Genomic DNA, 144179 nt, shown 5'->3' with positions numbered 1-144179 from the left:
AGTAGCTTGGCAGCTAAGTACTGAAGCAGGCCTGTCGCTGGTAAGATAGCAAGCGACAGGAGGGACCAAACAAACACGAATCAAATAAATATCCTACCGGTCCATATGTTAAGCAAAAACGCAGACAACTCAGATGTCTGTAGAACAAAGCCAGGTAAGTTTCAAAGCGGGGATAGGCCTAAGAATAGTTCATACACAGCCAAATCAGCAGTCAAGCTAGAAATCAGTATAGCTTTAAATGATTGAAAAATAAAACTCAACAAATAAATCTGCCCGAAATGAAAATGAAAACAGCTGCTTAGTGCATTAGATTGTAAGTTAATCGTAAAAAAGATAAAAAGTTACCAGAGAGCAGCGGCGACCAGTCACACCAGTGTTTGCTCAACCGGAAGTGATCGACACATAGTGTAAAAGGGTCATCCTCCTCATACATTAGCTCTTAGTGTGCTGTTAGTGCAGAATTAAAGAGTATTTATACTACCTTGTACCTGCCCTCTAACAGGCTAACAGACCTGAAATACATTAATGATCCACTTCAAGGTTGTGTCACAGTCCATCAATTTTTTAAGTAACACAGGCATTCACCTTAGGGTGGTGTCATCTGAAGGGACATCATTTCTGAAAGTTAAGAGGTGCTTGCTCTGGACACCAAGAGGGAACAACCCACTCCCTCTGGGTCATAGAAGTATAATAATAATGTCCATGGTATGCACACAAATGGCCACCGTTTTTGTTTCTGTCACACTTCGGACACCAACAGGGACAAGGGATGCCCTTCCTGATGTAACCCTCCCCATTTATCCGGGCTTGGGACCTGCACGAAGAAACACACTGATTTGTGCATTCCCTGTGGCCGGGTTACTGTAGAAAGTTATATATTCCAGTGATAATGGCAAATAAATGGCAATTAACAAATGAAATGAGAGACAGCAGTATTACCCCTAGAAATGTAGTCCTTTCTTTCTTTTTTTCATTTAATTTGAAGCAAATAACATTCCATACAATCAAGCTAAACTTAACAAACCAAAATTCAAGCCCCACCCAAGAGAAAGAGAGGAAAGCCAACAACCAGAGCAAATCTTTAAAAGCAGCAAGGAAAGAAGAGAATCTTTTTCCTAGATATAGAAGCTTATTTTAAAATGCTATTGAGTAGATGCTGCCATATTTAAAAAAAAAAATTTGAACAGATCCTCTAAATGTGAATTTGATTGTTTCCAATTTCAAATAGTATAGAACAGGGGTCGGCAAACTATGGTACGCGTGGCATGCAGAATAATTTTAAATGGCACTCTGATTAAATTGAAATATAGTAAAAAAATATATATTTAATTACAGCGCACACATTCGTGCCCTCACCTACGATTTGCGTACGCGACTCACATGTAAATGGAAACCATGTGTTCAGTGCAGCTGTGGAACATTAAAACCAACCTCTTATTATATTTTAATTACAGCGCCTGCGTTTGTGCACCGCGTCCCCCACCTACATTTTGCGCATGCGACTCACATGTAATTGGAAACCATGTGTTCAGTGCTGGCCATGGTATGTTAAAACAAAAATTGTTATTACAAGTAATATACTGCCCTAAAATGACTCATAAAAGACAAAAACTTGATGTTTGCCCTTTTCAAGACTCTTGGATGAATAAATATGTATTTGTACAACAAAAGGATGGTGCTGCGTGTACGTTATGCTGTGAAGTGTTTCTTTTGTTGTACATCAAGTGTACAAAGACATTATCAGACTAAACATCAGTCCACGTTTAAAAACTCTGATGAGAAAAGTGAAGCTATAAAGAGGGCTGTTTCAGGCTTTAAGAAACAAACTACTTATTTTAGTCAAAGAATTGGAATGTAGTTATATAAAAAATTGACAAAACATTCTTTTCACATATGATCCTATGTATTTTAAAATATTGAATGAGCAATAATACAAGGTTAGGTTATAATGGGTTTCAAAAGTATATTCTTTTGAAGCCCATTATAACTGGACCAATTTTGATACTATATATAACAAAATTGGTAGAATTATGTTGGCACGCGGAATAACATTGTAACATAGGTTCGGCATGACACCGCTGATAGGTTGCAGACCACTGGTATAGAACATCAGTTACCCATTGACTTAAAAGAGGTGGAATGGGATTCTTCCAATTGAGCAAGATAAATCAAGTAGTGAGGTAAAGGCAGTTACAGTTTGTTTGCCCTTCTCCACTTTAAGCCCATCTGGAAGTACACCAAACACAGCTGTTAATGGGTTAGGAGGGATTTTGACACCAAGGCTGAGGGGATTGAAAGATTTTTGTCCAAAATGTTGTTAATGTGGTGCACGTCCAAAACATGTGGCCCAGTAAAGCTGTAGCTAGATTGCAACCTTCAAAGGTTGAATCTTGCCCTGGATACATTTTGGACTATTTTAAATGATATACAGTAAATGCGCTCAATAAAAGATTTTAAGTTAAATGATTGAGTGCTTTGTGCAAATAGAGCTGGAGTGTATTCTGTGCACAGCTGTCTTCCACTCCACACCCAGGGATCTTTGAAAGAACACTCAAAATGTTTTTATATATTGTAGAGGTGCTATATGAGTCGGATCAATATTTCTTCTGGAAAAGAAATATAGGGGTGGTGAGGAAAATTTGGCAGGTTCTGTTTAATAGCAAAGTTCCAGATTTGAAAGTAGTGGAAAAATTGTGTTGATGAGAAGTTAAATTTGAAGCTTAAGTGTTCGCAGGATGCAAAGACTTAATCTATGTAAAAATCTCTAAGTGTTTTAATCCCAGACATTTTCCAAACATGAAATACTCTGTATGTTTAAGAGGGTGGAAAAAGGCGGTTGTTATGTAGATGTACAACAGGTAAAAGCTTCTCTGTCTTAAAGTGCTTCCTATATTGGTTTCATATTTTGAATGAATGAAGGGCAATTGGATTATTAGTGTATTGACGATAATTTGTCTTTACTGGGGCAGAGTAGAGGGAATGTAAAGAAGTACTGCAAGATTTTAATTCTGTTGAAGACCAGACGTGTGTATATTCATCGATTTGTGTCGATGTCCAGGACTTTATTGCCTGTATATTTGCCACCCGGTAATAAAATTGAAAGTTAGGTAGTGTCATGCCCATTTCTGCTCTAGGTAGGTGCATGGATGTTTCGAATTCCAAATAAATGAGGTTATGATTGAATCTGATTTCTTAAAAAATGATTTGTTAATATATATGGGGATGCTTTGAAATAGAAATAGAAGCTTGGGAAGGATGTTCATCTTGACAGTGTTGATTCTCACTGCTAATGTGAGATGGAGGGTTGACCATCTGTTTATTTCTTGTTTAATTTTTTTCCACGCAGACAGCAAAATTTTGTTGAAAAAGAGCTTTATACCTACTGTACTTATGATATTTACCCCTAGGTATTTAAACTGATCTGTTAAATAAATGGAAAGGTGTCCTGTCTAATATTGTATGCTAAAGAGTTCACTAGAAAAAAACACACTTTTGTTCACATTAATTTTGAGTCCGGATATCTTTTGAAAATCTGCTAGTGCTTTTAGGACTACTGCAATGGAATTTTGTGGGTCAGATATATACAGTAACATATCGTCTTCATATAAAGATATATTCTGTTCAAGTCCTTCTCTGAAAATCCCCTTTATCTCTGATGCATTTCGCAAGTAAACAGCCAACGGCTCAATGGAGATTGCAAAGAACAATGGTAATAGGTGGCATCCTTGTCTAGTACCACATTCTAGTTTGAAGTACAGTGATGCCTCATACTTTGAATGATTCTAACTTCAAATGTTCCATAGTTTGAATGCTAAATTTGAGAGAAATTTGATTTGAAGTTCGAATGATACTTCTATGTCTGAACTGCGCATGCAGTGAAAAAAAGCATCAACAGATGGTGCTTACGCAGCAAGCATAAATGTCATCTGTTGTGCATTCAAGTCATATCTCATTCTTGCTGTGAAAGCATCTCTTGCATTATGCTCATGTGTTTTCAGTGCTTCTTTCACTTTATTTTTGGTTTGTTTGGTTATATATATAATCCATATCTATTAACCATGGCATCCACATGGGACAACCCCACTCCTCAGTAAATTACAGTAAATGCAATTTTCATTTTATTATACAGTATTTACACATTTTATTTATTGTTTTTATTTTTTTATTTAGGGCATTTAATTGTGTTATTTTTACCTTACATTATGTGTATTTGTTGTTTATGTTAATCAAAATGGGTCCTGTTTAAGGTCTGGGAATGGATTAATTTACTTTCCATTATTTCTAATGAGGAAAATGGATTTGGACTTTGAACAATTCAAAGTTCAAATAGCCTCCTGAAACTAATTAAGTTCAAAGTATGAGGCATCACTGTAGTTTGAAATAATGCTGTAAGTACGAGCTGAGGCTTCTGGACTGGCATAAAGTAATTTGATCCATGCACATATGTTTAGGCCAAACACAGATTTGTGCAATGTGGTGAATAGGTAGTCCTATTCAACCATATCAAATTATTTTTCTGCATCCAAAGATAATAAGATCTCTGGTGTGTTAGATTTTGTGAGTGAGTATATTACATTAAACAAACGTCAAAGATTAGAAGCTGAGTGTCTGCCTTAAATAAATCCAGTTTTGTCTTGTGATGTTACAGAAGGAAGAACTTTCTCAATTCTTCTAGCTAGAACTTTGGAGAGTATCTTGATGTTCATTATTCAGGAGTGAGATTGGTCTGTATGACGCACATTGTAGTAAGTCCTTATTTTTCTTAGGAAAGACAGTAATTAATGCTTGGCAAAAAGTTTGAGGTAAGATGTTGTTGCCTCTAGGTTCTATAAACATTGCTAATTATAGTGGAGTTAATTTATTTGATTTTTATTTTATAATTTTTTTATAAAATTCCACCAAGTAGCCAACAGGGCCTGCTGCTTTCCCACTTTGAAGTGAGTTTATAGCATCTAGTAATTCTGAGAGTGTCAGAGGTTTATCCAGATCCATAGCACTAAGAGTATCTAGCTGTGGTACAGTATCTTTAATAGATCAAAAAACTCATTAGATTATCCCTTACCTTCTTTAAACTGAGTAGACTATAAGGACTTAATAGTACTATGTAAATGTATGGGTTATATTATTATGGTCAGTGATTTTTGTGTTTGTAATTACTGTTATTGTATTGCAGACTTTCTGTTTGTGGATTTGTTGGGCCTTATTAGCCTTCTCTCCGTGTTCATAATAATGATGTCGCAATTTAGAGATGAGCTGTTCCAGTTCTTAATTTGTCAAGAGGTTAAATTCTGATTGCAAAACCTGTTTTTTCCTATAAGGTGGCTGAGTTGGAGACCTGGCATGTTCTAGATCTATTCTGGTAATTTCACTGATTAGCTCAGATACCTTCTTGGTTTCCAGTTTATTTTTGTGAGAAAGGTGTGAAATAATCTGTCCTCTTAAAAATGCCTTCAGAGTTTCCCAGAGTATTCCTGCAGAGACCTCTGAAGATATATTTGTCTCAAGAAAATAGTCAATTTGCTTGGATATGAATTCTGTACAGTGCTCATCAGCTAATGATAAGGCATTAAGATGCCTATTATGAGATGAGTGTGTAGGGCACAGTAATTTAAGCTCAATGATCAGATAGGCATGGTTAGAGATAACAATAGCGTCATACTTACAAAATTTGATAAGGAGCAAAAAATGATTGTCTATGAAGAAATAATCAATACTTCAGTAACAATGAAGTACTGGTGAGAAGAAGGAATATGGTCTTAGGTTTGGATTTAAAGAAATGTTGGCCTTTCATTTAGAGAAACTGCAAAAAAAAAAATAAAGTGTCAGTGAGTACAGTGGTGTCCTACTCAATCCAAAGGCAATTAGAAACTGGAAGAAACTCTGGTAGGAAGAAATCAGGCAAACCCAAAGTCACAACCCATTCAGAAGACAAGTTTCTGAGGGTCACCAGCTTGCGTGATAGACACCTCACAGCACAGTAGCTTCAAGCACAGCTTAACAGTGGTTGAAAAAAGCAAGTCTCAGTTTCTACTGTAAAGAGGAGACTCTGTGATACAGATTTGACAGAGTGGCAATAAGAAAGCCATTCCTTAAAGGACAAAATAGGTCCTTGAAATACTGTCTGTGGACTACCTTTACATCAACAGATGTAAAGATTCTGTTTTCAGGTTAGACGGCCTAGCCTAGGCTTTACTATAGAATGCCCTGGTGGGGATAGACAGCCAATTGGCCGATGTCTCTAGGATTATAAGTGTGTCTGACTTTGTCTTTGATTTTCTTTGTTATAATGGAACCACCAGAGGTTTATTTCTTCCAGGAATGCTGCTGAGTGCAGTTTTGGTTTCCTCTCTTTTGTTTAACAATTAATTAATGAACAGATCACTGGGCTCCATTTATGTTATGTTTGGAACCACCTTGTTTCAAGTCTGTTTAAACAAATCTGTGTCTTTATGTCTACTCAATATTTAGTTAGTACTTTGTAAAGCTTGTATTTGTATCTCATACTTATGGACTTGTGTTTTGTGCTTGCACTCAGTGAGAAGTGCAATGCATTTAAAACTCATAACAGCTGAACGGCACACCAATTGTAATAGAAAGCACTGTAGGTAGATGAACCACTGCACGGCAGCACAGTTCGATGCTGTATCTTCTACTGTGTGTTTGATAATTGTATTCAAGTCATTGCTTGGTAAACATAGTCAGCAAAACCCAGAAGAGTCTTTAATAATTGAAATTTGAACTAATGGGTCCACTTTTGAGACACTTCATTGCAACAACATTCAGTGCAATCAAATGATTGAATTCCTTCAAGCTAATTTTTCTTGAGTAAAAGAACTCAAACAACAGTTTCCTAAGTACCTAAAAAGCTGAATAAATAGCTAAGCCCACCAATATAAGTCCACTATTGTGATCTTAGCATACTTTATTTTATTTTTTTTGGTCTTGTATAATTTTTTTTCTGGACTAATACATTTTCTACTTTCAGGTTTTAAAGTATGAAGGACAGCAATGGTGTTGTTGCTTTCTTTTGGAATTTATTATTAATGAAAGTTAATTTTGATGAAGTCCTGTTTAATAATTACGACAACAGCATTTGCTTTTGATAAGGTTGCCACCATCTTGGGACACTGTTCTATTGAACACAATCTGTCAGGGTGTGTGCCTCTAGATGTTGCACAGCATAAAGTAATGCATGCAGTGCTTTAAACTCCACCATTGCCATCAGCACAGCCTCTAACACCTCAAGTCTCACTTTTTGACTTTGGCTTTGTGTCTCATTTTGTCTCTGCCCTTGTAGTTTTGGATGTATATTCACAAAAGTTTATATTTGGAACCTTTATATATGATTGCTTTAATGTGATATAATGGTACTTCTGCCTAGGATTACACTCAGGTTGGTGCTGCCTTTCTGTTTCTTGACTTCTCTGAGACACTGTCATATTTCGGCCAGGGTTTGTTCTCTGGCATTTGTATATTTTTCTTGTCTTGTCTTCTTTGTTTATTTTAAAGTATTATTTTTCTTATGTTTATTGTAATTATGCATTTTTGTGAATATTTCCTTGTTTATTATTTAGTTTCTATGCATTTTGTGTTGCTCTCCAATGTTCCTTGTAATTTGTGGGGGGGGTGTCACCCTGATGTCACTGCTGAAGGACCACCCTCAGCCTTTAAATTCTGAAGGCAGAAACAAATCCTTCAGTGGTTAATTGTCATTTCAGAAAGTGCATTTTCTCAATATTTATCAATTTTATGATTTCATGGACAAGAAGCTATTTCCTTTTTTTTGATTTTGCATGTATTATCATTGTTGCCTTTATTTTTTGTGTGAACTATTTTTTTTTTTAAATTTCACTACAATATTTAAAACAAAGACTCTTAGACTGTGGAATCTTTGTGTGCACAAGTCTTACTAATTGCTCAAACCTTTCAAATGCTGTATTTGGAAGTATTTTGGAAATCCTTCACAAGCACAGCAACAGTGACTATTGGGCTGCATTTTAGGATTTGCTTTCTTCATGTTGTCTTTTACGCAAACACTCTTTGTCTTCAGCTGCATTTCTGTCATTGGTTTCTCTCCCAAGAAGGTGATTTTTAAAAATATTTTGTAATATTAAAGGAGAAGTTTGAACTTTACAAGTCGGGACCCTTTTTAGGCCTTTGTAGGTTAAAGCCGGCCACTGGAGTTTGGGAGCAGGCAGACTGGGGTGGACCTTGTTTGTGTTTTCTTTGGAAGCCTACACCATTTTTGCTATTAGAATGCACCGTTTCATGACAGACAGCAGTAGTGAGACATTTTGGATTAATGTATAACCCTTACAACTTCACTCATCCCCAAAAGCCAGTTGGGCTTCTAACTCTGAGGGTGCCTCTTATGTACCAGCAGGCTCTCTTTCTCTGTCTCAGATTCACCGTTTTCAGCCTTCCAATTACAGAGGTCAACATGAAAATGCAAAGTTGAAGAGTTAAAACTTCTAGCACATCACTGGCTCTCAGTTAACCTGAGAATAGTATTTACCATTAATAATTAGTATTAATACATGTAGAATTAGTCATAGATCTAATTCAATAATAAAAAAATCTGTCTCCTTTTCTGGCAATGTTTTATTTCTGAACTCTTATGACCAACCCAGATTGTGTGATGTTTTAAATTCTGTTCACTTTATAACTAAACACAAACTACAATAAATTTTAAATCGTCAAAAGTGTTCCTGTACACCATTTGGTTACTTTGTTATTTTAAATCCATTTTTCTATAATGGTGCTGGAAAAAAATCTTTCTAGAGAGACACCCCTTGAACTGATGTGGGTATTTTTGATAACAACACACAATCACTGATGCTGTATAAGCCCAAGTGGGCACTGTCACACACATGGGAGGCAGCTAAAGGGCTCGAATGAAGGTAATTCCACACCAGACCAGGGGGTGGCAGAGTGTGCTAATCCTTTCTATCTTTCCACTGCAGACAAGTTATGGGACATCCCACCTGATGTCGTCACTTCCGCCCCCCGGACCCGGCAACGTCAATTCTTCAGCCTTCCTTTAAAACCGCCATCTTTGCCTCAACAGTCAATTCTGTTATGGACTCCAATCTGTACACAATTGTGCAAATTTACCATTTTGCAGCCGAGTTCAAGTATATGGGAGGCTACCCAAAACCTTTTGTGGCTCTTTGTCTATTCTTTGACACCACTAAAAGGCAGAAAAACAGCACTCCAAAAAGTGTATGCCATCTGTGATATCCCAATGTGTACACATGCCATAAATGTAGTTAAATAGTAGGAATTCCAGAGTGGATAAAATTGACCATTTTTTGTATGTCTACAGATAATGAATTAAACATTCAAAAGACACACAATGGGGATTCTGTTGCCATTGCTGGATTGTATTTGGCAAATGAACACTACATCTGGAGCAACGGAGATCAATACAATCAATAGGTTTCCACTCACTGCCCTCAGCTCTTCATCTGGGGAAAGCAAGCAGATGTCAACATTAATACAAAGTCTGATTGAACAGAACAAAAGGGTTTCAGCTTGGGTGAGAATTCTTTGATTAGGATAAGAGGTAATGCTAGAAGGGTAATAAAATTAAATGATGCAGACACACAACTGGAAGATTCCCACTATTAGTCTGTCACCACATGTTCTCTCAGTTCATTTTTGGATGATATCTACAAGCTTAGTGTGAAACGGATGCAAAAGTTAAGCCACTAAAACACAAATTAAGTAAACACTTAGAGAAAGCTGGGTTTGGATCTTGAATGAATCTAAAAATTATAAAAGACCATAACCCTAATTTACACAAAACAGCTCTGATCTCTGGGTTACAAAGGAAACCCCTAAAATAAAGGCTATGGCTATATCTTAGAGTATACAGAGAAATTGGGCATTTACCTGTCAACCACTAAATCAATAAGAACAAAAGAAGTGGTCTTTATCACAAAATATAAGTGATATTAAAAAAAAAAAAAAAAAAACCCTGACTCTGTGCCTGTAAAATTCACTATCTACAGTGCATTTGTAAATCTGCTAAAGGAGCACTGGAGATGTTCATACCTGCTTATTGACTTCATTATTATGATGATTATTATAGGCTCACACATGTACACAAAGAGTCAAAAAGGAGATTTTACCATTGGGCTCTCAATAAATATCTCTAGTGAAAATCTGCTTTAATCTAATATGGTCTGCCTGTTGTGGTTCATATTAAGCAACTCCATGTATTTGTTTCAGTTACAAGACCAACAGTAATCCAAGATTTTTATCTTTATATACTGATGCACATACTGAAAGGCATAATTAAATAACAATTAATCTTAGATAGTGTCTTCCATTGTATGCACCCTTCAGACCTATTATACTAAACAATAGACACAATTATTAAAGCTTTGCCATAAATATGAAAAGGCATTTTCCCCAGCAACACACAAAATGCTATATAAAATCATTTTTGAGCTCTGCTGCTTAGGTCACTTTGGATCTGCAGCAGAGAACAGAGGGCCAGGTGTTCCATCAAAGAGAGTAGCTAATCAACACCTGGCTAAGAAGTAATTCTTGTCTAAACAAATACATTTCAGAGGCTGACATTTTATAATAAAAGTGCAAGCTGATGTTATTGTGCATATGTGTCAGAGGAGACTGCCTTCAACTCATTGCCTAGTTAATGTTTGTGTGGAATATGAATGTTCTCAGTTTGACAGCATGAGCATTCCTCCAGGTTCTCTGGTGTCTCACATTGCAAAAATCGGCAGTTTAGTTTTTATGGAGACATTAAATCAACTTAAATACATAAGTTCAAGTTAACACATAAATGTGGACCATGATCACCTTGAATTCTGCCCAGAACTGGCTCCTCATTGAGCAAGATGCTGTTTCTTCCTTGTGAGCCTAAATTTAATATGTTACTTCCATAAATGGACGAAAGAATATGCTAGAATTGAACAAACTGGTGCAAGGCTGGCAATGCATATGGTAAAATGTCATTGACTAGTGGCAGAAAATGATCTTTAACAAGCAGAGCCACCCTGCCATCCAAGCATTCAGAGCCATTTCATCAAAACAGTGCTGTCCTCTTGATATTGGAAAGAACTGCTGTGATCAGTACCAAGGACAGCTCTCTGCGCATTATTCTCTGTAGGAGACCCTTCAAAGGCATTGGTGCTGGATATTGGCTATGGAGCTACAGTTTATCATCACACCACATGGGGGCTCTAGTTTCTTTTCTCAATATTCCACATGGATTTTTTAACAAAACAAAAAAAAAAAAATGAAACCCAGTCACGTAGAAGAACAGTAGCACAGCTGATTATGATACCCACTATTATTTAATTAAGCAGGTTTTTTACTTTATCTGCACAGTCGCTGTATTTATGACTGGTAATCAATGTTGATAACAATGTCCACTTCTTAGAAATAACATTACAAAAACTACATACCACTTTCAACAAATTATAACCCAAAATAATAACTTGCATAGTATTACTGATAAAACATTTGTAGCAAATAGAGTCACTGTTTAAAAATGAAACATCCTTAAGCAACCTTGAAGAATCTTCATCACTGACAAAAAGAAGACGAATTATTATATGGAATTAATAAAATAAATGCCATTTTAACAAAATAATTAATTATCTGACACTTAACTGCATGTTTTTTTAGTAAAGTCACATTCAATTAACTTTAGATGAGGATAAGCTTCTTTCTTTTAACTTTGCTAGTATGTTAAAATGCTGAAATGATCTTAGAATTAGCACTCTGATTTGCCTTAAGTTGCTCTTCTATTTTGGTGTGATAAATATTTTACTGGGTCATGTGGTTCCTCTTAAAACCACTGCTTAACTAAAACCCACTGCATTCTGGGAAAGATTCTTTACATCTGAGATGGGCTATTTGGAGTTTGCAAAGGTTTTTAATACTGTATGTGAACAAAACAGAAATATTTAATGGATAGCTGGCTTCAATATTAGGATGCAACAGATCAAGAAAACCTGAATTTAGCCTGCATGACTGTATGCAGCAAAAGTCATTTTAAAATCGGGAACGCACTGGTAATTCACAAATCTGTTATCAACTAATGATGGCTATTTGTGGAACATGTAGCAGATCTAAATTAATAAAGCTTCTCTCGGGATCTTCACGTGGATTGTTCTTTTAAATACCAAAAATTGTTCCCCTGTGGCATCACTATGAAGATCCACATTGAAACCTTTATTTTTAAGAGGGTGTGTGTATACTATTAAAAATGACAGTTCTTTAATAGCACCATATGGTTCTTTAGGTATTTGGTTCCTCATAGCTCCATTGCTTAAACAAGCACCATTTCATTATGGAATGGGTTCTTTGCATATGGAGTTGGTTCTTTGTGCTTTGAAAAATTACCTAATATGTAGGAAAAAAATATTTAATTTATGGTAGGCTGGAGATTAAAATAAACTGGACTTAGCCTGTGTTACAGGAAATATGCAGAGACGAGTCCATTTAAAATCATGACCCATTGGTATTTCACAAATCAGTTACCATCTATTTGTGGTTCTTCACTGTATGGAGTCAGTTACAGATCTAAATGCATAAAGGTTCTGTCTGGAACCTTCATGTGGATGGGTCTTTTGGAAAGCAAAAATGCTTCCCCTACAGCATCGCTCTGACACCTTTATCTTTAAAAGTGCATATCTTTTGCTTCAACGTCTTGTGGCTTCACCTGTTTGGTAACCTTCATGTTGCTGGCCAGCAAACGTGGTGCTGGATGCCACAAAATGAAGAAGGAGAAGAAGAATGTGTTTAGTATAGTATATCAAATATAAAAGCACCATTCAGTCTGTCAAATAAACTAGTTTGGTTAGCTAATAGAGTATTATTTATTTAAGTTGACACACTTTCTGCTTCAGCTTCTTGTCTTGCTAGTTTGTTTCCTACGCCCCTTTGTGTGAAGATCTTTCTGGCATCATTCCTAAACACACCTCACCAACAGCATGGGCCACACAATAAAGATAATAAAAAATCAAAGTTAGTTTTGCCAAGTCTGACTGCCTAGGCTGGTGCAGTAGGTAGAGGTGGTATCTGCCTTGAGCCTGACGTTGGCAGAGGTAGTCTCTTGCACCACACAACCCCACTTGGGATGAAATGAGTTCAGAAAACTGATGGATGGAGGGATAGACATCACACATTGGTGAAAAAAAACAGCTTATGTGGTATGTTGTATGTTGTAAGTTCAGTCCATTTCATCCACGTTTTTCCCTAACCCACTTATCAGGGAAGGATTGTAGGGCAGCTGGGGCTATTCCAGTAATCACTGAGCACAAGGCAGGAACAATTCCTGCACTCTTAAAAAGAAAGGTGTCAAAACAGTTGTTCAGACTGATGCCATAGGGGAACCAGTTTTGGCTCCCAAAAGAATCATGGACATGAAGGTTCCAGATAGAACCTTTTATTTAGATTCCTAACATGTTCCGTAAATAATCTTGAATAGAAAGTATTAGTGGGCTCATGATTTCAAAAGGACTCTCATTGTACAGTATACAATAACACATAACACAAGTTAAGTTCAGGTTTCTTGATCATCAATATCCTAATATGTAGCCTACTAATATGGAGTTCTGTTTTGTCCATATAGGAACCTTTACAAAGCCAAAGAACCAATATTATAGGCTAAGACCCCCTTCGCAGTACAAGATGGTTCTTTGCCAAGGAATGTCTCCACAACAAACCACACAACACAGGGAAACGCCATTCATAAAATGTTTTTTTTAATAGTGTGGACAGGGTGCTATTCAATCGCTTGGCCCTCACACATAATTTAGGACCAATTAATTAAAGCAAATTCACTACCTGCGCTTGTCTTTGTGGGGAACCCCCCACATACACGGGGAGGACATACAGAGTCCAAAGAATAGCAGGCAGCAGCGCTAACACTACACTGCGCCGCCATGCCGCCCTGCAAGTAAATTCTGGAACACATAAAGAGTACGCGCAAATAGTTCGTGTTTTCATCTGTTCATCCATTTTCCGGGCTCATTTATTTAAAAGCAGAGTTTCATGACGCCAGTAGAGAATCGGTTTCCTCGCGCCCAACCCAAAATTGCTGCTAAACGCGGCTTGAGCCTTTGAAGCTAACGACGGTAACTTTTAATGAATGGAATTGATCAGCCTGCAGTTAGTGGGCGATTGAATTAATTAGCTGTACGAGAAGGGGACCTTTCCCACGAGACTCGTAAAGCTCATTTAATTGACAGCCGCAGAACGGAATAAAAAGGGGATTATGGATGAGTCCACGAAGCACCATCTGCGGCAATTTGGGTCCGGGATTATGCGGTAAGCAGTCAGATAGCCGGCTGAACGTCATGCATATACCTGTCCGTTGTAGGTTGCGTCTCTCTTTATAGAGAACTGTCACACTTTAGCCTTTCTCTTAATAATACCATCGGATGCTCTCGCAAGTTTTAATTCGTCATTGTATATTGCATTCATAAATATTAATTTTGGCCAATGGTTGCTTGCCAATAACAGGTGCAGAATAGATTGCACGTAATTATTTTAATATTTTGCCGTTTTCTTTTGCATAGATGTAAGCTGATTTATGAAAGTTAACTAAACGACCTAATATAAATGGTTTAAATCTACACGATCCATTTAATAGATTTAAATAAAGAACGGCAATTTACGTTTTTCCAATAATTCAATCGGTTGACACGTGTATCGTTTCTTGTGAAATGCTGACAAAACCGAGCTGTCCGTTTAATTTAGAACTGCGTTTAGGTTTCAGTTTTACTTGAAGGTGAATTTTTATTGAATATTTTGACGTAGTTTAAAGTAAGATTAATTCATTTGGCAAACTTGCACTAAGTAGAGACGAGTGTCGCTTAACGTGGTCTACTGCCTGCATTAAGCAGCTGCTTAGTTAAAAATAGTTAAATTTGTAAAACTTTAACGGTTAGCCCTCGGTTGCGTTAAAACGTATAAACGCAGAGCTGGCTCCGTCATTTAGGCAGACGTCACCCTTGAAAATAAAGATGTCCGCGATGCCATATCGGTATCGATTTTGGTTACCAAAGGACCCGTCCACATGAAGGTTCATGAAAGAACCTGGATTTTTAGATCCAGAACATACGATCTGTTCATGGTTATTTACTATATAAAGTAACAGGTTTGTGAAATACCCTTGGGTTCTGACTTTTCAAAGGACTCTTAGCCCGTCTTGTGATGGAAGTTCAGGTTTTCATAATCTTGCATTTTAGCGTACCATACTTTACATTTTTTTTTTCTCTCTACATGGGTTCTTTATGCTTCGAAAAACTTTCTTAGAATGGAATGGTGCTTCGTCAAGCAAAAGTTCTACAAGGAACCCCCGGGCCGGATTTATATGAAAAGAGGCCCTAGGCTATTCCACTTATGAGGCCCTTTCACCTTCCATTTTTAAGTTTGTAAATTATGAGAGAATATTTTGCTAACAATTTGAATGTAGGCTCCTCTTGATCTTGAGGCCCTAGGCTGAAGCCTAGTTAGCCTATAGGAAAATCCGGCCCTGAGGAACCTCACAACCCAGTAAAGAACCATAAAATGCTTTTAAATAAATGGGGTATTTGAGAGGTTAGGCGGTCGCCTAGGACGGCAAAATTTGGGGGTGGGCATTTTTTTTTTTTAAAGATCTACGAATATTTGGACTCAATGTAACGGTTTCATTATATTGTTATACTAGTATTTTCATATACTAGCGATGTTTGGTTCTAACATCTGGTGACCTATACATTCCTTCAATAACACGAAGAACAATGCTTCAAAATCAAACTGTAGCATAGAAAACGTCAAAACAAAATTAAACGATTGAAACGCCAACAGGATTGCAGTCCTTGCACGCAAGGCAAAAGTTTCAAAACATAATCCTTTACCAAATGACCTTAAATTAAAAGTTGTGTTAAATTTGGCAAATACTGTTCTCTGTTCAGCACCATCCACTAGATGCGGCCTCGGCAAGCTAAAATACCTCTTCATAGAGGGCGGGAGTTGTACATTGATTGGATAGTTGGGCTTATTTGCATACACGAGGATGCGGCAACTAGAAATTATGGGTAAAGTTTATTTAAAGATATGCGTTATGTTCGATATAGTTGAAATTTGTGTTCGTATTAAGTATTTCAATGACCTTATTCACGTATACGTTACGGAGCTGCCATGGTAAAACTGTAACTAGGGAAGTCATCATCGTAAAGTACGCATTGGAATGGAGGTTTTGCCAACGACGAGGAACTGTAGAATTTTCATTCTTTAGGAAAACATTGTAACACAAATTAAAGTCTGCCAATACATTCTCCGTTCCTACTTGTTTTCTTAAATGGCACATTATTTTTCTGGAACAGTCTTGTAAAATAGACTTTAGTCAACTGCTGCCTTCAGCCTTCTCATACTGTAAATTCACGGTTTCATATCCAAACCCTCCTTACTACCTTGTCCCCAGGCCTGACGACAGGTTTCAGTGAACAGGTCTGGCAGTGACGCTCCCTCATTTACAACTTGGCCCAGGGGCAGCAAAAATGCGAGGGCGGCTATGTGTGCGTATTTATACACACTTGATATAAACATACACAGTATGACTTTTGTAAAATGTGAAATTTTGAACACAGGAAAGCAAAACTTTCTCGTAAACCAAAGTTGCTGCTTGTAAACCGGGCCTTCGCCACCATTAACGCGATGGGGCGCATACCATAAGGCGGGGGGCACCCAGCAACACGGGTAAGATACCGAACAGTCGGTTGGCGCACTAATAAGCTTGGCATAGGGCGCAACATAACCCAACACCGGCAGTGTTTGCAAACTCCTAAGCACGTGTATCCATAAATCGAATTAAAACAGAAGCGTGAACTGCACATTAGAGTATCTGAAATTAATAGTGAGAAATTGCTAAATGTTAATTCGGCTTGCCATACAGTCACCCCGCAATCTTCCAACTAGCGTAACCCAGTCAAAGGGCATCTTGCACAGGGCAATGTCGGGGCGGCTGATTGGGGCCGCAATACGTCATCGCGTTCTGCCATCGAGTACAGACTGTTCCATTTCCCTTTACTCCACCTTGTGGCTTCCGAAATTGTAGTCTTCCATTGCACGCATTAATAAACTGCGGCTTTACGGTATTTTTTTTTAAAAAAAAGCGAGAAATATTTACGTTTTATTCGATCGAGATGCCTTTATATTAAGCGTTACATGTGGTGTGCCTGCTTGTCAATTCGGTAGCCTCTTTGATGCTCTAATGGTGCCCTCTGCTGTTCAAACACTGGAATAGCTCGAACGCCGGGCACCAGCTCTTCACCGCCTTGCTATCACGTGACTTTGCCCACACTCCCGTATTTGATTAATGTATTCAGACTGGCTTGTCACTAAGGGGCGCGTAGGCCTTTTGCGTTGATTATGTATGAGGGGAGCCTGGCCAAGGTGTGCCTGAAAAGTGGAGGCAAAAAAACCCCACGTGAGCCAATACGGCAGTATATGCAGCTTGATACACTTTAAATAAAGCGACTTTTCTCAATACAAATCCTCATTGTAATTTTTAGTTCTGCAAGACAGATGCTGGATAGCAAAAGGTCGTGTGACGTTTCTGCGTTAAATGGTAACACTGCACTCTTGTGGAATTCGCTACTGATCTTTTAGCTTCGATGTTTGGTGTTCTTGGTAGTCGTTATATTCTCCCATCTGGCCTGAAGTGTGTTTTGCATGGTAACCCAGGTCGTAATTATCCTTGTCAGATCGTTTAAACTGACAATTGCTATGAAACGACTTTCAAGAAAGCAGTAATTGAGACCGTGAGGGAAAAGCGCCAAGTGACACTTCTTGTAAAGGGGCGAATGCGGGCATTGTTGCGCGAAAGCCCAGAGCCAAATATACAGTCGTCAGCGAGTGTACAGAACACGAGAGAAACGGCTTTGTATTTGTTTACACGTCTCTTGACGCTGGTCAGTCTAAGTATCAGACACCCATTCTGGCTTTGTGTTGTGGGACTACAATTCGGAAATTAGCTGGATTAAAGGCTTAATGTATTAATTGTTCAAAGTACAGTATAAAGCTTAGGCTGATTGACCAGGTCCAACAGACGTATGCAAATTAGAAAGAGATTTTGAAATTAACCCCTCAAATGCCTGGAAAGTGTTGGACCATCACTCGACTCCCTTTGACGCAAGTATAACATCCATTTCAATGTGCTTTTTAATTTATCTTGCAATTGTCCTGATTAACACCATTATAATGATAAAATATACTTATCATCCATTGTCTTAACTCACTTAGTTCCAAAGAAGGCAGGAACAAGAGTCAAACCCAGCAGCACAAAAATGAAGTGAATTCTAGATGGGACAAGAATTCAACACTCTGTAACTACTGCATGACTGACTGTTGTAGCTTAATGTTGCCATTTAATCTAAATTCATTTTTGGAATAACTGGAGCACCAGGTGAAAATTCACTCCTATACACAGAAGAGCCCGGAGTCCGGCAAGGACACAAGGCAGCAGTGATAATTGCTGTACCTCAGAGCTACAATTTTTGTATTGCTGATATTTTGTTGAACAGTACCATCATTAATATTGAGTTGTCTGTACAACAGCAAAGTCCTTACATATGTTTTAAATAAATTATACATACAGTGGATGCAGAAAGTTTTCAATCCTCTTCACTTTTTTGCACATTTCTTATGTTGCAGCCTTATGCTAAAGTCATTTAAATTTTTTTCTACCATCAAGCAACACTTGAAACCCCAGAATGACCAAGCAAAAACAAGATTTTAGAAATTTCTGCAAACATATTAAAAAAATAAACTCTTCGACTGCTATTCCAGCCTGGAGTCTTCTTAGATATGATGTGACAAGCTTCTTACACCTGGGTTTGAAGATTTTTCTGCCATTCTTCTCTGCAGATCCTCTCAAGCACTGTCCGGTCAGATGGAGATCGGTGGATGGCTACTTTCAGGGCTCTTCAGAAATGTTTGATTGGGTTCAGTTCTGGGTTATGGCTGAGCGATTCAACAACACTCCCAGAGTTGTCCCCTAACTACTCTTATGCTATCTTTGCTTTGTGCTTACGGTTCGGCTGTCTATATCAGTCTGTGGCTGAAAATGCCCTGATGCAGATTTTCATTAAGGATATCTCTGTACTTTGCCTTTAGCTTTATCTCAGTCCTGTCTAGTCTCCCTCTTCCCGATATTGAAAAACAACCCCACAGCATAATGCTGACATCACCATGCTTCACTGGTGCAGTGGCATTTATTTTACAGGAGCTGAATAGTGCCTGGTTTCCTCCAAAAATAATGCTAGTCTTGGTTTCATCAGATCTGAGAATCCTTTAGATGCCTCTTTCAAACCTCAAGTGGACTTCCTTGTGTCCCTTACTGAAGAGAGAGGCTTCTATCTGGCCACTCTGTGGTGGTGTTTTGCAGTGATGGTTGTCTGCTTGGAACTTGCTTCCATTTCCACACAGTTTGTCTGGTTTCTCAGCTAGAGTGACCATCCGGATCTTGGTCACATCTTTTATCAAGACATTCTCCATGACTGCATGGTTTGGTTGAGTGATCAGCTCTAGGAAGAACTGTGGTGGTTCTAATATTGTTCCATTTAAGAATTATGAAGGAAATGGTGCTCTTGTGAACCTTCAGTGTTGCAAGGACGTTTTTGTAGCCTCTACCAGATGTGTCCCACAACACACTCCTAACTTTGAGCTCGGTCGGCAATTTTTTTTGACCTCGTAGCTTGGTTTATACTCTGATACGCTTTGTCAGTTGTTGGGAACCTCTATAGACTGGTGTGTCTTTCCTGATCATGTGCAATCAGTTGACTTGACCACAGGGCGACTCCAAACAAGGTGTAGAAACATCTCAATGGTGATCATAAAATGGGATTCACCTGAGCAAAGCTAGTGTTGTAGCAAAAGGTCTGAATGCTTGTGCTAATATGAAAATTCCGTTTTTTAATAAATTTGCAAAAATTTCTAAAATCCCTTTTTTTTTCCTTGGCATTCTGGTGAATTGAGTGTTTCAGGTGGGGAAATAATACATTTTAAACAATTTTAGTATAACTGCTACATAACAAAATGTGGAAAAGTGAAGGGGGTCCAGCTATTTTCTGAATCCACGCTTTATAAAGTTGGGATCCCTCGGCAATCCATCCTGGAAGAGAAACATAAAACTGCATTCAGGTGAATCTTAGTTTTTGTCCATAGTGACTTTGTATTACTTAACTAATTTGTTCCTCTGCATTAACATATCAATTGCACTTGGCAAGCAGGTATGGCAAATCGGGGGTTCATAAATGTATCTTTAATCTAGGTTGTGGATCATATTCCAAAAATCCTATTTACAATAACTTTTTTTCTGAAGCAAGACTGAGATCATTTCACAGTAACAGCACAGACAGTGTAAGAAACACCCCTTTGGATTTTGGCTGTTGTGCACTGTAAAAATGAAACATTGGATCAACATAAAGTACTTCAATTTTTCACACTTAACTTTAATCAAACTTACAAAAAAATTTTTTTATTTGAACTTCTATTACTTTAAATATATTCTTTCAGCTCCCCAAAACCAAATCTTATATAAATATTCATAAACCTATGTTTTGTATGGTATCTCCAAAAATGAGTCAGATTAATTGAATTGTATAAACCATTTTTTCATAATTATTTTGAAATTAAAAATGGTTGCTTTTTCTGAAAACAAAGTTGTAAATATAATAATTTTTTTTCTGCAAACTGCAGTGATTTTCCAGCACTGGAAAAGCATTTTATAAGAATTAACTTTAACTAATAAATTTTAAATACACTTTAAACCAAACAGTGTTTTAAAATACTGACTTTTAAAACAAAAGTACATCTTTACAAGTGTTGTTAAGGCAGCACTCTGATCCGTGTAAGACATTATCATCCACAGGTGGGGGGAAAAAAATAACCATGAAATCAGACTTATCTAACCAAACTGAAAAACATTAGTTTATGAATAGCAGGTACTGAACATCTTATTTTTTTTGTTAAACCTGGATATCAGTAAGCATTGTTGTATTGTGAACATCGCATTGCAAAATATTCTAAAAATAGGAATCGGTATTTTCAGTTAACCAACATCAAAATATAAGGGAAACGTCTTGAAATACAGAAGAGATGGGAAAACAAGAAAAACCAAAATGCACTGACCCCTCCCAGGTTTATGGGTTCAGTAGCCTAATGCTCCGTGCATGCACTTTGCTTGACTTCTTTGCATCAAGTTCCAAGAAGATCATCTGCATCACTTCAAAGGTATGTTCTAGTCCCTTTTGGATATTCCAAATTTAGGGCATACATAAAACCAAATAGTAGGACACATGCAGATGCAATGGAGGTTAACCGGTTCAGCTCTTGCACGCCATCTAACACTATCCCAGTATCCATTGGTGGGTGGAGAGTGTCCTCATCCTTGCAAATCACAAATATTCCATAGGTATTTTCTCAAGTTGTTTCCAACTGTGGCATGGTCTGTGGGGGATAGATATATTTTTAGCTGTTTTGAAAACACAAAATGAGCTATGTTTAAAGATGCAAATAAAGGTTTTCTTTGAACAGCAAAGACAAATAAGATTTGTGACATTCCCCTCTTGAATATATAAGGAATGTTCAAAAAGTTTCCGCACTTTTATATTGTCATTGGAAACGGCGAAAGTGGGAGGAGTAGTAATTGGGCATTAAAAAGGTAGCACGACGCTGGGGAAACTGCATCGCAAACGAAGGTGACTATGTAGAAAAGTGATGTAATTTGTTTTTGCAATTCTTAATAGAGTTTAAAAAAAAAAAAAAAGTTCAGAGACGTTTTGAATGTCCCTCTTATTAACCCACGGATATTCAACTCTTTCATGGCATCTGCAGTTTTTTGTGCAAATCTACCTGAGAAACACCCAATTTCACAAATTAAGATGCTTCCTTAGTTAAAGGAGTGTGGGTTATTAGTGAAAGAGTTGGAGCAAAAACTTGTAGATACTGCAGCTCTCATCGAACACCTTTGTATTAACCACTTCTAAAAGAATGTACTTTTATTGTTTATTACCAAAATGGTTGTGATATTTTAAACTTACAAAAAATTTGCTATCTAGATTTTACAAAAACAGTATAATCAAAAAGCTATTTTTAGTGCTGTTAATCCAAATTTCTACATTGCAATTTAGTAGCAATCACATAGCAATACACAAAAAAAAAAAAAGCAAATACAATTAGTACTCTTACAAAAATAAATCTCTAAATACTCCTCAAACATTTTACCTGATTACATTCTTTTTATTTGTGCCAAAATATACTACAGATAAATGTCACTCAGAATATCAGGTGGGTAAATATTGGAATGTAGTCACAATATGATGAGTTGTAAAAAGATTTATAAAATCAATGACTCGAAATCAGTTATAATTTAATCTTTGTGTTGTAAATAAATAAGTTTTGTATTCATACCAAAGATTCTTTGCTGAGGGCCCCAACCTCTTCTCCAAGAAAGATGATGAGTGATTTCAACAGCAATTCTCTCTGCATATTAATCTCTTTAGTCTGTGCAATACAAGATACAATTAACATAGATACAGCCCTTTAAAAACACCCAAAGCAGCAGTAAAGCTTTATAACCATTAGAAATTAAATTCGCAAAGAGAAAACAGTGCAAAAAAGTAGTGTGTTGTGAAATCAAGCATATACATTTAATCCATGGCTACAAATTCTCCTGGAAATAGAAATATGTAGTTGTCTAATATATTAATGGTAAACTACACAAATACAATGTTAACTCCTGCACTTTTTACGAGCATCATGGTCAATCTGTCACTTGTCTTTTATTCAGAGTATAAAATTTAATTTTGATTATATTTTTAAACTCCTAGATGCCAAATTAAATTCAAAGGCTGCAAAGACCTAATGTTAAAGCGAATTAGCAAAATTAAAACCCTACCTCGATTAGATAAAGTGTTTAAGATTTTGTACAAAGCCCAAGTATTATTAGCCTTAATCCTGGTGAAATCATAGCATTAAGTACATATAGAGAAAATCAGTCATACCTGATTTAAAGCCTTCATTATGACACTGGTGCTTGCTTTCAGCCTGTAAGTATGTTGGTCCAGCTGTGCCAGAAACTTTGCTTGCAGTGGAAATGTGATACACAAAGACTCCGCACAGATCTGGGGGCAAACTTGTATAAGTTAAAATATATACAAATCTAATCAAAACATTTTCCCACCATATGTGCAGAACATTAGCTGATGTCTACCTCCATCTCGCAATGTGTATTGGTTTCTTGATTAATGTGATGTACAGTAATCCCTTGCTATATCATGCTTCGACTTTCGCGGCTTCACTCTATCGCGGATTTTATATGTAAGCATATTTAAAAATATATTGCAGATTTTTTTGCTGGTTCGCGGATTTCTGCGGACAATAGGTCTTTTAATTTCTGGTACATGCTTCCTCAGTTGGTTTGCCCAGTTGATTTCATATGGTTTCTACTTCATGGATTTTCACTTTATGTTTATATGCCATAACCATTAATCATATGTTTTATATGGTAATTTTTATATTGACATGCTTGGGTCACAGATTTGCACAGACACACAGGAGGTTGTAGAGAGACAGGAACTTTATTCAAACACTGCACACAAACCTTTGTCTCTTTTTCAAAAGTTTAAATGTGCTCCATGACAAGACAGAGATGACAGTTCCGTCTCACAATTAAAAGAATGCAAACATATCTTCGTCTTCAAAGGAGTGTGTGTCAGGAGCAAAGAATGTCAGAGAGCGAAAAGCAAACAATCAAAAATCAATAGGTGCTGTTTGAGCTTTTAAATATGTGAAGCACCGTGCGGGAAGCATATCGCGCAAAAAAGCAACCACAAGTAAGCCCAGCAAGGAAGGGAGCAATGTGAAGGTAGTCTTTCAGCGTTTTTTGAGGAGCGGCCGTATCCTCTAGGGGTGCGAACAGCCCCCGTGCTCACAATATATTTGAGGAGTTTTATTTAATACGTACTGTAATACGTGCTCTGATTGGATAGCTTCTCAGCCATCTGCCAATAGCGTCCCTTGTATGAAATCAACTGGGCAAACCAACTGAGGAAGCATGTACCAGAAATTAAAAGACCCATTGTCCACTGAAACCCACGAACCAGCGAAAAAATCGCGATATATATTTAAATATGCTTACATATAAAATCCGCGATAGAGTGAAGCCGCGAAAGTCAAAGCGCGATATAGCGAGGGATTACAGTATATCTTTATTTGTAACTTGGACAATGCAATGTAATATTAGTGTTACATTAGTGAGAAGCATTCATGTTTACCCCCTATGACTAAGTTAGGATAGTGAATTTTATGACAGGGTTGGGGGAAGTGCCTCAAACAAGTCTGGCAAATGTTTCTCTGCAGGATTCTCTCCGTCAACCCCCACAGGAAAGTCAGACTGCCTAGCTGGCCAGCTTCACATTAACACATGGTTTTGGGGGCAGGTGTGAAAGTATTCTCTGCCCCATTGGTCTGAAGTATGGCTATTTGGAATGGGCTTGTATCAGAAGCTTTTAAGTGCCATGACACCCTATTGGCTGTAGGAGTTGGACAGAAAATCTATAAATTTGCTTGCTTTACCTCTCTCTCTCTCTCTCTCTCTCTGACCAACTGATGAAAGACCATCTCCCATACCATGAACTGAAAAGGACAACACAATGAAAAGCACAACTCAGTAGCAATATTGAGGACTTTCAGTGCATCCGGAAAGTATTCACAGTGGATCACTTTTTCCACATTTTGTTATGTTAACCTTATTCCAAAATGGATTAAATTTATTTTTTTCCTCAGAATTCTACACACAACACCCCATAATGACAACGTGAAAAAAGTTTACTTGAGGTTTTTGCAAATTTATTAAAAATAAAAAAACTGAGAAATCACATGTACATAAGTACTCACAGCCTTTGCTCAATACTTTGTCAATGCACCTTTGGCAGCAATTACAGCCTCAAGTCTTTGAATATGATGCCACAAGCTTGGCACACCTATCCTTGGCCGGTTTTGCCCATTCCTCTTTGCAGCACCTCTCAAGCTCCATCAGGTTGGATGGGAAGTGTCGGTGCACAGCCATTTTAAGATCTCTCCAGAGATGTTCAATCGGATTCAAGTCTGGGCTCGGGCTGGGCCACTCAAGGACATTCACAGAATTGTCCTGAAGCCACTCCTTTGATATCTTGGCTGTGTGCTTAGGGTCGTTGTCCTGCTGAAAGATGAACCATCGACCCCAGTCTGAGGTCAAGAGCGCTCTGGAGCAGGTTTTCATCCAGGATGTCTCTGTACATTGCTGCAGTCATCTTTCCCTTTATCCTGACTAGTCTCCCAGTCCCTGCCGCTGAAAGACATCCCCACAGCATGATGCTGCCACCACCATGCTTCACTGTAGGGATGGTATTGGCCTGGTGATGAGCGGTACCTGGTTTCCTCCAAACATGACACCTGGCATTCACACCAAAGAGTTCATTCTTTGTCTCATCAGACCAGAGAATTTTCTTTCTCATGGTCTGAGAGTCCTTCAGGTGCCTTTTGGCAAACTCCAGGCGGGCTACCATGTGCCTTTTACTAAGGAGTGGCTTCCGTCTGGCCACTCTACCATACAGGCCTGATTGGTGGATTGCTGCAGAGATGGTTGTCCTTCTGGAAGGTTCTCCTCTCTCCACAGAGGACCTCTGGAGCTCTGACAGAGTGACCATCGGGTTCTTGGTCATCTTCCTGACTAAGGCCCTTCTCCCCCGATCGCTCAGTTTAGATGGCCGACCAGCTCTAGGAAGAGTCCTGGTGGTTTCGAACTTCTTCCGCTTACGGATGATGGAGGCCACTGTGCTCATTGGGACCTTCAAAGCAGCAGAAAGTTTTCTGTAACCTTCCCCAGATTTGTGCCTCGAGACAATCCTGTCTCGGAGGTCTACAGACAATTCCTTTGACTTCATGCTTGGTCTGTGCTCTGACATGAACTGTCAACTGTGGGACCTTATATAGACAGGTGTGTACCTTTCCAAATCATGTCCAATCAACTGAATTTACCACAGGTGTACTCCAATTAAGCTGCAGAAACATCTCAAGGATGATCAGGGGAAACAGGATGCACCTGAGCTCAATTTTGAGCTTCATGGCAAAGGCTGTGAATACTTATGTACATGTGGCCAAGGATAGGTGTGCCAAGCTTGTGGCATCATATTCAAAGACTTGAGGCTGTAATTGCTGCCAAAGGTGCATCGACAAAGTATTGAGCAAAGGCTGTGAGTACTTATGTACATGTGATTTCTCAATTTTTTTATTTTTAATACATTTGCAAAAATCTCAAACTTTTTTCACGTTGTCATTATGGGGTGTTGTGTGTAGAATTTTGAAGAAAAAAATGAATTTAATCCATTTTGGAATAAGGCTGTAACATAACAAAATGTGGAAAAAGTGATACGCTGTGAATACTTTCCAGATACACTGTAAGTAGAGACATGTTAGTTACTTAAAGTTTGTGTGCTGCCTGAAACTACATATCCGCATTTATCAGGTTGTCTGGTTGCCAATATTCAAATGTACTTTGCATATTGTTGTTATTTTATTATCAATAATACATTAATTTAAATAGTAACTTAACTCCTGCTTGTCTTTTACTAAACCTAATTGCCTGAGGTTATAAATGTAGAAGGGAAGGCGGGGAGAAGTTATATGGTACAATACCTTTATAAACGGTGGCAAGTCTGTGAGATTTGAGGCATTCTGACAAAGGCTACATATTAATAAAACAAAAAGGGGAAAGTAGAGTAATTAACAATTGACGTAGACAGCAGGATTTTGGGGTAACCATGTCTTGCTCCCTGTTTGCAAATACTGTTTTGATGTATGTGTGTGTGTATGCATGTGAATTTTAGGGCACCCGGTGTACAAATGCAGTGGAAGTAAAACATTGTTTGGTTGCTGAATACAATATAGCCAAAAAAAGTTTTGAGACTTCATGTATGTCACAAGGACACCCACATGTTTTAGTGCTGGTGGAGTGCTAGGGAGTGGTGGGACATGCATGTGTCATTCATACGGCACTTATTCGTTTAGGATCTTTGTCCATGTATGTGTATGTTTGCTTACTGGGGCAAAAGTAGGCCAACCCATAACAAATTTGGCAAATTGTATTAGAGTAGCATTGTAGACTTAGAAATGCCTAAATTCATATTAAAGCCACCCATCTTCCAGTGGAGTGGCAGAGGTAAGCAGGCTAAAGCTAGAAAGGTGAAACCTGTAGTGCAGGTAGAGAAAACCGAAGCTAAGCTCAGCATGCCACAAAATGGAAGAGGGCTGGAAGGACTTAAAGCAGGAAAACAGAAATCCGGTATAAAGAAGACAACTGCTGTTATAAGAGGTTTAGTATCTTGCATTATCGATAATAAGGAAGATCAGTATGAGAATTGGAATGAAGTTCTTATTGGCTTTTCAAGCAGCACATTCATATTGCAGAATAAGAAAATGGAAAGCGGTGGCTTACCATACAGTTTCTAGCACTCCGCATGTAGAACAAAGATGTGGAAAATTTGGCTAGTGAGCGGAGTTAAAAGCTGTTTGTTTGATGTTAAGGAGTACATACAGAAAGGCCTGTTGTGATTCACACTAACAGCTGGGTAGTTTTTAGGGTCTTGTTGTTTGAGCACCAAAGCAGGAAGAAAGATAGGTGACATACATTTATTAAGCCACTCTGGTAGTTAAAAAGCTCAAGGAATTATTTTAATAAAATATGTGATCATCCTCTTTCTAAATAAGAAATTAGTGTTTTTCAATCACTCTGGCTGGGTGGACAAGGTATGGCAAATTGCAGCACTGTTAATAATTACACCTGATAACAGAGTCTGGATTGATAGTCTAGGAAGAACATCCAGAAAATAAGAAACATTGGCTGCTGGCAAAGAGGACATTAGGCTCACTCTGACTGAAAGCAAGGAAAATACTTTCTTACATCCATTTCTATGGACTTTATTCAAAGCAGAATGAACTATTTATTTTTGACTGAATTTGTGTGCCGAAAAGTTTTTAAACTAGGATCTGAAGCAAGCATTAGATCCTGCTGAAAGAGGCCGTGGGACTGCATCACTATCCTGTCAACCACTGGACAGAGGACAAGACAACTGGATAGTGAGAGACAAAAGCGAAGTGTTCTTTTCCATAAGCACATAACATGGGATGTAATGCATGCAGAGGGAAGCTGGTTTCTAAGGGCAAGACAGGCCAGATTAGAACACATTTTTAGGGATTTCATAGGGCCCAAAGGAAGGACAATGAACAAGACAGTCAAAAAAAAAAATACTCTAGGCATTTTGGACAAAGTGATTTCCTCAGACAGAGAGATTACGCCTTATTTAGCATTTGTTTTGATTTTTTGTGGCCTGTATATTGACATGTATAGCCCATTATACTGAACTAGATGACTTAAAGTGATGTCCATTCAGGGGTGAGGTTAACTGTCAATATAATGTCTTGTGTTTTAATGGTAATTCTGAGACAGGCTATTTCCCTCCAATTAGAATATATCTATGGCCCCAATTAGTTTGGGGCCATAGATATATTCTGTGCTTTGTGGGTGTTGGCAGGTGTAAAGGGGCATGAGTGGAAGGCCAGTGGTGGAAAAGCAGTAAAAAGGCTTGCAACATGCTAAGGACGTACAAAGAGGGGGATAAATGGAATGCTGGATGCCCTAAGGACTATAATCTTAGTCACTCAGAGGCAAGACGCTGCACTGCAGGGAGCTGCACAACAATAACTGTGGGGGTGATGCTTTAGCATGGAGGCAGTTCACATTCCTCTGGTGGTCCTCCAAAGATTTGTGCTCAAAGTGCACTATGACCTTTGCTACATTTGAAGGGGTGGCAAATGGCACTGAGTTCTGTGATTCCACCAGGCTAGTCCCCACTCAAACTACAGTTGAGTTAACCACCACGCCATAAACCACCTCACAACTGGTGTGTCTTTTATGGCTACCATAGTTAGGAACTGGGGGAAGTACATGTCTCAGAGGGAACAATAAAACCAGGAATATAACATGAGGAATTGGACTTTAAAGCTAAATTAATTGGGTATATTTCAGCTTCAAATTCTAAATTAGAATGTTAGATTTGATGTTTTGTTATTTAGTGAGTAAGGTGGGTCCAATAAAAAAAATGTGTGCTACACAAAAAAAAAATAAGGTAAAGAAAGTTTGAACAAAATTTTATTAGAACAACTAAGTTTAGAGGGGTTTTGGGCCTTTTGACAAACTGGTATCCTACATTGTATAAAATAGAGTTCAGAAATGTTTATTATAGACAAGTTATGAAAATATTGAAATTTAATATAATGTACACTATAGTAGGTCGCCGTTAATTTTTAGTTTTTGAATTAGAAAGTGGCCACATTAGGGAAGGAAACTAAGAAATTGAAGGAGGTGTTTAATATTAACACAGACCAGTCAAACCTAGAATATTTTTCCCTGCTCAAGTAGGGAACCGGAGAGGATGTTCGCCTGTTGGGTGTAGCTTTCAGTGGTGATCCGTTGGATGGGAAGACACTTGATGCCCCAAACAGGATGTCCCAATTTATTCTGGCCAGAATTGGTGGCAGTCGGACCTCTCTGCTGATTGAATGAATTGAGTAGGGGAGATTACATAGGTTTATTTGATAGTTGAGATGAAGGCCTCATTTGACAAAGGGGATCCTTTCTATGACCATTCATTTTGTCATCAGATGCAAAGACATTATAAAAACATTTCTTTTGTTTGTATAGCAACTCCTAACATTGTAGCTTAGATATATGGACTTATGTTTAGGGGTCCGGGGTGGAGTAGATAGTTAAAATTGTTTTAAGTGAAACAATAATGTGGGAAACACTAATTTGGAATTGACGCATCACTTGAACTTGGAATATTTGTTTAAGATTTAGGCAATCCAGCTTCCATCTTGCATACAGCATCTCAGTCACTTGAAGAAATAAAATACAAGAGCTGCAGAAATAACCGAACACACCAGGAGTTACTAGAGTCAACTAGCTAAGGATTCAGAATGCTTATGGAATCAATATGAAATAGCAATGGCAAATTTTGCAGTATAGTGTATTTGGTGGGATCCTGGTGTAAGAACTAAATCTGCTGATGCAATTTTTCTTTTTGTTCTAATTGTAGGAGCTGTGAAGTACTTCAAATGTCCTTGGTGAGCCAAATCTGTTTGAGGGACTGAGTACTTGGGCAGTAGGAGGTGACTGGAAGGGTATGGAAACATATTACTAACCCGGACAGCCTTGAGGAACCCACAGTTTAGTTTGTCAGAACAAAATAGGGGTGGGGTACAAAATCTGTACATTTTTCTCTGCATTTTCATTATATTTTGCTCAAGACAACAAATGAAATACATTCAGGACAAATCAAAGCATACCCTCTTCCCAGTTGTACCTCATTTTTAAAACCGCTGTTCCAACAAAGAAAGGAAGACATGCTGGTGCCTAAGGCTATTGATTAGTTTATAACCTGGGCATCTGGGACAACAAGTAGCTAAATTATTTTACAGCCTGGAAAAGGAAGACATGCCGATACCTCAGGCAACATCAAAAAAGTTTTATTGTTTGGGAAAACGAACAGTGAATTCATTCATCATATTGACAGCAAGCCAATCTGAACATCTAACAATTGCATCTTTCAAAACCCCCAGGTAGAATTTTATAGTTATGCCTTGTCTGAAGAGTGACATAGCAGGGAGGAAGAAGAAGGGACAAAGACGTCAGGAGAAGGGAACAAAGCGACATCAGAAAAGGGTGCTGCCAGTGTGAGGCCATTTTCATCTTATTGTCAGAAAAGAATCTAATGAAAAACCTAGGAGTGTTAGATCACAAGCCACCTGCGACATTCATCCTTGTCATCTTTAACTTTTCATAAACTTTTTCTAAAGACTATATATATCCAGACTTTACTATCAGTCCTATTTTCTATTATTCTTTGTTCTACTGGTATTATTCCTGTAAGAAATACAATGCTGCTTTTAACTTTCTATGCTTTGTCTTACTGTCTAGAGTAATTGAAGTAATAAGGTAGATGTCTGAGCACCTGGTGCAGCCAGATATTTGCCATTACCTCTGTGCTGCGAGGTTTATTAAGGGCTGAGGGTGAAAGCTCCACCCAAAAGTAGGGAACAGTACGTAAAGTAAGGCATTCTTGGCTAATACAGTATATGGCCTATAGTCAAGAAGGCAGAGCCTTTGTATGTTTAAATGTATTCTTGGAGACCAAAAGTAATATTTACGTGTAAGATATTTTTAAAACATCGTATGTTGTTTGTGCTGATAATAAGTCTATTAAAGTGCTGAGAGAGTGACAGGCTGTTTTATTCCTAAAGCACTTGTGTGGTTTAAAGTGCTAGAGATTTAACAGCTGTGTGTTTGTCATTCATGGGGCACTGTTGTGATTAGGGTATGTGTTTAAGTCAGTCTCATGAAGTCCTAGGAGAGTGACAAGTTGTGTTGTTCATAAGGCACTTGTGTGGTTTAAAGTGCTAGTGATTAACCATCTGTGTGTTTGTCATTCATAGGGCACTGTTGAGTTTCTGTGTGTATGTGTATATCTATGTATGCATATGTTAATCTTAAGGTGCAACAGTAGATCAACCCGGTAACTAATCTGATGAGTACACTTACCCCAGGTAAAGGGTATGTAGAGGGAAATATCACGATAATATAAGGTCGATTATAAAACTAATTGATTAATTTTGGGAAAACAAATGATTGTAATAAAATAATTTTTAAAAGATTTTGGCATAATTTGTTACTGATTTGTTGCTGGTAAAAAAATACGAGGCATACTTTGGAAACTGCATCCACACATTGTATAGCGCCGTGAGAGCTGCAAACATACCGTTATGGAATAAATGTGGTACTATTTAATTTGGTTAAAAATGTAGACATATACACTGTAATTTTAATATAAAATGTGTTATAATTTGACTTTATATTGCGTTAAAGGAGAATCAAACAGGACTTAAATGAAGTAGGTTCAAGAAAATGGTGACAAACTCTATACGAAAACTCCACCGTTCTTTCTTCTTAGCCCATGCTTTATGCGCATGTGCACAATAAAATCAACGTAAATTCTTTGAGTCAAGGAGCAATTTCTCATTAGATTGGAGAAATTCAAATACTTAATTTGTTCTATTCTGAAAATTTAAGTTGCAATAGTAAAGAAATAACATGTCAGCTCAGCAAAAAAAAAACAAAAAAAAAAGTCAAACCAACAGCACCACAGAAACACTAGAGTGTGTTTTTGTTTTGGATGGCACCATTGGTAATAGAGGTGTTGTAAGGCTGCTCCTATTGCTCTTTACCAAATATGCAATGCATCATTTTTGTGAGTTTTATTTGGTGTCTTCAATGATGACAGGTATCCTTCCAGAGCTTAGAAAGAGATCTCAGGGTGGACTGGAGACATGAAGCATCTCCAAAGGCAGAACTGACACCTTGTTAGTACTGTCAGAGTAGCTGGGGGCACCTTGAAGATTGTCGGTTGCACAAATAGTAGCTTTTTGTTTTCTTCCCTCCTCTTCTGTTGAGTTTCTTTTGCTCTGTCTTTCCATAGTTATATTATGCTTTTCAATCAAGGAAAAACTTGTGTAACAAACCTGTAAATACCAAAACATTAATATAAATACAGTAGGAGGGGCATGACTAGCATCCACTGTTGTACTGATGCAGATTTATTACACATCCTGTGTGTGATAGGTTTTGAAAAAGTCACCAACACACAGTTTGACGTTCCAATCGAGACGGTAGATGTGTGCCTTTTTGCACACTTAATTTTCTCTCTGCTGCTTGTGCATGAGAGGACAGAATGTCGGTGTCTGACCTGCACAATCAACACACCCCATTATGTTAATGCAGGCTACCACAGTGCAAGGCTTAGTAACTTCCACATTTCTCCTTCCATGAACTTTGAACAATCATTTTGCCTTTATGCCATACAACTGCTGCAGCATGATGAACCTTCAGGTGATCAAAGTCACCAGGTATATAACAGCGGTTTGGTGATACAAAGCCATATGCATCAGTTTCACTGTCCGTGACAATGTCAATTATTGCTCGATTCAACTAATGGTTCAGTTTGTTCTAAATTTGGCTATATAGCTTTTCATTTACTATTGTATTTTTGGTTAAAGGGTCTGATCATCCCATGGATATTGAGGAGTTAACCATTAAGTGACAGAATTCTCAGAAATATTCATAACTTTTTCCAGCTTGAGGTTATTTCATCCCCACTGTTCATGGGATGAAAAATCAAGACAGATGACTGCACAGTAACCAGTACAGTGTGCTAACTGCTAATGGAAGAAAAATAAGGTGGTGGACTTAATTATTTGGAGGTACTGTCACCATCCACAAGCCCAATTTCTACAAGTTTTGTGAAAGAAATGCACATTTTTCTGAGACAGTCGTGTGGATAGAAAATGTCATAGGTAATTAAAAGTCCTCTCAACGTTTTGAAATTGTCAGACAACTGTTTTACACCCAAACCACTCATAATTCAGTCGCACCTGCTGTTGAGGTACTGAGGTCTTTTCTTCTATATATGCATGTTTGGAATTGAAAGTTTAAGATGCAGCACCAGAACTTAGAGACTGTGTTAAAATTTGAAGATATTGTGGAAGACTGTTTCTGTTGTTGCTCTGGATCCTCTCTTTTTATTGTAGGCAGATTCCACAGCGGTAACACCTCTTCTTTCCCGTCATGAACAGATGAATTTTCAGGCATCCTTTACTTAAAACTAATGTGAAGTAGCATAGTACCCATCAAGAAGTTGGTATTAATGGTTGCCTACTACATGACATTTATCTAATGTATTTGGTATTATCAAAGAACTGCTCTATCCCAAAATTAGATCTTTTATATGTTAGTTTACCCCATGTAATTTGTAGTGGTGGCTGAGAAAAATTTTCAATCTCATGGGTTTGTAGAGAAAGAACCCAGTTTCTGATTGAGTAGGACACAAAGGTGACCAATGCTGGAAAACCGCAAACAATGTCAAAAATGGCCATTAGAGAACCTCACGTTATTTAATCCACATAAAGTCATACAGTTGTATAAGAGCCAATCTTAGAAAGTTGATGTTTAATGTTAAATTCATATAAATGTTTGCTTCATTTCTATAGCACGTTTCTTATAGCTGCCTAGAATATGGTATAGCCTTTTACCCCCTGTAAGTTATGAGATACAACTTTCTTCCCTATTGCTGTAGAACAGTGTGTTAATTAACCCAGTGAGTAAATAGTCCTACTGCTATCATGGACTGTTAGATAGGATCACAAATAGAACAGATGATGGCATACAGATTTCTGGCCATATCTAATGTGTTTAACTTGCTTAATGTGGCTTAAGCATGACTGTATGACCTAACTGAAAGAGTGAAACAAGATCTAAGCCTTGAACAGAACTTTTCTTTTACCTCAATTTTTGTTCTCTATTTTTGTGTGAACTGTTTTGCCTTGAAATTTTGCTAAAACTTTTAAAACAGATTTTTGGTCTGTGGAATTATTTGAACACGAGTCACACTGGTGCTTGAATCATCCAATGAGATACAGAACTTTGGTGAACTTGGAAAAATGCAGCTACAAGTTGTATGCTCATAACATACAAAAATGCATATATTTTTTGCTAAAATACTGTTGAATAAATAATTCAGAAAAATGAAAGTTTTGCAGAAAAGAGGAAGCCCCTTCACACAAGGGTCACACTTTAGAACAGAAGACCCACTTCTTTCCATCATTCATTGGTCAAGTCTGGGTTTCATTTCAAAAGCGCATACCTGTGTAAAAGGGGTTCCTTTTTGTGCACTACTTTTATTTTCCAAAGTAAATTATTTAACTATTTTAGCAAAAACTGTTTTGAAAATTGTAAGCAAGCAACTGGATGACCTCACAGTTGGATTATTAGACATTTTTTTTCCCCACTGGCGTTTTTGATATTGGCTGCTGTTGTCCATGCAGTGTACCAGAGTTAGTACTGTACTAGATGTGGATCAAGACCAGACTACATAGTATGGTACAAAAAGAAGACAATCCTTAGGTCTATCTGCTGTTGCAGTGAACAGTAGAAAAAGATCAATACCAAGTTTAACTAATTCACAGTATCTTGTTTTTGTTTCTCCTTGGGTTGCTCAGCTGGCCATCTGATTGCCTATTAATGGCAGCTTGCCAGCAATTTATGTTTTGAACTCTCTCAACTTATGACATGCTGCTACACATTCCTTGTGATTTAAAGGGACAGAGCACAAACAAAAAGTATGTTCATTTAAAAAATAAATCAATCATTAAGCTACATTAGATCGAAATGAATGTCGCTGTCACAGTTGTAAATGTTATTTACTATGAGTGAATGAAAAGGCCATTAGAAGAAACTTGGCTGCATCTTCCAAATCACAATTTCGAAAGCAATTTCTTAATTAGGGGTACAGACACTCATTTTACTGAAGAGTAATGGTTAAATGTATATTGATACCTAATTTCCTTTCTCTTGTATTGCACACTATAAATATTTCCATGCATCACTCATATGCTTGAAGTGAATGACATTTACAGTAACAGCAACACTCATTTCAAGCTAATGTACCTTAGCAATTGAATTTTTTTTATTGAGTTTACATGAGGTTTCACTTTTTCAGTGTGCTCTGTTCCCCAGTTGATAGGTAAGCAGACGGCAAACTGAGCAAATCGAGGAGAAACATAAAACACAAGACTAGCTGTCAAGTAGTTAAACTTGGTACCGGATCTTGTTCCACTGTTCACTAACAGCAGTTAGATCTGGAGATCATCTCCTCTTAGTACCATATCACCTAGTCTTGTTATGATTTAAAGCTAGTACAGTACCATCTCAGGTACACAACTGACCCTGTTGGGTTCCATTCCATGAGAAACTAAGTACTATCTCCTTGAAAACATTTTTCTCAGCCATCACTACAAGCTACATGGGCTAAGTAATATAATAAAAAAACACACCCCAGTGGAATATTCCTTTAAATTTGCACTTGAAGGATACAGTCAGGATGGGTGCTTGTTCACATTCAGTTTTGGATCAATTGGAAAACAGAATTTGTACAGTCAAACACAAAATTGGAGTATACGCCAAAAATCAGAAATAAGTCCCTTTCTGCTACAGTGTAATTATAGCCCTAAAGTTATAGACCCCAATGTGTAGATGTTACACTCTCCTCTGTTGCTCTTTGAGCCACACCAATTGTTGTTGATGATCGTTTCTTGATTATCAATGATCAACTCTGCACGTCTTGAGCCAAATAGAAACACTTTGCATTAATTGAGTCAATTAAACCTCAAATGTAAAACTACACTAGTTCTAGTAAGTGGCGGTTGGGAGCATGCACTGATACAGTGCACTTAATCAGGAAGTCTCAATTTTTATAAGCATGCTTTGTGGAATGCCCTCCAGGGCCTTTTCTTGGCATAATTAATTCATGGATGCTTTGTAAATCTAAGACAGACCAAAAGAAGCCTTTGTTAAGGCCATATTACATAATTGTATACAAGGAATAGAGGCATTTATGCAGTACCTAAAGCAGGCATATGGAACGTCTGTCCTAGAGGGCCATAGTGGCTGCAGGTTTTCATTACAACCCACTTGATTAATTAGAAACCAATGATTGCTAATCTCACTTAATTTTATGGCACGTTAGCCTATAATGTTTTTATACGGTAGATATTTTTCCTTCCCAATGAAATCGTCCAAATGATTTCAAGCCTAAAATGGATAATTTTCAGTGTCACATTTTTCTCAGAACCCCCTGTCAGAAGTAGCTTCAACTCCCACCTCCGGCAGAACTTCGACCACATCCCGAGGGAGGTGGGGGATATTGAGTCGGAATGGGCCATGTTCCGTGCCTCTATTGTTGAGGCGGCTGACCGGAGCTGTGGCCGTAAGGTGGTCGGTGCCTGTCGTGGCGGCAATCCCCGAACCCGTTGGTGGACACCGGTGGTGAGGGATGCTGTCAAGCTGAAGGAGTCCTACCGGTCCCTTTTGTCCTGTGGGACTGTGGAGGCAGCTAAGAGGTATCGGCAGGCCAAGCGGAACGCAGCTTCAGTGGTTGCTGAGGCAAAAACTCGTGCATGGGAGGAGTTTGGGGAGGCCATGGAGAACGACTTTCGGACGGCTTCGAGGAGATTCTGGTCCACCGTCTCAGAAGGGGGAAGCAGTGCAGTGTCAACACTGTATATAGTGGGGATGGTGCGCTGCTGCCCTCGACTCGGGACGTTGGGGGGAGTACTTCGAAGACCTCCTCAATCCCAATAACATGCCTTCCAATGAGGAAGCAGAGCCTGGGGACTCGGAGGTGGGCTCTCCCATCTCTGGGACTGAGGTCACCGAGGTGGTGAAAAAACTCCTTGGTGGCAGGGCCCCAGGGGTGGATGAGATATGCCCGGAGTTCCTCAAGGCTCTGGATGTTGTAGGGCTGTCTTGGTTGACACGTCTCTACAACATCGCGTGGACATCAGGGACAGTGCCTCTGGATTGGCAGACCGGGGTGGTGGTCCCCCTCTTTAAGAAGGGGGACCGGAGGGTGTGTTCCAACTACAGAGGGATCACACTCCTCAGCCTCCCTGGAAAAGTCTATTCGGGGGTTCTGGAGAGGAGGGTCTGTCGGATAGTCGAACCTCGGATTCAGGAGGAATAGTGTGGTTTTCGTCCTGGTCGCGTAACAGCGGACCAGCTCTACACCCTTAGCAGTGTCCTGGAGGGTGCATGGGAGTTCGCCCAACCAGTCTACATGTGTTTTGTGGACTTGGAAAAGGCGTTCGACCGTGTCCCTCGGGGAATCCTGTGGGGGGGTGCTCCGGGAGTATGGAGTACCAGACCCCCTGCTAAGGGCTGTTCGGTCCCTGTACAACCGGTGTCAGAGCTTGGTTCGTATTGCCGGCAGTAAGTCAAACCCGTTTCCAGTGAGAGTTGGACTCCACCAGGGCTGCCCTTTGTCACCGATTCTGTTCATAACTTTTATGGACAGAATTTCTAGGCGCAGCCAGGGTGTTGAGGGGGTCCGGTTTGGTGGACTCAGGATTGGGTCACTGCTTTTTGCAGATGATGATATCCTGTTTGCTTCATCAGGCCGTGATCTTCAGCTCTCTCTGGATCGGTTCGCAGCTGGGATGGGAATCAGCACCTCCAAATTCGAGACCATGGTCCTCAGCCGGAAAAGGGTGGAGTGCCCTCTCAGGGTTGGGAGCGAGATCCTGCCTCAAGTGGAGGAGTTCAAGTATCTCGGGGTCTTGTTCACAAGTGAGGGAAGAATGGAGCGTGAGATCGACAGGCGGATCGGTGCGGCGTCCGCAGTGATGCGGGCTCTGCATCGGTCTGTCGTGGTGAAAAAGGAGCCGAGCCATAAGGCAAAGCTCTCAATTTACCGGTCGATCTATGTTCCTACCCTCACCTATGGTCATGAGCTGTGGGTAGTGACCGAAAGAACGAGATAGTGAATACAAGCGGCTGAAATGAGTTTCCTCCGCGGGGTGTCTGGGCTTTCCCTTAAAGATAGGGTGAGAAGCTCTGTCATCCGGGAGGGGCTCAGAGTAGAGCCGCTGCTCCTCCGCATCGAGAGGAGTCAGATGAGGTGGCTCGGGCATCTGATCAGGATGCCTCCTGGACGCCTCCCTGGTGAGGTGTTCCGGGCACGTCCAACCGGGAGGAGGCCCCGTGGAAAGACCCAAGACACGCAGGAGGGTCTATGTCTTCCGGCTGGCCTGGGAACGCCTCGGATTCTCCCGGAAGAGCTAGAAGAAGTGGCCGGGGAGAGGGAAGTCTGGGTATCTCTGCTCAAGCTGCTGCCCCCGCGACCCGACCTTGGATAAGCGGAAGAGGATGGATGGATGGACATTTTTCTCTTAAGTATTATTAAACCCATACATTCACTTCAGTTTCTTAATCTAGTAGGAACTTGCCTCTTTGTGACTTGATTCTGCATTTTAGACAGATATATACAGAGAATATTTCAAATTGATATTAAATTTCTGCACCAATGGTTGAAAAACATAAAATTGGGAATATACATTTTTAATCAGTATTGCACAGAGAAAGAGAAACGGTCTCACACAAGCTCCTGCTCTTCTTTAGGCCAACTTGGGTCTGTTGAATTATGCTGAGACTTTTCACACTCATACTTTCAAAACATATACAGTGTATTCCTTCATTACTTTGCTGGTTATTTTTGTATTTATAACTGAGACACGTTCACTTTTTTCCAGGTCTCTGCAGATTCTAATACAGGCTGCCCAGACAGTGACATCACCCAAAGTTGAGTCTGTCAGCAATTGGTCCGTTCAGTTATTTATCTCTTCATCCTGATGAGTGTTGCAGTGACAGGAGAATGAGGCTGGCAGGCCAGGCTTACTTCTGGCAGATTACAGACAACCCAGCCTTCTAACTGCCCCTCTTAGCTTGAATTGGGAAGTACCTTGTTGCTTGCACCCCCGTAGTGGGAACTGAAGGCCTCATTTCAGATAAGCGTAGACAATATTGTACATCAGTGATTGTGTGCTTCACCTTACACACTGACAAATATGAAAGCTGAACTTTAAAACAACCAAACCAGATACTTGTTTATGTTCAAATAAAATTACACACAAAACACAATGTTTTATAGTTCTATTTAAGCAATTATTTTTCAAGCTTTAGAATAAGTACAATCAATGCATCTGTGATCTAAAGTACTGACAGACACGAATACACAGCTTCAGAGACCATGAAACAAAATGAACAGAAAACAAAATTGAAACTACATTTTGTTTAGCTGACATTAAAGTCATACATGTTACAAGATAATGATGCACCATGCAGACCTCCAAACATTACAAAATGGCTCTATTATTCAGAACAAGAAATGACTAATTTAACAGCAAGATACAAACAGAAATTTAAAAAATGCAGTAACACAGTAGTTCAGTAGGGACCATTTCCCTCCCCAGTTTCAAATCTGTAGTAGCTAACATAATTAAGTAAATTTTTGTTCTATTTTAACATCAGCTCTTAATGTTCTACTAATGTTTATTTAGTATGTCATTGATTATTAAAAACATGCCATATGTTGAATTATAAGCAGATATTGCATCTGAAAAATAACGAATTAAAACAAAAAAGCAATAAAGTAATGAGAGTTCCTATACGCAAACAGTTCATCAGGTTATACCAAGATGTGTTTCTCCTAAGTAATCACTTTAAATATATTGTTGTATAAAATTCCCCTAACATTATTTGTCACCAAGATTGCATACCTTAGGACTCAAAGTGCTTACCATGTGAATAATATAACTTCATAATCAATAATCCATCAGTTAAGGGAGAATTGCATAGCAAAAGCTACATGATGAAAACAAATGTGCCACAGCTGTTTATTAATTTGACACTTAAGTCATTTTAGGAGATGCATAAATTTATACATGAAACATACTTTTTTTAAAGTAAAGCCAAGTAAACATTTTAATATACACAAACCAAAACTCTGCAAGACACCATGAAAGCATAAAGATGCAGAATTCAGAACCTCCAGAGGGCACTTGTTTACATAAGTCAAACCTGTGTGACTTGAAAAATGAATATTGTATATTTTCTTCTCGCATTGTGGTTTGGGATTTTTAAGTTTTTTTAAGTAAGAAAAAAAAAATTCCTGAAGGAGTACTTTGTCAGGTTGATGTAATCTGCATTTGATTTACATAGAAGGTTTAAACCAGTGTTTCCCAAACTCGGTCCTGGGGAACCCCTGTGGCTGCAGGTTTTTGTTCCAGATTCCCAATTAGTGACAACACCTGATAGCACTGATCTCATTTAATTAGCTGGTATATTTTTTCTTCTTTTATTCGACATTCAGAAAAGCATAGCAGCGTGATTTTTACATTTATAAGACATTTAGAAATATTTCTGCTTTTTCTATATATTTAAATGCTTAATTCTCTTTTGATTTCATTATATTTTGCACTTTTTCTGTGATGTTTTCCCCCTTCGTTGTATCTTAATAATGACAATTTAAAACGAGCAGAGCATACAAGCAGGCAAACGACACTGAATAATCAAAGGCTGCAACTGCTTTAGCGTCAGCCCCACTAATTAGTAAATATTGGATTAATTAAACAATTAGAAGACCTAGAAAAGTAGAATGAAAATCAAGATGAAAATACTGTTAAAAAGAAAAAAAAATACATTATTCCTATATAACTGCTTGGTACATTTAAATTTTTTTTTTTTATAGCAAACTTAGTTTTCTATTTTCTATATTGTTCCCTAAACACAGAACTTGGGAAATATCAATTCACTTAATTAGACCAGGAGTTCAATTAAAAACAGAAGCTGGTTGGAACAAAAACCTGCAGCCACAGGGGTTCCCCAGGACCGAGTTTGGGAAACACTGGTTTAAACAAAAATCTAGAAATGTGAAAAAGGTAAAATCTGACAGATCTGATTTGTTTAAACTAAGAAATAGAACACTGGAAAGCAAAACATAACTTGTAAACCTTGTGACGTGAATGGTAATAAGCCAGCTCTAGTTTCACAGCTCTGACTTGAGAGCAGCTGTCTCAAGCACATTTCCACTAAAACATTTTTGCTCAAATTGTGAATAAAATAGGTCAGCTGAAGGAACTTTAGCCAAATATCACAATATTCTTAACTTGAGAAAATCCATGAACAAGACAAATACAGGCTTTTTAGAATCTTAGACTCCCCAACAAAAAAAAAAAAAAAAATGAACAGTTGTCTTTGATTAGAGCACTACACAAGTCAATGCCTAAAATCTGGATATATCTTCAGTGCTGAAGTATTTAATAACATAAGTGCATTCAAAGTTGTACATAGCAACACCAATAAATGAAGACTGCCATTTTGTTTCATTTGATCAGACCTTCATGATGCAAAAGTTTTTTTTAAAAAAAGTAAGCTCATTTTTAAGTCAGGGGTGCCTTTGTGCCACTGATACAACTCCAACATGGGCAGCAGTTTCAGCTTCTGACTTTGACATATAGGTGTGTAGTTAGGTATTCATAATTATTGATCAAAACCAACCTGTACATTATTAGGCAGATACAGTGATAATCTGTTCATTTACTATTGTATTGTTATTTATTTAGCCTGTACAATTAAATAGTGAACAACTTGAATACATTTTTTCTCATGTATAGGGTCAAACAGCAGAAAAGCAAAGAATTTCAAGAACTTAACAGTTGATAAAAATAAAATCTGGGAGAGTGAACAGTGATAACTGAAAGAAATGAAAACTGGAATGTTAAATGTCTATTGAGGAATAGTGTATTTTTAGGCCTTTAATTTAAACACAGTAACCATGTGTAATTTTCTGTACTCAGTACAATAAAACAGTAAATACTTCAGATGAATGAAACGGAATTTTCTCATGATGTACTGAAATAATAGGCAAAGATCACAGTATCCATTTGAAGGACAGAATGTTGCCAAAAATGTTTATTTTACATTACTAATAGATAAATGCACTTCAAGATAAGTGTTATATATGGAATAAGACACTTTGATTTAGGCAAGAAAATTTATAGGTCTCCTTAAAGGATGACATAAATAAGACTGGGGAAGTGGGACACAGATTTACTAAGTTGCAGGTGTTTATTAAACAAAGCTGACAGTCATGATTCCAGAGACCTTACCATAGACTGCCCAAGTAAGGCAGAATTTCGAGGATTTAAATCTCATCACATTAACCCAGCCAAAAGAGCATTACAGACATACAAGGATGCTGAAATAAATTTGGGCAAGAGAGTAAATTAAAAGCTGATGTCAAAGGCTTACAAGCTAAGGGAAAATGCACCAAAACACCATATTTATTTCAAAAGATGTGCCATTGATTCCTGAAACCTCATATGATCACAAGAAAAGTAAACTGGATCGGTATCCTTTTTATTAGAATGACTCATGGGGCTATACTGACTAAAAAAGGATCAGGAAATTGTAATAAAACATTCTTACAAAGCACAAGAATCATACAGCAATTTGACAGAAAGCAGACATGATTGTGCTAGGCTACTATTAAAATATAGAGACCATGTATTGATCAAACAAAAAGTGCTAGAAATTCCTGAAAGGAGAACAAATACATATAAATAAACAGAAAATGAACTTTATCAAACAAAAAAGCTACAGTGATATTATGTATACAGGAGTACAATCGTACCATCTTATATTTTAATATCAAAACTGGTCCCACTTAAAATTTGTATATTTTGTGTACATAACATTTACTGGATAGTGTACAATGGCAGCCCTATTCCACATCTTCAACAATTTGGCATCTTCATTAGCCAAGCAGCCTTATCAAACTTTTCATCTACAAAGGGTATACTGCATCTCTAGATGGCACTTGTGACAAGACAATTGCGCACTTTACCATATTTTCCCACATTTTCTTTTTGTAAAACTGCTCTTTGTGATCCTGAAGTTGATTAAGCAGGTTTGAGAATGTTGTGTCATATTTTATGAAGCTGTGTGTAATCATCTCATCAATTTCTCAGTCTGCATTTAACACTGGTTAGGGATTAGTTTCCTCTTATTATTTAGCGTTTAGCAAAACATGGTTAGCCAATTTTGACTTAGTTTTTGTTAATGCTTGCATATAATGGAGTTGCTCTACTATTTATATCTATATAGTTAGTCATTTTGTCTTTGTTTCCATTTTCCTGTGGTGTTTTGAGTTTATACTAGATACTTCTACTTTACTCTTTAATCTCTTTTCAAAATAAATCCCCTGAATAATACTGCAGCAAAGATACTTCTGGTGTGAAGACCGAATCTCCTTGAATGGGTGGCCTTGTGACAACACTAGTACATTTACCTTTGTAATCTCATTCAGCTGAAACTGAAGGAGACAACTAATAGAAAGAAATTGAGGCTGTGGTAATCAGCACTGGAGGTTTAAAATAAAGATTAATACATTATTAAAAAAAAAAAAAAAAAAAAAAAAAAAGAATCCACTGGGGTTAGTGATTCTTAAACCAAAAAAAGAGTATAATTTTTAAGTTTTTCAGTTAGTATATTTAAGCCTTTCCATTCTTTGTTGTCCTTCAGTTTGGCTCACACTCTGGTGCAGTCATCAGGGTGGGGTGAATGTCAGATAGCAGTTAAGGATTCCTTAATCTAGATTTTGTTCATCTTACTGTCTGTTATTATGCATGCATATATTTACTTTTGCTTATAATAATAATAATCAGCAATAAAACTAATCAAAGTTGACCGGGGATTATTTTAAGAATAATGAGGCTATTATTTGTTTTTTTTTTAAATATATAAACACTCAGCACAAGAAGTGGTCCTGCTGTATTCAAACTAAAGGGCACATAGTAAGCTTAATAAATTACTGAATGAAAATTTGCAACAATGAGGACAATTCACATTAGGTGAGATTTAGATTGCACTTTAAAATGATAACCGTGTAGAAATCAGCGTTTCTGTTTTTTTATACTGCTCTTGGTACACTTTCTTCAAAACAGGAGCAGCTGCAAATACGCAGCTCAAATACGTTAGCAAGAAAGTTTAAAAATTCTAAGGCGAATAACAACATTGGCATCTTTATAGATTGTTTAGCTGGTACAAACAGTAACTCTCTTAAAAAACTAGGGCTGAGAAGAATGCCATTTTAACACTTAGTCATACTTTGATGTATGGTTAGTAATCAACTCAACCCTGTGTCCCATTGCCAAAAATATCATAAAAGTAGCATCAGCCTCATATGTTAAATCATCTAGACAGTAACAGCAATGGATTAAACGTAAAACACTTACTACAAAGAAAGTAAGTTAAAACTCTGCCACAAGTGTGAAACGGTACAAATAAAAATCTTTAAAATAAATAATAAAATCTTTACATTGCCATATCTAAACTCCAGAACAGAAAAGGCAAAAGAAATGGGAGCATTTATACATGATACACATAGATACAGAGGGAGTAAAAAAAAAAATTCAGAATCAGTATCAAGCATGGCTGACAAAAAGGTAATACAAATAAATCTGCAGAGACATTTAAATAAGACGTTAAAGAAATCCTCAAATACCTAGAAAAGACAATGACATAAGGATGTCCTTCTGAAGATTCTTTATGAAGCAGTTTGTAATCATGAACTGCACAAATGATAACGCCATCAGAGCTTTGCTAGTCCAAAAGTGCAATCTAGACACTTCACTTCATTCGGATGTAAGTTAGAAGAAAAGCAGACAGTCAGGGCCAGCATCACAGAAGATGCTCATAGCATTTGTGTCACAATACAAAGGGAATTGAATTGTTGAGATGTCTAGAATTCATTCCTTTGCAGGTAGGCAAAAAAAAAAATACGAATGGCCCAGAAAAGTGTTTATAGGCATTTAAACTTCCATACTATAATTATTAACTGCAAAAAATGTATAGACTTAAATAACAATTAGTGAAATAACATTAAACCCAGTGTGATGACTGTAGAAAAGTTGTTAATGCAAATGTGGTCCAGGCTCTAATTCAAGATTCAAGTAGATGTATATTATTTAAATATAAGAATGTAAAACATACAATTAATTCCTTTGCCAGAAAACAGGCAAAACTACTAAATTATTTATCAACAATTATACAGACTTTGTCCACAGAACCTCAAGCAATGTTTTTCAGTTCACGTTGTCAGAAACTGGATATACTGGCAAAGACTATAGTCTCTCTTCACAGCAGAGGTTTTGAAGTATTTCTTTACAGCACTTAAAACAGACAATAATACACATTACTGTATATTTTAAAGCTTAGGTTCTATAAATTTAAGAAAAAGCCCAGAAAACAAGTAACTGAGAAAAAGACTTGAAGATGTATGCCCTACAAGCAGAGTAATAAAAAAATTGTGCAAAGCATTTGGTTGAGAAATTAAAGTCTTTGTTAATCAACTGTAACTTCTTGTACTAACATATTGTACAACAGTTGAATAAATTCCAATGCATCTGATGAATACTCTCTCTATATAGCAGTTACTGAAACTAGCACTGACTGCTTCCCTCTGTTAAACTCTCCTGTTTTTAAACTGATTATTAAATGCTTCTTATGTTGAATATAACAACTTAGAAAAAACATTGTATTGTGCCATTTAAATTCTTCCTTTCCAGAGAGATTTCATCACCTGTACTTTAAAAAGAAGACTTCTGACTGTACTGTAAGTGGTATTTAGGAAGGCAAGCAATAAGCATATTTTATTATTTATTAAGTTTAAATGTTTAACTCCACTGTATTAGAATAGTGTAAACTCAATACTTTACCAAGTTTTAAAATTCACACAAGGCTATCAAACTGGATTTGTAGCACCATGTACAAAAAGTGAGTAACTGTTATTCACATTGTATTAATCAAGGCACTAGATCAAATGATAAGCAGCATTTGTTTTCTAAAACAAGCTCTTTTGGTAACTAAAATATGCTTAATACAATATTTCAAAAAGCTGAATGTTTTCATATTAAAATTTTGAGAAGTATTGGATAAATTATTAATATAACTATATTTCTCCAATGCGCAATTATAAAGGATGATATATTCATCTTAGGCACATAATATAAATGGTTTATTGTCAAATTTCTAAAATTTTTCACATTGACACTTTAATTATAAAATTTGTTCTTCATCTAAGATTGCAGGGAAAAAAGTTATCAGTGATCCAGTGTGAAACCACAAATATCTTGAAAGTTAAAGGAGAAAAGGGTTTGTTTTCACAAAAAGATGTGGTGTCTTACTGTTGATTCTTTCTATTGTACATTTTAACTCTGTGCTTAAAGCATTCTGCCCTTTATAAATACAGCAATGCATATCAGAGGGTTTGTGGACAAAATATGTACTGGACAAAATTGAAACCCAACATGTTTCTTGAAAAAATATATATTTTACAGTAAGAATGTAAAACGAATGTATCGGACTGTAATGTCCAATCCACTTTATAAGGTGGTTTTTTTAAAATACTCTATGATTTGGTTTCCATTCTATTCAAGAAAAAAATTCCACCCCCACCTCACTAAAGGGAAAAAAAATTGGCTTGATTGATGCTCTAGGTAAAATTTAAGAGACCAAGTAGTGCTCCCACAGCTCCAAAGTAACCCTGTAAAATAGGGGGAAAAAAACAAAAAAATTCTTTACTAATGTACAGCCAACAGTTACGTCCAACAGCATGTACAAATTGTACACAATACAAACATTTCCATTTTAAAAATTAAGCACCCTGAGGATGAACAAGTTTAAAATCCAAAAAATAGAGTTTAACACTTAACAAAAAGTTAGCCATAAGGAGTAGGAGGAAAAAAATGTCTGAGAGGTCTAATGCCTCTAGCCCCTGGAGTTTGTTTTTTGTTTTGTTTTTTCTGTCCTTCTGGCCATTGGACCTTACTTTATTCTTTGTTATGTAGTATTGCCTAATGTTATCTTTGTATTTTCTTGTTTTTGTTGATCTTGTAAAGCACTTTGAGCTATATAATTTGTATGAAAACGTGCTATATAAATAAATGTTGTAATGCTCAGCAGCAAAATGCTTCAGAATCCATGAAGTTTTTAAGGAATGCAACCCCTGCGGATAACAATAATTGACTGTAGACAGAATGAACCATGTACATACAGTTAGGTCCATAAATATTTGGACAAAGGCAACTTTTTTCTAATTTTGGTTCTGTACATTACCACAATGAATTTTAAATGAAACAACTCAGATGCAGTTCAAGTGCAGACTTTCAGCTTTAATTCAGTGGGGTGAACAAAACGATTGCATAAAAATGTGAGGCAACTAAAGCATTTTTTTTTTTAACACAATACCTTCATTTCAGGGGCTCAAAAGTAATTGGACAAATTAAATAACTGGAAATAAAATGTTCATTTCTAATACTTGGTTGAAAACCCTTTGCTGGCAATGACAGCCTGAAGTCTTGAACTCATGGACATCACCAGATGCTGGGTTTCCTCTTTTTAATGCTCTGCCAGGCCTTTACTGCAGCGGCTTTCAGTTGCTGTTTGTTTGTGGGCCTTTCTGTCCGAAGTTTAGTCTTCAACAAGTGAAATGCATGCTCCAATTGGGTTAAGATCAGGTGACTGACTTGGCCATTCAAGAATTTTCCACTTCTTTGCTTTAATAAACTCCTGGGTTGCTTTGGCTATATGTTTTGGGTCATTGTCCATCTGTACCATGAAACGCCGCACAATCAATTTGACTGCATTTAGCTGGATTTGAGCAGACAGTATGTCTCTGAACACCTCAGAATTCATTTGGCTGCTTCTGTCCTGTGTCACATCATCAAAAAACACTAGTGTCCCAGTGCCACTGGCAGCCACGCACGCCCAAGCCATCACACTGCCTCCACCGTGTTTTACAGATGATGTGGTATGCTTTGGATAATGAGCTGTTCCACGCCTTTATACTTTTTTCTTGCCATCATTCTGGTAGAGGTTGATCTTGGTTTCATCTGTCCAAAGAATATTTTTCCAGAACTGTGCTGGCTTTTTTAGATGTTCTTTAGCAAAATCCAATCTAGCCTTTCTATTCTTGAGGCTTATGAGTGGCTTGTACCTTGCAGTGCACCCTCTGTATTTACTTTCATGCAGTCTTCTCTTGATGGTAGACTTGGATATCGATATGCCTACCCCCTGGAGAGTGTTGTTCACTTGGTTGGCTGTTGTGAAGGGGTTTCTCTTCACCATGGAAATGATTCTGTGATCATCCACCACTGTTGTCTTCCGTGGACGTCCAGGTCTTTTTGCATTGCTGAGTTCACCAGTGCTTGCTTTCTTTCTAAGGATGTACCAAACTGTAGATTTTGCCACTCGTAATATTGTAGCAATTTCTCAGATGGGTTTTTTCTGTTTTCACAGCTTAAGGATGGTTTCTTTCACCTGCATGGAGAGCTCCTTTGACCGAAAGTTGTCTGTTCACAGCAAAATCTTCCACATGCAAGCACCACATCTCAAATCAACTCCAGGCCTTTTATCTGCTTAATTGATAATGACATAACGACGGACTTGCCCACACCTGCCCATGAAATTTGAGTCAATTGTCCAATTACTTCTGAGCTCCTGAAATGAAGGGATTGTGTTAAATAAATGCTTTAGTTGCCTCACATTTTTATGCAACCGTTTTGTTCTCCCCACTGAATTAAAGTTGAAAGTCTACACGTCAACTGCATCCGACTTGTTTCATTTAAAATTCATTGCGGTAATGTACAGAACCAAAATTAGAAAAGAGTTGTGTCTGTCCAAATATTTATGGACCTAACTGTACCTTGACAGTGAACTTTAAAATAGATTTTCCTACTCTACTTATTCACCTTTAAAGTTGTGTCAAGAAAAGATTTTTAAATACTTCTCCAGCTAACTTAAAGTATCATTCTGCTTCTGATAGAATTCCAGTTTACTCAAACATGAGATCTCTAACATACTGCTGCTTGATGCTAGAACTGTCAAGCATTCATCACAGCAGGTTGAAGCTGAATTTGTCCATTACTGAAAAAGTTACAAATAAATAAATACAGAGCCCTTTCAATGTTAACTCATTTTAACTACCTCAGACAACAGTGCCTGTTTCAACACTGAAAGCTTCAACTTTCACCTGTGAAGTTTACATATCTGTGCACAAATTGGAAGGATTTTGGGCTTTACAGATTTACAGTGTGCAAAAAAGTAAAAAATAAGAAATTAATAATATTAAGAAGAAATACAAAAAAGGCATATAAACACTTACCAGGAGCATGCAAATCTAATTTTATAGTTAATTTGAAAGCCCTACTGTAGGTTTGCTTATTCTTGATTGCAGGTTGATATTTAAACTGAAAATTTAAATTAAACTCTTTTTTATTACTATTAGCAAATTGACTTTGCAACATTCCTCAAGCGCAACTTTGAACTGGATACTTACATATGTACATTTTGTCAGTCAATTATAGAACTTGCTTTTAATCTAGTGCAAGGTCACACTATCAACAGCCCATTCTGGAAGTATTGGGCAGAAGGAAGGAACTAACCTTGAATGGGATAGAAGGCATTTTATACATTTTTAAAATTTTATGAATAGTAGTGGTGTACTATACCTCATGCTCTAGGAACAATGCTTTCTGTTGCCCTTGGGACCAGTATTCCAATGCATAAGCGAGGAGCTTCATAGACAGAGTGTTCACACGTAGAAAGTTTCCAACAAACACCACTCTGTTTATTTTCTAAAATGACAAACAGGCCAAATGACATATTTGGAAACAATCTTTTGCATTGTACCATACTGACAATTTAGGAAATTCATTTTGCTGTATGAATAAAGTAGAGTCCCATTAAGTACATGTTTGTGTTTATGATATTCTTTTCTACAAAAAAGAAAAAAAGAAAAAAAATGGGTACAAGATTTCAAGTTTTAAAAAAATGTGAAAGGCAAAAAGAGATGTGGCCCAAATCTACATATCATTTGACATAACATTTTCCCTTAAAGCTTCTCCATTTACAAACAGAAAACTATTACTTCTGCAAGATACTTACAATAGACTTAGAAAGCATTCAGACCCTTCTCTTCAGTACTTTGTAGTATGAATTAGAGTCTCAAAATTTATATAACAAACGTTTAAGTATGTTTTTCATTCATATAAATGGAACAGTGTTTTTGGCTGTGCTGGAATCTATCCATCAGCATCAGGTAAAACAAAGGAAGCAAACCTAGACTTGATGCTATTTTATCCCAAGATCCACTCATACAGTGCATCCGGAAAGTATTAATGCGCATCACTTTTTTCCACGTTTTGTTATGTTACAGCCTTATTCCAAAATGGATTAAATTCATTTTTTTCCCTCAGAATTCTACACACAACACCCCATAATGACAACATGAAAAAAGTTTCCTTGAGGTTTTTGCAAATTTATTAAAATTAAAAAAATTGAGAAAGCACATGTACATAAGTATTCACAGCCTTTGCCATGAAGCTCAAAATTGAGCTTGGATGCATCCTGTTTCCCCTGATCATCCTTGATATGTTTCTGCAGCTTAATTGGAGTCCACCTGTGGGAAATTCAGTTGATTGGACATGATTTGGAAAGGCACACACCTGTCTATATAAGGTCCCACAGTTGACAGTTCATGTCAGAGCACAAACCAAGCATGAAGTCAAAGGAATTGTCTGTAGACCTCCGAGACAGGATTGTCTCGAGGCACAAAACTGGGGAAGGTTACAGAAAAATTTCTGCTGCTTTGAAGGTCCCAATGAGCACAGTGGCCTCCATCATCTGTAAGTGGAAGAAGTTCGAAACCACCAGGACTCTTCCTAGAGCTGGCCGGCCATCTAAACTGAGCGATCGCGGGAGAAGGGCCTTAGTCAGAGAGGTGACCAAGAACCCAATGGTCACTCTGTCAGAGCTCCAGAGGTCCTCTGTGGAGTGAGTAGAACCTTCCAGAAGGACAACCATCTCTGCAGCAATCCACCAATCAGGCCTGCATGGTAGAGTGGCCAGATGGAAGCCACTCCTTAGTAAAAGGCACATGGCAGCCCGCCTAGAGTTTGCCAAAAGGCACCTGAAGGACTCTCAGATCATGAGGAAAAAAAATTCTCTGGTCTGATGAGACAAAGATTGAACTCTTTGGTGTGAATGCCAGGTGTCACGTTTGGAGGAAACCAGGCACTGCTCATCACCAGGCCAATACCATCCCTACAGTGAAGCATGGTGGTGGCAGCATCAGGCTGTGAGGATGTTTTTCAGCGGCAGGAACTGGGAGACTAGTCAGGATAAAGGGAAAGATGACTGCAGCAATGTACAGAGAGATTCTGGATGAAAACCTGCTCCAGAGCGCTCTTGACCTCAGACTGGGGCAACGGTTCATCTTTCAGCAGGACAATGACCCTAAGCACACAGCCAAGATATCAAAGGAGTGTCTTCAGGACAACTCTGTGAATGTTCTTGAGTGGCCTAGCCAGAGCCCAGACTTGAATCCGATTGAACATTTCTGAAGGGATCTTAAAATGGCTGTGCACCAACGCTTCCCATCCAACCTGATGGAGCTTGCGAGGTGCTGCAAAGAGGAATGGGCAAAAAAAACTGGCCAAGGATAGGTGTGCCAAGCTTGTGGCATCATATTCAAAAAGACTTGAGGCTGTAATTGCTGCCAAAGGTGCATCGACAAAGTATTGGCTGTGAATACTTATGTACATGTGATTTCTCAGTTTTTTTATTTTTAATAAATTTGCAAAAACCTCAAGTACTAGGGTATTGTACCGTGTTAGCCATTATGAATGTAGAGTAAAGCCAAGCAAAATGACACCTTTTATTGGCTAACTAGAAAGATTACAATATGCAAGCTTTCGAGGCAACTCAGGCCCCTTCTTCAGGCATCTTGCCTGAAGAAAAGGGCCGGAGTTGCCTCGAAAGCTTGCATATTGTAATCTTTCTAGTTAGCCAATAAAAGGTGTCATTTTGCTTGGCTTTTCTCTACCAAAAACCTCAAGTAAACTTTTTTCACGTTGTCATTATGGGGTGGTGTGTGTAGAATTCTGAGGAAAAAAATGAATTTAATCCATTTTGGAATAAGGCTGTAACATAACAAAATGTGGAAAAAGTGATGCGCTGTGAATACTTTCTGGATGCACTGTACATACATCCATCCTTTGGGCTAATTTGGAATCTCCAATAAAACTAATGTGCCCTTTTTTGGGGAAGAAAACCACAGTTAAAAAACTACGGTCTGCATATAGGCAGCATGTAAAGAAAATGGACTTAAGCAAATTACCTTTAAAATTAAGTTGTTTAAGCTGATTCTTTATAAATGCTGTCTGTTTGCAAACTCCGTATTCTATGTTTATACTGCAGCAAAATGTAAAAAATGTTAATCCCCTCCCCGCCATCACAATGTACTGCAAGCACCTGATCTGGTTCAGACTTCAAAGGCTAACTGTACCTGTAGTTAATAAGCCTCATTCAAATTTATGGCTTACCTTTTCAAATGTTTCCAGTTCCAAAAAGTGAAATCAATATGATTTAAAGTAGTACATTTATGTCTTTAACTTTGCATTTTAATGATTTCTTCTAAATGGTGTATACATTATTGTCATGAAGAAAGCAACTGAAACAATGCCAGGTCTCTTTGCTTTCATAGCCCTGTACAATGCTGCTTGATTCTCAAGCCACAAGGCAGCACTGTAAAGAAGCCAAAAGCAGAGAGAGAAAAACTGCCACAAAGCCTTGAATATATAATCAACACAACACCTGATGAAAGTAGGGATGAACTCATGTAGGTTTACCAAGGCTGACACTGGTTGTTGACTGATTTCCAATAATTCTGGCTAAAACAGGTGATTCAGACTTGAAAGGAAATTTGGCAGCATTAAATACTATACATTCATTGATAACTATACATACACACACACACACACACAAGTAGTGATGTCACAATACCAGAATTTTGTACCAGTAAAATTTGACAATACTCAACCATAGCAAAAACTCCATTTGATGGCTTTTTATTAAAGTACCTCTACTATAGAAGTAAATAATATTGTGCCTTTTTCTGCAATACAATATTAAATTATAATCACTAATAGTAACAGCCGCTTTAAAATACTGGTATATCCTTTAAGTAGTCATGCAACTAACATTTAAGTAAGCAAGTGTTGATTAGATTAGGTTAAACTTGTTGTCATTATACAGGTACAAGAAAATGCAGTATAGCATCTGACCAAAAAGTGCAAATAGTAGAATGAAATATTATATATATATATATTGTGATGGACGGCCGGCAGCTCACCTCGGTCGGGATGCCCAAAGGTTGGAAGGATATGGGAAGGCAACTACTTTTGGACACTGCTTCCCCCAAAATGCTAGATGGCAGCTCCCCTGGAGTGTAGCGGTGCCCTGGATTCCTGCAGGGCATCCTTGGACTTTGGTCACTCAGCTCTGTTTGGTATCATGGGTGCCACCAGGAGGAGCTGTGAGAGGACCAGGAGAGCCATGCCTCATCCATAGCCTGGAAGTACTCCCAAGTCACAAGGACGGAAGCTCCAAAGTACTTTTGGGCTGAAGAAAAAAAGCCAGCTCTTCATTAGTCCCGGAAGTGCTAGTCGGGTGGAGGTGGACAAAGCTTGTTGGGAGGTGTGGAGGAGAGTTGGAGAGAGAATTGTATTGTATTTGTGATTCTTTACCTGAGCATGATTATTGTGGCTGTGGTGCTATAAGGCACTGTTGCTAAGAACGAAAATTATTAAAATACTTCTTGGGACTTTTACTCGGTGTCCAGAGCGTCTGTCTGATGTTGTCTGGCGGTGGAAGGTACATTTTGAGGAGCTCCTGAATCCGATGGATATGCCCTCTGTGGAGGAGGCAGTGCCAGAAGCCGATGGGGGATCAATGCCCATTTCCCTAAGGAAGGTCACTAAGGTCGTTAAGCAACTCTGCAATGGCAAGGCCCTGGGGGTGGATGAGATCCGCCCTGAAATGCTGAAGGCTCTGGACATTGGCTATCATGCCTGACATGCCTTTTTGTATGTTGCGTGGTCATCAGGAGCTGTGCCTCTGGAGTGGCAGACCAGGGTGACAGCATTTTTAAAAAGGAGGTCAGGAGGGTGTGCTCCAACTACTGGGGAAAATCATGCTTCTCAGTCCAGGACATGGAATGGTGGACCAGCTATTCACCCTCATTAGGATTCTGAATAGGACATTGGAGTATGCCTTACCCTATCAGTCTACATGTGTTTTGTGGACTTACAGAAGGCGTATGACCGTGTTCCTCGAGGATCCTTTGGGGGTTTCTGGGAGAGTATAGGGTCCCAGGGCCCCTAATAAGGGATTTACCGTTCCTGTATATACAGTGGGGCAAAAAAGTATTTAGTCAGCCACCAATTGTGCAAGTTCTCCCACTTAAAAAGATGAGAGAGGCCTGTAATTTTCATCATAGGTATACCTCAACTATGAGAGACAAAATCAGAAAAAAAATCCAGAAAATCACATTGTCTGATTTTTGAAGAATTTATTTGCAAATTATGGTGGAAAAAAAGTATTTGGTCAATAACAAAAGTTCATCTCAATACTTTGTTATATACCCTTTATTGGCAATGACAGAGGTCAAACGTTTTCTGTAAGTCTTCACAAAGTTTTCACACACTGTTGCTGGTATTTTGGCCCATTCCTCCATGCAGATCTCCTCTAGAGCAGTGATGTTTTGGGGCTGTCGCTGGGCAACATGGACTTTCAACTCCCTCCAAAGATTTTCTATGGGGTTGAGATCTGGAGACTGGCTAGGCCACTCCAGGACCTTGAAATGCTTCTTATGAAGCCACTCCTTCGTTACCCGGGCGGTGTGTTTGGGATCATTGTCATGTTGAAAGACCCAGCCACGTTTCATCTTCAATGCCCTTGCTGATGGAAGGAGGTTTTCACTCAAAATCTGACGATACATGACCCCATTCATTCTTTCCTTTACACGGATCAGTCGTCCTGGTCCCTTTGCAGAAAAATAGCCCCAAAGCATGATGTTTCCACCCCCATGCTTTACAGTAGGTATGGTGTTCTTTGGATGCAACTCAGCATTCTTTCTCCTCCAAACACGACAAGTAGAGTTTTTACCAAAAAGTTCTATTTTGGTTTCATCTGACCATATGACATTCTCCCAATCGTCTTCTGGATCATCCAAATGCTCTCTAGCAAACTTCAGACGGGCCTGCACATGTACTGGCTTAAGCAGGATTTGAGTCCCTGGCGGCGTAGTGTGTTACTGATGGTAGCCTTTGTTACTTTGGTCCCAGCTCTCTGCAGGTCATTCACTAGGTCCCCCCGTGTGGTTCTGGGATTTTTGCTCACCGTTCTTGTGATCATTTTGACCCCACGGGGTGAGATCTTGCGTGGAGCCCCAGATCGAGGGAGATTATCAGTGGTCTTGTATGTCTTCCATTTTCTAATAATTGCTCCCACAGTTGATTTCTTCACACCAAGCTGCTTACCTATTGCAGATTCAGTCTTCCCAGTCTGGTGCAGGTCTACAATTTTGTTTCTGGTGTCCTTTGACAGCTCTTTAGTCTTGGCCATAGTGGAGTTTGGAGTGTGACTGTTTGGCCATAGTGGAGTTTGGAGTGTGACTGTTTGAGGTTGTGGACAGGTGTCTTTTATATTGATAGCGAGTTCAAACAGGTGCCATTAATACAGGTAATGAGTGGAGGACAGAGGAGCCTCTTACAGAAAAAGTTACAGGTCTGTGAGAGCCAGAAATCTTGCTTGTTTGTAGGTGACCAAATACTTATTTTCCACCAGAATTTGCAAATAAATTCTTTAAAAATCAGACAATGTGATTTTCTGGATTTTTTTTTCTCATTTTGTCTCTCATAGTTGAGGTATACCTATGATGAAAATTACAGACCTCTCTCATCTTTTTAAGTGGGAGAACTTGCACAATTGGTGGCTGACTAAATACTTTTTTGCCCCACTGTATTAATAACCTGGCTGAAAAAAGGCGGGTGGAGACCATCACATAAAAATTTAAACAAAACACAAAATCACAACTAAACCGTCATTACCCTTCATTCTTAATACTGAAACTGTCATTCCACACCTCATTCACAGCACACATCTTTGCAATCCAGCCAATGTTGTTGGTGATGGTAACCAGGGTAGCTCTTGCCAGGTCCTCCTTACTCACAGTTTCTCGCTTTTCTTTATGGATCATGTTCCCAAAGCTGAAAGGCACAATGGTTAAATACAGGTTAAAGTATATAGTTTAATGCTTCTAAGTCAGTGTCAAGTGGCATTGTACATTCATGGCTTAAAAACAAAGAAATGGAGATCAGATGATATTTCCTTGTGTTTATCTGCATGCCATGCTGATCAGAGACCAAAAAAAAAAGTTCTGTTATAACTCTTCATCCAGCTATTCTTTTCAAAGACACTTTTCCTTAATAAGAGTCACAGGAAGCCTTAGTCTGATAATGCAAAAAACAATTCTTGACTAGGCAGAAAGTCTATCAAAGAGCACACACAACCATGCACACAAATCTGCATACATAAAAGCCACATTTTGAATTAACAACTGAAATTGCATGGTGATCTTAGGGATGTAAAAGGAAAATCAAATAACCAGGCACGTACAAAGTCAACATATACTGAGCATACATCAAGTGTGACATTGCAGGGAATCAAATGCTTACTTGCACTATGCTTGTATACAGAAGTGTCTGCATTTGGAGAATTTTAGACAAAATATGTATATATATTTAATGAAAGTTAAATTGTCCAGCCACTCAAGACAAGTGTTCTAACTTCATGAGAAAAAGACATAAAACAGAACTTCTATATGTTCCTTTTCAAAAATCTGCATTTTCTGTTTCTCTGCCTCTTAAAAGCAAATATTGATTATCTTCAGAATTTTAAAAAGTCTGTACTTTAATCAGTGTTCCATTAAAAAAAAAAAAAAAAAAAAAAATTATTGAAAAGCATTTTGTTGAATCGGTAATACTTCTTCATCCACACAGATTACCAAAGATAATTGGATAAAGAATCCGTCATACAGGACATTTATCCAATCAGAGAAGTCCTAGTAAAGGGACTCACAAGTGTTGGAGCTTATTACATTCTGGAAACCCGCTATGCACAACAACACAGGAGATGGAAAAATTGTAGATGAAAGCTTCTGCATCTCTAATCAGCATTAATTCACTTCTTTTCAATCTTATTACAAAAGAAAGGAGTACTCTGACATAACATCACTTAGTCAGGATATAAAAACTATCACACAGAAATTGACCTGTTGTGTTCTGCAAGTCTTAGTATCACTCCAAAGAGACTGTACTATTCAGCAATGCTGACATATACTACCAATGGTTATAAGTAAAAGATGTTAACAATATGTTGAAAAGGGGCGAAAAAGACATTAATCAGATTATATATTATCTGAGGTACTGTATAATCAGATCATATGGCCTCACTAAGATATCTAAAGAAGGATTTATTTTCAAGCGAATTAAGTAATATAAATTCTGTTGCACACAACATTTCTAAATACAAATGTATTTGGCTACCATCTTAGGCTGGGTTTATACTTCACGCGATGTGACACATGCTCTAGCGGACGCTCCTGCTACGCAAGCATTTTACGATTTATACTTGCGTGCATACTTAACGTACTGTAAATCTGGAGAAACCCACCAGGTGGCAGTGCGAGCTATTATCACGGTGAGGACTGCCTGGAACACCAATTAAATTCTGATGACACCTTACCGCAATATCACTTAAAAGGATGTTTAATGATTAAATTCATCAATCCAGGGATGTGTCTATTCCAGCAAGCATTGGGCATGAGGCAGAAACAATCCTTAGACGGGGCATCAGTTCGTCTCAAGGTGAATACAAGCACTCACATACACTAGCATCATTTTAGTGTCACCAAATCTGCATATCTTTGGAAGGAAACCGGAGCTCACTGTGGAAACCCAGCAGGAAAACATGTACACTCCAAGCAAGGAACAACAGCGACGTGACTCCCTGCGAGACAGCAGTGCTACTGCTCCACCACCATGTCACCCCCATGTGTGTAATTATTAACAGTATTCATTATTTAAACGAAATTAACGATTTATCTGTAAAATGTAACATACATACTTTAATGCATTTTATCATGAAAGTGATATCCTAGCACAAGAATATAACAAAAATTCATCATCCAGTTCTTATCAGACAGGCTACATCTACTGATCACATCCCTCAATAATCTGCGATACTGAAAAGCTAACATTTGCACTAGAGATAAAGTATTGTCAGAATCAGTCTGCTTTTACAGTATGCATCCAACTCACCATCTCTAAAGGCAGGATATTCTGCTTAGACATGGAGGATAAATCACTCACCAACTGAGCAACACTGGAGCATGACAAGGAACACTCCCGTCTTTTCTTTTCACTCTGTACACTTCAGACTATAAAATATAACACTAGGTCATGTCACAGGCATACATTCACAGATGATTCTGCACTTATGGGGTTTATTGATAAGGGGGGGGGGGTGAAGCAGAGTATAGGGTTCATGTGGAGAACTTTGTTTCTTGGTGCAGAAAGGATTGTCTGCAACTTAACATCAACAAAACAAATGAACTGCTTATTGACTCTCACTGCCTCAGGGAGTGGATGTAGAGGTGTTGCATTCCTATAAGTACTTGGTGTCCACACCAATGACAGGTTGGACTGGTCTAATAACACAGAAAAACTATAAGAAAGTCCAAATCAGGCTCTTTATCTTAGGAGACTGGATTCCTTTATTGTGGGTAGTGACATCCTTCACATATTGTACAACTCTGATGGCTAATGCAATTTTGTATGCTGTGGTGTGCTGAGGCTAGTAATTTTACTTCAACAGTGGCCCACCAAATCAACATACTAATTAAAAGGCCTGTCTCAGTTATGGGATACACTCTGAATCCAACTCAGCTAGTAGCAAAGCAGAGAGTTAAAACAAAACTGAGTGCTATTATGAACACAGTGTGTCAGAGAAGAGGATCTGCAGCAAACATTGACTACTTTCAACCAACAAATTTGACAGAAATGCGTCAGGAAACGCCCCTGGGAATCATTAATATCAACAGCAATACACACGTATAATGCCTCACTGTGACTGTAACTGCCAAGTCAGAAGTTTTCTTTCTTTTTAATTTTCTTCCTTTTAAGTCTGTCTTGTGTATGTCCATACCCCAGTGAATGAACATATTTATTTATTCATATATTTATAGCTTCTGAAAAAAAAAGCCAAATTTTCCCTGGGGACAAATACATTTCTATCCGATTCAAACTTCAAATGCAGTACACTTTGCGAAGAGCTTGTGAATATGCCCACACCCGACTAAGAACTCTTTACTGAGACAGCCCCAGAGTAGGAAAGGGTCTACCTGTTTTCATAGGCTAAAGGAAGTGATGGAAAGAAAGGCATGGCCTAAGCTAAATTGAAATTAAAAATACACATTTCCTAATAAAATGAAATACTAAGTGACTCAAATGTTTGCTTAACTGGTTCTCTGCTTTGTCAAAAGCAATTCTACATTAAAGCATTCGGAGTAGAACTGAATGGGAATCCAAGTGCTGCACTACATGATGTGCCACAAAGGTGCTTTACTTTTTAAAAATTTACGTGTTAATATTTTTGATAGTGGTGGCACAGTGGTGCGGTGGGTAGCGCTGCTGCCTTGCAGTTAGAAGACCCGGGTTCGCTTCACGGGTCCTCCCTGCGTGGAGTTTGGATGTTCTCCCCGTGTCTGCGTGGGTTTCCTCCAGGTGCTCCAGTTTCCTCCCACAGTCCAAAGACATGCAGGTTAGGTGCATTGGCGATTCTAAATTGACCCTAGTGTGTTGCTTAGTGTGTGGGTGAGTGTGTGCCCTGCGGTGGGCTGGCACCCTGCCTGGGGTTTGTTTCCTGCCTTGCGCCCTGTGTTGGCTGGGATTGGCTCCAGCTGACACCCGTGACCCTGTAGTTAGGATATAGCGGGTTGGATAATGGATGGATGGATTTTAGATAGTTACTGTAAATCATCATTTATTAGCAAAAGCAAAGTATGATTAATTAAAAATAGCTTAATTCACCATTAAGCAAATTGAACAAGTTTAGCTGGTAACACAAGGACATGTTATATAACAAAATAAATCCTTATCATATAACTTCTAACACTGTATACAAATTGACATAAATTTTTATGAGAAAATGTGTGCATTTGTTAGTTTTGTACTAGTGTAATAAACCTTTTAATGTGTACTATAATCCAGTCCAATTTTGAAGGTCCCTAAAGTCCCAATCTCTACAACACTACTTAATAACTTATTCCATGTGTGTGAAGTTTGTCCTAAACAAGTTTTCAATTGTATCCACATTTTTGACAACAAATGCATTTTGAAGTAACAGATCCATAGTACTAGTTTCATACATAGTTTTAAACACTTTTGTCATGTCACCTCTTAATCTCCGTTTCCTTAAACTGGAAAAGTTTAATTCCTTCAGTCGTTCCTCTTAGCGGATACCTCTCAGTCCCAGAATAAGCCTAGTTATTCTATAGCGCTGCTATATCTTTTTCTAACATGGAAAACAAACTTTACATCACTAGTGTGTTTATACAGCTTAATCATACCCTCACTTAAGTTATATAGCACGATGTGTAGAGTACAACTCAACATCCTATTAGATTTCTTGTACTCTGAATGCAGATAATTATGAGCCCACTAGGACTTCTAGCTATTTCTCAAAAGGTATACTTCCAGGTTGCAAACCTAACATTTTGTATTCAGTCTAACATTTTTACTTCCTTTGTGTAATAAGTTACATTTACTTACATTGACCTTATTCTGCCACAAATCTGCCAAAGCATTAATCGCATCTAACATTAAACATGTAATCATAAAATAAGTACTTAAATCAATAACAAAAATAATGTAAACTCCACACAAACAAACTTAAAAAAAAAATTAATGGCAGATCTTATACTTAAACAATGAACTCCAACCTGAACTTTTAACAAAATACTACTTGTGCAAGTACAACTTGAATTTGAACGCCATTCTAAAGGTAAGTTAAAAAGAATGTTTTATAAGCATCATGTTAATTCTCAGATTGGTATAGTATATAAAACAGACATGTTAAAGTATAACTAAACGATCGGAACAACTGTGGAATTTCAATACACTGCTAAAGAATGATTTAATTGAAAGTATAAGCATCTCGTAAATGGGCATACATTAAAATTGCGTTAAAACTGCGTAAATACCATCCACAATTGTTCATCTTCATCAACAACTTGATAATTATAGTCTACACAAGTGTTTTTCAACTAGTGCATTATGAAAACAGTATAGTGCCCCTGGGTCCTAACCTATGGAAAACACACTCTTCTGGTGGTCGAGACCTGCGAGAAGGACGGGTCTACCTGGAGAAGCCGGCATAAAAGCAGCTCCACAATCTCTGTTTTGTGGAAAAAGTACTTGGAGAGCACTACTGCAGCAGCTAGGAGATGTGTTAAAGGTTACTGCTTGAAATGACTGATTTTTAATTTAATATTCACATATGATTGCAAACCATATTTTCAGCAGCTTGTGACAGGACAGAAAAAATAACTATTTGATAATTGTGATTTAGGAGCCTAATGCAGATAATATTGGGCCAGTTCTTTAGGTTGATTGGTTGATTAAAGCAGGACTGACCCATTACCCCAGTCCTTACTTATCACTTTCTGGCAGAGGCCATGAGTGAATAGAACAGGTGCAGAAAAAGATGCTATTTTGGTTTTAGAAGAGTACAGTCCATATATAACAGCCTTATAATATAGGTTACTGAAGGGGTATATATATATATATATATATATATATATATATATATACACACACACACACACACACACACACACATTCATATACACACACAGGTCCAAGTATGTCCTGCATTTATGTAAGGAACACAATCCTGCTGGAAAGACAGCCATTACCCTGATGTCCTAATGGTAAACTCTTAGACTCTCCTTAATTAATCATGTTTAAATGCTAAGCGGTAATTAAAGAAAATTTTATAATTGAGTTAGCACCATTAAAACCTATTTTTATGTCTGATATAACAAGTAAATTGTCTTACAATGCTTCAAATAATTTTCACAATACCCAAAACTGTCTAACATCATATTATGATAAATTATGATAATTATTATAAATATTTAAGATTCTATTATTTAGAAATAATTCTATATAATAATTCTATTATAGTAAAGCACTTTGGCCACAGCATTCCGATGTTGTTTTAAATGTGCTATATAAATAAAGTTGACATTGACATGAATGCATGTATCTGCAAACCATTCAGTATTTTCTGAATAAAAATGTGAGTTATAAGACAAGTTTGGTATTTTTCAAGTCAAAGTTATTTCTTCACAAGGTGTTGTATATTAGTATGCCACATGAAACTGAAGTTCTGAAGTTAAGCATATTTTACTAATTTTAAAAATTAACTAGCCTATTCTTGCTTTTTATAATGGAGCTGAAGGGTTCCAATGCAATGAAAAGCCTTACAACATACCAAATACTTCAATTTTTCAACCCAGGTATGTTAGAAAATTGATCCCTGTCTTGACATTACAATCTTATTGCAAAACAGCACGTCCATGTCATTTTAAGGAGAGGAAAAAAAACAAAGCAAAAACACTGCAGTGAGATTCAGCCATTTTAAAAGAAAACCAGCTGTTGCCTCACTTTGCTAAGTTCATCTTCATCCGTGGCATTGCGGCACTCTTCAGGGTCAGGGGGAGTAGATTCACTTCATTAACAAAGCAGCTACTGACATTGAATGTTGATGTCCAGATATGAATTACTGCTTCAGTTCTGTAGACAACTAGACAATAACAACCAAAAAAAGTCACGCAATTGCTTTTATTTTGTCACTAAACAGAACATTTCCTTCTTTACCTCGCAAAAATACTGCCTGCTGTCGGTGGATTGATAAAACACTGATGTATGACAGTATATTGAGCAGGCATGAAGCCAGAGCTTGAAGTGGGGCATTTTTCTGTTTTTGCAGTGGAGGTCCTGCCAGAGATGGTTGTGGCACCTCATACTCTGACAGCAAACACAACCTGTAAGCTCTTTAATACAGAACTCTAACAGCACACGCAAAGCTCCAAAACAACCCAACATCCTATTGATAAAGAAATTGTGTAAAATGTGAATTGCACAGTGTGAAGGACCAAGCAGCCAAATAAATGCATAAAGTACTGGCAATTATGTTTTCCACTTCAAGCACCGCAAATATTATTTAATCAAGTGACAAGAACTGAGCAGATGTTATATGCATCCATTCCACTTATCCAGGGCAGGGTCGTGGGGCAGCTGAAGCCTATTCCAGCAAGCATCGGACACAAGGCAGGAACACCACCCAAACAGCACCAGTCCATAACAGGGCAATCATACACGGACATAGGCACCATAGGGTGAGTTTAGCAATACCAATTAACTAAGCTTCAGTATGATTAAACGTAAGTGAAGTTCAGTAAAGATATTTTATCATAGGCATTGGGGTTGCGATTCTTGCTTCACAGTGTCAGGTCCTACATGGGGTTTGTATGGTCTGTGTATTCATGGATTGATTGGCATAAGCATCACTGAACATTATGCTCAGTTCTGTTATTACCATATCGTCAACAAGAGTGACTTAATATGCATTTAAAAAAACATGCTTAATGGCATTTCAATCCGCTCTGTTGCATGTTTTCATTTTCTGTTTTTTTTTTTTGTTTTTTTTAAATTGTGTATACGCAAGACAAACCACGGACACGGCAAAGTTGAGGTGGTCGGCATCAGGTAGTCACCCACAATGGCCTCTGCAAGCAGAAAATGAGCAAGAAATGTATGTTTGCTTCACAAATACAGGACCAAGAATATGTGATAAAATAATTATTTCTAGTAGTTACCTTCCATTATCACAAGGATGTTTCATAAACATGGAAGGCATGTTTTCTTAAATTGAAACATTTGCTGCTTGAAAGTCTGCATACAGTAATCCCTCCTCCATCGCGGGGGTTGCGTTCCAGAGCCACCCGCGAAATAGGAAAATCCGCGAAGTAGAAACCATATGTTTATATGGTTATTTTTAGAATGTCATGCTTGGGTCACAGATTTGCGCAGAAACACAGGAGGTTGTAGAGAGACAGGAACGTTATTCAAACACTGCAAACAAACATTTGACTCTTTTTCAAAAGTTTAAACTGTGCTCCATGACAAGACAGAGATGACAGTTCTGTCTCACAATTAAAAGAATGCAAACATATCTTCCTTTTCAAAGGAGTGCAAAGCCAGCAGTCAAAAAAAAAAATCAATAGGGCTTTTTGGCTTTTAAGTATGCGAGGCACCGCCGGTACAAAGCTGTTGAAGGCGGCAGCTCACACCCCCTCTGTCAGGAGCAGGAAGAGAGAGAGAGAGAGCCACAGAAAAACAAAGTCAAAAATCAATACGTGCCCTTTGAGCTTTTAAGTATGCGAAGCACCCGCAGCTGCACACAGCCCCCCTGCTCACACCCCCCTACGTCAGCGCAAGAGAGAGAGAGAGAGAGAGAGAGAGAAAGTAAGTTGGGTAGCTTCTCAGCCATCTGCCAATAGCGTCCCTTGTATGAAATCAACTGGGCAAACCAACTGAGGAAGCATGTACCAGAAATTAAAAGACCCGTTGTCTGCAGAAACCCACGAAGCAGAGAAAAATCCGCGATATATATTTAAATATGCTTACATATAAAATCCGCGATGGAGTGAAGCCGCGAAAGGCGAAGCGCGATATAGCGAGGGATCACTGTATTTGATAAGTTTTGAGGCTTTTTCTTTCATCTAGAGTCCATGGTACCCTAAAAGCCACACTGTAAACTACAAGAACAGGCAAGGTATTTTTAGAACATAATTAGAACATAATTTCAATTAATATATACCACAGTTGTGAAGACCTTATCCTTTAAGCCATAACATCAGATAGTTTAATCAGACTTCCTTTATCAGAACTGTACACTGTCATATTTTTAAATTACTTATTGAAAACTTGCAATGATCAAGGATAGAAAAAGTAGGCAAACTCCTTTAGTGCCATCTTATTTAGATTATATATTGTGAAAAATAAGCACAGACTTTTACTCATAATTGCATAATTAAATATTTCAAATTAAAAGTAACATTTTGTTACCTAGATGCAACAGCCCATCCTGGCAAATCAAACCGCTCATAGTCACCACCATAAATATCTTGAACCAGCTTGTCTGCATTTCTGCTATCACCTCTTGATGCCATTTCAAGAGCTTCATCAAAGTTGTCACATCCAGTCAGCAAACTACACAGTCCTAAGAATGTTCCACCACCTAGACTAAAAAAGGAAAAATGTAAGCAAACTGAAGCATCCTCTATGGTTTCAATGGTTGTTATAATTTGCTGTTGATATCAAGTACTCATTTTTCAGAGTGTACACAACACATTGTTAGGATTTCAAAATTATTAAATATTCATATACAGTAGCTGTAATTTGTCCCTTACAAGACAAAAAAAGTCTTAATTTAAAAACTCAAATAGTGCCAAAGTTCAAAACTAGAAGTGCCCAAAGCTGTGTAGCTAATTAATCAAGTAAGGTGTAAGATTTTGTCAAATGAATAATTATCTATTGCTATATTTTGAGCTGCAATTATATGTTGACAGAACTATGTTAACATAAAATTCAGAAATTCAGATATTACACATACTTGATCACATATTTTTTGAATATTCTCTTAAGAAAATTAAATTAGAAAACCTTAAAAAAAAAAAAAAAAAGGAAGAATGGAGACCTGAAAAAATAATTTGGAACTAATAATATTATGCTGACCAAACTTCCATTTGATAAGGAGAGAATTGCATACTCTTCTCTTAGACCACATGATGATTTGTTTGTTGATATTTATGGGATCATTTTAGGGATGAAAAAAATAACTTGCTTCACTATAATTCAAGTTATTACACTTTCTGTCATGGTTTAAAAGCAACCATTCAAACTGAACAACTATAATGTAGAACTTAAAAAGGCTCATACGCTCATAAGGTTGAAAATGTCATTGCTACCGGAATATGCACTGCTAAACAGATAATGAATTATAACATCAGTTTCACAATGCATGCAGAAATTTCAAGTAAAACAGAAATTAGTGGATAATTAGTGGATAATGACATTTAAAAATTATTTGTGAGGTTTCACTCAGTTTGAAGCAGAAAACTACAAGTGACAGCATAATCATGCCATTCTTCACACACAATTAGCTCAGTCTGCTCCATGCCACAGAATAACACTGAAGAGAAAGCATTCAGAGAAATTCAAATAAAGAAGAGCTGCTAATCATCTCTGTGTTGATGACAACAGTGGCTTGTCTGTATATATGATAAAAACATGTTAAAACAATTCATGTACTTTTAAAAGCATGTAGGTTTTTGTGTTTGTGTGTTTAAGAAAGGTACTACTGCAAATGCAGAGTTTCCCTAATTAATAGAAGAATAAAAAAACATGATACAGAAGATTAATTTAATTCCTAATGTAAAACACTGCACCACATAAAATAGCACAGTCTCTTAGAGATAATGCTACTGTGTATACTAGCCATCTTTAAGTATCTCTACATCTACTCACAGAACTAAAAGAGCTCAAGTAGAGCAATACATAGATGAAATGTAGTACAAAAACAGCTTTACTTTGCAGTAATGACAAGGCTAATTTAAGTCTGTGACAATGTAAAATAGACGGTATGTGGATCAGACAGGGCAATGTAATGATTTGTGAGAATTTATGAAAAACTGTTGAGGTTTTGACTAGTTCAGTGGCTTTGTAGTTAGAACTGCTACCTCATAGCTCTGCAGTCGGGAGTTCAAATTCTGCCCTTGACTCCGTCTGTGTGGTGTTTAAATATCTTTCTAGTGTTTGCATTGATTTTCCTCCCAAATTCAAAAGACATTCAGGTTAGAAGAACTGGTGATGCTCAACTGGTCCAGGATTAATGAAGGCAGGCATGTACACAAATGTGCCTTGTGATAATCTAACTTCCCATCCCAGTTTGGTGCATATCTAGTGCTCAATACTGCCACAAGAGGCATCGGCTCTCCATGACCTTGAAATAAATATGTTGGTTAGATGTGACACGAATGAATGGTGCAGTTTTAAGATGTGATAATTCATTTAGTATTTTACACTACAGGATTGAAATGGCAAGGCTCAGCACCACTGGGTATGTTTCAATAACCAATTTTCAAAAGAGCAGAAAACAGAGTATATCAGTCCTATTGGTGCAAATACCATAATTTAGTGAACTAAGTAATGATATACTGGTTAAAATACATTAAGGCACTGCAGACAAAATGAAGAGGTCAAAAAAGATTTAAGAAACTGAATTATTTCTGAGTAAGAATCAATACTGAAAGACATTCACTTAACAATTTAAGTCACAGCCTTGTGTTAACAGGTTGATATCAAATAATAAGAATTTTAATATTGGGCTATTGTGTTCAATGCAGATAAACATTTAGTTATGTTGTACATAGATTGTTTAATGAGATTTCATTATGAGGACATATAATTAAAAATAAAATCAAATTAATGAAATGCAAGAAAACAAACTATATACAAAGACTGCTCACAAAAGTTGTCCTATTGGTCTAGTTTGTTAAGGAAAAAAAAAGTGGCAACTGAAGTCACAATCGATGCATGACAGATGAATGAGACTCAAATACAGAACGGAGTGTTCCAAGGAAGAAAAAATGAGGAAGCCTAAAAATTACTGTTAGAACATTAGAACAATCAAGACTAGAATAGGCCATTCAGGCCAATAAAGCTTGCCAGTCCTATCAATTTAATTCTACTAAAAAAACATCAACTCTAGTTTTGAAAGTCCCTATCTTACCACGCTACTTGGTAGCTTATTCCAAGTGTCTATGGTTCTATGTGTAAAGAAAAACATCCTAATGTTTGCACGAAATTTATCCTAAACAAGTTTCCAACTGCGTCCACGTGTTCTTGATGAACTCGTTATAAAATAAGTCTTGATCCACTGTTCTAATTCCCTTTGTAATTTTAAACACTTCAATCATGTCACCTCTTAATCTTCTTTAAATTAAACTGAAAAGACTCAGTCTAGCTGCTGTTCTCTTGACCTTTTCTAGCACTGCTACGTCCTTTTTTAAGCCTGGAGACCAAAACTGTACACAGTACACCAGAGGAGGCCTCACCAGTGCATTATAAATCTTGATCATAACCTCCTTGGACTTGTACTCCACACATCATGCTATATAAACTAACATTCTGTTTGCCTTCTTAATGGCTCCTGAAAACTGTCGGGAAGTTGACAACGTAGATAGCATAGCGTTGATAGAGTCCACAATGACTCCTAAATCTTTCTCTTAAGGTGTACTCTCGATTTTCAGACCTCTCTTTGTGTATTCAAACCTAACATTTTTATTTCCTACATGTAATACTTTACATTTAATGACATTAAATTTCATCTGCCACAAATCTGCCCAAGCCTGTATGCTGTCCAAGTACTTCTCTAATGATTTAACGGATTCCAAATTATCTGCCAATCCACCTATCAATTCACACTGGTTCTGCTTCAGCCTCACTACAAACCAAGAGTGAGGGTCCTACCTACAACCACAAGCTCATTCAGGAAGTGGTCTCCTGAGGCAGAGCAGGCACCGAGAGACTGCTATGGAACTACAGACTGGGATATCCAGCAGGGATCACATAGTGAGAACATTGTGGAGGTTGTTGACTGCACTACTAACTACATCAACTTCTGTATGGACATTGTAGTTCCAGTAAGAACAGCACGCTGCTATGCTAACAACACGCCATTAATGACAAGTGACATCAAGGGCCTTTTGAACCAGAAGAAAAGGGCTTTTAAAGGCGGTGATCAGCATGAGCCCAAGCGTGTGCAGAAGGAACTCCAGGTCCAGCTCTGGGCGGCGAAGGAGCAGTACAGGAGAAAGCTGGAGCAGAAGTTGCAGAATAACAGCATGAAGAAAGTGTGGGATGGGATGAAGATCATCACTAGCTGCAGCTCGAAGCGGGGTGCCACCATCGAGAGAGACGTGAAGGGAGCAAACCAAATGAACAACTTCTTTAACAGGTTTGACCACCCTAACCCACTCTCACCTCGGAGTACTGCACCCTCCGCCCATCCTTCTGCTGATACCAGCATAGGAGAGACATCCCCACCCACAATTACAGCAGTGCAGGTGAGCAGAGAGCTGAAGAGACTTCGTGCCAGCAAAGCTGCGGGTCCAGATGGAGTATCGCCACGACTGCTGAAGGTCTGTGCGTCGGAGCTGGGGAGTCCTCTACAGCGCATCTTCAACCTGAGCCTGGAACAGGGGAGAGTCCCGAGGCTTTGGAAAACATCTTGCATCACCCCAGTCCTAAAGGTATCACATCCTAGTGAGCTGAACAACTTCCGGCCTGTCGCTCTGACGTCACATGTGATGAAGACCATGGATAGGCTGCTGCTTCACCACCTGAGGCCACAGGTCCAACACGCCCTCGACCCTCTGCAGTTCGCATATCAGGAGAAGGTGGGAGCGGAGGATGCCATCATCTATATGATGCACCGATCCCTCTCCCACTTGGACAGAGGCAGTGGTGCAGTAAGAATTATGTTTCTAGACTTCTCTAGCGCCTTCAACACCATCCAAACTCTGCTCCTTAGGGACAAGCTGACAGAGATGGGAGTAGATTCATACCTAGTGGCATGGATCGTGGACTATCTTACAAACAGACCTCAGTATGTGCGTCTCGGGAACTGCAGGTCTGACATTGTGGTCAGCAACACAGGAGCGCCGCAGGGGACTGTACTTTCTCCGGTCCTGTTCAGCCTATTGGAAGTCCTACATTGGACTTCCAATACAACTCTGAGTCCTGCCACGTGCAAAAGTTCGCTGACAACACTGCTATCTTGCATCAGGAGTGGGCAGGAGGAGGAGTATACGTTAACATTATTCAAAGTTATTGTCTGTTTTTACCTGCATTTTTATTACTCTTTAATATTGTTTTTTGTATCAGTATGCTGCTGCTGGAGTATGTGAATTTCCCCTTGGGATTAATAAAGTATCTATCTATCTTGGTATCATCTGTAACCAGCTTGTTACTTATATTCCTATCAAAATCATTCATATACTGCATATTACAAATAGCAGCGGCCCTAGGACTGACCCCTGTGGAACATACTGTATTATCTGATCCTGGTGATTTGTTTGATTTCAGCTTATTCAATCCGAGCAGTACTTCTCCCTCTACAATTTCCAAATCCTGTAGTACCTCCTAAGTAGTCCCTTTACTGCTGGGAGGTTATTCACTCTCACACTTGTGAAGACCTCAGAAAAATGCAAGTTTAGAGCATCCACTATTTCACACTTTGTATCTTTTAATTTCCCTTTATTATCTTGTATATTCCTCTCCAACTGTCTTTTAGCCTCCCAAATATCCTTCTTAACACTAGAATTACCAGAGCCTACGAAAAAACTCGTTGATCCGGCCCACCTTAAATCGCTTCTTAAAACCGTTCTCACCTCTCCGCCAGCGTCTTTTGTCATCTAAATGTACTGATAAAGACAAGCTGCAAACAGCCGGCTATTCCATCCCCCCAACGACTTAGAACGTAAACAAGCTTTTCCCAGCTCATGCCTTGATTGATTATCTGGGAGTGAAGTGGAGTTTTAGAGTAGAAATAATAGATTGTTATTTGGAACACACGCATTTCATATGTGTTGCATTTCTACAGCAATCTGTGTAAATGCATTGTTAAAACAGAAACGTTTTATATATTCTAGTAGCAAATGACAAAATGTAGGCATAAACTATATAATGTATGAAGCCTGAAGTCCAAATATCAAAGAAACACTTTCACAAAAGGTACAAAAAAAAAGCCACCGCCAAAAAAAAGCCGCCTTAGTGTGTGACATTGACACGCATTAGCTATCACTGCTTCCGTGGCGCAACAGTATCAGTCGCTGACTGGGAATCAGAAGGTCATGAGTTCGATCCTGCACAACTCCCTTTTGAGAAGTGTTCTTATTTTCACTATTTTAGAATAAAAAGATACATTTGATTTCAGTCTGTAACAGCCGGTGTAATTTATGATATTTGTAAAGGTTAGCTTTATTTTTTTTTTAAATTCACTTTTCATTGTCTCAGTCGCGTTCAGGATCCTTTCCTACCCCATCTGACACTGCTGTTTTCACAAAGACTCGCTATAGTTCTGCAGTGTATCACGATACATATGACCGCGTGTTTTTTTTCCCCCCAATATTGCCAGTCCCCACGTGTTGCTGTATGCGGTTTCTTTTGTACTCCAGGACATGCAGAGGAAAGCATAATAAAGAGCAGTAACTTAAGCGCTATATGCAATCATCAGACACTCCCCATCTGATACTGCTGTTTTCACATAAAGACGCGCTAAAGCTCTGCAGTGTACTTGTGGCTGCATTGTCGTACCAATGCTTGCGAACTGAAGTGTCTGCATGCACTTTTTGTGGCATTACACGTGTATTTTTTGAGCATGCCCATGTAGCTCAAACACAGGAACATATGTTGATGTAAAAGTATAACAAAACAAGTGCACTTTTATTCAAGACTATAACCGAAGAAAAAAGAAAGCAAGTTACAGTAGGCGGTTGATATGACAGCTTGCGTGGTGCAATGCTAAGAACTGCTGATTTCCATTCCGTGCTATATAACTGTTAACATTTGAATCTGATGATTGCATATAGCGCTGAAGTTACTGCTCTTTACTATGCTTTCCTCTGCATGTCCTGGAGTACAAAAGAAACAGCACACAGCAACACGTGGGGACTGGCAATATTGGGGGAAAAAAACACGCGGTCGTATGTATCGTGATACACTGCAGAACTATAGCGAGTCTTTATGTGAAAACAGCAGTGTCAGATGGGGTAGGAAAGGATCCTGAACGCGACTGAGACAATGAAAAGTGAATTTAAAAAAAAAATAAAGCTATCCTTTACAAATATCATAAATTACACTGGCTGTTACAGACTGAAATCAAATGTATCTTTTTATTCTAAAATAGTGAAAATAAGAACACTTCTCAAAAGGGAGTTGTGCAGGATCGAACTCATGACCTTCTGATTCCCAGTCAGCGACTGATACTGTTGCGCCACGGAAGCAGTGATAGCTAATGCGTGTCAATGTCACACACTAACGCGGCTTTTTTTGGCGGTGGCTTTTTTTTTTGTACCTTTTGTGAAAGTGTTTTGATATTTGGACTTCAGGCTTCATACATTATATAGTTTATGCCTACATTTTGTCTTTTGCTACTAGAATATATAAAACTTTTCTGTTTTAACAATGCGTTTATACAGATTGCTGTAGAAATGCAACACATATGAAATGCGTGTGTTCCAAATAACAATCTATTATTTCTACTCTAAAACTCCACTTCACTCCCAGATAATCAATCAAGGCATGAGCTGGGAAAAGCTCGTTTACATTCTAAGTCGTTGGGGGGATGGAATAGCCGGCTGTTTGCAGCTTGTCTTTATCAGTACATTTAGATGACAAAAGACGCTGGCGGAGAGGTGAGAACGGTTTTAAGAAGCGATTTAAGGTGGGCCGGATCAACGAGTTTTTTCGTAGGCTCTGGTAATTCTAGTGTTAATGGTTGCCCTCTTGTTCTCATACGTTCTATGATTCACTTTGTAGTTATTAGACTTATATGCTTTATAAATCTATTTTTTTTTCTTTGCAGCATTTTTTTTTAACTCTTAATTAACCCACTTTGAAGTTTTTTGTAAATTTCCTATTAATTCCAAATTTAGGTATGTACCTGTCCTGCATTAAATGTAAAACATTTTTAAACCTGTTCCACTGTTACTCAACTGTCTCCACACTTAAAAGCTTATCCGCAGCTGCTACCAAAGTTAAACTTAACAATTTTAGTCTTTGCATCTGCACTCTTACAAAACACTGAGAACAGTATTATATTATGGTCACTTGACCCTAGTGGTTCAATCACCTCTACACCCTCAATTCTATCTTAAGTATTACAATATACTAAATCCAGACAAGCTTCACCCCACAATAGTGTTATAACATACAGTTTAAAAAAAAAACAGCCACTGGTTACCTCTAAAAACTCCTCCTCTTGTACTCCTCCTCCATTTTCAAGGTTAACCCAGTTAATATTCTGATAATTAAAGTCCCCCATGATTATAATATCCCCCTGTAAACTGGTCTTTTTAATATTACTAAGATATGGGTTGACATTACTGTCTGCATTGGGTGGTCTATATCACACTCCTAAAATAAGGTCTCTTTCCCAAAAGCTTCACAGGGGAAAACACATGTCCTAAGTAAGATGGAGCTCATCATTAAAAATGAAGAGGACTTGCATTTAAATTCTGTTTGACAAACAGCGACTCCACCTCCTCTTCTGTTCTGTCTATCGTGAAAAAACTTAAGCCTATGGCTCCTCAGGTAATTTGTATTGTCTACATAACAAAACTCTCCCACACAAATAGATGCTTTCTACTTAAAACCTGTTTGGTCATTTTTTATATTTATCCTGTTTCCAAAAATCATATTCACTTAGTGGATAATAACTGTTATATTTGAATCAGTCAAAAGCTGAAGTGTTCAACATCCTTTTACCTTTAACAACCTAAGCATAATTATTTTTGCTTAAAGGAAAAGCCTTTCATTGTAATCTGCTTAGATTTTAAAATTCTTCTAGTTAAGATATGTTACAGACTAACCTCATTTACTGCTACTTCAATTAAGATTACTCTTAAACTAAATTTAAACTTATTTTATTGAAATTCATAACTAATGGTATACCTGGTTCCAGAAACTCGTTTATAGTTGTCTTTGGAGTATACTGCTAAAATGCTGACACCTGAGCCAATGTTAACCACCAGCAAAGGGTAAGGATCTTCCAGATTATAAGGCATCTTCTGGCACCTCTCTGGCTCCAGTGCATTCTCAAAGTAATAGCATTCTGCCTGACCATTAAAACTGGGAGAGTCGATGTAGAGAAGTCCTTTGACTAGGCAGTCAAGTTCATCCAGTTTGTGGAGTTGTAAGTTTCCAATCTGTAGAACAACAGGAAATAGGACTGTTAGGTGAAAATTAGAAAGTACTGTCTAATCTTAGAAATAATTGTATACTGTTTGCAATTACATTTTTTAATCAAATAAGAGATTTAATGGAAGTTTTTCTTCCTGTTAATATGACCACATCCAAATAAATAAAAGAACAGCAGTTAGGTGTCATATTGATTGACACAAAACATCAAACTAAGCTGTGTGTTTACAATAAATATGAATATCCATTCGTCCATCCATTTTTTTAAAATACCTTAGTTTTCAGAGTTACTTTATTGCCTATCCTGGTTGCTCTGGGCGCAAGATGAGAAAAAAACCTGCATGGAGCCCAAGTCCATCACAGAACAGTTACACAAACACACGGGGCCAACACTGAGCTTCAAATAACCTAGAGTGCAATTCTTGGAATGTGGAAGAAAAACCAAGGAGTACCCACATGGATGAACATGCAAACATCACACAAAGAGAAAGGAAATCCTGGACATGTGAGACAGCAGAGCAAACAACTGCACTGCAATACATCACTACATATAGAATTCTAACCAAAAAAAAAAATTTAAAAAAAATCAAAGAAACAAACCAACATTCATAAGTACTTTAAAAAAAAAAAAAAAAAAAAAATTTATTAATTTTATTAGAATCAAACAACAATCCATACATGCAAGTCAAGTTTAACAAAATGAGGTTCAAAACGAATCAACCCCAACCCATCTCTTCACAAATGCTTATGGACTAGGTGGATCACTGACAAAAAGTCTCCAACCTGGCTTGCTAACAAAATTCTAGCTAACATTGGCAACAATTATAATGGCCTAAATTAACTGATTTATTAATTATCAGCGAGATTACAGTCACTCAACGTATGCAGACATGTGATACTTGGTCAACTGTTGATTAGTGACTGAAAGTCACTATTTTTTTTTATTTTTATGCAAGCCTTTCTAGTTTGACACAATCTAAATTTTTCATCTGCTGGTAAACAAATAAGCAGTGCATTTTACAAAAGAGTGTGCTTATGAAGTCAGTGTGTGAATGCAGAATAAGCAATTCAGGGGAAAAAAATCTATAAAACTAGATTAAATTATAGCGTCAAATCCTTGTTTTAGTACAGTAGTGATAGTTTTACCTAATAAACTATTACTAACATTATAATGTAATTTGGCAGCATTTTTTGCCCCTGCCCTAGGCTTCATCCACACTACTGGGTTTTCATTTTAAAATACTAATATTTTCACATCATTTACAAAAGCATTTTTGTCCATACTAGAACAATTGAAAAAGCATTTGACATATTCGTCTGATTTCAGTGAGCAAGCATGCAGCACAGACATCTTTAACCAGACATACGATGCATTATTTTGGCACAATTTTAAGCCTGATCGTCAGTCTATGGACTAATTGATTGACTCATCCCAAATTTCAGCTTCATTGGCCTTTCTTGTGCAAGCAGTATGCAAAGGGTTGCGACGCCTGATTGCACTGTTTGATTGGGCTATCCAACAATCGGAAGAATTTCTGTCATTTTAGAAATTTCAGTCGGCTATCTTATAGTGTGAACTGTCTGATAAGCCAATTTTCTACAGTGAGTGTGCATTTGCATGAATAGTTTAAGCATGTCAACTTGACAGAACTTTTTTGTGCAGTATAAGCACATATGTGACTTGCAAGTCTATCACGCGGTATGACTAGTCACTTCTCCATGAATTCTAAAAATCGTGAAAACCACAATTTACAAGCATATAGGTAAGCAACAAAACAAGCACCATAGAAGGCAACTCTATGCCTGCAATGTCTAAATATATTTTCTTCCGTAAAGGGTGACCAATCAGGGAAATTAGACGTAAGCAGCAGGATCCAATCAGGGAAGAGCCACACAGTAAGTGTGAACCAATCAAGCTGCAATGGAGTCAGTGTTTTCAGAAATCTTTGTTTTTGCTAGCTCACACTTAACGATTGTACTTAAGAGAGTTTTCAGAGGTATTTGTTTTTGTGGGTTGAAAACACCAAAGTAGTGTAGATGAAAGACAAAAAAAAAAACAAAAAAAAAACAAAAAAGGACACAAATGTAATTCCTAAACAGCTCATATGGTATCTTTGGTAAACTCTTAAAATTAACCTTTTTAGCGTTGTATTTTATTCCAAAAAACATGTAAAAGGCGTTGTCTTTTCTTGGCATGAAAAAATTACATTATTATTAAATCTCAAAATTATAATAATGATACAATAGTAATGATGAATAAAAATATGAAATGAACAACAACAAAAACAATAACAGTAATAATACTACTAAAGAAGCCAAAACAGTATATAATCTCAAAATGAGTCCTTTGTGTGGTAAATCTTAAAGCACAGTGAAAGACACAATCCAACGACACAGTCGGCACAATAATAGTGGGTTTCTTTTCGGATTTTCTTTCCAGATTTATCAGTTTTTGAACAGCACACTGCATAGGTACGAGTTGTATTCTGTTTTTCTTCTGTTGGAAGTATATAATCAAAATATGTATTAATAAGACACTCTGAACTGATATGGGTTGACAACATCTCTTTAGCGGTAAAGTGAACGGTGGATATGCAGCAATAATTTGTTTTACAAGCCGGCATGTAAAGTTTACATGAGATACAGTTTCGCCAGCATCTTGCTGGTGTAAGAAACGCATTCCAAATGCACTGTTCAACCAGATGAAGAAACAGTTTTTGTAGTATTTCTTTTGTTGCCTCTGCATAATGGGATAGAAAGTCAATATTTGATCCGCACGTTCTACGCCACCCATCGTACTGTTGTAGTCAACCACAGCACAAAGCTTCGTAACCTGCTTGTTACCTTTTGCCTGTACAGTGACTGTAGCTGCATCATGTACAGTACTAAGACAGCAAAAATCATCTTTCTGTTTCAGCCTAATCACTTTACCCTTTTACCAAACTACTAGCACGTCTTGCTGTAATTTATAATTTAGCTCTGCCAAAGTGTTCAGGCATACCACAACAGTTGGGACGTACTATTCCATATGCCTCAGTCTTTCTTTGCAGCAAGATATCAAAATAGCTCTGGTGAATATATAAGAATTGTCCATGCTTACACAGTAACCTTGATCCAGCAGAGCATCTATCAGTGTCCGCAGTGATGACGTAGCAATGCCATATTGATTATATTTCGGATCAAACATTGTCCCTTTCCCTGCATACAGAACCAAATTCCAAATGTATTACTTTAGATTCACAAAGCTCATAAAACTTTATGCCAAATTTTTTGACATGATGTACTGTATCTGTGACAGTACGGAATGTAAACACTCCGAAATTTTGATACAATGGCCTGGTATATCTTCCACATTTTGGGTGCTGGACGGGTATTCTCAAAGTTTTCATTGTTGTTAAAGTGCAGATGTTTCATAATTAGTGAAAACCTACACTCAGATATAATTTTTCCAAAGAACTGCAGAACTGACATCACTTTCACAGCTTGAGTATTTCTCGGTTCTAATGCTTAGACATAACGCATCTGTACAGCTTTTAGCACGGCTTTGACAGCCCAAGTAACGCTCGGGTGTAATGCTAAGGAGGGTACAGCTGAAAGCCTACACTTCAATCAGATGACTGCTTTATTTCAAATCCACTGTGGTGGTGTACAGAGCCAAAATTATGAAAATTGCGTCACTGTCCAAATACTTATGGATCTAACTGTACAGGAATAGAATTCCAGGATTAGGGTTGTACTATATTTGTACAATCGTACAATAATTCAGCTTCCGTAAGGGTCAGAGAGGAATCTCTCTTTGTACAGCTCCACTTTGTTTAAAGAAACTTCCCAAGGACCTCTTGACTTTCCTTGCCTGGGATGTGTCAGCAACTATGGGCTCAACTTCAGAAGTGATTGAATGCCAAGAGACCTCAGGCTGCAGTGCTGATGTCACTCTGGTCTTGACTTTGATCTTGCTGTCAAGCACCGATAAAACTCATTTTGAACCGGGGGTCCAAAAAAGATGTCATATCTAGCAGCTCCTGAGTAGTGTCATCTTTATATTTCTCATTAAGATAGCCCAACATCTCACTCTTCAACTTCTTGGTCAGGTCGGTGTCTTCCTAGTGCATTAGTGACATTGAAGTGTTAAAGAGGTGAAGAACTGGCTTCATATAGGTAACACTAACATAGTCATAACATGAAAGTGCATCTGTGAAGTCCAGCAGTGGATCTAGTGACTGGTTCATAGACTCCAAGACATCAATATCTTGTCAGGTTGGAATCAGATGTTACACCTCCATGTCTGAAGACAGGACCCAAGTTAAAGCTTTCAGCAGCTCTACTATCCTGCAGATCATCATCTGTCTGGAACCCCATCTTGTTTTCAAAGAGGAGGGAATATAATATATATTCCAGCTGTGAGGAGTGTTCATTCTTTTTCAATGTATTTTAGTGGTGGGGCAAAAAAAAAAAATTAATAAATAAAAAAGTACAAACTACATACTATAAATATTTAAATTTAAACAGTAAAGTGCTTATATATGTTTATGCAATTGAATAAATTATAGATTATTTAGAGATTAAATATATAGTTTCTCCCTGCCTTCTTTACAAATTTTAAAAATCTATGAACACCAAATCACTCTCAAAGAATTACTGTCTTACGAGTTTTACATTAGTGGCGAGTCCTCCAGTTTAACTTTAATGCATCTTTAAAAATTAATCATTTATGAAGCTATCATTTTAAAATTCAAGATTAAAAAATTTTCACACATTTTTATAGGTAGGACTTGCAGTAAAATGCAATGTCACTGTGTTAATTAAAAGACAGAACTACAGTGATCCTTCCTCAATCACGGAGGTTGCGTTCCAGAATCCCCCGCGAAAGGTGAAAATCCGCAAAGTAGAAACCATATGTTTATATGGTTGTTTTTATATTGTCATGCTTGGGTCACAGATTTGCACAGAAACACAGGAGGTTGTAGAGAGACAGGAACTTTATTCAAACACTGCAAACAAACATTTCTTTCTTTTTCAAAAGTTTAAACATGCTCCATGACAAGACAGAGATGACAGTTCCTTCTCACAATTAAAAGAATGCAAACTTCCTCTTCAAAGGACTGCGCGTCAGGAGCAGAGAATGTCAGAGAGAGAGAGAGAGAGAGAGAGAGAGAGAGAGAGAGAGAGAGAGAGAGAGAGAGAGAGAGAGAGAGAAGCAAACAATCAGAAATCAATAGGTGCTTTTTGTGCTTTAAGTATGCGAAGCACCGTGCGGGAAGCATGTCGCTTGACAAACCAGCTGCAAGGAAAGGAGCAATGTGAAGGTAGTCTTTCAGCATTTTTTAGACGAGCGTCCGTATCCTCTAGTGGTGTGAACAGCCCCCCTGCTCACACCCCCTCCGTCAGGGCAGAGAATGTCAGAGCAAGAGAGAGAGAGAGAAAAGCAAACAATCAAAAATCAATAGGGCTGTTTGAGCTTTTAAGTATGTGAAGCACCGTGCGGGAAGCAAATCGCGCAACAAAGTAACCACAAGTAAGCCCAGCAAGGAAGGGAGCAATGTGAAGGTAATCTTTCAGCGTTTTTTGAGGAGTGGCCGTATCCTCTAGGGGTGCGAACAGGCCCCCGTGCTCACAATATATTTGAGGAGTTTTATTTAATATGTGCTCTGATTGGGTAGCTTCTCAGCCATCTGCTAATAGCGTCCCTTGTATGAAATCAGCTGGGCAAACCAACTGAGGAAGCATGTACCAGAAATTAAAAGACCCATTGTCCACTGAAAACACGCACCAGTGAAAAATCCGCGATATATATTTAAATATGCTTACATATAAAATCCGTGATAGACTGAAGCCGCGAAAGTCGAAGCGCGATATAGCGAGGGATTACTGTAATACAAAAGGGATTTATACTAACATAATCTAGCTATAAAATGATGAGCTAAAAGACACTGTTATTGTGAAAAAGTATTATGCATGTGCAAAGAGCAGTAGCAGAAGTAAAATACTGTACATATATAAATGTTAGAATGATACCAGTATGAATTTGATACAACAATTTCATCATGTTTAATTTTAGGACAGGGTGTTAAGTAAAACAGCTTAGTAAATATAGCAAACTTACCAATGCAGTCTGTGGGAAAAGCACTGCAGCCTGGTCCACTTGTTACGGGATGCAACTTTCACCATGTTCGTGGCGTTGTCTGTTGTTATACAGCGTCACACATGTGCGATTGGGAGACAGCTAAAGAGCATGAATAATAGTAGTACCATGCCAGACCAGGGGGTGGCGAGCTGCACTGACTTTTTCTCACAATCTCCTGCAGGCTATCCACGGGAAATCCCGCTAGGTCCCGGCGCCCTTGATGACATCTCCTCTGCTACCGGCACCCTATACGATGTCACTTTTTGATGTCTGTGGACTGTTATTGTGACAACAGATTAGATGTCTTTCATTTAGATCCAAAGCAGCCAATGCTTCTCTCAAACCTTTTGACATTTTCTCGCTTATGTGATCCCGCAGTAAAAATGCTGTTTGCAAACAGCAGCTTTTCTTTTATAAGTTCTCATTAATAAAGTGGGTGGTCAGACTAATGTACAACTCCGTTGTCCAACTTGACAACAAATGTGTTGTTGCTACAAAATATTCCACTTTTGATAACTCCGATTGAATATGTGCCTCGCATTTTTCATACAGCTCTGGGATGGCGACATGAGAGAAATAGTTGCGTGATGGTATTACATACTGTTTTGTGAAGCAAATGGATCATCTTTTTAAAATCCTTTATTAACTGTGCTAATTGGTACCATGTCTTTCATGAAGTGAAACATATATATATCTATACTAATTAATAAAAGGCAAAGCCCTCACTGACTCACTGACTGTCTGACTGACTGACTCACTCATCACTAATTCTCCAACTTCCCGTGTAGGTGGAAGGCTGAAATTTGGCAGGCTCATTCCTTACAGCTTACTTACAAAAGTTAGGCAGGTTTCATTTCGAAATTCTACGCGTAATGGTCATAACTGGAACCTGTTTTTTGTCCATATACTCTAATGGAGGAGGCGGGGTCACGTATCGCGTCATCACGTATTACGCCTCCTACGTAATCATGTGAAGTGAAAACAAGGAAGAGATTTACAGCACGAGTCAAACGCGGGAACGAAGGTAAATGACGTTAATTGTTGAGTGTCTTTTAATACTGTGTAAGCATACATATTAACAGATGTGCAATTAAACGTGTGCATTTACAGGGTGATTTCTCAGGCTTAAAGCTCAAAGTGATCACTCGAGTGAAGGCAGCTTCACAAAAAAACAGATCCTTAACAAACTGTTATTGGTAAATTTTACCTCAATTTTAAAAGGTTTTCTTTTCTTCTTAATAAAAATTTAAAAGCAGAACTTCGCCGGTGCGAACCGCGGGGATTTGACCGACTGACGCATACAGACATATTCATGAGTGCAGGTACTTCGGAAACAAAGCACCGTGTAAACCTAAAGTTTAAATTAAGTTCATAGACCTACAAAAGGTTGCCATTGATTTCAGGCAAGATTGCTTTTCTCCTGTACAACTATACGTTGCATTCTCAAGAGTGTGCTTGCACGGATTCGTCATATTACAACTGGAGTGCTGAACTGACAAACTGGTATACAAACAGAACTATAACAATAGTAATAAACGAACAAAAAAACAGCAGACAACCCGTGGCTTAAATAAAAAGGCTGCTTCCGTTGGCGAAGCAATGAAAAAGGAAGACCTTATATGGCGTTCATTTATAAAACAGTGGAGAGGCTGTGTGAAGTCAGCTTCACAAAAAACCAGATCCTTAACAAATTGTTATTGGGATATTTTCCCTCAATTTAAAAAGGTTTTCTTTTCTTCTTAATAAAAATTTAAAAGCAGTACTTCCCCGGTGCGAAGCGCGTGGATTTGAGCGACTGACGCATACAGACATATTCATGAGTGCAAGTACTTTGGAAAGAAAGCACAGTGTAAACCTAAAGTTTAAGTTCATAGACCTACAAAAGGTTGCCATTGATTTGGGGCAAGATTGCTTTTCTCCTGTACAACTATACGTTGCATTCTTAACAGTAAGCTTGCACGGCTTGGTCATATTACAACCGGAGTGTTGAACTGACAACATGGTATACAAACAGAACTATAACAATCGTAATAAACGAACAAAAAAAAAAGCGAAGAACCCTTGGATTTAATAAAAAAGGCTCCTTCCTTGGCGAAGCAAGGAAAAAGGAAGACCTTATATGGCGTTCGTTTATAAAACAGCAGAAAAGCCATCTATGTGATCACCAAAACAAGGCTGCTTTTAAAAAATAAATAAATAAATAAACCAAGAGCTAAAGTTTAACAAAAGCAAAAGAAAACTGAACTGTATTCATGTATAAAATGTAAATATTTGGTAACACTGGACTCTAGTACTAATTCACCAAATATTAATGTTTTACAACATTTATAGTAAGTCTTTGTGAAAAGCATCCTTACCGTTCTAAATTCTTCCTCAAACTTGTATGCTCCCCCTCCAGTGGCACATAGCACCGTATGCAAGGTGGAAAAGTTTTTGTCATGGCCCATTTGGATAAAAGTGGGCAGGTCATGAGTGGGAAAACGAATAAAGTGAAGGTTGCCACGACGTTCCAGAAGGGAAAGGTTTTTTAGTTCCAGATGGGTGTCACGGATACCAGTGGAGCCATAAGCTACATTAGAAGTTAGGTACTTGCGAATACTCTTCAGACTTTCAACTTCCTCTTGTTCTTCCTCTGCTGTAATATCAATGGGCTCAAAGTAGACAAGCTTCACTAATGTTCCACCAATGTCCATTCCAAACCATGGAAAAGCTTAACAAAGAAAAGATAAACATAATTAATGCATAAACCTGAGGTTAAATTACTTACTGTTATTCAATAATCAATTCACTTTTAAAATTCTATACTCTTGTATTCTCATCTTTTGCTTGTAGACAATATTAAAATTAAATAATTGAATAAAATAAACATTACAGCAGCAGTCGCAAATAGCATTCAATTTCAAAAGGGAATTTTCTAAATCAATTCTGAATGTTATAGTTACCCATGAAATTGATTCTAAAGAATTCTCCCAGTTAAAAAGAGAATCACATATTCAAAAACAATGGTTCAAGTTGAGTTTTGCCGTTTGTACAAATATTACAACAAAATTCTTAATTACACGGTTTTCACCAACTAGCGACTGAATAGGGTATGAGTAGTATTTTGTGCCACCCTTGCCACCTTCTAAAGTTCTTTGCAATCCTGTGCTGAGCAGGTGCCATACCAGGATGTTGTGTAGCCACTAAGGGCAGAAGCAATCTATTTTAAGGTTAACAAGCATTGAGAAAGACATAACCAAAAAAAGTCTGCTCTGCCCTGCATATAAAGTTACTATGTGTCCAGTACATTACCAGTACAGCCTGTTATTGATGTTTGCTTACCAAGTAATTGCAGACGTTCACCACCTCTACTTCCACTTCCTGAATAGTGATTGGCCTCAGAGGCTCTTTTATGTGGCAAACATCAATAACCAGTTCCTTGGTTTTAATGATGTTTGTGACAATGCAGGTTCATTCCATGCTCCCATCTGCCTTCTGGGAGCTCTTGAACCCGACACCGTCGGTAATGTCACCGATGAGCTGGATAGTGAGGCACAAACAATGAAGCAAGGGGATGGTGTAAAAAGTGCAAAGTGCTTTTATTAAATCCAACAACAACAAAAAGAAAGTGTCCAAATTAAATAATGCAGTGTTGCAAAGTCATTAAATAAATAATCCATAAAACAGGTGAAAAGTGGAGGTTAAAAACACAATGGAAAAACAATCCTTTAAAAACCCGAGGTTAAAATAACAGCTGGAAGCAGTCTTTTAAAACACAAAGCACGGTGTCTCCTTTCTATTGGTGACTCCCCTGCTTCTCCTGTCCGGGCCCCACAACAGGGGAGTCGCCCTACCAGCATATGCAGCTCCATCAATACTGGTCCGGCAGCCCTCCGATCCCTGGCTACGTTGTGCTCCAGCCAGACCGAAACTTGGTTTCCTTCCCCCAGCGGCCATGGCGCTCAACACACCCAATGCCTCCACGACTCCCGCTATCGTCAATGGCCAGTCGACTCCACTGCCGGTCACTCCAGCTACTCCCAATTACTCAGCTGGAGCGACCACTTCAATCTGTCCCCTCCGAGAGTTGGCCACACTCCTCCGGGGCTCTCCTACCAGCTGCCTGCCTTTGCTGTCGCTCGCTCGCACCGCCTCCACACTTCTCCAGCCGCCTTCTCTCTTAACGTCCCATTCTCTCTCCTCTTTTCTCCTTCCTTTTTCTCCCTCCTAGCCACCTCACGCTTCTATTTATTACGGGGACGTGGATCAGATGTGGCAATTAGCAACTCCCGGCACCAATTACGAATGCGGACGACGACTCACCTGTGCACTTAAGGACCATCCACCTCACACATCACCCGGGAACCGCTCCAGCCACACATACAACACCGCCCCTCTAAGCCACAAGTGCGGCGATTATTTATTTAAAAAGTGGCCTTTTTGACATGAGCTGTGGACCTGCTACACCACAATGTTAAGCTGCAGGAAATTCTTTCTGCACAAGAAAAAAAGTCCTCCACCTGACTCATATACTCTGTCTCATTCCCTTCATCAACATACCCTATTAGTGCAGAATCATCTGAGAAGTTCTGCAGGTGACATAACCTGATATTATAGCGATTGTCCGAGGTGTACAAGGGTGAAGAGAAAAGGAGACAGGACAGTTCATTGTAGTGCTCTACTGTTGCTTACATCCAAATCACAGACAGTCCTTGAGCCCCTTAATCTGCTGTCTGTTGGACAAGCAGTCTATTATCCAGGATGCCAGAGATGGCTAGATGGTATTAAAGTCACCAGAGAAATATAAAACACGAAACCTTCACAATGTTGCCATCATTATCCAGATGGGAATAAGCCGTGTGGAGCAAACTGATAATTGAATCTCCCACTGCAATCGCTGTCCTACAGGCAAACTGCAGTGAGCCCAAGTGATCTTTCAAAAGATGCTTCTGACATAAAGTTGTGAATGTTTCTCTTCATTTGATTAAAAAAAAATAAAAAAAACCCAACATGATTCACCAAATACTGCACATCTGCTAATGAACTTAAGAAACCTCATCAGTTGCAACTTCACTGGGTCCGCCGCCAGCCAGGGATGCGTCTATGAAGAGAGATAAGAGTGTGAAGTGCGGCACCATCAGGACTTAATGAGTGACTACCTCCATATGCCCCACTGCCTCAACATAATGCATAGTGTGGCGCACCTGGGAGGCGGCCATGAACAGTGATGTAAAGTGCAGCGTGATCAAGAGTTTATGTGGTGTTCATAGGGACCACAAGTTGCCTGAGATTTATTAATTCAAAGCAGCATACTAGGCAACTGTGAAGAGTGATGCAGCGTGATGAGGAGATCACGGGGGACTCTCCCTTTTGGATTATTTACTTTAACATGGTGCAATAGCACTTCAGAAAAGGGAGGCTGGAGTAAAAGGTTGGGAGTATTACGTGTAATCTGTTATTTGCTTCATAACCAAAATCTGGCATCGATACCAAAGTCAAACTTTTTGTGCCAATCCAGCACTATCAATGATACACCTGGGGTCATAGAGTCCTTCAGGTCATTCGACATCGGAAACCCTTGCCAAAGCAAGCCAGGTGGAGTTGATTAGACCCAAGCTTATGTCCAAGTAGCAACTGTTCCTACTAAATTACAGTCATGACTGACACTCTGTTTGCTTCCTCTATAATTGATAGCTAAAAGCATTAAATGCCTTACAGAGGGAAATGAGCAAGCCCCCTAAATCCCCACTTCAATGGGCAAGCATTGGGCAAAATACCCCTTCCTGCAGCATTTGTCTGTAAATTCATGGTAATTTACTCTTCTCATCGCCTCTTCCAACCAATCATCCTTGGGTACTATGAGCTCTAACAAAATCTACCTTGTTGCTTCTGAAAGCAAGGCCATGTCTGGCCCAGCGTGGTATTGGTAATGCTCTCTGGGAATTTAAGTTGCCTGTCATGATCAGCACCCAATTGCCAGTCTAGTACTCTCATAAGGATCCCTGCTGTTGCTTTTGGCCATGGTCTTTTTGGCCTGTTGAAGCTTATATACGATTTAATTGGATGGTGGTGCCTATGCCGGAAAACAACGCCATCTACTTCAGCACTCAGCCTTGATACCAGCATTAGCAACCATTCCCTAATTGTAGCAGGGCGGCTACAATTAGCTAACATAGCTAATATAGCTAACATGCTCAAGGGTTCCTCTCTTACAAAATAAGGTGCATACTGGAGCCTCTGCCATGCTCCAACAGAAGAGGCTAGCTAGATGGACTGGGATGGATGACACAGGCCAATCCTACCAAGAACTTTTTGTGAATAGGCTCAACCTTTCACAGCTCAGACCAAGTTAGCTTATTGTTTCATCTAGTCCATGCACGTTGCGGACTCATTTCTACCACCCTACTTGAGGGCATCTCATCCAGCTAAGCTCTTATCGTCTGCTGAAACAGTTGGTAACATTCTTTGTTTATGACCTTGTCAAGGTAATGACACACATCTTACAATTGCTTTATGGTGCATTCATGCTCTGACCTTCTCCACTGCTTATACCACTCTCAACTTCCAACCAGTCCTCACCTCAATGCTAGCCTTAGAGATATTTATATAAAGCACACCATAAACTGCAGTTTCTAGTGTTATGTTGACAGGTAGGTTTGTGAGACATCTGCTTCCTAAGGGATGCCCTAATGGTGTCAATGTTTAAACCAGTGTTTTTTTTTTCTTAGAATAGTATTCTTATTATAAATGTGACAATATTTGATCATCTTTTACTAAATCTTAATTCCTAAGCTTTGTCTTCTTGGTATCGAATGACAGCATTAGAGATTACTGCCACTATCACAAAGTCAAAGCTTAGAAATACTTGTCAGTATAGACTGATAAATAAGAATTATATATACAGAATTACAGTTTTTCCATCAAAAATCAACAATTCTAGAAATTTACGTATATTGCAAATCTCAAATATTACATATTTCAGGCACCTTAAAACTTTTATCTATGAAGAATAGATCAATAAATAAATCTGGACATGTACAGTAAATACACATTCCTTTGTACATATTCAGGGCATGAACATTTTTTTTTTCTTTCAACAGGGTGACCTACCTCCCAGTAACAACAAATGAAAGGGATGTAAAGAGTGGATGGATTTATTTATTTTTCAAGACATGATCATAATGGATCACCTAATACATCTTAACTTGTGCTAATATTAAAGTTAATTTTTTGACATTTTGCTTTTAGTAATTGAAAAATAAATTGTGTTTACAGCCTTATTACCTTCTGAACCATCTTTTACAATGATCATTTAGGACACTATGTTTTAAACTACATTTTAAAGATGTTTCTATGAGAAAACTGATTATTCAGGACACTTTGTTTAAAACAACATTTTAAAGCTGCTTTTCTGACAAAACTTTTGAAATCAAGTTTGTCTTTAAGTCCCTTTGTCAGATATCAGGCATTAGCTGACATGAAATTACGGTTGCATCTAACATTAAGAAAATATCCAGTTAATTAGCTATTGAAAAATGCTCTTGTTCTTCTGATCTATTAATTCAGAATACAAGTGAAAATCTCCTTTGCTATTTTGTTTTAAATGTATCTGACATTGAGATACATTACAGATTGCATGCAAGGCTGTGCTGCCACCATCTCATTTTTTATATATAACCTTCCACCATTTTTCCTGAGACATCCTTCTGCTGCAGAGGTCTTTTATTTGCAGGTAACTGTATAGCCAAATGGCCTTCTGAATCTCCAGCCGGATCTTTACAATATGATTGGTAAGCTATTACCTATATACAAGAACAATCAATTTTGAGTTCATAACTAAAACTAAAAAAATAATTCCAAAAGAAAGATTTCACTTTGCTACACACCCAGCCACGCGACTGAAATGTGATCGCCTGACGCTTGCAGTGTAGTCATCATTAAGGAACTTATGAATTTAAAAACGCTGGTAATTTTAGAATGAATTAACTTTACAAAAATACCGATAGCAGCACAGTTTTTTCCAGGAGCTAATTGATATTTATGTACCGACCAGTCTGGAAACCGGTACCAGTTTAACTTCCTTAGCATTGCATTTAATAAAATCAAATAAAAAAAAAAAAAAAAAAAACACACACACAACAACAGCATGTAAAAAGCGATGTCCTAGGTCAACCGCATCTTTTTAGCAGTAATGTGGAAGGTGGATGTGCGGCAATGATTTGTTCTACAAGCCGGCATGTAAAGTCTGCATGAGATACAGTTTCACCAGCATCTGGTTTCTGCAAGACAAACGCATTCCAAATGCACTGTTCAACCAGATGAAGAAACAGCTTTTTGTAGTATTTCTTTTGTTGCCTCTGTATAATGGGATAGAAAGTCAATTTCTGATCCACACATTTTACACCACCCATCATGCTGTTGTAGTCTACCACAGCACAAGGCTTCGTAACCTGCTTGTTGCCGTTTGCCTGTATAGTGACTGTGGCTGCATTATGTACAGTACTAAGCAGACAAACATCTTTCTTTTCTTTCCATTTCAGTGCAAGCACTTTACACTTTTGCCAAGCTACTAGCACACCTCACTGTAATTTAGCTCTGCCAAAGTCTTCAGGCATGCCATGACTGTTGGGATGCACTGTACCATATATGCCTCAGTCTTTCTTTGTAGGAAGATGTAAAATAGCTATGGCAAAGTATAAAAATTGCCCATGGCTACACAGTAACTTTGACCCAGCAGAGCATCTATCAATGTCAGCACCGATGACGTAGCAATGCCATACTGATTTTATTTCGGATTAAACCCTGTCCCTTTCTCTCTGTACAGAACTGAATTCCAAATGTATCCAGTTTTAGATTCATAAAGCTCATAAAACTTTACACCAAATCTTGCTCTTTTTGAAGCAATGTACTGTATGCATGCCCTTATAAGCCATGAGACTTTCATTGATGCTGACATCACGGTCCGGAATGCAAACGCTCCAAAAGTTTGTTACAATGGCCTGGTATATCTCCCAGTTTTTTTTTCAGTCTGGGTGCTGGGTCTTCATTGTTGGTAAAGTGCAGATATTTCATAATTAGTGAAAATCTACATGGTGTTGCCAAAATTTTGCTCTTAGACCAGTACCATTGCTTCTCAGGTTTTACTACAAGTCCTTGCAATATCAATAAACCTATCAAGGCCCAGATATCATCAGCAGTTACTGGTTGCCATCTTTTTGAATGGAAAAACTAGTTAGGTGTACGGTTATTTGCCCGACAGTTCAGAATAACGATTCGTCCCCATAATTCTACCAATCATGTTATCATCCAGAAATAACCTCAGGTAAGAGAGAGGATCTTGGCTGTCAATGTCCACTTTTATTCCTCCTGGCTTCCCCACAAAATCAAAACGAGGTGGGGATGGTTTATTTGAAGCAGGGTTAACAGACAGCCAGACACGAGGGTTACTTTTGGATTCATCAGAGTCACTTTCGGGCTCACTGCCCATTTCAGTTTCACCACCTAAGAACAGATTCACTTCCTTATCACTGCTGATGAGAAGCTCCTCAACATTACTGCTTGTATCACTAGCAGGAGTATGCAACACCCGGACTTGTGAAAAACATTTCTTACGAGACACCATTATTACAGAGGGGATTATGGATCACACTTACAGGTGAGAGGAGAAGACGCACCAACACCTTAGCCCATGTGATGCTTGGACATAAAGCTTTCACAAGACTCGCCCACTTATAACATTGCCCAAGTAATGCTTGTGACTTATGCTGACAGCACTTTTTCAGCCCGAGTACTTCTTGGTTCTAAGGTTTATGCAAGATGCATCTGTAAAGTTGCCTGAGTGACACTCAGAACTAATGCTTTTAGCACAATTTTTACAGCCCAAGTAATGCTCAAGTCTAACACTAAGGAGGCTACTTCCGGTTTGAAACCCATCGCTAACTTTAATAAGCAAAAACCATACATTTCCCTAATTTTAAGGATCAGTGTCCATACAGAAGTGAGAACACTGGCACATATCCAGCTAGGAAGCCATGAATTTAAATCTCATTTTCAGGTTTTGCATGACAGACGTTGCATTTTTTTATATATATATTTTTTTTTTATATATAAATGTGGAGAAATTTCCACAGTCTCCATTGCAATTGTAATCTTAAAATACATTACCAACATTTTGAGCTTGAATTCTGCAGGTTGTACATTACTCAGAATTCTAAGGATTTGTCTCCAAAACTATGCAAATGTGCCGTTTGCATTGCTTCATTATTCAGTATCATAATGTATGTGATTAATTTCATACAAAATTGTATATTTTTTTTTGTATTAAGCTTGTGACAGTTATTTTACATTATTAATTTTGTATTTTCTTTCTCTCTTTCATTGACTTATCTACATTTTGTTATCTATGGGTTTTTCACATCTTCTCCTCAATCAACAACGAGTTCAGGTGAGGAGAGGAAACAGTAAAACAGAAGTTCTTGTTTGAGTTACTTTATGGTTGTGTTAAATGTACATAACTTATCAGTTTTTGTGTACGGCATGTTACTGTAAAGACTTTTTATGATATTTACCCTTTCAGTTTGTAAATAATCCTGCGTATATAGCAGGTGCAAATTGATGGAAGGATGGCAGTTTTTGTTTTTTTCTTTTCCTCACATTTCGATAGGCACTTTGTTTTGTTAAAGTAAATTTATTGTTTGATAAAGTAATGCTTTCTTGCTAATTAAGAACAATATTCTGTTTACATATATTGTAACATGGTTTGATACATGTGTCTGTGCCAAGTTTTGAGAAGGAGAGCTGGTGCAAATTGATGGATTGTTGGTGGTTTGTAATTACAGTGAAAATCGTTTAACACGAAACTGAGGGGACTGAAATATTTTTTCATGTTAAAAGAATTTCGTGTTAAAGGATATTACAAAAAAAAAAACAAAAAAACATGCAGTATATTCAACAAAATTAAGTTTATTAGAGTACATTTTATTTACATAGATATGTATATATGCATGTATTTAATAAAAATGGGAGCATTCTGAGATCTCGCTTGTTTGAACCAAACAAGTAAAGCCGTCTCTAAATCCTCTTGCTTGGCTGTTCTCATCCATTTTCGCTCTGGCTCAAACTTACTCCGTTCAAACATTTCCGTAATTTGCTCTCTTTTTTTTTTTTAATTACTGTATTGTTGATAATGTAGAGATAGCAATATCAAAATCTTTACAGATTTCCGTTTTCCGCCTTAAGAAGCTCCATCTTCATTTTAAGCGAAATAGCAGTTTGCTTTCCCCCTGAGCTCTTTGCCATTGTGCTCGTAAAAAAAATTCTTCTAAAATAGAAAAAAAAAAAAAACGCAAACCAAACTCACTGATTTTTACTCACACTGCGATGTACTCGTCACCGAATTCCAAAGCTAATTGATGAGAGATGAGATGTTTTTGTGTGTGGCGTTTGTAGGGGTGGAGGGTGAAAGTAGCTTAGATTAACAAAATTGGCTCGTGTCACAGGCTATTCCGAGGGTATTTCAAAGCCAAGTTAGCCTCCTTTCTACGAAACATGTGAAACCACCTCTCTTTCATTTCACACCCCTCTTAAATCTCGCCTGCGCGGCTGGTGTTTTCTGTATTTTGTTCATTCCCAGAAGGGAAATCTTTTCGTGTTAAGCGATTTTCGTTTCGTGTTAAGAGAAAAAAATGCATGAAAATACATAGTAGTTTGTCGGGACCGTTGTATTATTTCGTGTTAACCGATATTTCATCTTAAGCGTTTTCGCATTAAACGTATTTCACTGTATTTCTTGAAATAGTATTCAACATTTATTCAGCTATATCTGAATAAAAGGGAATCGAACAGCAGCAGAACTTGGTACAAAAGCAATCTTCTCTCAAATAAAAATGACTAAATGCAAGTATAGTAGTGCATTAATGGATCCAAATCTTTGCAAGGAATTAAATGTTGCAACAGCTAGCATATCAATCAATTTTCACAGTGAAGTGGCAATCAGTTTCAGGTTCATGACCAGAACAAGTAGTGAAATCACTTTGGTTCAAAATTACTCTTATTGGTGTTTGAGCATTGCTCTTAATTGGTTTTTAATTTAGAAAGTTTTCAAATTAAACAATTTATAGCATCAACTATTTTTAAAGTTAACATTTGTCATTAACAAATGTGCTAGACTGTCTGGCTTTACGGACTCTCCTAGACTTTATACGGCTTACTGTAAGAAGCATTACTGGAAATTTGGCCTGCAACAGAAAAATGTGCCCTTAAGTATAATTGTTACTACTGTAAACAACAGAAAGAGGTAAGGATCAAACCTAAATAATCCATAGCTAGTCCTGTTATGGTCTGGTGTTTGCAGTCTGCATGGTTAGTTATGTGTCCGTCTGCTTGTTGGCAGTGGCAGGCCAATAATTAATGACATGCCTCTATACTTTCCAACTCAATTAAAGGGTCACAGCAGAGGACAAAAAATATAACAATTTTTAAACCTCATGAAACATCCTTACCAAACATTCTTGACAAAATTACATCAAATTACAAATGACCATTATGGCAAGACAGTATGTAGAATTATTGTAAATATTATTCACTTTAAGGTTTATGAAAGGGCTTTGAAATTCTCATATCAGTACCACTCACTGCAAAAACGTCAAATAGAATTACAGTGAGGAACATAAGTATTTGAACACCCTGCAATTTTGCAAGTTCTCCCACTTAGAAATCATGGAGGGGTCTGAAATTCACATTGTAGGTGCATTCCCACTGTGAGAGACAGAATGTAAAAAAAATTCAGGAAATCACATTGTATGATTTGTGCAGAATTTATTTGTATTGCACTGCTGCACATAAGTATTTGAACACCTGGCAATCAGCAAGAATTCTGGCTCTCAAAGACCTGTAACTCTGCCTTTAAGAATTCCACCTCTACTCCACTTAATAATCTTAATTAGTAGCACCTGTCTGAGCTCTTTAAAGACACCTGTCCACCCCACAGTCAGTCAGACTCCAACTACTACCATGGGCAAGACCACAGAGCTGTCAAAAGACACCAGAGACAAAATTGTGGACCTCCACAAGGCTGGAAAGGGCTATGGGGCAATTGCCAAGCAGCTTGGTGAAAATAGATCAACTGTTGGAGCAATTGTCAGAAAATGGAAGAGGCTAAAGACGACTGTCCGTCTACTTTGGACTGGGGCTCCATGCAAGATCTCAACTCGTGGGGTATCACAGATTATAAGAAAGGTGAGGAATCAGCCCAGAACTACACGGTAGGAGCTGGTCAATGACATGGAGAGCTGGGACCACAGTTTCAAAGGTCACTGTCAGTAGAACACTATGCCGTCATAGTTTCAAATCACGCATTGCACGGAAGGTTCCCCTGCTCAAGTCATCACATGTCCAGGCCCGTCTGAAGTTTGCCAATGACCATCTGGATGATCCAGAGGAGGCATGGGAGAAAGTCATGTGGTCAGATGAGACCAAAATAGACTTTTTTGGTCTAAACTTCACTCGCCGTGTTTGGAGGAAAAAGAAGGAGGAGTTGCATCCCAAGAACACCATCCCTACTGTGAAGCATGGGGGTGGAAACATCATGCTTTGGGGGTGCTTTTCTGCGAAGGGGACAGGACGACTGCACTGTATTAAGGAGAGGATGAATGGGGCCATGTATTGTGAGATTTTGAGCAACAACCTCCTTCCCTCAGTCAGAGCAATGAAGATGGGTCGTGGCTGGGTCTTCCAACATGACAATGACCCGAAGCACACAATCAGGATAACCAAGGAGTGGCTCCACAAGAAGCATATCAAGGTTCTGGAGTGGCCTAGCCAGTCTCCAGACCTAAATCCAATTGAAAATCTTTGGAGGGAGCTGAAACTCTGTGTTGCTCAGCGCCAGCCCCAGAACCTGACAGATCTAGAGGAGATCTGTGTGGAGGAGTGGGCCAAAATCCCTGTTGCAGTGTGTGCAAACCTGGTCAAGAACTACGGGAAACGTTTGACCTCTGTAATTGCAAACAAAGGCTTCTGTACCAAATATTAACACTGATTTTCTCAGGTGTTCAAATACTTATGTGCAGCAGTGCAATACAAATAAATTCTGTACAAATCATACAATGTGATTTCCCGAATTTTTTTTTTTTTTTTTTTACATTCTGTCTCTCACAGTGGGAATGCACCTACAATGTGAATTTCAGACCCCTCCATGATTTCTAAGTGGGAGAACTTGCAAAATCGCAGGGTGTTCAAATACTTATGTTCCTCACTGTATAAGTTTAATACTGTATTAGTACATTCACTCTTTAGGTGGAGTATCATTAATCAATAGATCTGGAGTATAAATTTTGTATTGTTGCTTCATTGAACAAGGCACAATTAGCAAGAAGACATATCTTCAGTAAGCGTATAAATAAAAGAACAGGAAAGGAATATGCAGAAAGAAACAGCTTGCAAAGAATCACATCTTAAAACAACATTGTACCTTTGTTAGACCGTTTTTACAATTTTGTACACATTACATTTATATGCTTGGCTATTATGAGAACAGCTTATTCTAAAAACTTTAATAATCCAATTGTTACCAAAAGGTATACCTCATCAGATGCTGGAAAATATCTGAAGAATGCCTAATCGCAGCTAAACACCATAGCACAACTTCTATACACTGTGGAAAATTTAATATCAGACTTACAGAACACCTGCAAAGATACTGCCATAGTAGTTAAACAAAATACAGCATGGAAGAAATTTGCATCATCTTTCAATGCACACTTTACTAACTATCAACATAACAGCATTCCCAATCTTAATAATCTCTAGAAACCTATGAAAAACATTGCTTGAAAGGCACTGATGGGGAATAAGATACCAGATTTCCCACAGCACCTGAAGCCAAAATAAATAAATAAATAAATAAATGTAGTTGGTGCAATTGCTCCTCAGTTTATCAGCCTTCATTAGCTATGCCATCAATAATGATGCATTTGGAGAATCTGTTTCACCAGACTGCATAATAATGACATAAAAAGAACAGTGCTAGATATATTATTGTGTTGCAACATCTGTTAAAACATTTCCATAATTATTAAAATGCTAGTACTGCTGCAGGTTTTTGTAACACAAGAAGAGCGCCACAATATCTCTTACCTTAGGGCAAACTCAGTCTGTCCAGTCTAGCTCACATTAACTGGTGTGTCACAAACTAAGACCTAATTGATATTCACCTGCACAGTACATTACCTGAAAAAAAGGGTTGCATGTTTGTACATCATGATTCCCATTACACATCTTCCCTTCTCAGCACATAAGATGAGCAATCTCATCTTTCCAACACACACAGAGCAGGTACACCCAGTAATTACAACATACTGTAATGTGTAGGTATAAGTCAGTGTGGTCAATTCTGGAAGGAAACAAATGGTGAGGAAAGTGAATCCAGGGAACCCCATCAATGCCCATAAAAAATGATCAGAAGGCAAAAGCAAGATACTACCAAAGGATGCTGCTACAGATTGGAGAGAGCATGTAAGTTCAGTAGCAATGAAAGTTAAATGGTTGATATACAGCATGTGCCTTATGAGAAACATTTCTCAATTTCAATTATTGACACAATGAAACGACATGCATTTCCATACATACTTGTACATACAGATGCATCTGAAAAAATAAAAATATTGTGAAAAATATCATTTGCTTCCGTAATTTATTTCAAAAAGGTAAACCTTCATATATATTTCAGTGTCTGGCACGTTTTTGATAAGAAAAGGGATCTGGATATAATCATTTTATCACATATTCCTGGAACCATTTTTCTTGAGGCAAGGGTATGTTTTCTATTTGCTTGTGCGAGTTCTCACATAAATATGAAAGTACATCAAAACAAACCCAAAAATGTGGCCCAAACAGTGTGCTGTAATTTTGTCTTTCATGAGTTAATTACACCTCAGGGGCGTGAAAGTTTATTCCGGAATAAGACAAAAGCTGAGGTAGTGTGCAGAGGTAGCCTGTCTTTAAAATGGCTGAATCTCACAACATTGTGTTTTTTATTCAAAAATGACATGTATAGGCTATTTTACAATGTGTGTATGAGATCAATACTTAACAACTGTCCGGTTTTTAAAAATTGACATATTTTGAAAGTTTCTATGCAATGTGGCCTATGCCTAAAATGTTCACCATAAAAGGCCAGGACTGGCTATGTATTTTTAAAAATATATTAAAAACACTCAACTTTACAATTGTGATGTTACAAGAACCATATTTTGGTACTAAAGTTCTGAAAATGTAATGGTCCCAACTTTTTTTTTTTTTGAAGTATCGGTAGTACCAAGGAAGTTGTTACTTGTAGTCTCACATGAGTGCAAGTACCACAGCAGAGGTCATTGTCACTACCCGATCTACGGTGCCTACCCGATTTGTGCGCGCATGCACACAAAGACAACCAGAGCCGTGTGCGCATGCGCACGCAGAACATTACTATTACGACCCTGCCTGATCTGCGTTTTTCTACTTCGCGACACGAGTCCCCATCCGATTTGTCTCACGCATCCGCTCTCTGCTTAATTAAAATTCATTTCACGATGCTGCCCGATTTGTTCTGCGACACACGTCACTCGTCAGGTTTGAATTGTACTTGCGAGTCATTTTTGTGTTGACGTTTATTTCCGTCTGTAAGTGGACTTCTTACTGGAAAAGATGACAACTTTTGAATTTTATAACGTCTTGGAAGAATATTTGTCGCCTGAAAATTTTAACTCCATTCGAATGAAGAGGGAGCGAAATGAAATGCGATGCATGTCTGTGAACTTTATAATGGATATGTATAGCTTTTTGTAAGTACATCATATTGATGAAAAAGGCAATAAGGATTTTCCTTTTTAGTTGCTATACGACATTCGTAATCTCGTGGTTTAAATGTGGAAGTCACATTTTCCATATTTGGGTTAATGGATGCATTTCATTTATTTTGTAACACCCTATTAGCATTTGGTGGTGTGTTTCTTTTAACATTTGTTCGCATTTTTCATCTTAAAGAGTGAACGGCATGCTAAAGATTAAGCAAAACAATGTAATCGAGATGTCGAATTAGGAATAGAATTAGGAGTGCACGACTGATACTCGACAGGTATAAAGTGTGCCCTCCAAAGCCATCAGTATTTTTTATTATGTTGATATCAGATTACATCATTACAATAGTTTTTCCATAATAAAGTTAATAAAGATATAATGATGAAGGCGAAATTACATACAAGAGTAGCAACAGCTAAGTTATTACAAGAAAGCGAGATGCAGATAATAGCATTACAAATTGTTAATGAAGCAGATCAGAATCTTACATGTTTTAATTATTTTTGTGTGTTTTCCGTTTTAAAAACTATTTCTAGCATATTAATGTCCATACAGAAAGATGTAACAGAGGGTCTAACGTTCTGAACTTTACACTTATGAATATGAAATTTATGAAGCAAGGAAAACACAGTTACTCCACTTTCTAACAATTAGTCTTCAAAACTGTATACAGAAGAAGAACAATATTTAAACAGTGAGATACTGGTTTGTCATTCAAGAAAGTAACAGAAATAAATCTTTATAAAACATTTTGGAATAGGAACAGAAGTAAAAGAAATGTGAGAGGGGTGTGTATAATTTTTTTTGAGAAATATTGTTCACAGATCTTTCACTTTTATTTTTAGACATACCATTTACTTCTTCAACAAAAAATTAATAAGTGTATTACAACTTTAAAAAAAGGAAAATACAAAAATGAACTGGCTCTGTATCAATATGGGTGAATAAAACCATTGACATGAGAAGAGTCTGCACACAAACAGCAGTGTGTTATGTTGATTAAACTTGTAAGAATGAATATCACTGCACTCTGTCAACATGGTGTTCATCATAAACTGAACTATTTCATGCTGTTTAAATTCTGCTCAGTTAGTGGAGAATATTTTATTGTATAGCTGTTAAATTCAGTTTAGTTTTATTATATTAATAGGTAAGTTGGTTTCTCAGTGGGTTTTACAGAGACGCCTCAAAATAACATTAAAAACACATCACCAAGAACAAACGTATTACAAATATGAATTATAGCAGCTGTAAAAAAAATTGATCAAATAAATTTAAGGAAGTGAGCTGTTATCACTTGAATCATTTAAGTGTGTGGATATAAAGTTAAATATTTTTGTAAGATTAACAGCCATTGGAATAAATGAGGATTTGAACCAGTGGCTTTATGCTCTTCATTTCTTCAGCATCTGACCTGATTGCACAACTGAGAACGAATTAAATAATTTTAACAAGTTGACAGTAACAGCACTAAGGACAGGGACAGTCAAGCACAATGCCATGCAACACAGTGTTATTTTCTTTTTTTGAAAAAGGACCATATATTTCTAAAAAACTGGTTGGATACATTAGGTTTTGTAAACCTAATGCCTTAAGACAAATGGCAATTTTATTATTAATAATTTATGTCTAAGGATATTTTTAATGTGGTGGGTTGGCGCCCTGCTCGGGATTGGTTCCTGCCTTGCGCCCTGTGTTGGCTGGGATTGGCTCCAGCAGACTCCTGTGACCCTGTGTTTGGATTTAGCGGGTTGGAAAATGGATGGATGGATGGATATTTTTAAACAAACAATTTGTTCATGAGAGGGAAATTGCAACAATAGATCAAAACGGAAAGGAAACTATTTATTACGTGAGTGGGAAAATAAAAACGCTACATACTTTATATAACATATACATATAGTACCTGCCAAATAATACAAAGAGTACAGAGCATGTGTTTCGCCCTAACTGGGGCTCATCAGGTGTGCACACTTAAGTTTCCTCTTACGGCGATCGAACATTGGACATCAACGTTACGCTACGCCACAAAGGCTGCTTCGTATATTCTGCAGGATGAATATTTTCATTATGGTCAACTAATGTGGAACTAAAATGAATAAACCGTAATGTCAAGTTGTACTGCATGCACAGTTCCGATCGGGCCGTGGCGTAAAGTGGATTTTTTTTGTTTTTAATGTTTTTGTCATTAAGCGCATGTGGTGTGTGTCACTACCTGGTCCCCGTTGCTGGCCTGATCCGCCTGTGCGTGCATATTGAAAGGCTACGTCATCGCACACTTTACGGTGCTGCCCAATCTGTTTAACACATACGTGAACACTTTACGGCATATTAGGCTTTTAATACGCCTGCGTGCGCAAATCGGGTAGGCATGCAGATCGGGTAGACAGTCATGTTTGGAAATGCTTTTGTGTTTGCAGAAAATTCCTGCATGTGAGTGCAGTAATCACACTTTTAATTAAACACAAAAAAACAAAACACACACAGGTGCATGTTATTTCCACTTGATTCAGAAACAGATTTGTGCATGCTTTGAAAGCGAAATAACATTACCAATCTAATGAAGTGCAATAGTTTAACTTGTATTGTCATGTATTTGTAAGAGAAGATGAAACAACAAGAAGATTAACTGCTTTTAAATAGTGTCCTGCACTGTCCCGATATATGAACAGTTTGATGAGCACTTCTATAGATGTCCATCGGTCCAATTTCCTACCTGGTGTATACAGTTCAGGGTCACGCTGGGGTGTGACTCACACACATTCATTTACGCATTTAGGGTTGTGGGATGTAGGAGGACTGGCAGTGCTAACAAAGTAGCAAGTAAACACAGATGCAAGACTCAAATAGAGAGGCTGTTTCGCTTGCCTCCATAGGCAATGACACAAGTTTCTCTATTTGTTAATACAGTTCCAAAATAAAACTTAGTGTTTCAATGTTTTGAAGGACAAGGCACATTTCCCTATTAATATGACATGTACTGTGTTAACAGATGTTAGGAGTGGGCGGTATGACCAAAATTCTATATCACGGTATTTTACTAAATTATCCCGGTTTCACGGTATTCAACGGTATTTTTTTCCCATGCATGAGTGGATGTTAACCACATTTTCCACTGCAGTTACTGGCTAAGAATAACCTATTCCACTGTCAAGTGCATTGTACATAAAAAACATTTTAATGTGCGCACAAGTATTAATACAGGTTTGCATGGCCCCATAAAGTGATAGTTTTCAAGGGGGTGGCACTAATGAAGAGAAGGAATCACATTGCATGACAGATGCAGTCAAAATATAGAACCTTTTTATTGAACAAATTTTGCAAAAACTTAAACTATAATTTTGACAACATATTTTCAACCATCCAAAGAGGCATTTAGACTTAGTAAAATATCCAGAAGTGCTTGTCAAAAGTTGTATTGCACTGAACATGTCTTAGAAAAGGAATAAATAGTGAATATTTTTTGTAAAACAACTACACTTTGTTAATGTTAACCATCTCTGTCCACTGACACGTTAAAGTGACTTTTTAAACAACTTTACCATCATTAAACTGCATAATATTTAAACTAATAAATAATAACAATAAAATAAATAATAGTATTATTACTGATAGTTGCACTATTACTTCAAGGCTTCAAGCCCAGGTGCATTACACAGTATTCACCAAATTAAAATAAAATAAAATAAAAAGTGCAATCTTGGTGATGACATCTTTACCAACTGAACCATCATTTAGGCAAACTGCATTAATATGGACCTTGCTTCAAGCTAAGCTATATGCATAAATAATAAAACTAAAACTTGCATTTATAATGCTATTTGTGGTATAGCGCTACAGAATCGTATTAGGGCCACGGTGAAGAAAAAATCAAACTATATGTCGAGAATAAAGTCGACATTTCCACTTTATTCTCATAGTTTACTTTATAATTAAAGTAGAATGTTGTAAACTAAACTTCATCCTAAAATCATTGTTTAATTTACTAGATTTTCTCAAACCCCGTCATAAGTTAATGTAGCACATTAAATGCTTTGTGTTAAGTGTTCCCCGACCCAGTTGTTAATCACTACGCTTCTTAAACTGACTTCTCCCGCACTAAGAGGAGATAGCGATCACCACACAGAATCCATTCACTTCATGATATTCCTGCGCTCTGAAAATTTAGAATGCTAAGATAAATACTTGATATCATTTTCATGATGAAATGCATTAAAGCAGGTATTAAACATGCACGGTAGTGAGGCGGTAGTGCTGCCCCCTCGCAGTAAGGGGTCCCCAGGTGTATGTTCAGTGCAGAGAACTTTATGGCAGGTGTGACGAGGCTCCAAAAAACTGGATGTATGAATGGCTATCGCACAGGTTTAACTTAAATATTGTGTAAATGTTGGGTTTGTGATCTGGTGGTCGGAAACACTAACACAGAATTCAATGGATTCTGAGCAGGCTTTCTTTATTCCACGCGTGCTGTCTGTATCTGACGTACCAAAACCCCAATTCCTATCTTTCATTTTTCTTTCTCCACATAACCAATCACCACACGATAAACGTCTTTGTGAAATTAAAACTAGTTATAAACTTAGCCCACGGAGTGTTCAGAACTTTAAAAATATCTTTGTTATACATGTTTAACTATGCCATCTATTCAGGGTGGCGCCCATCCCTGAACGAGTCGCCAGCACATCGCAGGGTGAATACGAGCAAAACATACATTAGCAGGGTCAATATAGCATAACAACACCCCACATTCTACGTGACTTTGAAAGGAAACTGAAGTAAACCCACCAGAAAAACATGCAAATGCAAGGCAGGGTACACCCGAGACACCCTTGCTGCAAGGCAGCAGTGCAACCTCCACGCTGTGGTGCCCCCACATGATTAATACATGCTTTAATGCATTTCACCATGGAAATTATATCAAGTATTTATCTTAGCATTCTAAATGTTCAGAGAGCAGGAATATCATGAAGTGAATGTATTCTGTGCGGCGATCGCTGCCGGGGCCTCCTCTTAGTGCAAGAGGAAGTCAGTTTAAGAAGCTCGGGGAACACTTAAAGCATTTAACGTGCTATATAACTTATGACGGGGTTTGAGAAAATCCAGTAAATTAAATATTCATTTTACGATGAAGTTTAGTTTACGATGTTCTACTTTAATGACAAAGTACGAGAATAAAGTCAACATGTCGACTTTAATCTTGACATAAATGGCGAGAATAAAGTAGAAATGTTGAGAATAAAATCAACATGTCGACTTTATTCTCGTCACAAGCGTCGAGATTAAAGTCAACATGTCATCACACTATTACACAGTACCCAGGTACATTACACTGTATTGAAAACAAATAAAACAAGTACAACTTGGCTTGCAGTATTATCCAGTAGTATAGAAACAGTATTTACACATCTGACCTTTTAAAGCTAAAGTATCTCCAGGCGACGGACAGGACTCCTTTTTTTCGGCAAAAGTTCTTCTGTTCATCATGTTCAACTTTACTTTTAGTTCAGTTTTGGAATGCTCTCTGTCCATTTTCACCGCGCGGCATACCTATGCTACTGCCCACTATTTGGTGGTATAGCAGTGAAAAAGAGCCCTAGTGCAACAAATCTGTGTTTAGCGGTGTAGCAGTGAAAAAGGTCCCCACTTGAACAGTTTCCCGCTGCGCCACATTCCGAACGTCGTTTAGGCAATTTAAACCGGTGTTGCGGTATAAGAAAAATCCATATCATAAAAAAAATTAAAAACGGTTTTCGGTATGAACCGGTATACCGCCCAGCACTAACAGATGTATAACAAACAGTTAGAAAAACAAGCAAAACAGTGTACTTCATTTCTAAATAAGAATCTGCAAATACTTCATACCGTTCATTAATATAGCACATAAGTGAAAGCACACATCTATACTAATAAAAAGCAAAGCCCTCACTGACTGACTGACTGATCACTAATTCTCCAACTTCCCGTGTAGGTGGAAGGCTGAAATTTGGCAGGCTCATTCCTTACAGCTTACTTACAAAAGTTAGGCAGGTTTCATTTCGAAATTCTACGTGTAATGGTCATAACTGGAACCTCTTTTTTGTCCATAAACTGTAATAGACTGCAGCTCGATGGCCGTGGGAGGCGGAGTTGCGTATCGAGTCATCACGCCTCCCACGTAATCACGTGAACTGACTGTGAACGCAGTAGGAAACAAAGCACGGTGTAAACCGTAAGTTTAAATTAAGTTTATAGAAACGCTCCCGCTGCCGTTTGCAATACCATATTCGCAACGTACAAGTTTAATGAGAAGACACGAGGTACAAACGAGACTTTGGATCACTTTGTAACGGAGTTAAAATTGCTGTAGCGAGAAACTTTTAAGTGCCGGGTCTTAGCTAACATTACATAAAGCCGTGGACATCGCAACATCACACAAGAGAGCGTATGTGGATGTGTATATGTATATATATGTTTACATAACCTCTTTAACACACTACCTCTCCGCTGCGAAGCGCGGGTATTTTGCTAGATGTATATATTTGAATGGTACATTGAAGAATATAAGGCTTCCTCTCAATTATAAATTTATTCAGTACAGGTAATGACAGGTCCAAGTAATTTTCAAATTCTGCTTATGTATACAGGTAGAAGCAATAACAAAGTCTGATCACTCATGTAAGAAAAGATCTCTGAAATGAGGGATTAATGTAAAGCTGACTGGTTTAATTTCACAGAGCAAGTGTTAAAGCTGGGACAAACTTACTTTTTTTTTTTTTAAAATGTATATTATTAGCAAATATTACAAACCTAATTAATTTGATCACTGAAAAAGAAATACTTTAAAAGCATGATATTTATGGCTGGATATCAGCACTGATGTCCCAATTCAATATCAATTTTATCTTGACTGAATTAGTGTGGTGACTTTTTTAGAAATTACTTAACCATGCATAGAAAACATTGATATAATGTCACAAATTTCAGTAACACTTTATTTGAAGGGTGCCTACATAGTGACTTCATAATATCCACAGAAGCATAGACTGACAGTTAAGAAGAAATAATTTATTAGTAATGTACAGTTAATTTTTAGAACATGTGGAACAAAATATAATTGCTCTTATAAAAAAAAAAAAAAAAAAAAAACTCCACTCATTTAAAATTCACAATAATTTAACCATCATATGTATCACCACATCAGAGTCCACTCATATTGCAGGGGTTGCTCCTTGTTTTAATACAGTACAGTGGTATCTACTTTTTAAACTTCTATATCATCTTGCAAATAAGGGAAAATAATCAAATAGTGCTTCTTAAATAATAAATGTTATTCAATAACCTATTTCTGTGTTATGAATCTCCATGTAGGCACCCTTCAACTCAATTGTTAGCCAAATGTATCCCCCTATTGGACATTTAAAATAATCTTGAATTAGTCGAAACTAAAAATACAGCAGGAAGACTTCTATAAATTACATACATCTTCAGCTGCTCACTTGTAGCAGTCACATTAATCAATTCAATTAATTAATTAATTAATTAATTAAAAGTGAGAACATTAAGGAGGTTGTTGACTGCACTACTGACTACATCAACTTCTGTATGGACATTGTAGTTCCAGTAAGAACTGTATGCTGCTATGCTAACAACAAGCCATGGATTACAAGTGACATCAAGGGTCTTTTGAACCAGAAGAAAAGGGCTTTTAAAGGCGGTGATCAGTATGAGCTCAAGCGCGTGCAGAAGGAACTCCGAGTCCAGCTCAGGGCGGCGAAGGAGCACTACAGGAGAAAGCTGGAGCAGAAGTTGCAGAATAACAGCATGAAGTAGGGATGCACCGATACCAAAACGGGTATCTGGTATCGGCCTCGATACCACATTTTCTAAAGTACTCGTACTCATTAAAAGTCCCCCGATACCGGGGACCGATACCACGGTCTGAGAAATGTCTATGTTTGAGCGGCGTGTAAGGTGTTAATCACAGGCGCCGAGTGCCCGCCCCCAGGCCCCAGCTGCAGCTCAGAGCGGGGAGAAGGCGAGGCAAGACATGTCAGCCGTGTGGAACTATTTCAAAGTGAATGAAGACGACAAAACAAAGGCGGACTGCAAATTGTGCTCAGCAAAATTGTCCAGAGGAGGCTCAAAAGGTAGCGCATTTAACACAAGTAATTTAATCAAGCACCTAAAATCCCAACACGACAACGAGTACAAAGAGTTTACCCACGCTTCTAAACCAACACAACCCACGCTGCAGCAAACTCTTGCAAGATGAGAGAAAATGTCCAGAGACAATCCACGTGCTGTGAAAATAACACAGGCAATTATCGAGTACATTGCATTGAGTGACCAGCCACTCTCGGTGGTAGAAAATGTGGGATTCCTGCGTCTCCTCCGTGTTCTGGAGCCCAGATGTGATGTCCCAAGCCGCCGCTACATGACTGACACGGAGCTGCCTAAACTACACGACTCCGTGAAAAAACATATCCACAGCCTACTGCAAGCCTCCTCTGCGTTTAGTTTCACCACGGATATTTGGACAAGCAGTGTTAGCCCCGTGTCGCTAATTAGCCTAACCTCCCAGTGGATAGACGAGAGTTTCTTGTTTTTTTTGTTAAATTATATGACTAAAGCTGTTACCTGTAAATTTAAATCATGTTTTTATTAAGTACTCGGTATCGGCAAGTACTCGGTATCGGCGAGTACTGAAATGCAAGTACGTACTCATTTTCCAAAAAAGTGGTATCGGTGCATCCCTAGCATGAAGGAAGTGTAGGATGGGATGAAGATCATCACTGGCTGCAGCTCGAAGCGGGGTGCCACCATCAAGAGAGACGTGAAGAGAGCAAACCAAATGAACAACTTCTTTAACAGGTTTGACCACCCTAACCCACTCTCACTCTCGCCTCGGAGTACTGCACCCTCCACCCATCCTTCTGCTGATACCAGCATAGGAGAGACATCCCCACCCACAATTACAACAGCGCAGGTGAGCAGAAAGCTGAGGAGACTTCGTGCCAGCAAAGCAGCGGGTCCAGATAAAGTATCGCCATGACTGCTGAAGGTCTGTGCGTCGGAGCTGGAGAGTCCTCTACACCACATCTTCAACCTGAGCCTGGAACAGGGGAGAGTCCCGAGGCTTTGGAAAACATCTTGTATCACCCTAGTCCCAAAGGTATCACGTCCTAGTGAGCTGAATGACTTCCGGCCTGTTGCTCTGACGTCACATGTGATGAAGACCATGGAGAGGCTGCTGCTTCACCACCTGAGGCCACAGGTTCAACACGCCCTCGACCCTCTGCAGTTCGCATATCAGGAGAAGGTGGGAGCGGAGGATGCCATCATCTATATGCTACACCAATCCCTCTCCCACTTGTAAGAATTATGTTTCTAGACTTCTCTAGCGCCTTCAACACAATCCAACCTCTGCTCCTTAGGGACAAGCTGACAGAGATGGGAGTAGATTCATACCTGGTGGCATGGATCGTGGACTATCTTAAAGACAGACCTCAGTATGTGCGTCTCGGGAACTGCACGTCTGACATTGTGGTCAGCAACACAGGAGCGCCGCAGGGGACTGTACTTTCTCCAGTCCTGTTCAGCCTATATACAACGGACTTCAAATACAACTCGGAGTCCTGCCACATGCAAAAGTTCGCTGACGACACTGCTATCGTGGGTTGCATCAGGAGTGGGCAGGAGGAGGAGTATAGGAACCTCATCAAGGACTTTGTTAAATGGTGCGACTCAAACCACCTACACCTGAACACCAGCAAAACCAAGGAGCTGGTGGTAGATTTTAGGAGGCCCAGACCCCTTAATGGACCCCGTGATCATCAGAGGTGACTGTGTGCAGAGGGTGCAGACCTATAAATACCTGGGAGTGCAGCTGGATGATAAACTCGACTGGACTGCCAATACTGATTCTCTGTACAAGAAAGGACAGAGCCGGTTATATTTCCTTAGAAGGCTGGCGTCTTTCAACATCTGCAATAAGATGCTGCAGATGTTCTATCAGACGGTTGTGGCGAGCGCCCTCTTCTACGCGGTGGTGTGCTGGGGAGGCAGCATTAAGAAGAAGGACGCCTCACGCCTGGACAAACTGATGAGGAAGGCAGGCTCTATTGTTGGCATGGAGCTGGACAGTTTGACATCTGTGGCAGAGCGACGGGCGCTCAGCAGGCTCCTATCAATTATGGAGAATCCACTGCATCCAATAAACAGTGTCATCTCCAGACAGAGGAGCAGCTTCAGCGACAGACTGCTGTCACTGTCCTGCTCCACTGACCGACTGAGAAGATCGTTCCTCCCCCAAACTATGCGACTCTTCAATTCCACCCGGGGGGGGGGGGGGGGGGGGGTAAACGTTAACATTATTCAAAGTTATTGTCTGTTTTTACCTGCATTTTTATTACTCTTTAATTTAATATTTTTTTTGGTATCAGTATGGGGCGGCACGGTGGCGCAGAGGGTAGCGCTGCTGTCTTGCAGTTGGGAGACCTGGGGACCTGGGTTCACTTCCCGGGTCCTCCCTGCGTGGAGTTTGCATGTTCTCCCCGTGTCTGTGTGGGTTTCCTCCGGGTGCTCCGGTTTCCTCCCACAGTCCAAAGACATGCTGGTTAGGTGGATTGGCGATTCTAAATTGGCCCTAGTGTGTGCTTGGTGTGTGGGTGTGTTTGTCCTGAGGTGGGTTGGCACCCTGCCCGGGATTGGTTCCTGCCTTGTGCCCTGTGTTGGCTGGGATTGGCTCCAGCAGACCCCCGTGACCCTGTGTTCGGATTCAGTGGACTGGAAAATGGATGGATGGATGTATGTATCAGTACGCTGCTGCTGGAGTATGTGAATTTCCCCTTGGGATTAATAAAGTATCTATCTAATGTGTCTTGGAAATTTGTCCTGACAGTCCTCAGACAAAAAGTAAGCATTTCAAAACAATGATCCAGAGCTGAATGAATGGAACATAAAAGAAAAAGAACCAGCCATCGTCACAGATAATGCCACTATTACGGAGCTACTTCAAGTCGGCTGCTTTAAGTACACACTCATGTTTCTATCCCAGGCTGCTCTGAAAATTCCTACAACTGTCCACTTGCTTTGGTTGGAGAGGCGTGCTGTAGCATCTCTTATCTTTACCGATAAAAACTGCTACAGATTATCTAATTTTTGTGCACAAGGCAAATTAAACGAAAGCTTAGAGATAAACACCAGCTCCACTGCAAATTGTTTAGGTTCTACTCGTTTGGAAGTCAAATAAGACAATGTTTCTGGGTGACGTAGGGGTAAGTGATTTCTCAAATTTGTTATGTTACAGCAATAATTAAATTCTGAGCTGCATAGCTTACATATGGCTTTGCTTTTATCCAGATGTTCTTTACCAATGCATCATTTGAACCGTAGTAAGTCCACACATCTGATTTAATTGTCCAAGACGCTGAGACACATCATTACAGTAATCCCTCGCTATATCGCGCTTCGCCTTTCGCGGCTTCACTCTATCGCGGATTTTATATGTAAGCATATTTAAATATATATCGCGGATTTTTTGCTGGTTCGCGGATTTCTGCGGACAATGGGTCTTTTAATTTCTGGTACATGCTTCTTCAGTTGGTTTGCCCAGTTGATTTCATACAAGGGACGCTATTGGCAGCTGGCTGAGAAGCTACCCAACTTACTTTTCTCTCTCTCTTGCGCTGACATTCTCTGATCCTGAAGTAGGGGGATTGAGCAGGAGGACTGTTCGCACACCTAGACGATACAGACGCTTGTCTAAAAATGCTGAAAGATTGCTCCCTTCTGTGCACTGCTTCGTGAAGCGACATGCTGCACGGTGCTTCGCATACTTTAAAGCTCAAAGGGCATGTATTGATTTTTGATTGTTTTTATCTGTCTCTCTCTCTCTTTTTCTGCTACTGATGGAGGGGGTGTGAGCTGCCGCCTTCAACAGCTTTGTGCCGCGGTGCTTCGCATGCTTAAAAGCCAAACAGCCCTATTGATTTGTTTGCTTTTCTCTCTCTCTCTCTGACATTATCTGCTCCTTATGCGCACTCCTTTGAAGAGGAAGATATGTTTGCATTCTTTTAATTGTGAGACAGAACTGTCATCTCTGTCTTGTCATGGAGCACAGTTTAAACTTTTGAAAAAGAGACAAATGTTTGTTTGCAGTGTTTGAATAACGTTCATGTCTCTCTACAACTTCCTGTGCAAATCTGTGACCCAAGCATAACAATATAAAAATAACCATATAAACATATGGTTTCTACTTCGCGGATTTTCACCTTTCGCGGGGGGTTCTGGAATGCAACCCCCGTGATGGAGGAGGGATTACTGTATATGCAAAACAGTAAAGTGCTTTTTCCACAGAAAGCCTTAACAGGCGCATTTCCACCATCTACTGGATCGAACAGCAAAAATAAATAAGCAAAAATCTGTATATACTAATTGAGCAAGAAAGAAATTCACAAGATTGATCGAGACTTTAAAAATCATTATCGAACTGTTTAAACTAAAAATGATTAACTGAAAAGTCAACATTTTTACCCAGGCCTAATGTTGTTACCAAAACAGCTTTAAAAAGAGTTGGCTTAAATAGAAATATCTGAAATTATCTTGGAACAATGCATATATAATCAGGTTTGTATTTTAATATTTAGTGTGGATTTTAAGCATTAGTTTTCAGTTACTGGACAGAAAATGTCAGAATAAATCCAGAATGTGCACATGCCAAGATAATTCAGGTAGTTAATGATACATCATTTTTTATAAACCCTATTATGTAATCCTCACCAGATTAGACTGAACATATTTAGAAATATTATGTTGTATTACAGGAAAAGGTACTATACTGTTCACTTCAATAAATGGAGATACTTTAATAAAAAGCCATTGAATGTGATGTCCATTTTTGCCATGGTATCGACAGGAATAGAGTATTGTAAAGTTTCAGTATTATTGGTATTTAACACAAAACTTGTGGCATTGTGACATCCCGACTTTAGAACACAATTTTGTGTGGCAAATGTGTATGCTCTACACCATGTTTGAGAAGAAAACTTGGATTGAAAAACACCAAACTTATCCTTTAAGTTTTTATTTACTATAGTAGATTATACTATATTTTTAAATCATGCAAAAAATGCAGCATAAGTGTGTCTGAAATAAATTGTCTTTACTTAAGGAAAACTATAAATTTAAATATTTTTGAGCCTTTGTTAAATTACATTTTGGTTTACATGTATTCCAAGCCTAAAAAATTATTCTTATTCCAAATTGACAGCTCTGACAACATATAAATAGAAATGCCAGGTTTGCCAGGAGCAAAACGGAACAATTTAAGATTATTACCTCAAGAAATCTGGATCTAAAATTAAACTAAAATGTCTGTTATTCAAAGATGCTAAACTGCATAACTAATGTTACAATTTGGCATTTTTGGAGACTATTAAATCACATTTTGCATCATACCTAATTTAATGCACAATGAAAACTACATTTTTGTAACAGCAATTCACATAAGAACCATCTCCTAAAATAAACAGAGTGCAAGAAAATAATGATAATTACAGATAAATTCAACAAATTTAAAATTGGCTTCATTTGCACACCTAACTTCTTTTAAAGTAAATGTATATTTACCTTTTATGCTTCTATTCTACAATTGCCATTTCATCCAAGTTAAAAAAAAAAAAAAAAAAAAAAAAGTTTGTTTTTAGCAAAATATATGTAAATGTAATATGCAAGTTGCCCCTGTGACACGAGGCCTTTTCCAATTGCAACAGTTATGTTGCTCCTGCAATCGTACCCTTTCTGCTTCCAATCAACACCAATGCTAAAATGAAACCATGAGTGTTCTGTTCTCACCAGAAGCTGTTCAGTCTTGATAGAAGTATGCAGTTGTATCTTTTGAGAAGTAGACTTCTTTAAGGAGCTTATTTGAATAGAAGTACCTTTGATGTTTGTATTTCTGACTGTGCTTTTGACTTTTGAATAACATCTTCGTTGATGGATTATTAAAAATGTAAGCTTGATTCTCTAATTCATCATGTTCTTGTCTGCGATTCACATTCCATTTTGCTGAACTGGCACATACAAACAATTTCACTTATAAACTACATCTTCTTACAACTGCATTAAGTTCTCCAAACTCAGATTTTCTAAGAAGCAAGTCTAAAGAAAGAAGTATATGCATGCAAGGAGTTACATTTTAGAAATGAAGTATTCAACTAACATTACAAATGAAACAAACAAAGGATTTGAGGGGAACTGAGCATCTGTCTGAAAACTTGTAGGATCATGATTAGCTTAAAAAACTCTTTTGATAATTTACTCAAGTTAGTTAGATGTACCAGCACCACATACTTGCAAATAACACTTGACTGTATAGCCTTTTTCTTATAACATATTCACCTTTCATGCACGCATTATGACAAGCCATCTACTAATATACTTTATGTAGTGTACACCTTTAAAATAAACTCACTTTTTTGGTAGAACTGGATCTAATAAATTATGATAGCACTAAATTACTGGAAATCCCACTTCATTGCAGCTTTAAATCAGGATGAGCCACCTCAGATGAAATGAAAAAGGGGAAAAAAAAACACTTTGGAAGGTGGAAAGCAGCAAAGTACCATTGAAGGGAGGACCATAGCAGGCCATAAACATCAGTTTCACAACTAGGGACCCATCCAGGTGTTCATAACAGAACATCATTCATCTTAATAGATTAAATTCCAGCAGAAGCACTGTTTAAGTTTGTACATGGCCACCACCAGTCTAGGCAAGTACTGATTCATCCCTTACTTCAGAACTAGTAAAACATTTCTGTTATTTTCCTTTGGAAGCAGTTTGTCACCACATCCATAATTCAAGGTACTATATATCTCACCCAGCTTTGTCTATTGCAGAATTCGGTAATTAAGTCATTTACTTAATGATACAAAATACTCTATATACATTTTTTGTTTCTTGTTTGTCACCTCTGGGGTTACTAGAGAAGTCTGTTTGGGGTTTAATGTGTTTGCTTTATTTAATATTAAATTGCCTTTTGATTTCAAAACAGTTTATTCACTGTCATTTCATTTCTGCAGCTTTATCTGTTAACTCATTGTGAGCATATCAGTAAAGCAGTGTGAAAAGGGGCTTTAACGAAGAACATTAGAGCTAAATGTTGCCCTTTTCCAACTACATTTTCTACATTATTGTAGTATTCAAGGGAAACAAGTCTATATTTGCAGTACAGTAATCCCTCCTCCATCGCAGGGGTTGCGTTCCAGAGCCACCCGCGAAATAAGAAAATCAGCGAAGTAGAAACCATATGTTTATATGGTTATTTTTATATTGTCATGCTTGGGTCACAGATTTGCGCAGAAACACAGGAGGTTGTAGAGAGACAGGAACGTTATTCAAACACTGCAAACAAACATTTGTCTCTTTTTCAAAAGTTTAAACTGTGCTCCATGACAAGACAGAGATGACAGTTCTGTCTCACAATTAAAAGAATGCAAACATATCTTCCTCTTCAAAGGAAACAGAGAGGAAAGCAAACAAATCAATAGGGCTGTTTGGCTTTTAAGTATGCGAAGCACCCGCGGCACAAAGCTGTTGAAGGCGGCAGCTCACACCCCCTCCGTCAGGAGCAGGGAGAGAGAGAGAGAGAGAGAGAGAGAGAGAGAGAGAGAGAGAGAGAGAGAGAGAGAGAGAGAGAGAGAGAGAGAGAGAGAGAGAGAGAGAGAGAGAGAGAGAGAGAGAGAGAGAGAAAAATCAATACGTGCCCTTTGAGCTTTTAAGTATGCGAAGCACCGTGCAGCATGTCGCTTCACGAAGCAGCTGCACACAGAAGGTAGCAACGTGAAGATAATCTTTCAGCATTTTTAGATGAGCGTCCGTATCGTCTAGGTGTGCGAACAGCCCCCCTGCTCACACCCCCTACGTCAGGATCAGAGAGAGTCAGCGCAAGAGAGAGAGAGCGAGAGAGAAAAGTAAGCTGGGTAGCTTCTCATCCATCTGCCAATAGCGTCCCTTGTATGAAATCAACTGGGCAAACCAACTGAGGAAGCATGTACCAGAAATTAAAAGACCCATTGTCCGCAGAAATCCGCGAACCAGCAAAAAATCCGCGATACATTTATATATATATATATATATATATATATATATATATATATATATATATATATATATATATATGCTTACATATAAAATCCGCGATGGAGTGAAGCCGCGAAAGGCGAAGCGCGATATAGCGAGGGATTACTGTAGTCCACAAAAAGGAGGATCAACATTCCATTAAACATGCGTCATGTCATTTAACATTTTCACTTTTGCTCTCGACTAATTCCTATCTAGTCCTTGTTCATAGTCAGACGCTGCATTGACTAACTTGTTGACAATCTTCACACATACTCCTAACCCTAAAATCGATCAATAAACAATGTCCTAGTGACAAAAGCCTCGCACCAAAGAATGTTACTACTGCGCATATACACCAAAAAGACAATCCAAAGGGAAAGATGAAGTATACTGAAGGTGGTGAACACCCAGTATTGAACAGTGAAGGGAAACAACAACTGCCTGACAAAAACAGACTAAAGTCAGGAACTTATCCTGACTGGGACACTCGATAAACTACTGTATTTTCCAGTTGCCCTTATATCAAAAACATCTACTCTAGACAGTCTATGCAAGCATATGATGGAATGAATATTCTTGAAGGTAGGATTGTGTAGGCGTGGTTCTGAGAAACTGCAATGAAATCAACCTGCTCATATAAATCAATCAACACAAGCCCTGTTCTTATTCCGGCCTTTACTTTGTACTTCACTAAGTACAATGCTGCTGGTTACCTATATGTTCTACCCCAATAAGCATTGGCAAGCCTCCTAACAATTAAAAAGCAAGTTGACTAAATATATTTAAAGAACAGCAACTGTAAATTATTTTATTTTAAATGAAATAAAAACTTTTTAAAACACTGAAAAAAATAATATAGCTGAATTTTAATACTACAACTTTTCTTTGTTAATTTTAAGAGAATACATAATGCATAAAAACCACACACACCATCACTACCATATATACCACTGCTGTTCCAAAGTATACAGTAATCCCTCGCTATATCGCGCTTCGACTTTCGCGGCGTCACTATCGCGGATTTTATATGGAAGCATATTTAAATATATATCGCGGATTTTTTGCTGGTTCACGGATTTCTGCGGACAATGGGTCTTTTAATTTCTGGTACATGCTTCCTCAGTTGGTTTGCCCATTTTATTTCATACAAGGGACGCTATTGGCAGATGGCTGAGAAGCTACCCAACCAGAGCGCGTATTACGTATTAAATAAAACTCCTCAAATATATTGTGAGCACGGGGGCTGTTCGCACCCCTAGAGGATACGGCTGCTCCTCAAAAAACGCTGAAAGATTACCTTCACATTGCTGCCATCCTTGCTGGGCTTACATGTGGCTGCTTTGTCAAGCGATATGCTTCCTGCACGGTGCTTCGCATACTTCAGAGCTTGAACGGCACGTATTGATTTTTGATTGTTTACTTTTTTCTCTCTCTTGCTCGGACATTCTCTGCTCCTGACGGAGGGGGTGTGAGCAGGGGGGCTGTTCGCACCCCTAGACAATACGGACGCTCGTCTTAAAATGCTGAAAGATTATCTTCACATTGCTCCCTTCCGGCTTTGTCAAACGACATGCTTCCCGCACGGTGCTTCGCATACTTCAAAGCTTGAACGGCACGAATTGATTTTTGATTGTTTGTTTTTCTCTGTCTCTCTCACTCTCACTGACATTCTCTGCTCCTGACGGAAGGGGTGTGAGCAGAGGGGCTGTTCGCACACTGGCCTAGAGGATACGGACGTTCCTCTAAAAAATGCTGAAAGACTACTTTCACATTGCTCTCTTCCATGCAGCTGCTTTATACGGCAGTGCTTCACATACTTAAAAGCCAAACAGCCCTATTGATTTTTGATTGTTTACTTCTCTGCTCCCGATGCGCACTCCTTTGAAGAGGAAGATATGTTTGCATTCTTTTAATTGTGAGACGGAACTGTCATCTCTGTCTTGTCATGGAGCACAGTTTAAACTATTGAAAGAGAGACAAATGTTTGTTTGCAGTGTTTGAATACAGTTCCTGTCTCTCTACAACCTCCTTTGTTTCTGTGCAAATCTGTGACCCAAGCATGACAATATAAAAATAACCATATAAACATATGGTTTCTACTTCGCTGATTTTCACCTTTCGCGGGGGGTTCTGGAACGCAACCCCCGCGATCGAGGAGGGATTACTGTAGAGCACAGCCATGTAGTTTGGCAGCTATAGTACCGTTCCATCTCCTACCAGTTTCTGCAGTATGCTGTTTCAAGAATGCCTTTCCTTGCCTCAGAACTCTCTTCCCTCATTTGGGGATACCGCAAGTACTCTGTCCATGTCTGCTTTAAAAAGGACATGTAAATCACTATGGACAGTTGACAAACACACACATTTTCAATGTTTTATCTAGAATTAATTTTAAGTGGGATATTGTGGCCCTCTTTTGTATTTTAGGATGATCATGTTTCTTTCCAAGGGGCACACTTTAAGCATGGGAACATCTGTAGACATTTTAAAAATACTTTATAGTTTTCTATCTGTCCGAGTTATAAAATTTAAACTTGATTAATCTTGCAAAGAAATGATTAATACTTCAAACCTATTCAACATAAAATACAAGTAAACCCTTGTAACATTTAGGCTAAAGGACAGCTATCTCAAAGCATTATAAGTCATCATTAAATGAACAAATAAACAGAGTTTAAAATATTTTAACTTTTTCAGTTGTATTGTAGTAGTTGGGTGTTGTACCATGTTAGCCGTTATGGATGAAATGAGAAGTCAAGTAAAATGACACCTTTTATTGCCTAACACAGCGTTTCTCAACCTTTAAGTACTTGCGACCACAGTTTTCATAACAGTTTTAATCATGTCCCCCTAATGTTTTTTTGAAACCCTAATAAAATAAAATTCCGTTATTTTTTGCTGCCGATACACAAATTAAAATTTTCCTACGAATAGCGAAATTACGCCACATATGGCAACATTCGCGCCCCCTTGTTACTTCAGTTACCACAGTTTGAGAACCGCTGGCCTAACAGTTAGCCAATAAAAGGTGTCATTTTGCTTGACTTCTCATTGTATTTTATAACTGGATAGAAAAGTATTCAAAAAGTAATAAAAAATAAAATTAAAAAAAAATGCTATTAACTAAAACTAAAATTAAAAAAGCTTCAGAAAACTAAAAGAAAATTAAACCAAAACTAGTTTTATGAAATTTCAATTTAGATTTTCACCACACCAGTCTCTATGCATAATATATGTGCAAAGATGCAGTTGCTAGTATACTGTATTTATTAAATATTATTTTAAACCATACTGTCTAAATATTTGTTTACAGAAGAGTACTGATGTGTGCATATGCCAGAACCCCTCGTGGCTAGAGTCAGAATCTGTGGATTTCATTGCTCAGCCATCAATCAGTTTTTCCCCTCTAGAAATGTGAGTGAATCCCAAAGCCTCGTCATTTGTCAGCAACTTATTCTGTGCATTTAATTGGCTATAACTGACCATCAGTCACAGAGGTCCCAGTGACAGCGAGAGGCAGCTTTCACCAAACTTCAAGCCACCTGTTACTATGGAAGATACAGCTATGTTGCTTAATAAGGGAATAATCTGAGATGTTGCTAGAACAGATTTTCAGTATTTAATGAAAATAACACACTTGTGGAAATGCATTATATACATGGAAAAACTTACATTAAGTGTCCATAATTACACTGTAACTACTATGTAATTATCTGTATAAGTACAGTGTAACTATGAGTTACTACTCTGTACTTACTGTGTAATAAAAAGTAACGTTATAGTTAATTACTCAGTTGTCATTGTTATTCCACAGTTTATATAATTACAATGTAACAATTTATCACTTATCCAAAAACAAGTGTACTTACATGGTTACATTGTAGCTGTAAATTCAAAATGTAATAAAAACACCAGGGTATGTAACTACAACTTTGTAACAGATGTTCCATGGTCTGGGCAATTTTAATGGAGAATTGCAGTGATAACTGCATAGGTTTTCAATGATGGTGAAAGAGAGGCAGTCCAACAGCCAGAGCAAAACTGTTGAGAGTAGTAAAGAGAGAGAAAGGAATATTCCCTCCCCCAAAATATTCTATTCTTATTCTAAAATGTTATTGATTAGTTCCTGCCAGGTTTTTAAAAAGTTTTGAACAGATCCACCGAGTTTGTGTTTGATTTTCTCCAATTTCAAATAGTATATAACATCAGTTACCCACCGAGTTAAAAGAGGAAGGTTAGGATTCCAGTTGAGCAAGACAAGTCTTTGTGCTATTAGCGAAGTCAATTACAGTTTGTTTGTCCTTCTCCACGTTAAGCCCAGCTGTTAATGGGTTAGGAGTGATTGTGACACAAAGGCTGTCTGATAGACATTTAAAAAATATTTTGTCCAGAATGATATTAAATATGGTACATGCCCAAAACATGTGGCCCAGTGAAACAAGAGCTCGACTGCAAGGTTCGCAGGTTGGATCTTACCCTGGAAACACTTTGGACAATTTTAAACGAGATAGATGTGCTCGATAAAAGATTTCAAGTTGAAGAATTTAATATTTTGCATCTATGGAGCTAGAGTGAATTCTGTGCGTGGCTGCCTTCCTGTTTCTGAAATGCTGAGTAAGAGATCCTTTTCCCACTGTACTCTGGGATCTTTAAAAGGAAGGGACTCTAAAATGTTTTTATATATTATAGAAATGCTGTCTTAGTCCCCCAAACATGGAAAAACTTTCACCTCAATTTCTGCTATTACCGTTATTAACTCTTTTAGGGCGGATGTCGACTTTTGTCGACAGGAGGGGTTGAGGGCGACAATCAGCTGTAAATAGCGACAAAACTCACTGTTACGTCACAGGCATTCCCACTCTGCTCAGAGGAATGTTAGACTCATTGACTCAGCATCTTATCCTTGCATGTGCGTGAGTTACGAAATGTAAACAAAGGCAAGATGGCCTAGACATCTCACAAGGGAGCGAAGTGAGTGCAGAAAAGAAAATACTCAGCAGACGATGTTTTGCGCATTATCGCTGAATCGGACTCAGATTTTTCAGAATCTGATTTTGTTGACAGTGATCAGGAGATAGAGCAAGAGAGTAAGGAACTGGCATCAGCTGATCGGATACCAGCCGATGCCGCCCCAGCTGATCAGCTGCCAGCTTAGCGCAATCGCGCAGCCAACGCACCTACGGCAAGGTTCGTGTGGGAGGAACACCCAGATATTGATCCGTGGGAGCCAAACTGGCTACCGGACTTCACAAGACAGCATGGCTTGCTGTTGGACACGACAGATTACCAGCCGCTGGACTACTTCAGGCTGCTCTCTGCTGATGCTGCTTTTCAGTTACTGTCAAACAAAACAAACAGGTATGCAGAGCAAATTTTTTTAAACACGGCCTGCGCTTGCACCACATTCTCATTTTTCAAAGTGGAAACCCACAACAAAAGACGAGATGAAGGGTTTTGTGGCATTACAAACAGAGATGGGACTAGATTGGTGATACAACTTCAGGGAGCACTGGTCCAAACGTGCTTTGTCCCCTGGTGGCTTGGGACAGATAATGCCACGTGATAGGTACGTGCTGCTACAAAGCTTTATTCACTTCTGTGATAACCTGAAGCAAATCCCAAGGGGTGAGCCAGGCTATAACCCCATGTATAAAGTTCAACCCCAGCTTGACATTGTGGAACCAACATATAAACAATTTTATCAGCCTGGCCGTGATTTGTCTGTGGATGAATCTCTGATAAAATAAAAGGGACACCTTTTTTTTCCCTGACAATACATGTCAGACAAGCCCACAAAGTATGGCGTAAAGGATTTTGTACTGGCAGAAGCAAACACTGCTTTCTGCCTGAAAGTAATTACATATACAGGAAAGTATTTCTTTCAAAGAGAGAACTGTCCCTTGACAAGTCAGGTTGTGGTGGAGCTGCTTCAGGGCTATGAACATTTGGGTCATGTTGTGTACATGGACAATTTTTATACATGCCCAGAATTGTCTATGGAGCTACAGAGCAGGGGAATTGGAGCTTGTGGCATAGTGAGAGTGAACAGGAAACACAGGCCTTCACAGTTGAAGCCAGACAGGCTGATGATGAAAAGAGGCGACAATCTGGTTTTTATGCAGGCGGAAAAATTGGTGGCATTGGCATGGCACGATGTCAAACGGGTGACTTGTCTCTCTATGGTACACACTAAAAATATGTGAGAAAGTGCAGCAACAGACAATTAAAAAGGAGGCACCAATGCAACACATATTGTAAGCAGTGCAACGTGGCAATGCATGCAATTCGCTGCTTTGAGCAATATTATACTTTGCAGGACTATGCTGTGCAACAGGCATGTGAAATCATAGTATGTGAAATCACATAGTATGCAGGCTCATGCAACATGCAAGACAGTAACATTCGTCAAAAGTAAATATTTTTTGCTGGTTTGATATGTTAAACAATTGCTTAGTTTTAGGAAAAATATTCAGGCTTGGGAGAAAAGAAACAAAAACAAATTAGCCCTAAAAGAGTTAACATAGTTCAAGTAGCCACTAGAACAGCATTTCAAAAAATAAAAATAAGTAAGAATTCCCTTTAAAAAATAAACTTCCTGAGTTTTGAAATGGGTAGCTGACACCATCAGAAAACATGAACAATAAATATGAGAGTATATGTGTGCATCAATTTTACTGTTTCCAAAAGGAATCTTAAAAAAAAAAAAAACTTTTGAAATGAAATAGTGTTTTGTTTAAAGTTGTTGCAGGTTAAAAATATAACAAATGACATCACAGCACACTTATTTGATTCTTGCATTTTTCAATTATTCTAGAAGTCTTGAACTGTCACATTGTTATGAGAAAATTATTAAGTTGAGAGGTACAACATGAATCATATACAGTTTGACAAAAACTATGTCTGTGTGGACATTTTTGGTACGTAATACAAGACTAATAAAATCTGACAAAAACTAAAATTTAATTGCTGAAAAGCTAAAACCGGAAAAGCAAAAAAAAAAAAAAAAAAAAAAAAAAAACTAATCAAAAATTAAATAAAACCTAAAACTAAAAAAACACCACAGTAGGGTCTTAAGGGTAATGGATTTAAACTCTGCAGAATTCTCCATTGTTACTAGTTGGCAAACTGGGCAATCCATTTGCTTTTGAACTCTATTCAAAAATGTTTTGAGAGAGAGGACTAATTATGGTTTTTCTACTGCTTATTTGTTATTTATCTGGTAACTTTTTGTTACATTGCTGCACTGGGTTTGTTTTAGTAGTCAAGTCCTACTGGATAAATCTTAAATGTCTTTGTGTGGTATTTGATGTGGTCTGTGTATTTTTTTCACACTGCTTTTTTTTTTTTAAAAAACTGTACACTATTGGTTTTTTTTTTTTTTTTTTTTTGATATTTCACTAAGTGCTTTCAATTACTTACCAATCCAGTGTTTCTCATGTGGAGTCAGGACTGAAGTGTTCTAACAGCCCAGGCTAATGAGACCACTAAGCTAATGGTCAAACTTTAATAGTTATTGGCTAAATGTATTATTAGGTGGTTAAACTGTTTGTTTTCTTTTAAAGATTATGATCATTGCCTTTATATGACTGTGTTCTACTGTGCGTAGTACTAAATCAGCCCACCTGTTTTACAGTTATTTAAGTGGGGGAGACCTATGCAGGGAGAGTTTGATTTTTAGAAGGTCCCCTTCTTCCAATAAACTAGGGGTAGCACAGTCGTTTCCCAAGTAATTGCCCTCTAGGCCATCTACTTCTTGAAAAATTAAGCCAAAAAGGATTTGTACTTTAAATTAGTACTAGGGTGTTGTACCGTGTTAGCCATTATGAATGTAGAGAAAAGCCAAGCAAAATGACACCTTTTATTGGCTAACTACAAGGATTACAATATGCAAGCTTTCGAGGCAACTCAGGATTACATCTTGCCTGAAGAAGGGGCCTGAGTTGCCTCGAAAGCTTGCATATTGTAATCTTTGTAGTTAGCCAATAAAAGGTGTCATTTTGCTTGGCTTTTCTCTACTTTAAATTAGAAATATTTTCTTTCACCATGAAATATACAGGTACAGTCTAAAGAGCATTCACAATAGTTTCTTCACTCAAACTTTGAAGGAGTTTCTGTACAACCTAATTGTTTGAGAACAACATTAAGGAATGTTGATGATCTTTGGACTTCATTATTACACAGCTCAATGAATGGATTGGTCTTGTTTTTATTTTACACAAAACTAAACACTGCAGTCTATTTCCAAATGGACCAACACACTGTAACTGTATTACCTAGACCCAACTAACCATTTTTGTTTTATATAGCACCTTTTTCAGATCTCACCATTACATTACCGAGCAATTCTAGTTACAATTTAAAGTGACAAGACAAAATATAAAACCATTCAATTCCTGATAAAGGACAAGAAAAACAACTTTTAAAATCTACATAACAAAAGGTGAAATATGTGGGACAGAATAACACTATTGATTTAACTGTACAATATAACCAGTATTATAACATGTATAATTCATATACAGGTTCAGATGATTCACACCAGTCCATTTATCTATTATAATTGCACTGTGTGTTAATTTTATATGTACTGTATATATATTATACACACACACACATACACATACACTAGGGTGATAAATATATTATCCATTCAACGCGAAAAAAAAAAAAAAAAAAATCTTGTGGAATACCATTACTTATAAACGATCTGATGACACATTCTATCTAAATACAAGCTTCTTCATAGGTCAACTGTAATATATTTTATGCATTCTAATTTCTGAGGTGAATTGCATATATTGTCAATCATTATGTACGAACAATACATTACAATTCATACATTTTATGAAACGTTAGAGGATGTTTGCATCACTCCGCAAAGTCACAATTGTCTAATTTACTTTAAAAGCTTTTTTTAACATACATACATACACTTCACCTTGGATAAACTTTACTTTATATGGTACCCTTCAGGTTGAGCACATTATCAAAATTTCTAAACTAGATGTTTATTTAAAATGTGCATGTTAGGAAACTAATGCAAGCTCCTTAAAAGCATGACTGTACTGTAAATGTTTAGGAAGTCTGCAGGCAACTTCACCTGGAGGGGAATAAATCTTTGTAATGATCGTGTTACTTTAGATAACTTATTTATGCCAACCCGCTCTGGGAAAAAAAAAGTAAAAAAAAAAACTAAATAAATCATCAACAGGTGCTGCATGAATAATTTATAAGTAAAGAAGTGACGCTGACGCTTGAATACTGACGTCATTCTTAAACTAAACCCACTGATATTTCGAAAACAACAAAAAAGGGCCAATTAAGCAATTTAGGGAATTTGAGCAAGGTTCATTTATACTGATGACGTGTAATGTATGAGAAAGTGCACCGAGAAGAAGTGTCTACGTGTATCTACAGTGACTCAATAACTGTGGGATAGAAATAAACACAAATATATGTCTCTCCTCGGTACGTTCACGCCGCCACCAAACGCACCTTTGAATCGCAACGCTAAAAGCTCGCGTAGTGGCGGGCCAGGAGCCCGCGAGCGAAGGCGCGTTGCCCCATTCATTGCGCGCGCGACATTAATAGGTTGACGTTGATTAGCGTGTTCATACTCACACGGCTTCTTGGCATCCTTGATTTTCATGTCTTGGAAACGTACAGGAGGCGAGGTAGGTCCCGGTCCCGGTTGGCAGTCGTACGCAGGCGTTCAGAAGCATCCGCAGAAGCCGCTAGTCCCCGAATACAGTGAGTGCGTGAGGGTGCGCTTGATTATGAAAATGGCACTGAATCGGAACCTGCTGAACAGCCTGCACACGCCAGCCCTTCCTTTATATTACCACTGAACAACAAAAGGTTCTCTTTAACTATAACATAAAATGGCCGTTGGCATTAACACGTTTCAAAGGCACACATTTCCTAAATGTTTACAGCGAACTATCTGCATTGTTGCAAACGATTAACATCTGACAAGAAAAATAACACTGCTTCCCTACAACAGACAAAGGCACTCAGCTGATACTGCAACCCTCTCTCTGCCCGTTTATTATTATAGGCTCCTTGCAAGCCACCCACTGATGTCGATGTGGCTTCTGGTAAATGTTGTTTGGAGGAATCACCGAAGAATGAAAAACGCTTAATAGTAAACTACAACTCCCAGAATACATTGGCGAACGTAAAACGTGTTCAGATGAACTAATACAAAGCGCGTTGGGCTATGGGATTTGAAGTCATACTAATAACCGTGTCTGAAGTTAAAAAAGAAAGCAAATTTTCGAACTAAAAAAAATACATACATTAGCAGAGAGGGAGATGTGTGTAAAAATTGAAGTCAAGACAATACATTTCGTGGTGCACAGCATCAGCTGCCGTTTCTCACCTTTGATATGATCTTTTGCTTACTTCCTTTCCATACACAGAGCATAGTTACTCAGAGAATCAGTTAGACTAACAAATAACCTTTACTTTTATACACCACTCTTCTATGGGAAACACCATTCAAATATCATTTACAGCTGAAGTGTGCACAGGCAGGTAAAATTACTTGCTTAGATTTTGAAAAGTGGAAACCTTGTGGGTTTAGTTCAGCCCCTTGTAAGCAGCAGTGAAGTTCAATCAGTAATCAATATGTCAAAGTGGTATGTCCATTTAAAGTGCCTTGCACTCATATACATAACCAGCTCATTTTCTTTGTGATGGTTATTAGTACTACTATAATGTTGCATTGATTACTTTTCCTTTTCCTTTCATTATACTTTTTTTTTTTAATTTTTGCAAACGTATTTCATTTTGTTCTGCTAGGAGAAGTGTTGAGAAAGGTCTTTGTTTAAAAATATTTCTGACAAAAAGGGTGAATCTCCAACTACCCACTGACTGGTTATTATACCAAAAACAATATTAAAATTATAAAAAGTGTGTTACCACACCCCAACATTTGGGAACCCCACAGAAGCTCAAGCACTACAACTATTGACCTGCTAAACCTTGGGACCTTTGATTTGCTGCCGTCTGTAAACTTCCAACCTCCAAGCTTCTGTGCATTCTGACAACACTGGGCAAAGATAACAGCTAGAATATCAAGATCACCTCAGCAAACAGCATGTACATATCTGCTATATGTAAGTAATTTTCTTGAATGGACCGTCAACATTTGGTGAATGATTCTTTTGCAGACGAGGCTTTTTAGTGAATGAAATCCTTGGCCTGCTTTTTAATTAGACACCTTGGTTGCATATGAACACGCTGCTGAAACCATTGAGATATGGTATGGCTAATGTAGATATTTTTCATAAAAAGGGAGCATTTATAACAAGAGGCACTGTGCTTCTCTGGAATTAGTTAGCATGCTGTTCTTATTACATTGTATGTTTTGACTGAGACAGAGGATGGGTCTTGCTGACCAGAAGCTGATTCAGTGATGTTTTCAGTGAACTTCAGAGTATAGTGTTTCCTTAGTTTTAATTATTTATTTAAACTAGGGTGCACTACCTTCTGGTAGTCAATTAGGGTTGGAAGTTGGAGCATGTAACTGGAGCATTTTACTACATTTATATTGCAATAAGGGCATCTAGTTAGAAGGAAGCTGCATTTGTTAATCATAAGCAGTTACATTCCATTAACGCACAAGTCACCTTTGATGTCAAGATGAGACTGTCAAACATCATGGCTCAGTGGTCTGGTCCAACAGACCATAGAGAATTAAACCTATTTAGTCTCAAGCAGAGGAGACTGCATGGGGATCTAATTGAGGTCTTCAAAATTCTCAAAGCCAATGATAAAGTAGATCCAGAAAAATTCTTTCAGCTTAACAGTGAATCACATATTTGTGGACACCAGTGAAAATTAAGAGGAAATACATTTATAACTGAAGAGTTTTCAGAATCTGTAACAAACTATAGAGGCAAATAGTTGAAACAGAATCCTTCACAACATTTAAGAAGTGTTAGATATTTCAAAGGCTTAGCTACTATTCAAACAAACAAGCTTAATAGACTGAATGGTCTCCTCTTGTTTGTCAAATTTCTTATGTTCTTATAGAAATAAAAAAAAACTTGTAATGTTCATTGGTGTTTGGATTGATCTTGACAACCCCTTCGGCCCTTTACTAATTTGTTATGGGAGTTTTGTAGTCATAAACCTGCATAATTATTCTTAGTTTGGGGACACTACACTTGTTTTTTAGCTCCTGAGCAAGGTTTGTTTATGAGGCCTTATCAACTGTAAGATTTATAGAAAGACTCAAATCAACTCAACTTTTCCTCACACCACTTATGTTGCTACTGAATACTTAATGAATGTCATACTTAAAGTATGACATTCACAAAACTAGTATTTCTACAAGACATTTTAGTTTGAATAATGCCATTAACATTTAATTATGTAATGCACAGATTGAAAACTGCAATGTAGTTAAAGAATTTAGTCAGTGTACTGTACACTGCCACATAACATCTCACTTTCTTAATGCAAGACATATTTCCTTTTTGTATCATTACAGATTTGTACCATTCAAAAAACTGCTGTCTCTGTTATACAGTACATCTTTTAATTTTACATCAATAATAATGTCATGTCTCAGCCAGGGTTCCTTCCCTGGCTAGGGCTAGATTAATGTTTTATGTCTTTTTTGTTCATCTTTGATTATTTAATGTATGTTGTTTATGTTCATGATTCTTTGTTTTTGATTTTATTTACAGTGTGTATGTAAGCTGCCTGTGTTATGTTCCATATGGTTTTGGGTGGTCCCTCGAAGAGCAGAGCCACCTGCCAGTGACCTCCAAGAACTGCCCTGTGTTCTATTAATCTGGATGATCTCCCATATTTCCTGGCAATTCATTCTGAATGTGCTATTGTATGATTAGTTCTTGTGCTTTTGTGAGTTTGTAGGATTTGTGGTTATTTGGATTATGACCTTCACTCTGTTTTTTGACTATTCTTTGACTATTCTCTATTCTCTGTGGTGGAATTTTGTTTGACTTGTATTGCCTCCTTTGTGCTCTCCTGGGCTGACTTTTTATCACAGAGAATTTTGTGAAATAGATCTCTTTTATTTAAGAAGAGTCTATTCTTTTCCTCAACCTAGTTGGTGTTTGGTGATATAAACCCCTCTAGTTAGCATTTTAGGAAGTGCTTTTGGAATTCTTTAGCGTCTGGGACTCCTTGCCTAAAACAGATGTAATTTATGTCCCATTTTACATGCTCTTCCATAATACATCATACATCTCATCGGCTTCACACTTAAAGTCACAGACACTCACTCTGTAGATGCTACACTCTCATCTATGTATTTTTGTGCCATAATATATGCACACCATGATAGTTTCTCAGGGCTGTTTAAGTATAATGGACTAAGACAAGATTGGTGCAAACATATAAAGTGCTTTTTATTTTCAGACAAAATCAAACAAATCATTGTTCAAAAATGCAGTGCAGTCTTTGAAATAAATAAACATTCCAATAAAAGAACAGTGTATGTGGAGGTTAATATTCAATAAATAAATAAATGATCCAAATGGTAAAATCAGTGTAAATCTATAAAAAAACCATTGTCACACATGTGCACATGGAAGGAAGCTAAAGGGCCTGAATGAGGGTAAATCCATGCCAGACCAGGGGGTGGCAGAGTGTACTGACCCTTTCTCTCTTTCCACTGCAGGCTAATTACGGGAAATTCTGCCTGGTCCTGATGATGTCATTTCCAGTGCTAGGTCCAATGACATCACTTCTGGTTCCGGACTTAATGACATCATTTCCGGTCCTGGCCCCGATGACGTCACTTACTATCCTCTGCTTTAAAACCACCATCTTTGCCTCATCACCACATTTCTGTTTTGGACTTGTATCTCTACACAAATGTACTCTCGATTTAATTCATTTGCAGCCAGGAAAAATTATCTGGGTAGCTGTCCCAAAATCCTTTTCTGATTCTTTTGTCTCATCTTTGACACCATATTATATATAAGCATAACATATACAGTATAAACCATTAACTGGACTGTGCCCCCAATGTCATGTTGGTCACTCCTGCTCCCTAGGTTCTCAGCAGTAGCAACCCTTCCCTGTAAGCACTGTCTGCTTGCTCCATATGTGGCATCTTCCCCAACTGCTTGCCTCCTCTCCACAGAACTGGCTCTGCAACAATCCTGGCAGACGTCCTTTCTCTTATTTTCCTTTTAACCTCCCACTCTCTCTTCCCTATTTCTTTTTTTTTTTTTTTTTGCTTTTCCTGTCTTGTGCCCTGTGTTGGCTGGGATTGGCTCCAACAGACCACCGTGACCCTGTGTTAGGATATAGCGGGTTGGACAATGACTGACTGACTGACTGTCTATCCTGCTCACATTGGGTGTAGTACACAATGTCCAGAGCACCAAAGAAGAAACCAGCTGAACTGAGCACGTCTGCACATGTATGCATGACCAGCCAATTACCCCATCAATACCATGGGGCTACTTGGTTATTCAACCGCATGCCCCTACAACAACAACAATTTAATTCATTTAATTTAATGCTTCAATGGGCTTTAACGTGCCCTATTTTTGACAGCCCCTCAGCCTTGACTCCCTAAGAAGACAGTTATTTACACCCCTCAAATCCTAAACATACTCTTATCTATAAAAATACACACCTGTAACACAGATCACTAACATTCATCACCACAAACATTTGTTGTGGCTGTTTAAGTCCTTCTGATATGCATTGATACACCCCAGTTCTACCACACTATAAACCTATGGTACTGCAGTCTGATGTGCCATAAGCTATAGAAAAGTTGTATTCAAATCAAAACTTCCCTACTTTCCTTATCACTAATACTAATACCATGTTTCTTTTGATCTCTCTCATAGCCTCTCTTCTTCCACATCCTTATCTCACTTTCATGACCTATCTTCCTGAAACCAGTCAAACTCTTTTTAACTGAACCATAGTCTACAAGATTACTAGAGATCTGACTGAAAGGAGCTCTTAAGCTATAGCCAGGAATCTTACTGAGGTATCACTAAAACCACTTTCAGGGCCAAGAATAGCTTCAGGAATGTCCTTGAGTCATTGTCCTAGAGCTTACCCAGTGACCTGAGGTGTGGGTTTATTTGATCATTTTATTGGTCATTTTTCCATGGATATTTCTTTAAAAATGTGTTAATTTCATTGGTTTTGTTCTTTTTAGTAGTCATTTGATGATTACATTCTATGTTTAATACCATGCTTTGTATCTAACTAGGGTTTGCCATTGCAGAGTGCTGCATATGTTTCAGTTGATGATGTGTCACATGCCATCTTACGTATAACCAAAGCACAATGATATATATACTGCTATATATTACTTAAAAAAGGACTCTCAACTAGTGCGTGGCCAATATGGATTTTTTAGATTCATAATTATATTGATGTATGAGAAACAAAGATGACCAATTACTGATACATAGTGTACTAATAGTGCTGGAGTGTGTAAGTATTATTTTACCTAGGAAAAACGTGTTAAAAGAAATACATTAAGTGCATGATATTTTTTACATGAGCATGTTTTAATTACATATTTAAATAGGTTAAATGATAATTACTAAAATACTGCTTGCAAAAATTGTAATGGTCTTTAGAAAACATTTGTATAACATTAAAAAACAGGTAGGTTTAACTTTAACCTCATTACTACATTTGCTTAACCCACTTAATTCTCACTTTCTTTTTTGCTTTCTGTACCTTCCTCTTTCTGAAAGGAGAAGATGACATTTGTTTACACATAAGACAACATTTCCTGTGTACCGGTGAAAGATTATAGTGGAGGAAGTAGAATATTTGAAAGATTGGCAAATTATTTCATTTTTTGAAAATATATAAAATAGTCTATACAGTATATCAGAAATATTTAACATTCAAAACAGAATACAATTTTTAGAATAAAACCGCATGCTTTACCAAAAACAGTATTTTGTTGTTAAAACAATTGGAAAACAATGTTTGTTCATAAAATAAATATTGCCAATTATAAAAGAATGTATAAAATTCATTTTTACTCCATTTTGCTAAAAGATGAAAAGAAAATATAACATAACCTATTGAAAATAAGTGTAACTGCATTTCCTTCTTTATATACATTGCAAGAGAATGACACAACAAATGAAAAGGTTTTGGGTCCAACATGGTACCCCATATATTAGGTTTGCAAGAAAAAAAAAAACAAATGAGAAAAGGTCTTTTCAGACTTCAGCTCAATATGGAACTAGTGAAAATGCAGAGCTTTTGTTTTTCAGCCCTCTGGACAGGAAGGGGTGGGTCCAGGTGGGCGGGCATGGGAAGTGATGTCAGTGAATTCATAGCTGTCAATCATCCTATCTGCAGTGGGGAAAAATGAAAGGCATTAAAACACAGCCCCAACCCCTGGTGAGTCTTTATAATTACAGTTCCTAGAGCCCTTTAGCTGTCACCTTTGCGCACATGTGTGACAATATATAAAATACAAAGTTGACTGACTATCTCATTCAGTCACTCACTCATGAATCCATCCATCCATTTTCCAACCCGCTGAATCCGAACACAGGGTCACGAGGGTCTGCTGGAGCCAATCCCAGCCAAAACAGGGCACAAGGCAGGAACCAATCCTGGGCAGGGTGCCAACCCACCGCAGGACACACACAAACACACCCACACACCAAGCACACACTAGGGCCAATTTAGAATCGCCAATCCACCTAACCTGCATGTCTTTGGACTGTGGGAGGAAACCCACACAGACATGGGGAGAACATGCAAACTCCACGCAGGGAGGACCCGGGAAGCAGGTGAACCCAGGTCTCCCAACTGCGAGGCAGCAGCGCTACCCACTGCGCCACCGTGCCGCCTCTCACTCATCAACGAAAACATTATTTCCCATTTGATTCAAAGACAGTAATTTGACAGGATTGTACAACTAAGTCAATTTAAATCTGCTAATAAAATACATTTTGATATACAGTATTAATATTTAGTGATAAAAACAATACAAAAATTAAATATCCCAAAATCTAAAAAAAATGGTTTAACTGATTTGATTTAAATTTAGTGGCATTATAGAAACAAGAAAGTTAGCAATGTAAGCAAAGTGCAGTACCTACCAGTAGGATGGATAGATGAGTTAAGAAGGGGAGGACTCCCTGACAGGAAAGAGATGGGATGACATGTGATGTGGACAGTAAGGTGTGAAGTAGAAGAAAGAAAGTTTGGCGAAACTTAAAGAAAACATAGGTGGTAAGTGTGCTATAAAGCTTAAGGGTGGGTCCCAGGCACTACTGATGTGAAAGTAGGTGTTTTCACCAGAACCTAAAAAAGAAGGAGAGGGAAGTGAAAGGGGGAGAGGCACTCTTGGGTTCAAGACAGGATGGGGCTGACAGTGTCCTTTGGTCAGTTAAAATCCTAGCACAGCTCAGTTAAGGAGTTCCCAATGGCCAGAACATAAAGGCGGTGTACATAGTTCATGGTATTATTTGTTTTCACCTGTTCTTTTCTGTACAATACTTACTTCTCTCCTCTATTGAGCTTCATTCCTTCATTTTCTACTCATGTTTCCTCTTTCCTCTATCCACAAAAACATCACTACAACATATTTATAGGCAGAAAAGCAACCCCAAAATTAAAAATGTTCCATTCATTGCATGGGTGACGTAAATGTGCAGACTTTAAATATCATTGCTGTTAGTAATAAGACACAGTTAATCAAGATTCATTGTTAGAACTTTATTGTCTGGCAATGGCTTTTAGGGTAAAACCATATTAATAAAATAAAAAATAAAATTACAAAAAAACAGAAGCTTAACAATGCAACTGATAAAAAACACAAAAACAAATGCTTGTGTGAATTGTGTGAAAAAATTTAAATCGTAAACATCTAATAATAATAATAAAACTATAATAATGCATTCCTAGGGTGAACATATGACTTGTGATAAACTTGAAAATAAATTCTTGAATGCACAAAGTAAAAACCCACCTCTAAAGCCAAGTTTTCTTCAGTTGGCTTTGTACTTTTGTGTGTAATGTGCGTAATGCATATTGAAAGCTGTACCTTTTATTTGACTTTCTATCATTTTCCATTTTCTAAGTTTATTTAGGGTTTATTTCAGTATTTAGTAGTTGCAATGTTTAGTTCCCCACTTTCTCTGAGGTAAACCGTTGTTTCAGTACACTAAGCCTGTTTCAATTTGTATATTGGTTTTTATTTAAACCCTGCAAAACTTTTCTAAAGGTGCAAGATCAGCATACAGCCAATCAAGCAACATAAGTATTGAGCGATTGTTCTGTCCTCCTTAAGTGGTGTTGTTCCTGAAATGAACACCCAATTCTGGTGGCTTTAAGACTTTTATATCCCCAAGGGTTTGGTTTCATGGCAAAGGTGGAAGCTGGGTCATTTTCCATATAGCCACTGAACAGCAGACAGAAAAAGATATAGTTAGTGTTCAGCATGCTATTGTTCACCTTGTCAGAATCCTGAAGGTGTACCCTAAGAGTGCATGCTTAACAGTATATATTCTGTAAATAGAAATAGTGTACAGAACTTTATATGACAATTAAAATTTAAAAAATTTACTTTTAACATGTTGTGAGGTTTCTAAACTCTTTTGGGACTCCCCCCAATGAGACTTTACGCCGAAGAGCATCCTGAAGTGCGATCGCCGTGTCTGTGGAAGACAGCTTATCCATCACCTGGGCAACCACAGGCTCCCAGTGTTGCAAAAGCAAATCCAAACCAACTGCGGTCTCGCTATAAGCACCGTCATTGATGGGTGATGCAACGAACATTATAAATGCAGGGAACAGTATTACTTGGCCACTAACCTGGCCTCAACCCTGCCTGATTGCTGTGTCTGTGCATAGGAGAGTGGTAGATCCCGCTACAATAAATAACCATGCTGTTCCTGTTTCAAGCTGAATAAAGCTGGTTTTGTTAAAGTACTGAGACTCAGCCTCATGTTTTGGGGTGCAAGACAGTGACTCACATATCACAATGTCTATAAAGTGCAAAAACAAAAATTGTATAATAATCTAAACAAAGAATATTCATCCATCCATTATCCAACTCGCTATATCTTAACTACAGGGTCACAGGGGTCTGCTGGAGCCAATCCCAGCCAACACAGGGCACAAGGCAGGAAACAAACCCTGGGCAGGGCGCCAGCCCACCGCAGGGCACACACACACACACCCACTAGGGACAATTTAGAATCGCTAATCCACCTAACCTGCATGTCTATGGACTGTGGGAGGAAACCGGAGTACCTGGAGAAAACCCACGCAGACATGGGGAGAACATGCAAACTCCACGCAGGGAGGACCCGGGAAGTGAACCCGGGTCTCCTAACTGCGAGGCAGCAGCGCTACCCACCACGCCTGCGTGCCACCCAAAAAGAACATTACAGCCTTATTAATTTCAACATCCATCCATCCATTTTCCAACCCGCTACATCCTAACTACAGGGTCACGGGGGTCTGCTGGAGCCAATCCCAGCCAACACAGGGCGCAAGGCAGGAAACAAACCCTGGGCAGGGCGCCAGCCCACCGCAGGGCGCACACACACACCCACACACCAAGCACACACTAGGGACAATTTAGAATCACCAATCCACCTAACCTGCATGTCTTTGGACTGTGGGAGGAAACCAGAGCACCCAGAGGAAACCCACACAGACACGGGGAGAACATGCAAACTCCATGCAGGGAGGACCCGGGAAGCGAACCCAGGTCTCCTAACTGCGAGGCAGCAGCGTGTAGCAAACATTATAATTATAATTATGAAAAGTATAATTTGACAGAGTAAAGACTTCAATGGCCCGTAACCCTGTGTTTGGATTCAGCAGGTTAGAAAATGGATGGATGGAAAGACTTCAATGGAGAGAAAAGCTTAAAGTTTTGCAAATAAATTACAGTGGCACACAATAAGCTTTAGAATCATGCTGATGTTAGTCAAGTTCAGGATATAAAAGCAAATTTTAAAAACTCAGACCACAGTTAATGTTAACTAAGCAGAAAAGCTGAAAACCAATGAACTATAGTAATGGGCTATAGTAAATCCTTGTAACTGTGTCTCATACCCTTAAATATATAGTGTGAAAAGAGGACCAAAAACATGTAAGTAGGTGTTGCAGGAGTTATGAAGAGTTAAGCAGAACTACTACTTCAAATGGTGAAACCAAAAATTTTGCAAGCCTCTATATGCTTATACAGAACATAACTGGTAAATACTACAAATTTAATAATGCTCACTACACACATTTAGGAAATGATGTACATGCTAAATGCACCTCTCATATGTATTACACATTGAAGGTATAATTCTTTTTAAAAAATGATGATGCCTCATTAGTTATCCTCACTAATCCTTTCGGAAATTCTTTTGAAATTGGGCACTGCTTTGTTTCCAACAATAAGTGATTATCAGAAATTTATATATATACTACCATCTTTATTTTTATAATGAGTGTCGCTGCTACTGCTACACCTGAGAACTTCCTGCTGCATCTTCCATTGTTCAGGTATCTCCAAGTGTAGCAGAAACATAAAATCACTGCATGCTACATTTAAGATTAAAACTCCTACAGTGCGTACTAGGGAATTAGAGATTCACTCTGTTCACGATTCGATTCGATTCACAATACTGGGTTCACAATTCGATACCTCATGATTTTTATACAAATTCCGAATGAAGAAAACCTATGATTGAAAAGGTTTTGTTTATTATTATTTCTGAGACAATTCGTCTTCTATGCATTTCAGAATCAACAATGCATTTTCCTTGTTACTACTTAAACAATATGGTAACAGTGAAAGTCCTCTGAACAATATGTGAAAAAGCACAACACACTTTTAATACTATACTTAATATTCTACTTATTAAATGAAATTAATTATTGAAAAAGTTTTTTTTTTCTTAACAGAAAAAGTATAGTGCCAAAAACAGTGCAAATAATAAATCTAATAACTGGATTGGATATAAACAATAAGAGTAAAGCTTAATAATCTAATTTTCGTGTCTAGGAAATCAACAATTTTTTTTGTTATAAAAACACAAACATATCCACGTTTTCAAGTAGCAACTGTGACCTTTGGACATTCACAATATGTCCTGCAGTTGAAAAAACACATTCACTTGGAACAGAGGTTGTTGGAGTTGAAAGATATATTTTGGCCAGTGGTGAAAGCATTAGATACTTTGGAGGATTTTCTCTCCACCATTCCAAAAGACAGCACATGATTGCAATAGGGAATTTTTTCTTTACATATCAATCACTTGTTCTATCCCACTCGTGGCCAATGTCAGCAATTAAAATAATCTCCAAGCAGATCTTCCTGAGACAACTTTTTGGGAGGTGGTTGTTCCAGCTCAGCACCATGTTGTTCTGCTCTGTTTTATGGATCTGTAATTTTTTTAATATAAAGATGACTAGCTAAAATTCTAATTTTAATATCTATAGGTAAACTCTGACTAGTGTGGAATAATTTGGTCAGGTTATAAATTATGATATGCCCAACATTTAATATGAGACTAGCATCAGTTACATTATGTATTAGTATTTGAACTGTCACGTCTGTTTTCTCAGATGCTATTGTGAGTAGTACTACTAGCACTTTGCAAAACATACTTTTTACTGCTGAGCACAGACACAAACATACACGTGCAGAGTGAATACAGTAAATACCTGGCTGTGCTGTAACTGCTTTGCTTTCTTCTTCAGCATGTTGAACACAGCATCGCGCTGTTTGGGTTGCAGATGTGGCAGAGTTTTAAATGTTGTATCCATTCCGGTGCACTCCACAAGAAAATCATAGCCTGCACAGTGTCTGGCTGTGAGGTCTTGCACTCAGAATTGCACTCGTTGTGCTTGACACAGTGGATGAGTCTTTCTTGTTTGGGGCCATGCTTTGCTCAATCATGTGCTTCTGTAGCACAATGAGAGACACAATGGGGATATGTTCATCGCATAGCACTGTGGTGGTTGACTTGATGAGTTTAAACAGTTGTACAATGTCAGTGTCATCCAGTGTGACAATTTCACGTGTATTTTGTCATATCTCTGTGCTTAATGAGGGCTGCTGCTATCTTTGCTTGCTGCTCAAGGTAACGATCAAGCATTTCCTGTGTACTATTCCATCATGATATAACATCGACTATCAGTATATGTGACGAAAGGCTTGCAATTTCTATTTGTTGACAAACACAGCTGTAGCTCTGGGGCTCCAGTGGAAAAAAGTGATGATCCATCTCATTTGACCAAGTAGATGACTAACATGCATTACACCCAAGCCTGCCTGGGTAGCCAATTCAGAGTATGTGCAAAGCACCTGATATGAGGGCAAAGCCCAGCCTCATTGACTGCTACATTTATGTTACATGAATTATCACTAACAACAGTGATGCTGCGATTAGCCCTTTCAAGCTCCCACTTCAAAATAGCCGATTTCAGCATTGTTGCATCTAGTGTGGGTTTCAAAAAGAAACTGCATTTGAAGCACAAAACTCGCCATTTCCCAGTTGCTGGTGATAGCAAGGGCTATAATTGTGGTATAACTTTGGTTCGTCCTGGAGGTCCAACTCTCTGCATCTTTCAGGGATTACTTCACAATCATCTTAGGCTTGTTGTATAGGGCCAGCAATATAGTGCCACTAAAGTGCGGGCATGAGGGAATGCTGTTCTTCATGTCTAGCGTGTTCACAAGCAGCACTAATACACTTTTTTATTTCTTTGGCCCTTGCACTCGACTGTGGAAGTGGTGCTGTAAATATATTTGTCAGTGATGTTTGCCCTTTAGGCAATTGTTTCTTTGCAGGTGGTGATTTGTATTTGTCACTGTATTGTACATGGTTCAGCAGGTTCATAGTGTTTGCTCTTACGTATGTCAAAACTCTCTTGCAGTGCTTGCAAATGGTCTGAGTCTTATCAACTAGTTTCTTGCCATTTACTCTTTTAACAGGAAATCCAAAATGCTGCCATACAGCAGGCTTAAAACACGATGGGGCATCCTCAATTTCGACATTGTCTGATTATTATTTAGGTTACTTTGCATTTAGCTACACACTTTCAAACTAAGGCCAGGGTTTGTTAAAACATGAATACATTTAAATGTGCTGTCTTTTGTTAAAAAATAGCATTTAAGAAAAAGAGTAAACCCATAACGTTTTATTAGCACTTAGAGCAGGGGTGGGAAACTATTTTTTTATGGAGGACCAAATGAGAAAAGCAACATATTGAAGAGGGCTGAACACATTCTGTTAACTGTTATATTATGGTAAACATATTATATTTTTTAATCACCATAATGAAATTAATATAGACCATATATTCACTGATTTTGTTTGATTTATTGAACTATGAAACATATGCACACTATAGCATGCTTTCTAACAGAATCTACAATTCATGAGTATGTAAAACAAAAAAAAAAAACAAAATAAGAAATACATTTTACTGCATTAATCACTGATAAAGTATTCTACTGTCTGATAAAGTATTCTACTGTCTTTGATGAGAGAGACTTGTTGAGAGAAGCAGCAGCTTCCTCATGAAGGCCTTGACTAAGCTGGGCATATCATGTGCAAAAAGACATTTGCCTTGCTGTTTTGTATTCTGTTCATTCATAAGTGCCGTCACCTTAACAGCAAATGCTAAATCAGTTAGCCACTCAGTACTGTTTAGTTTAGGAATGGGTTTTCCTTTCATTTGACAAAACACCTGAATCTCTGATTTCAAATCCCAGACCTGTTTGAGCACTTTGCCCAAGCTTAGCCACCTTACAGATGTGTGGTAATCAAGACCAGTATGATCAGTCTCATGCTCCTCCAACAGCGTAACAAACTATCTGTGATTTAATGCCCTAGCCCTGATGAAATTTAAAGTATTTATTACAACATCAACAACATGATTAATTTTCAGCACTGATTTACATAGCAGTTCTTGGTGAATAATACAATGTAAAAATATGAGTTTCTGGACTGGCTTAATCTCAGCCACTTTTTTCTGCACCCTTTTTTTAAATATCCAACATTTGTGCCTGTCAAATTTTGAGAATCCTTAGTTGTCATACTAAATAACTTTTCCCACTGCAGTCCTAACTTTTGCATACCCATACTGACTTCAGTAAATAAATCCTTACCGGTTGTTGTTCCTTTCATTGACTGCATAGAAGCCAGTTCCTCTGTCTTTTGTTACTCCTTTCACAAAAATCAGCAGCTGCACTGTGTCATGAACATCTCACCTTTCATCCAAGGCCAAGTAGAAGACGTCGACAGCTTCAGCTGCAGTACCAGATTCTCTGCAATTTCCTCAATCCAATCTTGTTACCGTTCATCGTAAGAGGGACAGATGTTCAAACACATTCTTCTTCTCTGGACAGAGGGTTGCCACCCACTCCAATAAGCACTCTTTAACAAATTCTCCATCAGAGAATGCTTTGCTTCTTTTGGCAATTTTGTTAGCTAATATATAGCTATTTTTTTATTGTTCCTTCATTTGCTGTGTGAAGCTTTGCAAAAAGACTTTGTCGTTTTTGCAGTTTAGCTAACATTTCCTTTGTAGTCCTCACCTTCTCCTCTTCAGATAAATTTTTGTTTTTTTCGGCATGCTTGGTCTTAAAGTGACAGCTGACGTTGTAGTCATTAAATGCAGCAATGTGCTCTTTGCATACAAAACAGATTGTTTTACCACTAACCTTTGTGAAAAAATACTTAGGAGTGCATGATTTGTTCAATGATCTGTTTTATGCATCAATTTTTCATTTTGTACCATTCGTTTTTGTTGTGTCTTTGCGCAAAATGCAGATGGAACACAGGTTAACAACAAGTGTTATCTTCATTTATTTAATATACAGTAACATGAACAATCTCTGTATCACCCCAGTCTCCCATAGTTTTCCTCTTTTATATCCCTTCTTTTGTGATACAATCTCCCACAGTTTCCCTTACATATCAATTTTGATCTGCTTGTGATGGGTGTCTGGTCACACTCACAGGTAATCTAACTTTGACACCATTAAATATCCGACTACGACACCCAGTTTTATTAAGAGACTGGGAACTCTTGAGATTTACCGATAATAGCACACAGGTTTCTTTAAATTGGGCGGTGAGTAAACACACAATTAAAGACACAACAGTAATTTCAGGAAAAGCAACAGTAACTTCTATTACACAAGACAGTATAAAGTACATAAAAAATTAAATGAACATAAAAAAAATCTAACAATATCAGGAACGAAATGCCTTTTTTTCAAAGGAAAGCACGCAGTCCACTCTAAAAGTCTATTAAAAACATAAAGTGGAGGATACAGCCTTTAGTGGTGCAGAGTCCAATTTGCGCACTGTGTTACCCCAACAATTAATCCTCCAACTGTCCACGGATGCAGTCTATTCACCGGACACTCATTTCCCAACACATGTTTTGTCAAATTGTTGAATCCCTGTCAGCGTCTCTTCGTCGTTCCTTTTTTCCACTCTGGGGTCCTTGTGTTGCTGTGACATGGACACGCCTTATTTCTCGTCTGCCAGCTTTGCTCCGTCCTTTCATGCAGCTTCCCTCTCTTGCTCAGCCCACTCCTCTACACATATGACTGTGTCCCCACTTACCATAGCAACAAGATCATAAAGTTCGTGGATGACACGATGGTGATCGGACTCATCTTGGGCAAGGAGGGTGAGCTGGCATACAGGGACAAGGTGGAGCGGCTGTCAGAGTGGCGGGGCCTGTGTGGAGAGGGTCCGGGTGTTCAGGTTTCTGGGCATTGAGCTGGAGGATGACCTGACCTGGAGCACCAACACCAAGGAGCTGCTGAAGAAGGTCCAGCAGAGACTGTATTTTCTGAGAATCCTCAGAAAGAACCATCTCCCCAAAAATCTGCTCCTTGCCTTTTATCATTGTTCTATCGAGAGTGTGCTTACGTATAGACTGTGTGTGTGGTACGGCAGCTGCACTTCCTCAGAAAGGAAAGCACTCCACAGGGTTGTCAGGACAGCGGAGAGAACAATTGGTTGTACCCTCCCCACTCTGGAACAAATCTACACCTCCCGATGCCACAAAAAAGCAATAGACATTTCACAGGATTCATCACATCCCGGTCATTGCCTCTTCCAGCTTTTGCCATCGGGCAAGAGGTACAGAGAAATGAAAACTAGGACAAACCGCCTTAAAAACAGCTTTTACCCAAAAGCAATCATTGCCCTGAACCCCATATCATTCCCCCAATGTGCAATATAGACCTTAAGTCAACCAGTGCAATTTGTACATTTAACCAGTGTAATTTGTGTATATAACTAGTGCAATCTGTATATTTTGTAAAGTACTTTTATTACTATTCGGTTTGTTATTATTGTCTCTCATCTTGTCTTTTTAACTCTTATGCCTCACACTGAGTCGACTTCACCTTCAATTTTGTTGTTCCTTTGTAAAAGTGACAATAACAATAAAGATCTATCTATCTATCTATCTGGACCCACATCCGGCATCTCCTTGTGGAGCTGTCTCTTCCTCCCTGGAAGTAAGTGTTGCCGTCCTTGTGTCTCACATCGTGCCAGCCACGTACCTTCGTCTGCCTGCGAGCCCCTGTGCTCTGTGCGAGTGTCTTGGCAGCGTTCCCTGTTGTGGGACATCCAGTAAATTTAGTCTTGATACAAAGCTTAAATTAATTGATAACCAAAAATAAGGTGTATAATAGACTAAGGGGTATAAACCAGACCCTCCACCAGGGGCATCTGTAATAGAAATTTACTTCAAATTAAAACAAAAAATTTATCACCAGTTGAGAAAGAAGCATGCAGTTTTAAATGCTGCTTATTGAACATTCGCTCTCTGGGCAGTAAAGCTGTTTTGGTAAATGATATTATATTAAGTACAAAATCTGATCTGTGTCTTGTCACTGAAACCTGGCTTAGTAAGTGTGACACTGTTCCCCCAGCTGAGGTGTCACCAGATGGATACTCGGTCCTTCATAAGTCTAGAGATTCTGGTCGAGGAGGAGGACTTGGAATAATTCATTGTAACAAAATGCAAATCACGTCTAAAAATCTAGGCAACTTTACATCCTTTGAGGCATTCATTTTAAATATTAAAACAGATTCCAACACAATTATAGTGCGAGTCTACAGACCACCAGGGCCATATTCATTGTTCATGACTGAATTTAGCAACCTTCTATCTGATTTGGCTATAAATTATGATCACGTAGTACTGATGGGGGATTTTAATGTACACATTGATGTGGAAACTGACACTTTTAGCAAATGTTTACTTATTTGTTAAATTCAGTAGGATTTTGTCAGATTGTCAAAGGTCCAACTCATAATCATAACCACACATTAGATTTAATTATAACTTACAAAGTTGAAATTCAAAATGTAAATATTACTCCATTAAATGAAGTTATTTCCGATCACTACTTAATTACATTTGATTTAGTCCTCCCCTTGCCAACACAGTCACAGATTAAAACAAAAACAGTATGACATCTAGATTGTAATTCTGCTTCAGAATTTATAGATATTTTGAGTAAGTCGAGTGTAATTGTGGAAAACCATTTAGATCAGCTAACATCACATTATAATATGACCTTGAGAGATGCTCTGGACGCAGTGGCTCCCCTTAAAACAAAAGTGATCAAAGCACATAGAAACTCTTCATGGTTTAATGAAAAGACTCGAGCTCTTAAATTAGAGTGTCAAAAACTGGAGCGCAGATGGAGAACAACAAAGCTACATGTCTTTCAAATTGCATGGACAGAGAGTGTTAATAAATATAAAAAATCCCTCTTTAAAGCTCACTCAGAATACTATTCTACAATAATAGATAGCAATAATGAAAATCCTCGGGTACTGTTTAGAACAGTTGCTAAATTAACAAATGGAAATTCAGATCTACAGTGCAAAATACCAACAGATATTAGCAGTACAGACTTTATGAACTTCTTCAATGAGAAAATTAAAAATATAAGATCCCAGATCTCAGCATCACAGTACAAACCAAATACTAGCTTAGCACACCCTGTCTCACATTGCATTCAGCACTTTAGTAATTTTAATCCTGTAACTGAGCAGGAAGTCTTAACTTTAATTTCTAAAATGAAGCCCACTACTTGTTCCCTAGATCTAGTTCCAACAAAATTAGTAAAAAGTGCAATGGATGTTCTTGCAGCGCCTATTCTAAACATTATCAATAGTTCATTATTGCATGGCACAGTACCTGAAGCACTAAAAGTGTCAGTCATTAAACCATTACTTAAAAAGTCAGACCTAGACCCACACATACTAAATAATTATAGGCCTATTTCAAATGTACCCTTTCTCTCTAAAATACTAGAAAAAGTAGTCGCCAATCAGCTTCAGGCACACCTTACGCATTACAATATATTTGAGAAATTCCAATCTGGTTTCCGCACTGGTCATAGTACAGAAACGGCACTAACGCGAGTTGTAAACAGCATTCTGATATTATGTGATGAAGGAAACTCCACTGTAATTATGTTGTTGGACTTAAGTGCAGCATTTAACACCACTGACCATTCTATTTTACTGCACAGGCTAGAAAATGATGTTGGGCTTACAGGCACCGTGCTCGCTTGGTTTAGTTCTTATTCATCAAATCGATTCCAATATGTACAGAAATGTGCTGACAGTACTCCATCATTATACACAGAAGTTCAATATGGTGTTCCGCAGGGCTCAGTACTTGGACCTTTACTGTTTTCACTTTACATGCTTCCACTGGGATCTCTCATTAGGAAACATAATGTTAATTTTCACTCATATGCAGATGACACCCAGATTTTAGATCAAATGAAGTTTCTCCAATGTTGTCTTTAATTAGTTGTGTTAGTAAATTAAAGGAGTGGATGAATGAGAACTACTTGTCTTTAAATACAGATAAAACAGAGATGTTAATTGTTGGAGGGAATGACGCTGATCACAACAATATTTTGTCATTTAACTCAGTTGGAATCCCCATTAATTTCACTGAATCAGCCCGCAATCTAGGAGTTATCTTTGACTCTAGCATGTCATTTAAAGCGCATATTACAAAGTTGTCCAAATCATGTTTCTTCCATCTTAAAAATGTTAGGGAATGAAGGCACTTTCTAAATAAACAGGATTCTGAGAAATTAATTCATGCATTTATTTCTAGTAGGACTGACTACTGCAATGCAGTGTTCACTGGATGTTCAAACTGTTCTTTATTCTGCCTCCAGTTAATCCAAAATGCTGCTGCAAGAATTATTACAAGAACAAGAAAATATGAACACATAACTCCAGTCCTTAAATCCTTACACTAGCTCCCGGTTAAGTTTAGGGCAGATTTCAAAATCCTCCTTTTAACATATAAAGCATTAAATGGCCAAGGTCCGGCTTACTTATCTGAAGTTATCATGACTTACAAACCAGAGCATACATTAAGATCTCAAGATGCAGGTCTGCTTATGATTCCAAGGATTAATAAAATAACAGTGGGAGGTCGAGCTTTTGGTTACAGGGCCCCTAAACTGTGAAATAGTCTGCCTGCTACTATAAGAGATGCCCCTTCGTTCTCAACTTTTAAATCCTGGCTGAAGACTAACTACTTCAGTTTAGCATATCCTGACTAGAGCTACTGATTAACTGTACATACTGCATCTCTGTTGTTAGTCATTAGCACTAAACATAAGTAACATGATAGTTATAATTAGATACTAACCCTCACCTATTCTGTTTCTCTTCTCGGTACTCAAATGTGGCACTTGCTGCCACGGCCCACCTGCCAAGTTGTTTTGCCTGTCTAAGGTAAAGTCATCCCTGATGGAGGATTGCAGGAATTGTGGGAAGGAGGGGTCCTTTCATCGGATTGGCTGGCCCAGCGCTGTTTCAGCCGTGGAATGGCCAAATGGGGGAGGAAGCTTGATGGATGCCGTCTCCAGGACTCTAAGCAAATCCAAATCATATTATGTGATATCATCTACTGTTAAATTCTGCTACGTACTTCTAAAATTTTGATTTTTATACTGTATTGAGGATTTGTTATGTTCTATGTATTGTATTGTATTGACCCCCTTCTTTTTGATACCCACTGCACGCCCAACCTACCTGGAAAGGGGTCTCTCTTTGAGCTGCCTTTCCCAAGGTTTCTTCCATTTTTTTCCCTACAAGGTTTTTTTTTTGGGAGTTTTTCCTTGTCTTCATAGAGAGTCAAGGCTGGGGGGCTGTCAAGAAGCAGGGTCTGTTAAAGCCCATTGTGGCACTTCTTGTGTGATTTTGGGCTATACAAAAATAAATTGTATTGTATTGTATTGTATTGTTCTCAGTGGACTGTCTCTCACCCTGCCTTCTCCTGCCCAGAAGTTTAAATGTCCTCTAGTCAACAGCACGATGGATTAAACAACGGCACATCCAAATTTCCTGGGTTTAACAAATAGTGTAAACACAAGTTAACAAAATGTATTGTTACCAACTATCAATGAGTACACATATGCTGATTAGAAACCAATATTCTCAGACATGTTAATTTCCAAGTCAGGTAAATACAAACATTTTCCAAGGAAGGAGCAGTTCTTTTATCACAATTTTGTATTGTTTGTATATTT

General features: G+C 38.2%; 1 protein-coding gene across 1 annotated transcript; it reads right to left on the bottom strand.

The window, feature by feature from the left end:
• Positions 1-39648: 39648 nt before the first annotated feature.
• On the bottom strand, positions 39649-123707 carry LOC114660809 (pantothenate kinase 3). The gene is made up of 7 exons (XM_028813720.2): positions 123242-123707; positions 83062-83414; positions 74335-74588; positions 65665-65841; positions 56553-56676; positions 50077-50202; positions 39649-47111 (listed from the first exon to the last, which is right to left on the bottom strand). The coding sequence occupies exons 1-7, from the start codon at positions 123267-123269 to the stop codon at positions 47061-47063; spliced, it is 1113 nt and encodes a 370-aa protein (XP_028669553.1). The 5' UTR covers positions 123270-123707; the 3' UTR covers positions 39649-47060.
• Between the last annotated feature and the right edge of the window lie 20472 nt (positions 123708-144179).

The sequence above is a fragment of the Erpetoichthys calabaricus genome, chromosome 11 (genome assembly GCF_900747795.2).
Source record: "Erpetoichthys calabaricus chromosome 11, fErpCal1.3, whole genome shotgun sequence".
NCBI classification, from domain to species: Eukaryota; Metazoa; Chordata; class Cladistia; order Polypteriformes; family Polypteridae; genus Erpetoichthys; species Erpetoichthys calabaricus.
The sequence above is the reverse complement of the archived record's forward strand: the minus strand, read 5'-3'. Positions and strand labels throughout refer to the sequence as shown.

Bases quoted from the DNA above. Each gene is read 5' to 3' on its own strand.
- LOC114660809 (XM_028813720.2), bottom strand. From the start codon at position 123,269: ATGAAAATCAAGGATGCCAAGAAGCCGT. The intron at 74,589-83,061 runs GTAAGGATGCTT...GTTGTTCTACAG, and splicing joins TTGAGGAAGAATTTAGAACG to ATTGGAAACTTACAACTCCA. The intron at 47,112-50,076 runs GTATAGTACACC...CCTATTTTACAG, and splicing joins CATTGTTCCTAGAGCATGAG to GGTTACTTTGGAGCTGTGGG.